Raw genomic sequence first — 144,179 nt, 5'->3', positions numbered from 1 at the left:
CAAAAAAATATATATATCTATAGGCGCTCTCCCGTGCGCGCACCCGAGTGCGCTCCAGGCGCGACACGCGACTTGCGCGCAGGAAGCTGATTGGATCTCAGTTGTCTGTAAACATTCTAAACAGTGCGGAGCGGCCGCCATCTTGTGTCTCGGTAAAATCGAGACACAAGGGGTTTGAAAAAAAAAGGGGCAAATGACCATAAGGGGGAAGAGTAGACCCCCTCTGACCCCCTAGGTTTGATGTAGGGACTAAAATAGGGTCCTGCAGGGCATTAAAATTTTTTTTTCGTTTTGCGCGGGGGAAGCGCATGGTACGCGCACCGGAGAAGCACGGGGAAAATCCAGGACCATATTTATGAAGGCCTTGCGCTGTTAGTTTTGCGCTTCCTGTGCGTCAATTTTTGTGACGCACCAGCGGTGTAAAAAAATGCGCATTGTTATGCAATATTTAAAAAATGACGCATCTATCTAGATGCGTCACTTTTTAAATATAGTGCAACGAGGTACATTTTATTACACTGCTGGTGTTATGCGTCACTTTTCTGTGCGCACTCCTTATGACATTCCAGATGTGTCATATTTAATGTATGACGAATCATGTTGCAGATACAATATGGCGCAGAGTTTTAAAAAGTGACCCATGTACCTAGATGCGTCACTTTTTAAAAAATAGTGTCAGGTATAATGCATGCAGAGGGGGTGTTCCTTGCAAAAAGCTTGGTAATAATGACGCAGTGCGTCACTTTTAGGATGCAGTTGCGCAAAAAATTTTGCGCCTGCTTCACAGCAAACCTTTCACATGGTGCTTTTTCCATGTGAAAGGACACATTACTGGAGTTGCGTCACTTTTGTGACGCACTCCTGCAATGCGTTACTTTTGTGTTTACAGATATGTCAGAAATACTCCAGTTTATTCACTGTGTCATAACTTTCTTTTCTAACACTCACCTTCTTTCATTCCTCCTACTTCACTTCCTTTCACCTCTCATACCTTTCTGTTCTTTCTTACTCATTCTCCTTTCAATTATCAATGCACTATATTTCACTTACTCTTCATTTTTTAAGATTATAGCTCTTTGATGAGAATTGGAGGTAGTTCTGAAAAGAACTTTTGGTTTTCTTCTTTTAACTGAAGAGGAACAAAAACAGGGAATAGAAACTGCTCAACAGGAGCAAAAAGAAAAGAAAAAAATTAGGGGTGGGAAGGGCAGTGATGGTTCTCCAATGCCCGAACCATGAGCAGGACACTTTGCTCCCCATAGGTGAGGAGTTGATTGCAGTATCTGCATCTGACGACCCCATGGTTGAATGCAGGTTGAATGTTTGCTACCTGCCCCTGAGATTGTTCTCTTCCAGAAGAAGTTGCTCCTCCTGTTGATGTAGAGGCCCCATCTCTGGGAACCTCCTGTGCCAGAGCCCTGACACTTTCCCGGGCAAAATTCTGGGGGTGCCTCCTCTCCACATGGCGAATCATGGTGTAGTTGCCAAAAGAGTATTTTTTTTGGGGGTTACCCCGTGACAGGACCTGTTTGCAGATCCTGCACTCTACTTTTGGTGCATTCACCTTCTTCTGACCTTCTGGAAACTTAAAAAATTTCCAGATGAAATGTTCCTTCACCTTTGGGGTAGGAGGCTCTTCATCAATGAAGTCATCTTCACTGCTGGATGGTCTGGCAGCCATGATGAATCCAGGAATATGGAGCAGCAAAAAAGGCAGGTCTTTCAGTCACAAAAGTGAAAGAAGAAGTGAAGGAAATGGGTGGGGATTTCATTCATTGTAAAAAAAAACTGTTAGCAACCAATGAAAAGTGTTATTTTAGGGTCACATGACCCGACGCGTTTACGCTGCGCGCTCCGGAGCACTTCCGGGTGCGTTTACGCAGCGCGATCGTAGGCGCTTCCGGGGCGCAAACGTGGCGCGATCGTAGGCGCTTTTCCGTGCGTTTATGCGCCGCGCACGTATGCGCTTCCGAGGGCACTTACGTTGCGCGCCAAAGTGACGTCATCAATCTTTTATAGAAATGCATAATCATTTTCCATATTAAAAAAAACAAATTTTATTTGTATGGTACGAAATGTTTTGCATTATTATTAACTTTTCATTCATATTTTTTTTTCACGAACGACAGTTGCGCTCTGGGTGCGCTTTCAGATGAGCTCTCGGAGAAGCTTACAGGAGAGCTTAGCTGAAAGCTTCCCGGAGCGCGCACCCAGAGCGCAAAAGAAAAAAATTAAAAAAAAAAATGAATACTTAAAAAAAAACAGCAAATTGTAAAAAAAAAAAAGGTTAGAAACTCGATATACAAAGGAATTAGCAGTTAAAAAACCTATGAAATTCACTGAAAAAACCATAGGTTTCACACCAGTTATAGTTAGGAATTAGCATTTAAAAAACCTATGAAATTCACTGAAAAAACCATAGGTTTCACACCAGTTATAGTTAGGAATTAGCATTTAAAAAACCTATTAAATTCACTGAAAAAACCATAGGTTTCACACCAGTTATAGTTAGCTGGAAATTTTACTGATATAAAACCATTGAAATTCCCACGTTATAGTTAGTCGGACTCACTATAACTTGCGCGTGCAATGCACTGCTGATGACATCACATATTACATCACTCATGACATGGTCAGTGACATCACTCATGACACCATCCTTGTGACATAGTGACAGACCTCCTTTCACTATAATGTAACCCTTGAGACACATATTCAAAAATAGAAACTGAAATTTTTAAAAAAATGGAGATACCTATATCAGTTACAACAAGCAATTCAGTAATTCCACTATCTATATACACATCCACTCATTCACCAACAGTTCTATATAGTCACTCATACATATACTCACTCATCATATGAAGTGATACACCTATACATCCTGTTACACACCGACATTCATCCAAAAGTTACTCACACACATATTCACACGTGCAAATAAACTATTGGACATCCATTTATTTGAATATAGAGTTATACACACACTTCCACCTTACTTCTATTTAAAATTACACATATTTATTCTCTTAAACAATCACTTATAGAAACACATACTTATTTAAACAGGAACTCTTACAATCTCTTACTCTCACATATACTCACTTATATACATCAATATTCACATATACCAGATTAAAACATATGTAGTTACTGATAAAGACACTAGTGAGACAGTCATTCACTCACTAACAAACACATATAGACACTCATCCACCCATACAGTCCTGTACATATGTTGTCTTCAAAACACATACAAACAAAGAGTCAGTCACTCATGCATCTATGTGCTAAGTAATACCCCCACCAAACCATATAGACACTCATACTGATACTAATAATAATATCAAATAACCCATATACATACGCATGTTGCTACTTATCAACACATGTAGCCACTTATACACAAAGTGAAACACTAATATATGTATTTAAATTTTTAAACATAACTCACTAATATTTATTTTTCAGAAAGACACATATTCACTGGATGGTGTCATCAGTGATGTCATGAGTGATGTCACTGACCATGTCATGAGTGATGTAATATGTGATGTCATCAGCAGTGCATTGCACGCGCAAGTTATAGTGAGTCCGACTAACTATAACGTGGGAATTTCAATGGTTTTATATCAGTAAAATTTCCAGCTAACTATAACTGGTGTGAAACCTATGGTTTTTTCAGTGAATTTAATAGGTTTTTTAAATGCTAATTCCTAACTATAACTGGTGTGAAACCTATGGTTTTTTCAGTGAATTTCATAGGTTTTTTAAATGCTAATTCCTAACTATAACTGGTGTGAAACCTATGGTTTTTTCAGTGAATATATATATATATATATATATATATATATATATATATATATATATATATATATATATATATATATATATATATATATATATATATATATATATATATATATATATATATATAAAAGGATTTTTGTCCATGCTCACCGCTCTGTCGGTGATAATTCCGACCTGACAGGGCTCTTGACTTGTAGGTAGAGGTAGAGTCGAATTGTCTGAATCTATAAATCAACCAAAAATGCATTCTGTTGATGATGTGACAGTGGTAACTAGGGCTATGGTCCCGATATGATGAGCGAGTGAAATGTAGGACACTCTCGGATGTGTCAAGACTTTGTAGTAGTTCAAGCTAAGGAAAAAGGACAACAAGTAAACAAAAGGGAAAGGAAACTATGGTGGGGGTTCGTACCCTCATGGAGGTTCGACAGGTTAGAAGAAACAGGGAAGCCATTCTAAGGGTGGACAGCAGCATGTGCTGTAAAATGTGTAGAGTCAAAATTTGTGTCGAGAGGAGCGCTATAAGACCCGGCTAATCCACAAAAAATGATAATTAAACAAATAATAATAGACTATAAAATTATGTGGCTCCAACTCGGCCACAGTTCAAAGTGACAGACTGCATTAGCCGCAAAAATTTTAATAAAAAAAAAAACCTCAAAATCGATGTCTAAAATTGCTCAATATTTTCTCAGGAGACCCTATTCAAGTTGTGAAAATATACACAAGTGTGTGTTAGAACCTAACCCAGGGGTTCTACTTAATGCGCTGGTGTGAGATAGAAGATTCGGAGAACTGCAACTTACTCAAAAGAACGAGTAGAAAGTTCGGGTACACACAGCGATAAAAAGCTCTTTAGAACACGTCAAGGATTGGAGCCTGTATGGGGGGAAATAATGCAGGTGGTGATTCTACGAGGTGACACGTTGTTAGGTGAGACGCCCCAATACGCAAGAGGAAACAATGCACTTACTCAAGATATATATGTGCGGATATGCACGTAGGAAATGTAGCGAGCTACAGTTAGCTGAATACTTCTTGAAATCCCTGTACAAAAATAAATGAAAGTCGAAGGAGTGGTAAGAACTTGTACCGGGGTGCCTGTTCAGAAAAATAGTCACTGTATGTCCCCCGAAGGAAGCTTGTCCAAACTTACTGTTCCCGCCTGACGTGTGCGTCTGTAGGGGTGAATCGCTCTGTTCTCCAGGTAGTGGTCACAGAGTGCTTGGGTAGGAAGTGTTTGGGCGCACAGTCACGTGGGCGCCATTGGGGCAGAATGTGAACAACTAGAGGAAGAGATTAGGGAAGTAAGGTGACTTCCGGCTTCACAATGATCAGTAAGTCTGCTCAACAGAGATCGTCTGGGCGGTCCCCGAAGAAAAATAGGAAACCCATTATTAAGAGCACGGCATCATTCTTGTTGTTGCGTCTATGATGCCGCAAATTCACATTTAAAAGATAGTCAAGATCGTACGAATAATCCCACAGTAGATATCTTACCATAGGTGATATGTGAGCATACTCAAAATGAATTTGTGTAAAATTACTGGCATGCAAAACTGGACGACATGATAAAATGCATTGAACATAACAAGTCCTAATGTTCATGATCCATGTCAATCCGGTTGCACAATGTTCAAGAAACATCGAATCATGGCTCTGACCACGGCATATTAGTACAAATATACATTTCGTACACAAAACATTCATATTCTAAAATTCCTAGCTGGATGAACAGCACATATGTTATTCTCTGTGCTGATTTCTTTAATCACATGTGCCTCTAAGTACATATTTTGTGGGGATCCGTGATAGCTCATAGGTTTGGGCAAGCGTTATTTTCTACTCATAAAAAAGGTTTGGCAAACATTTTGGAGCACTACATTCCATGCTGTTTCAGACATTGTGGTATCTGCTATATAATAGAAATCTTCGAAAGGTGATAGCTGCAAGTGGATTTGTAGACACTCATTATTTAGCGGGAAAAGCCTTTAAAACCCGCTGGAATATAATCAAGTTTCCTACACCCTATATTTATGAACAGTTCTAGTATGCAAAAATTTCTGCAGTCGCCACATACAAATTGTTAAACAGAAAATGGAGCTGTTCAGTATTTGACTCTTCAGTGAGTGACAAAGGCTGGCATACTGTCATCTAATTGCCTAGGAAATATTGAAGCTCGTGGTCAAAATTGAGACCACATTCTACCGTACGAAGGCGCATGATCCACATGGCCTCCGTACATCTTAGCTGTAGCTCTCTATTGCAACCCCGGATGTTCATCTGGGTGCTCTCAATGCCAAAGAATTTCACCCCTAATTCACCCACATTGTGTGCCTGACATGCAGCCGCATTTAAGGCAACCGGGTACTTGGGATCCTGTTTGAGAATTGCGCGTGTGTGTTCTGCGATTCTGTCTTTCAGAGGTCTAATCGTGCTGCCTACGTTTCGTCTATCACAGTTGCATTCAATTATATATGTGACACATCTTGTGGTGCAGTTATTATTACTTCTTATGGTGTATGTTTCCCCATCGGTTCTGAGGAATTGTTTGGTGTCATGTTTGGCCCATCTACACATGGAACAGAAACCAAGTTTTGTAGAAACCGAGGCCGTGTGATGTTAGCCAATCCGGTGCGCTCACGTCTCTGGGTATAGTTGGGCTCGGTCTGTTCCTTAAGGTGCGTCCCTTTCTGTATGTAATTTGCGAATGAACAGAGATATGTTCCTTAAGACTATTTTCAGTTTGCAATATGGGCCAGTGTCTAGTGACACTTTTACGAATATGATGGTGAAGACTGTTAAAATCTGTAATCATACGTACATGTCTCTCTTGGACTCCTGTGAGGGGTTTAGCTAACAAGGTGTCCTCCCTCTTCACTTTCTTCACTCTTTTGGCAGCCGGTTGGAGAGTGGTGGTCGGGTAACATCTTTTGGAAAACCTTGTCTGTGTGTCAGCGAAGTGTTTGTCAAATTCTAGGACCTCGCTACAATTCCTCCTGACTCTTAAGAATTCTCTGTATGGGAAGGCTAGAATTTGGTGTATGGGGTGAGAATTGGTAGCGTGCAAGACTGCATTTCAGGCAGTATCTTGCCTGAAAAGTTTGTTATGCAGTTCGTTGTGTTTAACATACAATTCTATGTCAAGAAACTCTATCTTTTCTGTGCTAGAGTTCACGGTGAAGCTCATTTCCCAGGTGTTGTCTTTGAGGTGTTGGAAAAACCTCTGCAAGTGGTCTTGTGTACCAGACCATAGCAGAATGCAATTGTCTATGTAGCGCCCCCAAAAGATAATAGAGTCAATGAATTCCAAACCTTTGGGTCCCCAGATGAAGTCTGCCTCCAGGGTCCCCATAAAGACATTGGCCAACGAGGGTGAAAATTTCTAACCCATCGCCACCCCTTTGGTCTGTTTGTACCAGGTCTTGTCAAAAATAAAAAAGTTGTTATTAAGAATGATCTCCATTATGGAGATCAGCATGGTTGTATGTTGCCACATCGTGGCAGGCCTGTTGTCTAGCACTTTCTTAACCGCATTCATGCCCAGTTCTGGATCATCACTGTCACCCTCTGGATCATCACAGCCACCCTCTGGTTCATCACAGCACCCCCTGGTTCACCAGTGCCACCCTCTGGTTCATCACTGCCACCCTCTGGTTCACCACTGCCACTCTCTGGATCATCACTGTCACCCTCTGGTTCATCAATGCCACCCTCTTGTTCACCACTGCCACCCTCAGGTTCATCTCTGCCACCCTCTGGATCATCAGAGCACCCTCTGGTTCACCCCTGCCACCCTCTGGTTCATCACTGCCACGCTCTGGTTCATAACTGCCACCCTCTGGTTCACCACTGCCACCCTCTGGTTCACCACTGCCACCCTCTGATTCATCACAGCACCCTCTGGTTCCCCACTGCCACCCTCTGGTTCACCACTGCCACCCTCTGGATCATCACTGTCACCCTCTGGTTCATCACAGCCACCGTCTGGTTCATCACAGCACCCCCTGGTTCACCAGTGCCACCCTCTGGTTCATCACTGCCACCCTCTGGTTCACCACTGCCACTCTCTGGATCATCACTGTCACCCTCTGGTTCATCAATGCCACCCTCTGGTTCACCACTGCCACCCTCAGGTTCATCACTGCCACCCTCTGGATCATCACAGCACCCTCTGGTTCACCCCTGCCACCCTCTGGTTCATCACTGCCAACCTCTGGTTCATCACTGCCACCCTCTATTTCACCACTGCCACCCTCTGGTTCACCACTGCCACCCTCTGGTTCGTCACAGCACCCTCTGGTTCACCGGTGCCACCCTCTGGTTCACCCCTGCCACCATCTGGTTCATCACTGGCACCCTCTGGTTCATCACTGACACCCTCTGGTTCACCACTGCCACCCTCCGGTTCATCCCTGCCACCCTCTGGTTCACCACTGCCACCCTCTGCTTCATCACCACCACCCTCTGGTTCACCACTGCCACCCTCTGGTTCATCACTGCCACCCTCTGGTTCACCACTGCCACCCTCTGGTTCATCACGGTCACCCTCTGGTTCATCACTGCCACCCTCTGGTTCATCACAGCACCCTCTGGTTCACCACTGACACCCTCTGGTTCACCATTGCCACCCTCTGGTTTACCACTGCCACCCTCTGGTTCATCACTGCTACCCTCTGGTTCATCACAGCACCCTCTGGTTCACTAATGCCACCCTCTGGTTCCCCACTGCCACCCTCTGGTTCATCACAGCACCCTCTGGTTCAAAATTGCACCTTCTGGTTCATCACAGCACCCTCTGGTTCACCACTGAATATTATGGGGAGAAAGCACACCTGCCCAGCCTCAACCGGGGGCTGGTTAATGTGTTACTGAATTTGAGCTTCAAGTCCGGCACCTGCTTCCTTATGTGTAAGTGCTTCCTGTTGTGGTTTAATTTTTGTGACAGGCTGGAGCACTGTGCAATACTTGTAACTATTCTCTGACCCTGCTTCGAGGGTCAGAGAATAGTTGCAAGTTGGCAACAACTCTAGCGTCGCCGCTCTGGAAGCACTTACAGGGTTACAGCAGGTGCCCAAGTTGAAGTTAATTTCTTTGTAACCATTTTGTAAATGGTTACAAAGAAATTAGCTTCAACTTGGGCACCTGCTGTAACCCTGTAAGTGCTTCATGTACTTCAGTTTTTGAAAATTCGTCCCGCACGCAGATTTTTCTGCAATTTCGCAAGATTCGTGGATCGCGAAACTGCAGAAAATCGGCAAATTCCGCGAACGGAACAGATTTTGCACCCAGGCTTACTTTACAGTACACAAACACCACTGTACTACCCTGAACCCCAAATCACTACTCCCAGTGCGACCCCCTACACTACAGAAATACCACTGCACTACTCCAAACCGTAAAACTGTTTTTTCAGCACGAACATCCAAAAACTACACAAACACACTGCATTACTCTAAATCCTTAAACAGTACATGGGGTACAACCCCTTACAGTACACAAACACAACTGTACTACCCTAAAGCATAAAACAGTACCAGTCCGTGGGCTCACAGGTCTGTGTCTGCTAGCCGTTGTGTCCCTAGCTGTACATGGATGCAAAAATAAGTTTGGCAAAGGACCCCAGAATCCTTCAGATGTCCAAGATAGCTCTGCTGTGCATGTTGGTACAAAGCCATTCTGATCCTGCTCAGTGGGTGCAGTGGCATGCGGGTGCTCCACGCCTGGTACATGCGCATACCAGTGCCAGGGGGGACACTTGTTTATTGGTGCTGTGTAGCAAGTTATGACTTTACATTTTGACTGCACCAGGCGGTGGTACCAACTACATGGATCAGGAGCATCCAGGCACCAGGCCTCATGGTGCAATAGCATAATGGTGCTGTGCGGAACGGGTATATATGTACTTGGGGCAGGGGGGTACTTATCACAATGTGTGCTCACACCCAGAAGGCTCCCAGGCAATTGAGCACAAATGATTTTCACACTTAGAGGGCTCCAAGGCAGTTCAGCAGCACGGGGGCTCACACCCACTGGGCCCCGGGGCAGTTCAGTAGCACGTGGGCTCACAACTCCTGGGCAGCTCAGCAGCGTGGGGGCTCACACCCACAGGGCTCCCGAGCAGTTTAGCAGCACCACCCTTCATCACTGCCACACTCTGGTTCATCACTGCCACCCTCTGGTTCTCCACTGCCACCCTCTGGTTCACCACTGCCACTCTCTGGTTCACCACTGTCACCCTGTGGTTCATCACTGCCACCCTCTGGTTCATCAGAGCACCCTCTGGTTCACCACTGCCACCTTCTGGTTCATCACTGCCACCCTCTGGTTCATCACTGCTACCCTCTGGTTCATCACAGCACCATTTGGTTCATCACTGCCACCCTCTGGTTCATCACTGCCACCCTCTGGTTCATCACTGTCACCCTCTGGTTCATCACTGCCACCCTCTGGTTCACCACTGCCACCCTCTTGTTCATCACTGCCACCCTCTGGTTCACCACTGCCACCCTCTCGTTCATCACTGCCACCCTCTGGTTCACCACTGCCACCCTCTGGTTCATCACTGCCACCCTCTGGTTCATCACTGCCACCCTCTGGTTTCCCACTGCCACCCTCTGGATCATCACTGCCACCCTCTGGTTCATCACGGCCACCCTCTGGTTCACCACTGCCACCCTCTGGATCATCAATGTCACCCTCTGGTGCTGTGCGGAACGGGAATATATGCACTTGGGGCAGGGGGGCACTTATCACAATGTGTGCTCACACCCAGAAGGCTCCCAGGCAATTGAGCACAAACGATTTTCACACTGAGAGGGCTCCAAGACAGTTCAGCAGCACGTGGGCTCACACCCACTGGGCCCCGGGGCAGTTCAGTAGCATGTGGGCTCACAACCCCTGGGCAGCTCATCAGCGTGGGGGCTCACACCCACAGGGCTCCCGAGCAGTTTAGCAGCACCACCCTTCATCACTGCCACACCCTGGTTCATCACACTGCCACCCTCTGGTTCTCCACTGCCACCCTCTGGTTCACCACTGCCACCCTCTAGTTCACCACTGTCACCTTCTGGTTCATCACTGTCATCCTCTGGTTCATCACTGCTACCCTCAGGTTCATCAGAGAATCCTCTGGTTCACCACTGCCACCTTCTGGTTCATCCCTGCCACCCTCTGGTTCATCACTGCCACTCTCTGGTTCATCACAGCACCATTTGGGTCATCACTGCCACCCTCTGGTTCATCACTGCCACCCTCTGGTTTATCACTGTCACCCTCTGGTTCATCACCACCACCCTCTGGTTCACCACTGCCACCCTCTGGTTCATCACTGCCACCCTCTGGTTCACCACTGCCACCCTCTGGTTCATCACTGTCACCACCTGGTTCATCACTGCCACCCTCTGGTTCACCACTGCCAACCTCTTGTTCATCACTATCACCCTCTGGTTCATCACTGCCACCCTCTGGTTCATCACATCACATTCTGGTTCAACACTGCCACCCTCTGATTCACCACTGCCACCCTCTGGTTTATCGCTGCCACCCTCAGGTTCGTCACTGCCACCCTCTGGTTCACCACTGCCACCCTCTGGATTATCACTGCCACCCTCTGGTTCATCACTGCCACCCTCTGGTTCACCACTGCCACCCTATGGATCATCACGGTCACCCTCTGGTTCATCACTGCCACCCTCTGGTTCATCACAGCACCCTCCGGTTCACAAGTGCCACACTCTGTTTCATCACTGCCACCCTCTGGTTCACCAATGCCACCCTCTGGATCATCACTGCCACCCTCTGGTTCATCACTGCCACCCTCTGGTTCATCACAGCACCCTCTGGTTCACCACTGCCACCCTCTGGTTCACCACTTCCACATTCTGGTTCACACCTGCCTCCATCTGGATCATCGCAACACCCTCTGGTTCACCACTGTCCCCCTCTGGTTCATCACTGCCACCCTCTGGTTCACCACTGCCACCCTCTGGTTCACCCCTGCCACCCTATGGTTCATCACTGCCACCCTCTGGTTCATCACTGCCACCCTCTGGTTCACCACTGCCACCCTCTGGATCATCGCTGCCACCCTCTGGTTCATCACTGCCACTCTCTGGTTCACCACTGCCATCCTCTGGATCATCACTGTCACCCTCTGGTTTATCACAGCCAACCTCTGGTTCATCACAGCACGCCCTGGTTCACCAGTGCCATCCTCTGGTTCATCACTGCCTCCCTCTGGTTCACCAATGCCAGTCTCTGGATCATCACTGTCACCCTCTGGTTCATCACTGCCACCCTCTGGTTCACCACTGCCACCCTCAGGCTCATCACTGCCACCCTGTGGATCATCACAGCACCCTCTGGTTCACCCCTGCCACCCTCTGGTTCATCACTGCCACCCTCTGGTTCATCACTGCCACCCTCTGGTACACCACTGCCACCCTCTGGTTCACTACTGCCACCCTCTGATTCATCACAGCACCCTCTGGTTCCCCACTGCCACCCTCTGGTTCACAACTGCCACCCTCTGGTTAACACCTGCCACTATCTGGTTCATCACAGCACCCTCTGGTTCACCAATGTCACCCGCTGGTTCACCACTGTCACCCTCTGGTTCATCACTGCCACCCTCTGGTTCACCACTGCCACCCTCTGGTTCACCACTGCCACCCTCCGGTTCACCACTGCCACCCTCTGGTTCATTACATCACCCTCTGGTTTACCAGTGCCACCCTCTGCTTCACCCCTGCCACCATCTGGTTCATCACTGCCACCCTCTGGTTCACCAATGTCACCCGCTGGTTCACCACTGTCACCCTCTGGTTCATCACTGTCACCCTCTGGTTCATCACTGCCACCCTCTGGTAAACCACTGCCACCCTCTGGTTCACCACTGCCACCCTCTGGTTCATTACATCACCCTCTGGTTCACCAGTGCCACCCTCTGGTTAACCCCTGCCACCATCTGGTTCATCACTGCCACCCTCTAGTTCATCACTGACACCCTCTGGTTCACTACTGCCACCCTCCGGTTCATCACTGCCACCCTCTGGTTCACCACTGCCACCCTCTGGTTCATCACCATCACCCTCTGGTTCACCACTGCCACCCTCTGTTTCATCACTGCCACCCTCAGGTTCACCACTGCCACCCTCTGGTTCATCACTGTCACCCTCTGGTTCATCACTGCCACCCTCTGCTTCATCACAGCACCCTCTGGTTCACCACTGCCCACCACTGCCACCCTCTGGTTCACCATTGCCACCCTCTGGTTTACCACTGCCACCCTCTGGTTCATCACTGCCAACCTCTGGTTTACCACTGCCACCCTCCGGTTCATCACTGTCACCCTCTGGTTCATCACTGCCACCCTCTGGTTCATCACTGCTAACCTCTGGTTCATCACAGCACCCTCTGGTTCACCACTGCCAACCTCTGGTTCCCCACTGCCACCCTCTGGTTCATCACAGCACCCTCTGGTTTAAAACTGCACCTTCTGGTTCATCACAGCACCCTCTGGTTCACCACTGTATATTATGGGGAGAAAGCACACCTGCCCAGCCTCAACCGCGGGCTGGTTCATGTGTTACTGAATTTGAGCTTCAAGTCCAGCACCTGCTTCCTTATGTGTAAGTGCTTCCTGTTGTGGTTTAATTTTTGTGACAGGCTGGAGCATTGTGCCATACTTGTAACTATTCTCTGACCCTTCTTCGAGGGTCAGAGAATAGTTGCAAGTAGGCAACAACTCTAGATTCGCCGCTCTGGAAGCACTTACAGGGTTACAGCAGGTGCCCAATTTGAAGTTAATTTCTTTGTAACCATTTTGTAAATGGTTCCAAAAAATTAGCTTCCACTTGGGCACCTGCTGTAGCCCTGTAAGTGCTTCATGTACATGTACATGTACATGTACAGTTTTTGAAAATTCGTCCCGCACGCAGATTTTTCTGCAATTTCGTGAGATTCGCGAATCGCGAAACTGCAGAAAATCGGCAAATTCCGCGAACGGAACGAATTTTGCACCCATGCTTACTTTACAGTACCCAAACACCACTTTACTACCCTGAACCCCAAATCACTAGTCCCAGCGCGACCACCTACACTACATAAACATCACTGCACTACTCCAAACCGTAAAACTGTTTTTTCAGCACGAACCTCCAAAAACTACACAAACACACTGCATTACTCTAAATCCTTAAACAGTACACGGGGTGCAACCCCTTACAGTACACAAACACCACTGTACTACCCTAAAGCATAAAACAGTACCAGTCCGTGGGCTCACAGGTCTGTGTCTGCTAGCCGTCGTGTCCCTAGCTGTACATGTGCGAGCCAGTCCGTTAGGTCAAAGGTGTGTCTCTGCTAGCAGGGCTATTGGCCTGTTGGTGTCCGTTTGCAATCTCTCCCTCTGCAAGCCAGCATACTGCTGTGTATTTGCAAACTGACAACCCATAGCTCACTCTGTGCGAGCCGACGTGCAGCAGCTCTCCCTCTGAGAGCTTGCCCAATGGCCTGCAGGTCGCCCTGTGCTAGCAGGATCGCAGCTGTCACTCTGCAAACCAATATTGGGAATATAAGGCGACTCTAAAAGAGCCCTTGTGTTTATTAGTTGAAGCTACATATAAGGGCAGATGCAAAGCTTCAAGTTATTCAGAAAATTTAAATTTCCCTGATCTGTGAAGTGTACTCCATCACTTCTGTAAATATCAGCCATATCAAAATGTATGTTGTTGTTATAGATTAACCTCATTCTTTGGTCTTTGAGGTATGCAGGCACAGCTTTATTGACATTCTTCCTAGATTTTTCAATCTGAGGACAAAATCGCTTTAACCATTTCCACTTCTGTATTTGGCATATATTGGAATATACAAAGACAGCTGGAGGCAAAAGCAACATCAATTGTCGAAAGGTGTTCTTCATTAGCATTTCTAAACCTACCCCAGTCAATGTGCCTAGGTTGCTTCCACCACAGTGTACAATCATGCGGTCAGGGTGTTGGAGATTTAAACAGGTTTTAACCAAAGGGAGCAATTGGTGCCACTTTGATCCTATTTGTCCCAACCATTTAATGTCCACATTTTGTAAAATTAGGTCTAAGTCAATACGTCTCTGTTCGGCATACCTCTTCAACCAGAAAACATAGCTATGTCCTACAATCCACACTAGCATTTTGAAGGTATAGCTGGAAGATATGGATAGATGTCTGTAGCTCATGGAGTCCGTTCGTAGAATAAGAGATATGTTTAAAAATAGGGAACAACTTTTTTTCCCATACAAAACGATAACTGATTGGGTGATGAAAAGGATTGTTTACTAAAAAGTACGGTGCATATTTGTTTGGTCAAAAAGCATCTTTGTCATTGGTTAATAAAAAGCAGTTTGAACATGAACTTCATATGATAGGATAAAATTTGCTCAGTTCAACCAAACCTGCTATTTGTATTTGGAAGGCACTGTTTGAACTTAAAACAATGGTGATCTTTTAACCTGCAGGTGAGTTAAGTGTTGCAGAAAATGTTGCAGAAAAATATCGGCAGGATTGCAAAAATGATGAACTTTTACCTGCAGGTGTTGTAGGATGTTCTAGAAAGTGTGTTGATAGAATACATTAAACGTCTCATCTGTATGTGTCCTTAAATTGTTTTTTAAACTATTTATATGGAAAATGTGGAAAATGTATTTTTAGCTATGTATGTCCCATTATACACCATCTGTTTCACGTTCGGAGCACACCATGGTAAAAACTAGAAAACACGGGCACATGAACGTAAAGTCGCACTCAACGTGCTACTTCCTCTAATTACAACCACGTATTCTTATGTCCGAGCCGATTCCGAGAAACGAGCCCCGTTGCAACCACACATTCTTATGGTCAGGCTGATTCCGAGAAATAAGCCCCTGTTTGCCAAGATACAACAACCAATTCCGAGAAACCAGGGCCCGTTTGCTAATTACACGACACCAGACATCCTGTCATTGACCAGTTCTCTTTTCTCTCTCTCGCTCTTATCTAAGGAACTAGACTAGGGTTATTTCTCAATGCTCTGCTTCTGCCGTGACTTCCTCATGATTAAAGACACAGTCATGCTTCTTCCTGTCATGACTTCTGTATGATTTTGACACAGTTACGCTGCCATGACTTCTGTAAGTTACGACACGGCTATCCGAGTTTTACTGACTTCTGTATTATTACAACACAGCTATCCGAGTTTTTCTCAAGGGAAGCTCCTTCCTCTTTTCTGTGTGTAAAGTGTATAAATACCATGTCTTTTTCTGATTAAAGTAGAGACTATTCCCGAGCCTCCTTAGGTGACCGAGCTCTCCCTTAACTCGAGTTACTGAATAAAGACCCTTGAATTCTAACGACCACGGACTCTGCTCTTCATGCTTGACCTTATTGATAATATAGAAATTCCGATCAAGGTAAATTACTAAAAAATTTACCACAGCAAATTGGCGCCCGAACAGGTACTTCCCCTTCTCCCCACACGCCTGTGATGCGGACCCCAATCTGTCTCCCCAGATACCGACGGACTTCAAAGTGCACACTGCAGGGTGTTCCTGCACAAACTCCCTCGTGTCGAAGAGGGACCGAGCCGCGGCCTAGCCATCCATACGAGGCGGTGAGGACGACAGCGGAAGTCTCGACCCAGAGCCCGAATCTGGTGAAGCTGCCGAGTCCGAGGTCTTCAGAACCCCGACAAGTCCCCCAATCAAGAGCGCAGCACAACTAATCCAGTGTCCAGGTCCACAAGATCTTCAAGTTCTCTGCACCTCGGTGAGTACTGCTGGGGGTGTATCAAGACAGGTTCTGATTTATTCAGAGCATGGTCAAGACGGGTTCTGATTTTTCAGAGCACGGTCAAGACAGGTTCTAGGTTTCTAGAAAATTGTATGTTTGTATTCTGATACTCAGGATATATCAAGTTATCAAGTGTAAGTTTTTGTTGTTTGTTGTCACAATGCCTTTGTTTTCAAAGTTGTGTAAGCTGGGTACCCGGAGGGGGTTACTGGAACAAGATATACCAGTCCCCCCAAAGGATACTCCTGGTTTCCTTATGTATACGAAATACGGAATTGGTGCTGTTTTGTACTTATATCTTTGGAAAGAGTACACTCAAGATTTAGAAATTGCGATTAGATGGCCAAAGAGTGGCACATGGGATTTGAATTGTATCATGGCAGTTGAAAAGAAATGTTGGGAAAAGAAAGCAAGACCTTCGATGTTAGAGAGTATCGAATTATGGCGAAGGGAAGCACATCAAAGGGAACAGAAATAACAAAGGAAAGTAGAGAAAGCAAATAGAATGTCAGAAGAAAGTAAGATGAGAAAGTTACGTGAACAGAATGCGGATATTAACTTTGAACAAATAAAGAGGGAGGCCTCGGCCTCCGTGACGGGGATGTATCCCTTCCTTTCACAGAAGACAGAGTCAGATGATAACCCTAGTATTCCCACAGCACCTCCATGTCCTAGAGTTTCTTCTGCTCCCAAAGATTTCATTACAACCTATTTAATGGAACCACCTCCTGCTTATACTAATCAGACAGTCAGGCGGATAATTACTCAGACGGAAACCATCCCTGATACTTCAGATGGTGTTCCGCCTATATTAGAATGTGAATTCGACCCGACTCCAGGAGAGGGTCCACAAGCAGATGTCTCCTATCGCTTACGCGAAGCTTTAGAAGGTATACGGAAGGTACCTAATGTCACAAACTGCCTAAATAAAATTTACGAAGCTCTCCGAACAGGAGAAAACTTAGAAGTCCTACAAGAGGCTATTAAAAATAGACCTATCACTCATAAAAAGTGCCTCTCACGATTTATGATTACTTGCTTTATCCGTATGATATCAAGTGCAGGGAAAAAGGTTCCTGACAACTTACTTCAGCTAGATCAAGCAGTAGTAGCGGGGAATTATAATAAAATTAAAGAAATAGACTTCTTCATCCCTCTCTTTATCAGTAAGGTTTCCGACTCTCACCAGAAAAATGCACCTACCCAAGAGACAGAGAATGGGGGTACAGACGAAGATAGGGAAAAAGGAGCTGCTTTTCAGGGATCTGTACGTTCTCGTATCCCTCGTTCCCAAAGTAGCAGACAACTTAGAAATAAGTCTAAAAAATGATTAGCTTCTTCAGACCAATCATTTCAATTAACACAAGAAGCTTTAGATGACTGGATTTATGACGAACCTCCACTCACCACACAAGAAAAAGAACTTGCCCGATCAAGCACCCATTGGGTGTCCCAATACTCTATATATGGCCCTGACATAGTCGCACAAATGTTTTTATCGCTCTCCATGACATCCCAAAGGCTAGCCAGTATCTATATGGTTCAACACCTCATTACATTGTATGAAGCCACTAGCCACCCACCCAAAATGTTACATCCTCTTTTACGAGACTGTCTAGAAGGGCGGTGGGTGACAAGGGGACAAGAATTCCTAAACATTTTCCTAGACCAACGACAACGCTATGTCCAATACCATTCTAATGTTTATGACTCAAATCCTCCTCAGTATGACCAAGGTCAATTTCCTCTCCGAGAAGTACATCCCGTTGCATATTCTGGAGGAAAGCTACAACAAACATTTGTCTACACACCCCTGACAAAAATAGAAATATTAGAAATGAAGAAAATGGTCCCTTCTCATGAAAAAGATCCTTCAGGTTTCCATAGGGAACTCAAAGACATCCTCCAAATGGGTTCCTTTACTTATAAAGATCTCAATATTCTCCTCAAAGTCTTACTGCCTCAAGGAACATATGACAAACTAAAAGGGAAAGATTGGGAGGTAGAAGGGAAAAAGATAGCATGGACAGCTTTAGAGATAGAAGAAAATACTCGTGCTGCTGGACAAGGCTTGGGACCTCTAGTCCTAGAACTCCCTCGCCTTCTCCCGAAAATACTCTCCTAGTTGTTGACCACTATAAAGGAATATTGGGATGCTATCTCTGCATGCAAACAAAAAGCAGATGAGGATGTAGGGGACTATTATACCAGACTAGAAAAATGCTTTCTTATTAATAGCGGTCTCTCCTCAGGTGGAGACGCCTATAGTCGATTGTTTGTTTTGAAGCTTATAGAGAATGTCTTACAACAAATAAAAGACAGAGTACTAAAGGTTGAAAGTACTTGGCAAGCAAGTTCCCCTTCACAAGCACTTCAGGTGCTCCAGTATCATCAGAATACAATTAGAGACAAACATGAACAGGACAAAAAGAGGACAAAAGATACTAAAATGAAAGTACTGGTAGCACAGACCAATACAATTCCTCAGACTCATAAGCAACGTCCAAAAACACAAGAAAAAGTTACTTGTAACTATTGCAAAAAGCCTAGACATTTTGTACGTAACTATCCAGTCTTACAACATAATATTGCAACTGGAAAGACACAGACTCGACCCGATATCACTCGTCCCTCTGCCCCAACATCAACTCCCCCAGCTGATACTAAACTAGCCACACAACTCTATCAGTATCCCGTGGCATCCTATCCTGAATTCCCTACAATTTCATGAGACAGGTGGGAGGAACATTACAATCGTCCACTAATCCCGGTCCCGGTTGACCAAAAGGGTCCCTATGTAAATGCTAAACTCTTGGGTAAAGAAACAAAATTTCTGATTGACACCGGCGCCAGTAGGACGACAGTACAACACAACGAAGTTCCCAAGGTACCCCTTACTGGCTCAAATAGTATTTCCTTGGGTTTCTCAGGTACACCAGTCATTAACAAAGTTTCTGAACCAGTATCACTTCAGGTTGGTCCTATTACAACTTCCACCGCTCTGGTACTTACTAAATCATGTTCTGACAATTTACTAGGCATCCAGACACTAAAGGAACTGGGTGCTGTGATATGCTGTTCCCCGGAAGGAATAAGACTATTCCTCCGAGATTTCAAAGGTCACTTCACAACACGAGAGTTAGATGTCAGATTAAGGGACATTCCTATCACATTATGGGCTACAGATCCAACTGACGTAGGGTTCATGGGTATCACACCACACATAGTCACGTTGAAGGAAGGTGTTGTCTTACCTCGTGTTCGCCATTACAAGTTACCTCCAGATGCAGAACAAGCCCTTATTCAGATTATCGATGACTTGATACAAAAAGGAGTAGTCAGAGAAGCACCATCCAACATATGTAATTCACCAGTTTTACCAGTGCGAAAGAAGACAGATAACGGTGCACCACCAGTCTACAGACCAGTCTACAGACTTGTGGTAGATTTACGAGAACTCAACAAGTGTGTGGTACCACAGTACCCTGTGGTCTCATACATCAGCACTCTGCTAACAGCTATAGATCCTGATTCAACACATTTTACAGTTATTTTTTTTTTTTTGGAAAACCTTTATTTACAGATAAAAGTACACGGCTATTCAGCCTTACATCCCAGAGGCTAGGCAGCAATATAAAAAGAGGATGATCAGTGCGCACAGTGCATATTATAAAATCGTACAAGGTTTAATTTTATGTTATGAGTAATAAAACAAAAATTAAAACACCATAAAAAAGCACCAGAAACAGTGCGGAAAAGGCAAGGCAAAGGTACTTAAGTGCAACAGTACCCAACGCAGGAAAAGGCTGGACCTTAAGCCCAAAAAGCACACGTATGAACAGTGCAAAATGGACGATATCAGGAGGGGAATAGCGCAGGATTTGCAAGGCAATGACAGTTTGGTTGGAAGTAAAGGTTAAGGGGAAAGTCGTATCTCCAATGGGGCAGTGTCGGGAGGGAGACAGATATCACCCCTGTATTCGTTCCAGGCCCCCCAGATCCGAAGACATTTCTTGGGTTTATCCCGGGCCACATATACTGTTTTTTCACGGAGCATGCACCAGTCCATATTGGTCCTCCACAATTCTACAGATGGAGGCGATGTGGCTCCCCATTTCTGAGCGATGTCACGCTTTGCCACCAGGTTTCCCAAAGGGACCCATTGGGTTTGCGCATTATTGTAATCCGTGGGGCCCCACACATTCAGTAAGCAGCTCCGGGCTTCCCCCGGCAATTTGACACCAGTCACCTCACACATCACCGCGTGGACACGCCTCCAGTAGGAAGCGACCGCATGGCACTCCCAGATAATGTGCATGAAGGTGGCCAGTTTACCACATCCACGCCTACAAAGACCGTCCACCGAATGGCCCATGTGGATCAACCGGGGGCCGGTCACAAATTTTCAGTTCGACCAAACGTAGTCTGGCTGGGATTGCCACTTCCTTGGGGGATGACACCGCACACTGCCAATCCTCATCATCCATTTCAACTCCATCACGCACCCATTGGTCTCTCACACTCAAAAGGAGGTCCGTACGGACATTAATCAGTTTTTTATATACCAACGAGATGGCACTGTCCGGCATATGACCATCTAGCACCCTATCTTCCAGCGGGGACGACTCAGGGACCTTCTCACCCATCGGCAGCACCGCCAGAAGGGCGTGCCGCAATTGGGCGTATCTAAAAAATTCCGTTGCCCCCAGTTGAAATTCTGTCTGTAGTGCGGCGAAATACTTTATCTCACCCCAGGCCATCATATCGTCTACCTTGGAGATACCAATGAGGTCCCATCGGTCAAACCCCTTAGTATGCCACAGTTTACCCAGTAGGTAAGGGAAAGGGAAAGAGTAAACTTCAAATCACTTTGCATTGCACACCAGACCTTCTGGTCTTTAGGTACCGCAATTAATCTCCCCCTCATCACACCCTATCTTCCCACCAGACAGCTGCGCTCTACCTCTGCAAATCTAGCCATTGTGCCGCAAATAAAGAAATCAAGATCTGGAGGCCGCTCCTTTTCTCATAATATAGCCAAGCTGTGGAATACCCTTCCCCAGCATCTAAGATCTAACCCCGACATCCTCTCCTTCCGTAAACAGCTGAAAACGCTCTTGTTCACCACATAAATAGTGGAGCTTGACACTTCCTTTTCCTGATTTTAGCTTTCATTTGGTATTCTTAGCGCTTGGACGCCTCAGGGCAGCTATGTGCGCTCTAGAAATCTAAATTCATTCAGGTCTGAGTCGTAAAGTGGGGGGGCCAACGTGAGTCTCCCCTTCCATCCCTGTGCCTTTGTGACAGTCCTCCATATGTCCACCGCTGTCCTGGTAGGGCCCGTTATTCTTCCATCCAGAGATCTCGAGTATAACGCCCTGTAATACTTCCCACCATCAAGGAGCCACCGGTCCATGGCGTACCCCGGGCTATCGGCTGGACCGTAAAAACCGTGATTGAGGGCGGCTAGTTGGGAGGCCCAATAATACCTCCGGATATCCGGCAAAGCAATACCTCCGTCATACCACGGGAGAGTGAGTTTGGTTATAGCAATACGCGGTCTGCCGTCCAGAGAAGGGCCCGCTGCAAGCCCTCAACCTCACTGGGATCGGTAACAGACACGCCGTCCTCCCCCAGCACCTCAGGGACAACCCGGGAAGCCATCTTCCCGGGTTGGCCGCAGACCTTGGGGCCCCTCCCTACCCCCAGTGATCAGGTCAAAAATCTTGGAGTATGGGTGGACTCTAAGCTTGACTACGACTACCACACCAGACGGGTAGCTGGTACTTGTTTTTCGATTCTACGGAAACTCCGCAAAACCATCGACCTGCTCCCAGAATCCTCAAGGAAGACCCTGGTCCATGCTCTTGTCACGTCAAGACTGGACTACGGCAATGCCCTGTATCTAGGCGCCAACGCCTCTAGTCGGCGGCGACTGCAGACCATCCAGAATGCTGCCGCTCGCCTGGTCCTCCGGCTGCCCAGAAGAGCCGCCTCAAAAAAATCCCTACAAACATTACATTGGCTCCCGATCAATGAAAGGATCGACTTCAAGGCCCTTTGTATTGGCCACAGGATCGTACATGGCAAGGGCCCGGCCTTCCTTCGGAACCTGCTATGCCCCTATACGCCCACCCGTCAACTCCGCTCATTAGGAGCAGGCCTGCTCGCTGTCCCCAGACACAAGAAAGCCAGAATGGGAGGCAGATCCTTTCGTACTTTGGCGGCACACAAATGGAACTCTCTCCCCCTGAGCTTAAGACTGGAAACATCGGAGCTCATCTTCCGCAGGAAACTTAAAACATTCCTCTTTCCTAAAGATTAGCCCGTCTTGTTCTGACTGACGGAGCAACTGACTCTTCTGACAGCGCGGGGACACACTGACAGTGTAACCAGGCGCTATACAAATTCAGAAATAATAATAATAATAATCTCCTTTTTGTCAAGCCACGCAATAAGCTTGCCTGCCTTGTCCCCAACATCGTATATCCTCCCCTGCTGTTCCCTGCCCATAGCCTTGGCATCATCAGTAACAATGGCCCGGTACTCAGACTGCTTAAGGGAGAGAGCGTGGAGCAGGGCAGGCGTCGGGCAGTCTCCAATTGGGAGTCAATTTCCTCCATCTCTGATTCCACCCGCACCGCTTCCTCGTCTCTACGCCTGCGCGCCTCCGCTATTAAGGAGAAGGCTTCGCCTCTCAAGACAGTCTTGAAGGCCTCCCATAGGGACACAGCTGACGCAACCGAGCCCGCGTTTTCAGAAAAGTAGAGCTTAATGGCTTTAGCCTGGAGTCCACGGGTCTTGGGGTTACGGAAGTACCACGGTTAACCGGCGCCACCCTCTTAGCCACCACAATGTCAAAATCAAAGGACACCCAGACCGGAGAATGGTCCGAGATACCCCTGGCCATCAGACGGGCCTCAGAAACAGCCGACGCATGGGCCGCCAATGCCAGAACGTAACCAATCCTGGAGAGGCTACCATGCGCTCCGGAGTGAAAGGAGTACTGACGCTGGGTAGGATGAAGAAGCCTCCCGTAATCTATAAGGCCCATAGTATCCAAGAAGTCTGGAAGCCAGGACTGCGCACTCCGAAGATCTCTGGATGGATGTCTGTCTAAGGTCCCAGAACCCACCGCGTTAAAGTCACCACCAACTATAAGCAGACCCTCAGGCAGACCCAAGATGGCGCCCCCAAGATCCTGAAACGTAGTCGTTTGCAAACCAGGGGGGACGTAAACAGTAACCAAGACTAGGGTACGCCCCTCCCACCTACCCGTGACGGCGACGTAGCATCCCCCCTCATCATTTACGCTGCATTCCATTTCAAACGGGAGTTACATGCGCACCATAATCCCCGCCCCACGGGACCCCGAAGAGAACCCCGAGTGTGCCACCATCTTGAAACCGTTCCTATTAAGCGCGTGACACGTATTTCCTATCAAATTAGTTTCTTGCAGCAGAATGACATCAGGCTTGCATCTCTTAAACATTTGTAGCACCACACCTCTCTTAATACGGTCCCCCAGCCCGTTAACATTCCAACTCAGAACATTTAACTTCTTACCCCCCATCGTCAATGTAGAGGCCCATGCCCGCCCTGCAGGGTGGCGGCGCTACATCACAATTAGCAGCAGAACAGTTACCTTGCCATGAAATAGAAAAAGAAAAGAAAGAAACACATAGAAAACAAACGACCCATCCACCCCCCACCCTGCACCCCTGCATTAGACTGAAGAGCCCCCCCCAACTAGCAGTGTGCCTGTCGCCCCCAGAAACTACTCTACAAAGAGCCCCTAGAGGAGAAAGGAAACTACCCTATCCCCCCCCGGTTCCCCCGTTCGTGCGAGAAGATAGTAACAAAAAAACACGGTACTGTATAAGCTACTGCCTGGGCAGTCTCATTGTCCGAACAAAGTCCAAATGATCATTCTATTCCTGAGAATCAGGTCCTCCAGCCGCCCCTTCCGACTGTTCCTCGGGAGCCTCCCGGCGCTGAGGCAAAGTGTCCAGCCAGTCCCCAACGACTTCAGGCATGTCGAAGAACAATGCACGGCCATCATGTTTGATACGTAGTTTTGCGGGGAACAACATGGAGTACTTCATCCCCAACTCGCGTAGTCTACGTTTCACACCCGTGAAACTTTGCCTCCACTTCTGCACCGCTTGGGTGAAGTCTGGGAAAAAGTTAATGTCAGCATTTTGAAATTTCAGTGGTCCACCTCTCCTCGATGGTATAGTAAGCAGAATTTACTTAGGGCTGTCAAGAATAAATCTTGCCCTGAAATACTAACCTGCGTAGCCAAGTATAAACTAGCTATAACTTCTGCCAAAAAGGCATGGGAGGGCTCCCCTAAGCAGGACTCTCTACAACAAAGATTCTAAAACCTTCTGGAGTAAAGCTGCATATTGACTTAAGGGAATCAAGTGTGAACTGGTGTTTACAGTACAACCGGCAGAATGGGTAAACCACTTCGCCAACCTGTGTGCTTCAAAAGGCCAGGGACCACTGGTACCACATGTATGTAAGATCAAAACAGGGGCCGGGGCTGGCCATATACACCTTTCACTCAAGGAGACAATGGGAGCAATTGTAGCCCGTACTGCAGCCCTTGCCCAAGGACCAGACCGTATCCCAAACAATCTATATAAGGAGGACACTCTTCTATGGGGGCAATATATTAACATACTATCTAATTCGATCCTGAGGGATGCCCTAGTACCCCCATCATGGAAAAATGCGGAAATAATTCCCATATTTAAAAAAGGTGACAGGGCCAGTCCTTCCAGTTACAGGACGATTAGTCTTATGGATGCTGTACAAAAAATGTTTTGAAGACAGTTATTAGCCCGTGTACAACAGTGGCTCATATAAAAGAGAGTGCTGAGTGATTTTCAGGCAGGCTTTCGAGATAATATAAGTACTATGGATCACATTTTTCTTCTGCTTTGCATATATTGGAAGGAAGTTCAGCTGAAGGTAGGTGAGCTTCAAGTGGCCTTTGTCGATCTTCGCTCGGCATTCGACATGGTGCCTCGTGAAAAGCTGTGGAAGGTTCTCAAAGATCTAGGAATGCCATTGAACCTGATAGACATCATTAGTAGGTTATACTCGCATAACACAGCACAGATGAGATGGGGAGGAAATGGCCAATTGACGGATGCTTTTCCCATCTAGTGTGGTGTCAGGCAGGGGTGAGTACTTGCACTTACCCTTTTTATCCTTCTTTTTATTAATTATGTCATATCTCATTTGGATAGGGGAGGGTTTGATGCCCCAAAAATTGGCAGTATGAGAATTCCTGCCCTACTCTTTGCTGATGATACGGTAGTAATGGCAAAGACTCCACAAGGACTACAGCAGATCCTAAATGATTTTACTAATTTTTGCAGTGACCGTGGTTTGGATCTGAATGAGAGTAAAACCAAATACATGATCTTTAGAAAGGGAAAGTCAAAATCATACTTAAGACAGGTGTATTTGAGGCTTTTGATTATTTGGGTATACACCTCTCAACTACCCTAAAATGGGAACCTCATATAGAAAAAGCTAAGATGCAGCTTATTCATCAAACTGCAAATCTGAGTAAGATACATAGTAAAACGGAGACCAGGCAGCTAGCACTCGCCCTTGAGATATGTAATGTAAAAATGTTGGGGGTGTTCTCTCTGGGGCAGAATTGTGGGGCTCTGGCTCAATTACCTCTCTATCCCCAATAGAAGATTGTTTTATAAGGTCTTTGTTGGGCCTACCTGTAAATACTCCCTTAGTACCACTATTTCTTGATCTAGCTCATAGACAGCATTTAAAATCAGCTTTAAATTACTGATGTTTTGGTATAGATTGTGGACTGTGGAAGATCTATATTCTTATAGGGAGCTCATTGTAGATCTCCTAAAATTTCCAAGAACCACTTCTATACACTGGTTCAAGTCCCTAAGAACTATATTGGAAATGCTTGATTTGATGGGCTTTTGGACAGAGCCTGGGAGCATGGTATCTATATCAAAGACCAGATGGAAAGCATTATTCTGGGACAATATGGGAAAGTACTCGTACCAAATGAGAGAGAATAGTCTCACTGATAATTTTTTATGTTTTAAAAACGCTCCTTGTTTTGAGGCTACTCTGGATGAGGTAACTCCCTCCCTGGCTCGGAAACTTCTTATGCAATTTCGCTATAAAACGTTACCCATAAGAAGTTTCTGTAGCAAATGGGGCAAGGATGGACCCACAGATGACTTATGTCCTGCCTGTAAATTAAATGCAGAAACAATTGTACACCTGTTGTTTTTTTGCCCAATCTACAAAGGCCTGAGGAGAAAATGGGTAATCCCTCTATGTAGGGTTATTGGCCCTGCCCACTATTTAGAGGTCTTTAGAACCCTGAGTACTGACACCAGTAGGGTTGTGGTGTTTGGTTTATCGCGATACTGGTTTTCTCTTTGGTTGATAAGAACCACATTTTTATAATGATCAAATTAGTGAGCCTTTGAACAATTGTGTGTTTTATTGACGATAGATAAGAATCTTTTGAGCGAACATGCTCATGTCAAGTTTGTAATGTTTCTTCCATTGGCTATTGTGGTATTTTATATGGAATGAGGAACTACCCCTCTTGTTGTATGTACTATGTTTACTGTACTTTGTTTATTGTACTTTTGTGATCTTACAATCAAAATAAAGTTTCAAGAGAGAATTATAATCCCATTCTCAACCTGGTGAAAACTGCAAATCTCACCACTTTTCCATTAATACCAAAAAAATCACCACAAATGAGAGCCACAACTAATGCTAATGATATGCAGAGTAGGCGTTTCCGTTGAAAACAAAAACACAAACATACCACTTTCCCATATCTTCAACGACCAGCAAAATCACAATATTCTGTGCACTATCTATGCACACCTCTAACCAGATACATACTATTGGTACACTGGTGTTAATACCCAGTTAGTATGCATGTAGTGTAGGAATCCTCCTGTCTGTCCCATGCTGTTTTTTAATCACTCATCCAGCACTATCTACTTATCCTATCACTCCACCAAAATCTAAGTGCTTATAAATGCACTCAGGCACTCTACTTGTCTACTTGTAGTGTCGTAATGTTTTGACACTAGCCATGTATTTATGGAATGATACAGGTTCTAAGCATGCTTTTACAGAATCAGATATGTACTACTAATGCTGTGTTGTAGTATCTTTCACACTACTCATAGACTACCACAAATATGCAGGTAGTACTGTTCCATTGCGGAAATCATTGATGTAGTTTCTTTGTATGTATTTTTATAATTACATATGTGAATATTTTTATATTTACACATTTGAATATTTATATATAATTACATTAACCTGTTTTCAAAACTTTTATTTCTTTACAGATATTTTGCATCATTATTAAGAAGGAGAAAAAATGATGAGAAAACAGCAAAGAAAAACAAAAGAAAGAAAGAAGGTTTATTTGAAAATAAAAGAAAAGAGAAATTCGATCCAGTACAACATGGATGTTTAAAGAACAAGTCTTCATGGTAAGAAAAGTTTTTTTTAAAAAGCTTACAAAGACTGTTTTCAACATTAAAAATAAAGAAGAGACAGACAGAACAAGAACAGTGAAACAAAAGCCAAAGAACATCTTTCAAAAAAAGTGGAAAATTGGATTATCGAAAAAAGAATTATGTTGGAATACGGAACAAACAATTTTCAGAAATCCGAAAACGAATATATAAAAGAAGAGTACTCCAGAACTTACTAAAGAAATGTATTATATATATATATATATATAAGGAGATCAGCATTTTACAGACAAAAAAGGAGATTTAAAGTGTTATTGAAGAAGCTTTTGCATTAAAAAGAAGATTGTTTTATTAATTTTAAAAAGATTGAAGACTTTAAATACAATAATGCATCGTATGAAGGAGAAATGTAAGAGAAAAAGAATTGTAAATAGAACACATTTTTGTAAAATATTTTCCGGGAAATGGAAGCATACTTCTAGTACGGAACCTTTTTTTAATGAAGAAAGTTATTTTCAACAAAATAGTTTATTGCATGCAGTTGATACCTGTGGTCATTCTTATTAGTGCGAGATGGTTGTCAAATTCAGAAAGAAAAGATAGTTCCTAGAAATGTTGAGGAATTAATAGCTGAAGAAGTTCAAGGGAGACGTATCTAGGCTCCAGTGTTTACATGGGATTGTAGTAGTATTTGTAGCATACGCCAACAATATATCAATACATTGTTGATATATTAATATTTTATTATTTTAGTATTATTTTTGAATTACGAGAATATCGAAGAAAAACTGTAAAACAGAAGATTAAGATATTACAAGGAGTGGGTCCTTGCAAAGTAAGAAAAAATACAGGGTTGCAAGGTTATTCTCTGGCTTGTCTTTCTAGGAAAGTGTGTCCAAGTCGTTTTCATCATTTGAGAATGTTAGCAGAACATCATTCAGAAATGCGGAAGTTAGTTAGAAGATTATACTACGTGAAAAGTCCTGCATTATGTCTAAATGAAATTCATTCCACTCTTTTGCATGGTTCAGTGTTGGATGTAAAAAAAGTCTATGATGATATAGAGTTACGTTTCTTTGCTGCTCAAGAGGAGTGTAGAGAAAGTGACAGTTTGATAACTGTAGGTGTTGAAGAAGAGGTGTAAGATAGTACTGATGTGAAGCTTGAAAAAGAAATAATAAAGCATTATTCAATCTCTCAAAGTAGTTTCTGGTGAAAATCCCAACTATGGGGTCGATTAGGATGGCGGATGGACAAAGTCTATCCACAATTCTGTCTGGGGCAGGGACCGTCCGCCACAAGGGCGGAGGTACCGCGCCCCGAATTAGGATGCACCCGCCGCAGTGGCGGGTGCATCCCGCATTTTTAACATTGCGGTGGACGGTGTTGAAAGCACCGTCCGCCGCAATGTCAAAAATGCATGTTGTGCGTTTCACAGCACAACATGACAGGCACCGTGCCGTGCCTGCCATGTTGCACTGTGAAACGCAGGGGGGTACCATAGGTACTCCTAATGCGCACCCTCCACCCCCCCCTTCACCCTGGGGGCCCACAACGGGTCCCCAAAGCAAGGACCATATGCCTTTTCATGACGGCATTCCTGCCACAGAAAGGCATTTCCCTCAGCCCATCCTACTATGGCTGGCGGTGTCTGATAGACACCACCACCATATTAGACCTTTTCCGCCGCGGTAGCAAGGCGACCACAGCGGAAAAGCGGCGGACGGTCTTCCCGTAATATGGCAGGGGTAAATAGGTGGCAGACGGGCAAGGATGGCGGACGGATCGCCACGGCCTGCATGGCGGTGGCGATCCATCCGCTATCCTAATCAGCCCCTAAGTTTGCATTTCCTGCTGACTTACTCATTATAAAATTCAAACTAGGAATGTAGAAGTATTTTTAAAAAGTGAAGAGGAAAACAATGATAAATGGAGAAAATTGCTGATTATCTGGTTGTGGAAGGTCTTTTTGTGTTAGGTACTGTACAATGTATTTGTAAATATTGTTACCATAAATTAGCAGAAAACAAAATGCCAGCTATAGCTGTCCACAATGACTTAGAAATTGGTGTACCACTGCTGCCATTTGCCCACATCGCTTTGGGGAGAACTCACCTGAACCACCGCAGCTCCTTGCTTCCCGCTCCCGGGCCTGGTCCCCCTCCGCCGCCGCAAGCCTCCTGACATTCGGCATGGGCGCAGAGAGGGAGGGGGGCTACAGGTCCCAGCTGTCCAAGTGGCAGGAAGCCGCCTACGCCTAGTCCGTGCCCGGAGGTGCTTAAGATCAGAAGGGAGCCTCGCATCGCGGGACGTGCGCGGGCGATGCTAGGCTAAGCCCGGGCATAGGGCGGGCCATCTTTGGCCATCCGGGGCCAGAGGAGGCCGGGCCGGGCCACCCCCCAACTTTTCCAATGTGGACTGGGACTCAAGCTTAGCTAAGTGAGCTGGAAAGTTATTAAAATATTATTATTTTTGCTAGTATCAGTGTGGGAGTAACATCCTATCCTGGCACCCATAAAGTACCTGTATCTGGTCCGGTTGAAATACTGTACTGTTGTGTTGTTATCGTTATTCTATTGGCACTTTAAATAATTACTATTCCCAGAGGTGAACAATAATGGCGCTTAACGCAGGAAAGGGTAGGAAAGTTGTGCCAGGTAGCATTGGAGGAACAGTTACTGGAACTTTGGACCAGTTTATGACAAGAGCTGCAGTCATTCTAGAACGCGAAATAGCGTTAACAGAAAAAAGATTATCATTAGAGCCAATATTTTCTAAAAGATCCTCGTTGGGCATGATTAGAGAAGCTGTAACACCTGAGCGGCTATCCGTCTATCAACCTAAGGGTGATAATTGGTTGGACAACAGCATAGAGTCAGCTGGATCTGATGGGTCCGTTGCTTGCACTTCAGTTAATTTTACTAGGGATATCATAGCAACTTTAGCAAACAGGGAGGGAGAGATGAGTACTTCTACTATCCCTAGCACTCTGATTGAGCAAAGATCTAAAAAGGATACAGATGTACATACGAAGACTGGGAAATGAAAGCGTGGGGGAGGCGTATAAAAGGGTAGATGCCCAAAAGTTATTAAAACTATTAATTCAGGGGGGGATATGACTAAACCCACCCAATTGTCAGTTAACAACGTGCTCCCTCGGCTACCTAATAAAGTTCAAGGTAAACGTATATTTGAGCAACCACAGCGCCCGCCGTTGGTAACTCAAATTCCTGATGGCCTCCTGGGACACATAAAACATCTAATGAAGTCACTAATGTTACCCCTATTTGAAAGGATAAAATTAATTCATGAAAACATGGGGAAACTAGAAGGAATTGTAATGGCTAACTTAAACACATTGGAAAAAACTGTGGGTACAATACTGGACTCTGATCGTACAGTAAAAGAAAGAATAGCTCCAGAACTTAATGGTACTCTAATAGTTACCCCACAAGAAAAACAATCTAGACAGAATGGGCAACATACTGATAATGGAGGTATTACAGAGGCAAAAAGATAAAACAATTTAGTAGAGAGGGAGTAGAAGTATCTGGGAGGAATGGTAGAAAGGAGTTGGCAACCTCAAAACTAGTCGGAGAGGTAACTAACAAAGGAAAAGAGGTATTAGGCCCAGAGTTTGGAAAAAAGAAGCATCCTTGTATCGATCTACCCCCAGACTCTGCCCCTTATACTGTGATATTGACAGGGGTACCAGAGATTCAACAGGATAACCTTCTGTCTCAATAGCAATAGATCACTTCTGGGCTACACAAACGTCGAAATTTTACATGTTAGAAGGGTGAGCTGGTTGGGACGCAGACGTAAGGATCTGGGGGGTGACTGTATAATTGTGAACTTTAGGGATCCCACAGTTGTAAGGTTCATATGTGATGAGAAAGAACATAGAGGGGAGGCTGGGATCCAAACCTTTGATTTAAGATATTTTTATCCTCGTTCAGCGTTTGGTACCCTACTTTTCTTGCTAAATAGGATAGATATGCCACATAGACGACCAAATATCGCACATAGGCCAGAGTTCTATCTCCTCTTGTTTAATCGTTGTGAGACACTTCATGGATTGGAGGGAGTGGACTGACTGGGATGCAGCAATAAGGGTGTGAATTTAGGTCTTCCCATGGTCAATGGAAGCATAAAACATGATAAGGTAACAAACAGAGATATTAACAGTAGGGCGGATCCAGGAATAGGCACAGAGCTCTCTGACAAAGACGGTTTTGGAACTATGGTTTACAATCATAATAATTTGACCATCTTAACAGTAGACAATCCAGGTACTCCTGAACGCACTGTCATGGAGGAAGTTACAACTACAGGGAGATCTTGGTCAATTGTGTTTTGGAATATTGCGGTTCTCAAAACAAAATTTTCAAATCCCACATGGTTGAATGCGAACAAAGACTACAATATTGTAAGTCTACAAGAGACTTGGGTGATAGAAGCTTCGCATTTGTGCGGCTTTAAGACTTTTCACTCACCAGCAATTCCCTCCCCTTACGGCAGGGCAAAAGGAGGTCAGTGTACCTATGTGTCTAACCTGCTAAAGTGCTGCAAGATTGAGATGGTTGTTAATAATCGGTACTACAATATAATTAGAATTGTGATCGAACGAGACCTACACTTGGTTGTTGTAAATTTTTACAACAACGTGCTTGTGGCCACCATGGAATAAACATTCATAAGTCTGGGTAAAGATTTTGAGAACACTGCCTGTGGGAAACACTTAAAAGAGATCATTTTTACCTGTGATTTGGACTTCGCAAATAGAACTGGCAAGAGCGAGGTCCCTTTCCGTCCCACGTTTAATGGCAGAGGTGCAAATTCCACCATAGATTTTGTATTGATATCAGCCCGATACGGTGGGGAGGTGCTAGCATTTAAAACTCTTGCTAATCCCTTGAGCGATCATTTGCCTCTAAGCCTGGAGATTGCACAACTAGGCAAAGACCTCCCCAATATAAGCGCCCAAATAAAGTTTGGGATATAGTTCCTAATTGGCAGAACGGTTATACCCTTAAATGGAGTAAAATAGTACCTGAAGACCTTTTCAATAAGGTGATTACAAAATTTAATTTTAACATTAAAGCATGTCTTGAGGACAACGCGGATGATTCGGTTATCATGTCCAATTTTGAAATTATAGCTGAAAATATTAAAAATGCCCTATGGGTAGAGACAAAAAATCCCAAGGTTAACCAATCGAGCTGGTTTGACACAGTCTGCACCGAGACCTGTACCAAGCTGAAGCTCACTTTGAATTCTCCCATTAGAGACATGAATCTTGTAAGAAAGTTAAGAAGGGAGTATAAGAAAAGGAAAGACACTATTAACAAGGATTTACAATGCAACAGTCTCGCCTTTGCAAAAGTTAGAGCTATTGGCATTTTTTATTAATGTGTTAGATTTGAAAACAGATAAATAAATGGCATTGTCATTTACAATGCCAATAGCTTAATCTCTCGCAAATGCAAGACCTATTGCATTTGCACCCAAACACAGAGAGCCACATGCACAGAGCCACACACACACACACACGGATGTGGTGGATCTGGTGATGGATGTGGTGGTGGTGGATGTGGTGGTGGTAGATGTGGTGTGTGTGTGTGGTGATTTACATCACTCCTCATCTCTCAGTGTGAGAGTTCACATCACCCCCTATCTCTCACTTCGAGGGATCACATCACTCCTCATTTCTCACTTTGAGGGGTCACATAGCTCCCCCATCCCTCACTGCGAGGTTTCACACAGCTCCCCATATTTCACTCAACAGGGTCTAAAGCTGTCCCCCTGGCAGAGGGGTCTGGCATTTCACAATCAGCAGCACACCTGCACCTCAATTTGCAATTTAATTTGAAATTCAAAGCCTGCCTCCGCTGGGGCAGACGTGGTTGTAAGTTCTGCTGTGAAGGATGAAAGGCATGCAGGCGCTCTCCCAATCAGGACATCTCCACTACTCCTTTCACCTCATGGGAGCCGCACAAACCCTGAACCCTATGTCTCCACTGTTCCTGTCACGTTAACACACCGCTTTTTATAATGAGACACAAGACTGCTGCTGCAGGGCCACTCTTTGACTATTGTATTGGGTGGAAGGTTTTAGGAAATGGGGCCCGCTGAATGTAGAACAATCGGTATCATACTCTGCCGAGCAATGCTGGGCACAATCACTGGTCGTGCGCTATCCGCAATTAAATGAAAATCTTTCACACAGGTGCTAACGTCCACTGGGAGCCGAACACATAACGACAATACCCATTTACAAATGCGAATATATGGTCCGTGTACTAGACACCTTATATTCCCAAAGAAACATTCCTCACATGTATAATAACAGGACTTAGGCCCGGCCGTAGAATAGTTTGGGACAGAGCAGGAGTCACGTATTCTCGACCAATTTGTGTGGCTGTAATTACAATCAAAAACCAAATCAGCAACATATCTCTCGTGCCTCCATTAACGTATACCGCCCTCTTATCCCAGACACTTACTCAGTCTTTAGGCAATCAGTTCCGTCATTATTCTTGTTCTATTTAATCGATAAATCCACTGTAATTGCCTGTAATGTCCGAATGATAAAATCAGTAATCTGCACTACCCATGAAACTGCGAATGAACGCTACTATGCTGGCTTAGACCTGCATGCATGTACCTCCTGTGTGCCCCAGCAGCAAATCCGACGTCGTCCTTCACTCCTGAATGGTATTGCGGAAGTGTGTATACCGCGCATGCGTTATATGCACATGGACACAGATTTAAACTAGACCGTAAATTCAACTTCCGCATTGAGCGCTCTAACTCGGCGGAAACGAATAAGGTGAACAATGTTAGCAAACATCTATACTTCACTCTTAATAATTCTGAATAGATATAACGTGAAATCACATCAAGCGACCGCGTGGTCATATGCATGCCTATCTACGGGTAGTCTCAAAAAGTAAGTGTCACACATCGTAATGCACCAAGAACAGTAGAAACAAAAGTGGAGAGACCCGACCAAGTTCTGAGCCTCTGTTTAGTTCACTCAGTCTAGGAACTAGAATCCCCTAATACAGCCTTTTGTGGGGTTGCACATGATTACTGTTTTATACATGGGGTGGAGCCTTTGTGTGAAATGACGCTAAAAAATGTGGCGCCATTTAAAATATCACTTCCACAGTGTATGCAGCATACGGGGCAAAAGCAGATTCTGAGAAAACGTTTAAAAACGTGGTGTCGAATTGCGATCCGGTGACTGCAACCCACCCCTGCAAAACACACGTTGAAAATGACCAAAACATGCAGAGACAGAAAAAAAACATACGCCCACTGCCGGAATGACGTCACAAAGGGGCGGAGAGCGAAAAAATCGCCGGAACGCCTACGAATCTGCTCCAGCAATGACGGACAGATCTCTCTTCCAATGGCTATCCTCCATTTATGGAGCTAGCCAATGGAAGAGCAGGCGGGACGAAGCCCCCGTACTGTTCTAACATAAGATTTCACCTGCGCGAACGCTGCTGCGCAGCAAACGCCAGGCGAAACCTAAAAAGGAAGCATGGAATGCACTGTGTAAGGCATCGCAGAATAAAGATTTGTCAAAAGTGGTAAATGCTCCCCTTTTTATTGATAAAGCAAATGCTAGGGTCGAGATAGCTATTTCCGAAACGGAATGGGTCAAACACTATGAAGAACTTTATAGTGCTAAAATTAAACATGATCAAGCCCTTAATGATGACACCGAGAGGTCTGAGATAGCACCGAGCAGGGTCAAGCTGGAACTGGGTATCGCACTGAGCGAAGTAAATATGAGTATAAGAGACAGTGCTGGAGGTAAAGCTCCAGGCCCCGATGGCGTTCCAGTTGACTTTTAAAAAAGCAACATGGATCTTTGGGGCCCGCTGCTTACCTAACTCTTTAATGCATCCTGTTCTTATGGATTATTATCCTCATGGTGGGAGTCAATAATAGTCCCTATTTTTAATAAGGGCGACAGATCGAGCTGCCACTGCTATCGCCCTATTTTGCTTTTGGACTCTACCATTAAAATTCTGGTCAGGGTCATTTGGAATAGACTGCAATTATGGGCTGATGAACGGTCGGTAATAAGCGACCTTCAATATGGTTTTAGGAAGGGACTAGGAACCATTGACCAATGTCTCAATTTGCATTTATTATTAGAAAAGTATACTAAAGCAAAGGGTGATAGAATGTTTTAACATTCGTTGACTTAACGTCAGCTTTTGACTGTGTCACCCATTCCAAGCTATGGTTGGTCCTCCGGAACCTAGAAGTAGAGGTAGGCATAACTAATTTTCTCAGGGAACTTTACATGGGGGCTACAGTGTGGGTTAGGTATGGAAAGAGCCGAGAATGTACTGATCCATTCACCAAATCAAGAGGAGTGCGGCAAGGCTGCGTCCTCGCTCCGTTTTTGTTTACAATTTATATTATTGGTCTTGAAAAAACTTTGTTAGAGGAGTCAAGGGACATGCCACTTGTTGGGAGAAGGTCTGTCCCTGCGCTCCTATATGCTGACGATGCAGTTTTAATGGCCAGAACACCGCTGGCCATGCAAATGGTGGTTAATTCGTTTACAGCTTTTGTGACTAATCTAGATCTAAAAATTAACTGCACGAAGACCTTTAGTATGACATACGGCCCTGGACAGCACAAATAGGGTAAAACAATATTTGTCGGCTCTAAACGACTTGAACAGACCCCCACGTTTCCATATCTTGGAGTATTGTTTGATGAAACAGGCCGTTGGAATGACACAATACAATCCAGGAGATTACTGTTCTGTAAATCTATCACAGCTTTGAAAACAATCAGTAGAATGATGGGAAAAAACCTATCAGGGAGCTTTTACCTGTGTACAGAGCTACCTGCGTGGCAGTTGCTACATATGGTGCAGGGGTATGGGGTTATGTAAATACAAAAACACAGCAAATAGTAGAGAATAACTTCCTAAAATCCCTATTAGCAGTACCGTATAGCATTTCAACCTATGTCAGTCACGCTGAGCTAGGGGTACCGTACATAGAAGATATTATTAAGGTTGCCCCGGTACTCTTGTGGCACAGGATTTGGTCAACTTAGAAATGCCCGTTTAATCACTCCTTTTTAATGGATGTTATGAGCCGAGCCTAGAAAATGTTCAGATGGTAGAATGGCTAACCTATGTAAGAATGTTCCTTATCAAAATAGGGCATAGGGAATATTATGACGACCCTACAAGTGTGTGTGACATATCCAGGAAATTCCTCTAAGATGTTTGCATGAGGCATCTGTGCGACATTAGAATTAACACAGAAATGGTAAAGAAAACTGTGGTCCACATCAATTGATTATGACTTCTGATCACATGCAACCATACAGTAAGTTAAAAATGAGCGATTTTGAAAGGTTTTTACTGACTCGTTTTAGACTAAGGGGTCGATTAGGATCGCGGACGGAAACGTGTTCCGTCCGCCGAGGAAGGTGGCAAGATACTCCGGACCTGCCCGCGGAAAAAACTGCAATAGCGATTAGGATCAAATGTGACAGAAACGCCGATCGCGGCGGACGGAGCACAACAATCTCCGTCCGCGGCGGTCGAAGTACACCTGAGGCCGAGGCAGGCGGACGGAACCTAAAAAACAACGACCGCCGCGTACGCACATGACCAGGAGAACAACAACCTCCCCCGCGATACCTGCGTAGTGTCCGTGTCCGCAATTAGGATAACTCCGCAAGTACCCCGGTAGCCACCGCGATCCACGTCCGCGGCGGTACCAATGCTAGGAGAAACCGTGCACCACAGCGGAAGTCCAACATCCCTACAGTCAAACCAATGGCATACATAGCGACAGAATTCATCACCAAACACAGGAAAATGAACGACCACACACCTGACACATCTAAACCAAACACAAGACACAATGACCCACCCCAAGAACTGCATAAACCACACCTGCCAACACACCCACCTATCACCTGACTGCCAATCAACATTCACACAGGGCCAACACACCGACTATAAATTAACTCCCACCCACTCCAGAAATCCTCTGCATCACAGCATAGCTGCTAGCAGGAGACACTACTTAGCCAACAGCATAAAATATATATCATACACATAACCCACACCCAAACACACCCTGTACACAAAGACCAACCCACCTTACCCAAACACCACACACCAGCACCTCCTCATTCACAAAAACACACACCCCGAGCACCATGGCCCCCAAGACAAATCCGAAATTCACCGACACCGAGCTCAGGGTAATGGTCGATGAGATAATTCGTGTTGAACCCCACATCTTTGGATCCCTAGTGCAGCAGACCAGCATAGCTAGGAAGAACAGCCTGTGGGACCGGATCGTCACCAGGGTCAATGCCTCCGGGACCATCCCGAGGACGAAGCAGGAAATCCAGAGGCGGTGGCACGACCTCAAGACCCGGGTGAAGTCCATCAGAGCCAAGAACTTCCTCCGGGCCAACCACACAGGCGATGGAACCCCCCCGGAGCCCCTACCATACACCGAGTGGGAGGAGAAGGTGCTGACCATCCTGCACCCTGAGACCCTTGATGGCCTTGATGACGGAGAAGAGGCTGGTAAGTACCAACCAAGCACCAAAAAACACAACAACACGGTGTGCCTCACACAACTCTGAAGACACATCTCCCAGACCCCAGCCATGCATGCAGTCCACATACTCACCAACGTCTAAACCACTCCCAACAGGCCCCCATGTCCATAGAGAGGGTGCTGGTGGTGGGTGGGGTGTGTGAGGGGTCACTAGTCCAACTCCCAACAGGCCCCCATGACCATAGAGAGGGTGGTGGTGGTGGGTGGGGTGTGTGAGGGGTCACTAGTCCAACTCCCCACAGGCCCCCATGACCATAGAGAGGGTGGTGGGTGGGGTGTGTGAGGGGACGGAACTACAATTCCCCACAGGCCCCCATGTCCATAAAGAGGGTGGTGGTGGTGGGTGGGGTGTGTGAGGGGTCACTAGTCCAACTCCCCACAGGCCCCCATGTCCATAGAGAGGGTGGTGGTGGTGGATGGGGTGTGTGAGGGGTCACTAGTCCAACTCCCAACAGGCCCCCATGTCCATAGAGAGGGTGGTGGTGGTGGGTGGGGTGTGTGAGGGGACGGAACTACAACTCCCAACAGGCCCCCATGTCCATAGAGAGGGTGCTGGTGGTGGGTGGGGTGTGTGAGGGGTCACTAGTCCAACTCCCCACAGGCCCACATGTCCATAGAGAGGGTGCTGGTGGTGGGTGGGGTGTGTGAGGGGTCACTAGTCCAACTCCCCACAGGCCCCCATGTCCATAGAGAGGGTGGTGGTGGTGGGTGGGGTGTGAGAGGGGACGGAACTACAACTCCCAACAGGCCCCCATGTCCATAGAGAGGGTGGTGGTGGTGGGTGGGGTGTGTGAGGGGACGGAACTACAACTCCCAACAGGCCCCCATGTCCATAGAGAGGGTGCTGGTGGTGGGTGGGGTGTGTGAGGGGTCACTAGTCCAACTCCCAACAGGCCCCCATGACCATAGAGAGGGTGGTGGTGGTGGGTGGGGTGTGTGAGGGGTCACTAGTCCAACTCCCCACAGGCCCCCATGACCATAGAGAGGGTGGTGGTGGTGGGTGGGGTGTGTGAGGGGACGGAACTACAACTCCCAACAGGCCCCCATGTCCATAGAGAGGGTGCTGGTGGTGGATGGGGTGTGTGAGGGGTCACTAGTCCAACTCCCAACAGGCCCCCATGACCATAGAGAGGGTGGTGGTGGTGGGTGGGGTGTGTGAGGGTTCACTAGTCCAACTCCCCACAGGCCCCAATGACCATAGAGAGGGTGGTGGTGGTGGGTGGGGTGTGTGAGGGGACGGAACTACAACTCCCCACAGACCCCCATGTCCATAGAGAGGGTGGTGGTGGTGGGTGGGGTGTGTGAGGGGTCACTAGTCCAACTCCCCACAGGCCCCCATGCCCATAGAGAGGGTGCTGGTGGTGGGTGGGGTGTGTGAGGGGTCACTAGTCCAACTCCCCACAGGCCCCCATGACCATAGAGAGGGTGGTGGTGGTGGGTGGGGTATGTGAGGGGACAGAACTACAACTCCCAACAGGCCCCCATGTCCATAGAGAGGGTGGTGGTGGTGGGTGGGGTGTGTGAGGGGACGGAACTACAACTCCCAACAGGCCCCCATGTCCATAGAGAGGGTGGTGGTGGTGGGTGGGGTGTGTGAGGGGACGGAACTACAACTCCCAACAGGCCCCCATGTCCATAGAGAGGGTGCTGGTGGTGGGTGGGGTGTGTGAGGGGTCACTAGTCCAACTCCCCACAGGCCCCCATGTCCATAGAGAGGGTGCTGGTGGTGGGTGGGGTGTGTGAGGGGTCACTAGTCCAACTCCCCACAGGCCCCCATGTCCATAGAGAGGGTGGTGGTGGTGGGTGGGGTGTGTGAGGGGATGGAACTACAACTCCCAACAGGCCCCCATGTCCATAGAGAGGGTGGTGGTGGTGGGTGGGGTGTGTGAGGGGACGGAACTACAACTCCCAACAGGCCCCCATGTCCATAGAGAGGGTGGTGGTGGTGGGTGGGGTGTGTGAGGGGACGGAACTACAACTCCCAACAGGCCCCCATGTCCATAGAGAGGGTGCTGGTGGTGGTTGGGGTGTGTGACGGGTCACTAGTCCAACTCCCAACAGGCCCCCATGACCATAGAGAGGGTGGTGGTGGTGGGTGGGGTGTGTGAGGGGTCACTAGTCCAACTCCCCACAGGCCCCCATGACCATAGAGAGGGTGGTGGTGGTGGGTGGGGTGTGTGAGGGGACGGAACTACAACTCACAACAGGCCCCCATGTCCATAGAGAGGGTGCTGGTGGTGGGTGGGGTGTGTGAGGGGTCACTAGTCCAACTCTCAACAGGCCCCCATGACCATAGAGAGGGTGGTGGTGGTGGGTGGGGTGTGTGAGGGGTCACTAGTCCAACTCCCCACAGGCCCCCATGACCATAGAGAGGGTGGTGGTGGTCGGTGGGGTGTGTGAGGGGACGGAACTACAACTCCCCACAGGCCCCCATGTCCATAGAGAGGGTGGTGGTGGTGGGTGGGGTGTGTGAGGGGTCACTAGTCCAACTCCCCACAGGCCCCCATGTCCATAGAGAGGGTGGTGGTGGTGGGTGGATGTGTGAGGGGTCACTAGTCCAACTCCTCACAGGCCCCCATGTCCATAGAGAGGGTGGTGGTGGTGGGTGGGGTGTGTGAGGGGACGGAACTACAACTCCCAACAGGCCCCCATGTCCATAGAGAGGGTGGTGGTGGTGGGTGGGGTGTGTGAGGGGACGGAACTACAACTCCCAACAGGCCCCCATGTCCATAGAGAGGGTGGTGGAGGTGGGGGGGGTGTGTGAGGGGACGGAACTACAACTCCCAACAGGCCCCCATGTCCATAGAGAGGGTGGTGGTGGTGGGTGGGGTGTGTTAGGGGACGGAACTACAACTCCCAACAGGCCCCCATGTCCATTGAGAGGGTGCTGGTGGTGGGTGGGGTGTGTGAGGGGTCACCAGTCCAACTCCCAACAGGCCCCCATGACCATAGAGAGGGTGGTGGTGGTGGGTGGGGTGTGTGAGGGGTCACTAGTCCAACTCCCCACAGGCCCCCATGACCATAGAGAGGGTGGTGGTGGTGGGTGGGGTGTGTGAGGGGACGGAACTACAACTCCCAACAGGCCCCCATGTCCATAGAGAAGGTGCTGGTGGTGGGTGGGGTGTGTGAGGGGTCACTAGTCCAACTCCCAACAGGCCCCCATGACCATAGAGAGGGTGGTGGTGGTGGGTGGGGTGTGTGAGGGGTCACTAGTCCAACTCCCCACAGGCCCCCATTACCATAGAGAGGGTGGTGGTGGTGGGTGGGGTGTGTGAGGGGACGGAACTACAACTCCCCACAGGCCCCCATGTCCATAGAGAGGGTGGTGGTGGTGGGTGGGGTGTGTGAGGGGTCACTAGTCCAACTCCCAACAGACCCCCATGTCCATAGAGAGGGTGGTGCTGGTGGGTGGGGTGTGTGAGGGGACGGAACTACAACTCCCAACAGGACCCCATGTCCATAGAGAGGGTGCTGGTGGTGGGTGGGGTGTGTGAGGGGACGGAACTACAACTCCCAACAGGCCCCCATGTCCATAGAGAGGGTGGTGGTGGTGGGTGGGGTGTGTGAGGGGTCACTAGTCCAACTCCCAACAGGCCCCCATGACCATAGAGAGGGTGGTGGTGGTGGGTGGGGTGTGTGAGGGGTCACTAGTCCAACTCCCCACAGGCCCCCATTACCATAGAGAGGGTGGTGCTGGTGGGTGGGGTGTGTGAGGGGACGGAACTACAACTCCCAACAGGACCCCATGTCCATAGAGAGGGTGCTGGTGGTGGGTGAGGTGTGTGAGGGGACGGAACTACAACTCCCAACAGGCCCCCATGTCCATAGAGAGGGTGGTGGTGGTGGGTGGGGTGTGTGAGGGGTCACTAGTCCAACTCCCCACAGGGCCCCATGTCCATAGAGAGGGTGGTGGTGGTGGGTGGGGTGTGTGAGGGGACGGAACTACAACTCCCCACAGGCCCCTATGTCCATAGAGAGGGTGGTGGTGGTGGGTGGGGTGCGTGAGGGGTCACTAGTCCAACTCCCCACAGGCCCCCATGTCCATAGAGAGGGTGGTGGTGGTGGGTGGGGTGTGTGAGGGGTCACTAGTCCAACTCCCAACAGGCCCCCATGACCATAGAGAGGGTGGTGGTGGTGGGTGGGGTGTGTGCCATTGCCGACTGAATGTCAAATATAAATAAATGTACACGTTTAGGCAACATGACTCATCCTCACATTTTTGTTTTGCAGGGGATCCAAATCTGACAGCTGCAATTAACACCAGGCCTCCAGCATCCCCACACTCTGAACTTTCCGGGGACGATTGGGCAGCCACCTCCGGGGCTGAGGATGGTGCCGGCTCAAGCAGCCAGCCTGGGACCTCTGGCTCTCAGGTCACACCTGCACCAACAACAACTACGGCCTCTGGCATCACCACAACACCGGCTACTGTGACCTGCACAGCTACCTCCAGCACCACCTCCACCACCACTACTACCACCACTTCTGCCCCTGCCACCCTGCCCAACCCACCGGCCAACGCTGGGGCAGCGCCATCCCAGCCACGCAGGGAGAGAGTGAGGCAAACCATAAATGCAAGGCCAGATCCTGCAGGCAGGAGCACAGCAGAAAGAAGGCATGATGACACTCCACCCAATGCCGTGCAACAGTGTCTTGAAGCACTAGTCAGGGTGGAGGCGAACTATCTACGTGGCCAGGCACATGCAGACCGGGCCCACCAGGACTTTGTGGACAACACAGCGATGTTGGGGGCCATCGAGAGGCGGCTTGGCCAACTCGTGGACATTTTTAGCACGAGGATATCCGCCAACACCACCCACCACACCCCCCCTCAAACAACGCCACCGCCAACAACACCGCCACCGCCACCTGCGCCCCTGGCGGCGGATGTGCCACCTGATCAGCCAGCGCCCCCAGCTGACTCCGTCCCGACACAAAGACGGAGGGGCCGTCCGAGGCTGGAAGTGGGCGAGAGCAGTGTCGAAGCTCCTGCCACACGCTCCAAGAGGAGCCGACAATGACTCTTTTGAGTACCTGAGCCTGTCATCCACCCTGCCAACTATCCGGTCCCACCTGGCACAGGCCTGCTGCACTAGGCACACACCACCCTATGTGGTGTCTGCACGGACATCTCATCTGCCATTACCTTGGACTCTCACTCCCCCACCCCTTCACTCATTTGTAAATATGCACCTACACCTATGCACAATCTGTAAATAAATAACACTTACTCACTCAATGATGTGTTGCCTCCATGTTTATTCATAATTATTGCATCAGAAACAGACGTAACCAGGTTCAGGGATCCAAGTGGTACATAATCATGCCGCAAGGGAGTTACCTAGGGAAACATAGAAAACGCAAACACACGTTAGGAAACACCATCACACTCATCTCAACTCACTGCAGTGCAACTTTCAACAAAACACACACATCACTACACGAATGGATGACACTACACACATCATGGAGAAGTGCATGTACTCAGAAATGAAGAGACACACACACATGCATACATCACATAACAAAACACATAGATGATGCCCAACACAATGACACAAGAGCAGCAAACCTACACAGGGCATACACAAGCAGCACGAGAGGGGCACACTCACAATCAAGGGAAGTAGCGTTCAATGAGCTGGCGCCTCTGGTCCACACCTTCCTCCTCACCACTATCCTCATCAGTCGACATGGGTGGGTCGGGAGGGCGAGGAACTTGCTGTTCATCTGGGTCCAAGATCAGTTCAATGTTATTGCGCACAGCCAGGTTGTGGAGCATGCAGCAGGCAATCACAATTGTGCATACTTTGCCTGGTGCCTAAGGCAGGGCCCCTCCAGTCTTATCCAGGCACCGAAACCTAGATTTAAGCAGGCCAAATGTTCGTTCCACCACTCGACGTGTCCTACCATGGGCATCATTGTATCGCATTTCTCCTGCTGTAGTGGGATTGCGTATTGGACTTAGAAGCCAAGGCCTGTTTGGGTAAGCCGAGTCGCCTGTGTTTGTGGAAATTAGAGAGAGAGAGAAACATAACTACCTGAACATGTGGCCACACAAAGCCACACAGATATCACTCCTGTCACCACAGCATACTCACCAACAAGCCAGGCTTGTGCCGGACGCAGATTTGCCATCAGTTGGGGGACAATGCTGCTCCGCATGATGTGGGCGTCATGTGCAGAGCCAGGAAATCTTGCACACACATGTGAGATTATGTTGTCGGCCTGGCACGCCACCTGCACGTTTAGGGAGTGGAAGTGCTTCCGATTCCTAAACACCTGCTCATGTGCCCGTGGTGGAATGATCGCAATATGCGTGCCATCAATGGAACCCACAACGTGTGGTATGCGACCCAGTGCATAGAAGTCTGCTTTGACCGCTGCCAACTCTGCCGCCTGTGGAAAATGTATGTAGTCATTCTTGTACAGCATCATGGCTGTCAGTACATCCCGAAGTACCGTGCTGAACATGGCCTGTGACATTCCCCCGGCATGTCCAACAGTGTACTGAAATGTGCCTGTTGCAAAAAAATGGAGTGCCGCCATCACCTTTTGGGTGGGTGAAATGGAGCCTGGATAGGTTCTTCGCGGCTGCAGGTGAGAAGACAATTGGTTCACAAGCTCCAGCAATCGACGTCGATCAAGCCTGAATTTCCTGATCACCTCCTCGTCCACCATATCCTCCAGCACAGTGTATGGGCGATGGACATTTGGAGCCCTCCTGTGTGGGAGTAAATGGAATGGAAGTCAATTGACATACAACGCATGTCTGTGCAACTCACTCACATGTCACCGCACTCTATCCAACATGTAATAGGCAGTGTTCAATGAGCATATGTGTGACATCTCTGATTGTCACAACAACATGGATTTACGTAGCAATGTGCACCCACTAGCTACATGATGTGTTGCAACATGTGCAATGCACTTTTTCTCACCTCAACATCACTGCCAACAAGACTTGTGACATGACCCAAAAGTGACGGACATTAGTGGCACACCGATGGGCATGGTATGGACACACATGGGATAGAGCATGAAGTGTGGAGTCACGCAATCACGCACACAACCGTCATCATGCAGCTGCAGACAATTAAACAAGGTGCATCGTCAGCTGACATGCAATCATTGACGCCGCCATGGCGGTGCACTGCTTCCGCTGTTTACGTCTGGCCATACGCGGCCCGCGTTCAACATTCCCATTGTCTGCATGTGCACAGACCGTCACGCTCACACACCGGCAGTGCATGTGCTAGACACCGGGACGGATGCATCATTTGCAACAAAGTTCCAACAGTGGCGCCTCCATGGCGGGGCCCGTATTCGGCGGGGGAGGTGGAGGCCAAAACATCCATAAGCTGATGTCCATGCACATGGCAGTTCATGACCCCCCTTACAGTGACATTGCATCAGCCAGCCTACACCGGCCGGCCCAGCCCTGCCCATGACCGCCGTGCCGGCCATGCTAACTACCGCCGCTTCAGGCCCCCTCCACTACCGCCGTGCCAGGCCCAGCCCATGACCGCCGTTCCGGCCATGCCAACTACCGCCGCTTCAGGCCCCCTCCACTATTGCCGTGCCAGGCCCAGCCCATGACCGCCGTTCCGGCCATGCCAACTACCGCCGCTTCAGGCCCCCTCCACTACCGCCGTGCCAGGCCCAGCCCATGACCGCCGTGCCAGGGCCGCCAGGGCACCGCGGTAGTGGAGGGGGCCTGAAGCGGCGGTAGTTGGCATGGCCGGAACGGCGGTCATGGGCTGGGCCTGGCACGGCGGTAGTGGAGGGGGCCTGAAGCGGCGGTAGTTGGCATGGCCGGAACGGCTGTCATGGGCTGGGCCTGGCACGGCGGTAGTGGAGGGGGCCTGAAGCTGCGGTAGTTGGCATGGCCGGAACGGCGGTCATGGGCTGGGCCTGGCACGGCGGTAGTGGAGGGGGCCTGAAGCGGCGGTAGTTGGCATGGCCGGAACGGCGGTCATGGGCTGGGCCTGGCACGGCAGTAGTGGAGGGGGCCTGAAGCGGCGGTAGTTGGCATGGCCGGAACGGCGGTCATGGGCTGGGCCTGGCACGGCGGTAGTGGAGGGGGCCTGAAGCGGCGGTAGTTGGCATGGCCGGAACGGCGGTCATGGGCTGGGCCTGGCACGGCGGTAGTGGAGGGGGCCTGAAGCGGCGGTAGTTGGCATGGCCGGAACGGCGGTCATGGGCAGGGCTGGGCCGGCCGGTGTAGGCTGGCTGATGCAATTTCACTGTAAGGGGGGTCATGAACTGCCATGTGCATGGACATCAGCTTATGGATGTTTTGGCCTCCACCTCCCCCGCCGAATACGTGTCCCGCCTTGGTGGCGCCACTGTTACAACTTTGTTGCAAATGATGCATCCGTCCCGGTGTCTAGCACATGCACTTGCCGGTGTGTGAGCGTGACGGTCTGTGCACGTGCAGCCAATGGGAGGTGTGGACATGGGCCACGGTTGGCCAATGGCAAGTACTGTATGCTGTTCACCGCAACACCAGGGCCAATCATTGGCCCAATTCCGAACACGCTTTCACGGCTGACCAATGGCTGGCGCCGTATGCCACTGACATGGCCACAGGGCCCTATATATGTGTGATGTGGAAAAGTATACCTTCTACGATGACCACCGACTGCTGCCTGTGACCATCACCTCCACCTGCTGCTGCGGAGCTGACCACCGACTGCTGCCTGTGACCATCACCTCCACCTGCTGCTGCGGAGCTGACCACCGACTGCTGCCTGTGACCATCACCTCCACCTGCTGCTGCGGAGCTGACCACCCACTGCCGCTCTAGTGCCATACTCCGTGACCTTGGCATGTCGAGAGTCAAAGAGATCCGGTCTCGTCCCTTCACCGCCGCGGAGCTTGATGTCCTCGTGGACGCTGTGCTCCGCAACTACGGATGCCTGTATGGCGCACCCGGACAGCTGGTAAGTGCAGTGGGGGATAAGTTGTTGTGCATGAGGTGTCATATGACACCTGGGCTCTGGAAACTTGGCGGTGTGATGTGTGACCAACAAAAGATTCGATATGTGCATGGCTGCATAGAGAAATGTGTTGCTCCTATCTGTGTGACTGGCCAACTGTCCACTGACTTCCACCCTTTTGTCTCCCATCATGGTAGGTGAAGCTGCACCTTCGCAAGGACGTGTGGAGGAGCATTGCACGTGAAGTACGAGCAGCGGGGGTGTCCAATAGACGACATACACACTGCCACAAACGCTGGGACGACATTTCCAGACTGAGCAAGAATGTAGCGGAAGTGACACTAGGGATGATTCCAAGGACGGCACGTCTGGCCCGACGCTCAATGACCCCTCTCATGCACCGTATCATAGCTGTGACGCATCCTGACTTGTCCGAGCGGTTGCGTGTGGATGAACAGCAACGTGGCGGTAAGCATACTGTCAGTGTATGTTGCTTGTGAGTGCTATGCATGTATAGTTGCCTACACACATTATGGACTTCCGTCGATCGTGAGGCTCGTTACAATGGCATGTTGGTGACATTGCCACAGTAAAATGTCACTTCCGGATGCGGCATGTTGAGACGCCACCCGCAAAGCGGTTCAGTTTTCATGCACATGCTGTAGTGCTCAGTCACCCCTTGGCAACACTTGTGTGCAGATGTAGTTCCTCATGCCCAGTGTGCATGCTGTACATGTATTACGGCCAACGCAACTTAATTCCTGTGAGGTTGACTGGTTGGGGTGGGCCGTGTGCAGGTTGGGGGATCGATGGACATTGTCATCATTGGCTTTAGGGATTCCGTAGCAGTACTGTACGTGAGTGTGCCCATGACTTACACCAATTTCCTGTGCATTTCAGCTTTGGCAGAGGGCACTCAGCCACAGATGGCGGAGATGACAGAAGGCAATGCTTCCGGATCAGACGTCGCGCACACGCAGACTGACACCGAAGGGGCCAGCGCCGGAGAGGGGGACAGGACCGTCCCGGAGGACTCGCATGTGGAGACAACATCGTCATCATCTTCCGACAGTGTTGGTGAGTCAGCACTGTTGTCACAGACTGGGAGTGGGCAATCAACACCTTTGGTCGGGACACAGCACACAGGGCCCACCCTGCCGCCAACTGCACCATGTACTGTTCGTGCACGCAGGAGTAGGGGGAGCAGAGTGGCGTTCGGTGTCGGCACCGCTGCCCCAGCCTCGGTGAGCCAAAATGCACTTTGTGCAGAGGCTGTTGATCTGCTGCGACAGCTGTGTGTGGGGCAGACCAATATGATTAATGCTTTCCAAGACCACGATAGGAAGTTGGGGCAGGTGGTGGCATTCATGGAAGGTATGCATGGTGATCTGGCTGGTGTACACAGGACACTGCAGTCATTGTCTAACAGTGTGTCGTCTGCCATTGTACAGTCGCATGGACTGGGTGGTACTTCTGTTCCACAATCTACAACTCTGGATGTGTCAGGGGGGAGTGAATTTTCAGACCAGGACTCTAATACAGGTTATTGCACTAGAAGCAGCGTCAGCCAGCACGTCAAGGCACGGAGGCCTCAGACCCCATCCCCTAGGTCAGGTAAATCTGTTCACAAGGACAACGTCAGATATAGTGGAGTACACACACGTGAAGCCAAAGAGGGGTTGGGTGTAATGGCTACACATGCTGCACAGCCATCCCACACACAAGGTACTACCAAGCCAAGACTCACTCCCACTTCCATTGACACTACCTTGTACGAGGACATTGAGAAGACGAATGAATCTCTTGAGGGCTCGCATACTCCCAGTGCCAGGGAGACTAGCATGGAAGGAGCCACTCCCAAGGGCAGGGAAACTAGGAAGGAAGGAGCCACTCCCAAGGGCAGGGAAACCAGGAAGGAAGGAGCCACTCCCAAGGGCAGGGAAACTAGGAAGGAAGGAGCCACTCCCAAGGGCAGGGAAACCAGGAAGGAAGGAGCCACTCCCAAGGGCAGGGAAACTAGGAAGGAAGGAGCCACTCCCAAGGGCAGGGAAACTAGGAAGGAAGGAGCCACTCCCAAGGGCAGGGAAACTAGGAAGCGGGAAACTAGGAAGGAAGGAGCCACTCCCAAGGGCAGGGAAACTAGGAAGGAAGGAGCCACTCCCAAGGGCAGGGAAACTAGGAAGGAAGGAGCCACTCCCAAGGGCAGGGACACTAGGCAGGAAGGAGCCACTCCCAAGGGCAGGGACACTAGGCAGGAAGGAGCCACTCCCAAGGGCAGGGACAAGGACAGTCACAAGACAAACGCACCTAAGAAGAGCACGGACACTCCCAGGGGCAGGGACACACACGGGGAGAAGGTGTGTCCTGGGGATATGTACACCACACACGACAAGTCTGCTGCCTGGAACAGGGCACCATCCAGGGAACAGGGAAAGTCCGCAGACAACAGTACTCCTACGGAAATTGAACATCCAAGGCCCAAGGCATCTCCCATGGACAGTGGCGCTGTCAGGGACAGGCATACATCACCCATTGTTGCACTGAGGCAGCTGTTTTCTGGGAAACTGAATACAGATGTCTCCGCAGTGGAGTCACCCCTTACCTCCACTCCCATCAGGGCCCGTCAGGGACGGATGCAGGTGGACCCTGTAGTAGCATCCCCCATGACACATGTAGCAGAGGCCACAAGGCAGCCACACAGCAAACGACAAGCAGGCTCCAGCACATCCCCAGAGAGCATTCCCCCCCAGCAGATGCACCTCCCATGGTGGGTGAAATTTCTTCTCAGTCCGGTCCACTTGTAAGTCCTGTCCTGTCCAGGGTGCAGGCACATGTCCAAAAGAAACGTAGACACACAGCATTGACACATGCGCAATCTGATGTGGGACAATTGCAACTATCCCCCGCTCCCAGAGCCACCCTGCCTCCTGGACCATACAGCCCTGTGGCTCATCATTTCAGTGGTCCCAGTGGCGCTGGTGCAGTAGACTCGCATGTGTCTGTTAGTGGCAGGGTATCAGTCGAGACATATCCTGTATCAGGTGCTGGCAGTGTATCTGGGTCTATGGGCCATGTGTCAGTCACTCGGTCTGTGGCTGTGTCTCACACTCCTGTATCAGGTGCTGGCAGTGTATCTGGGTCTATGGGCCATGTGTCAGTCACCCGGTCTGTGGCTGTGTCTCACACTCCTGTATCAGGTGCTGGCAGTGTATCTGGGTCTATGGGCCATGTGTCAGTCACTCGGTCTGTGGCTGTGTCTCACACTCCTGTATCAGGTGCTGGCAGTGTATCTGGGTCTATGGGCCATGTGTCAGCCACTCGGGCTGTGGCTGTGTCTCACACTCATGTATCAGGTGCTGGCAGTGTATCTGGGTCTGTGGCTCACGTGTCAGTCACTACATCTGTGGCTGTGTGTCACACTCCGGTTCCTGGTGCTGGCAGTCTGTCCGATGCGGGTGCTTCACGCAATCCACCTGATAGTGTGCTGTAAGTTGCTGTAGTGTGCCCTCAGATGTACTGCCTCTGATGGACCTGTGCCTTGCCATGCACTGTTTGTGCACCTAGACCCTCTCATGTGCTGCCTCTGATGTACCTGCTCTGGTGTCCACAATGCCCTGTTGCTGTTCTCACACTGATGTACTGCCTCTGATGTACATGCTCTGGTGTCCACACTGCCCTGTTGCTGCCCTGTTGCTGTTCTCATACTGATGTACTGCCTCTGATGTACCTGCTCTGGTGTCCACAATGCCCTGTTGCTATTCTGATACAGCATTGTGCCCTCTCATGTGCTGCCTCTGATGTACCTGCTCTGGTGTCCACACTGCCCTGTTGCTGCCCTGTTGCTGTTCTCATACTGATGTACTGCCTCTGATGTACCTGCTCTGGTGTCCACAATGCCCTGTTGCTGTTCTGATACTGCATTGTGCCCTCTCATTTGCTGCCTCTGATGTACCTGCTCTGGTGTCCACACTGCCCTGTTGCTGCCCTGTTGCTGCCCTGTTGCTGTTCTCATACTGATGTACTGACTCTGATGTACATGCTCTGGTGTCCACAATGCCCTGTTGCTGTTCTCATACTGATGTACTGACTCTGATGTACATGCTCTGGTGTCCACAATGCCCTGTTGCTGTTCTCACACTGATGTACTGACTCTGATGTACCTGCTCTGGTGTCCACACTGCCCTGTCGCTGCCCTGTTGCTGTTCTCATACTGATGTACATGCTCTGGTGTCCACAATGCCCTGTTGCTGTTCTCACACTGATGTACTGACTCTGATGTACATGCTCTGGTGTCCACACTGCCCTGTTGCTGTTCTGATACTGCTGTATGCCCTCTCATGTGCTGCCTCTGATGTACCTGCTCTGGTGTCCACACTGCCCTGTTGCTGCCCTGTTGCTGGTCTCATACTGATGTACTGACTCTGATGTACATGCTCTGGTGTCCACAATGCCCTGTTGCTGTTCTCATACTGGTGTACTGACTCTGATGTACCTGCTCTGGTGTCCACACTGCCCTGTTGCTGCCCTGTTGCTGTTCTCATACTGGTGTACTGACTCCGATGTACATGCTCTGGTGTCCACACTGCCCTGTTGCTGCCCTGTTGCTGTTCTCATACTGATGTACTGCCTCTGATGTACCTGCTCTGGTGTCCACAATGCCCTGTTGCTGTTCTGATACTGCATTGTGCCCTCTCATGTGCTGCCTCTGATGTACCTGCTCTGGTGTCCACACTGCCCTGTTGCTGCCCTGTTGCTGTTCTCATACTGATGTACTGACTCTGAGGGACAAGCTCTGGTGTCCACAATGCCCTGTTGCTGTTCTCACACTGATGTACTGACTCTGATGTACCTGCTCTGGTGTCCACACTGCCCTGTTGCTGCCCTGTTGCTGTTCTCATACTGATGTACTGCCTCTGATGTACCTGCTCTGGTGTCCACAATGCCCTGTTGCTGTTCTGATACTGCATTGTGCCCTCTCATGTGCTGCCTCTGATGGACCTTTTCAGTGCAATGGACTGTTGGTGCACTTAGCCCCTCTCATGTACTGCCTCTGATGGACCTGTGCCTTGCCATGGACAGTTGGTGCACTTAGCCCCTCTCATGTGCTGCCTATGATGTACCTGCTGTGGTGTCCACACTGCCCTGTTGCTGTTCTGATACTGCATTGTGCCCTCTCATGTGCTGCCTCTGATGGACCTTTTAAGTGCAATGGACTGTTGGTGCACTTAGCCCCTCTCATGTACTGCCTCTGATGGACCTGTGCCTTGCCATGGACTGTTGGTGCACTTAGCCCCTCTCCTGTACTGCCTCTGATGGACCTGTGCCTTGCCATGGACTGTTGGTGCACTTAGCCCCTCTCCTGTACTGCCTCTGATGGACCTGTGCCTTGCCATGGACTGTTGGTGCACTTAGCCCCTCTCATGGACTGCCTCTGATGGACCTGTGCCTTGCCATGGACTGTTGGTGCACTTAGCCCCTCTCCTGTACTGCCTCTGATGGACCTGTGCCTTGCCATGGACTGTTGGTGCACTTAACCCCTCTCATGTACTGCCTCTGATGGACCTGTGCCTTGCCATGGACTGTTGGTGCACTTAGCCCCTCTCATGTACTGCCTCTGATGGACCTGTGCCTTGCCATGGACTGTTGGTGCACTTAGCCCCTCTCATGTGCCGACTATGATGTACCTGCTCTGGTGTCCACACTGCCCTATTGCTGTTCTCATACTGATGTACTGACTCTGATGTACATGCTCTGGTGTCCACACTGCCCTGTTGCTGCCCTGTTGCTGTTCTCATACTGATGTACTGACTCTGATGTACATGCTCTGGTGTCCACACTGCCCTGTTGCTGCCCTGTTGCTGTTCTCATACTGATGTACTGCCTCTGATGTACCTGCTCTGGTGTCCACACTGCCCTGTTGCTGCCCTGTTGCTGTTCTCATACTGATGTACTGCCTCTGATGTTACTGGTCTGGTGTCCACACTGCCCATGCTCCATCCTAGACTGTGATGTTACTCCGATTCTGCGTAAATAAAATTGTGATTCATGTGTCGTGGTTTGTCGGAGTCATTCTTGCGTGTGTGATGCTGGTGTGGATTTGTATTTTCTTGAGGGCAGTGGGTTCAGATACATGTCACTCTCCCCTACCTGGGTCACGACCCTTGGAGGCGTTGCCGTACACAAGAATATGTCGATTTCGGGACATGTCACTCCCCCCTCCCTACGTCACCGCCCTTTCAGGTACTCCTCTCCAGACAGCGAATGGTTTGTAGCCTACCTGCGTCGTCCTCGATGGTGGGCCAAGACTAGGACGTAGTGGATCGCGGAGAGTATCGGGTAAGCGTGAAGTGCAGGGTCCATGTCGGTGAGCGGCTCGTGGTGGGTATGGTCGCTGTGGAGCATCCACAGTGTTCAGGCAGGTTGTTTTTCCGCTGCGCTTTTATGTGTATTTTCCGCCATCTTGATTTGGAGGACGGTCCTAGACGTCAGTCCGTACGGCGGAGTCTCTGGATAGGTTACGTCTGTCGCGTGGTTGGGTGTGGTGGTGCGGCGGACCGTGTTCTACCGCCTCGGACGGATTTTGGCACGTATTTCGTATCCTGATTTGGCGGCCGGAGTGTCCGCGACGGGCGCACGGAAAATAGGCATGTTCCGCATGCTCTGGGTCGGCGGAGGCACTTCCGTCCGCCATCCTAATGAGCCCCTAAATCTGTTACACCGATCTCTCAGCTTCCCTATTGTGAATATCATGATTAAACAACTAATTAAATGCCCTTGTGACGATTCTTCAGAGCAGGCAGACATTCATTTCCTTTTTTTCTGTAGATTTTACACCATCCCAAGGAAAAAATTGATTGTGCCCCTGTTGAAAATCATGGAATATACTCAGTGTCACCCTGCATTTTTTAGAACTGCAAAAATTGGATAATATTTTAACTATTGCACACTTGTCTGCATTTTTTAAATCAGTTTTTAGATTCTGAAAGACAATTATTTGAATGAATTAAACAAGATGGGCATATTTTATTTTATGCCACAATTTATGTATGAATATTTTGTATTATGATGAATTTTATATATGCACTTTTATGGTTGTTTTTATCTGATAACCGAATAAAGTTAAACTTGACTTGACTTGACTTAGAATTAGTAGCTATACCTCCAGAACTTAAAGATTTAAATACATATGAGGCTATCCTTATACAATCTGTGCACCCTTTTCAGGCTATAATTCATATGGAGCCTAAAACAGGTAAGTTGCCTCTAACAGATTTTCAAAGAGGTTTAAAAGGAAGAGGTGTGTATTTAACTTTAGATTTTAAGAAATATGTTGAAGCTGTTGGTGTAGAAAGAGAGGACACTGTACATGTAGTCATTCTTGTTAGTGCTGTACCCACAAAGAGTCAGAAAATATGGCAAGAGTTAGTAGATGTCACAAAAGTCCAAAAGGCAACATTATATCTGGTGCAAAACAATATTTACTATAAAAATGTAAATGTAGAAGAAGAAAAAAAGACTTTAGAAGATGCATCACAGATTTCAAGTGGACAAACAGAAACAATGGAGAAGTCAAGAAAAAAAAGAAATGTATGAACATTATACTACACACCCTCTACATTCAAAATAACTGATAGGAGATACTATTAATTTGTTCCAGATGAATAGAGCAAAAGTAACTCCCATGAGTTTGTGGGAAAAAAGTTTGGGAGCTCGTTGTTTTCCACAGCTGTTCCCTACTGGAAAAGAGCAACGATATGATGTACGACCAGTTCAGATTCCAGCTGCAGAATACTGTACTCAGAAGATACAAGATTTTGTCAGTGTATTCCATATCTGTTTCATCTTTTATTTGAGAGTGATCTGTCTGCATTTTCCTACGCAGTCAATCATGTATTAAAAACAGGAAAACATCTTTTACATGTTTCTGCAAAGGAATTTATGGACAAAGTTGAAGACAGAGAAGAACATTTAGAATCACAGTTAATTAGTTTGATGGCATGTCAACGTGGCACTAATGAATATTGGTATCGATGTCAAGGGGAATTAAAATCTATTTTAAGAAACTTAGGGACCCCTACATGGTTTGTTACACTTAGTTGTGCTAAGTACGTATGGGATGATTTACTGGATTTTCTAGGACAAGCAAATTCAAATATAGAAAATATTGAATTGAAGACAGCTGGAGAACTGTGTTCCACAGGTCCTGTAAATGTTTGCAGATAATTTAATCATAGGTTTGAAACTATGATGTATTTTATCGGTAATAAAAAAATAATTGACCTATTGGCGAAGTTATTGTTTTTTTGGGGGAAAAAAAATACCAAGCTAGAGGTACTCCTCATATACATATGCTTTTATGGATCAAGGATGCACCCAAATTTGGAACTGATTAGGATGAGACTGTTTTATCTTTTATTGAAGAATATGTTACCTGGGAAAAACAAGAGGAGAAAATATCTTAAAACAGCAAGTTTTATGGTTTCAGAGTCATTGATGTGGATAGTATTGTCGACGCAAATATAAGTCAAAGGATAAATTTTACACAAAATGTCGATTTGGCTTTCCACGTCCATAATTTCCAAAGGAAGAGTGAACAGTTTTATGTCAGCAATGATGCATACCGTCACTCGAAAATCACCCAAAAATACTTACAATTTAAAAAGAACAGAAGAATCGAAGTACATTAATGATTACAATCTGGTGATTTTGATGATTTGGAATGCAAATATGGACATACAATATGTTGCAGATAACTCAATTGCTATTGCTCGCTATGTCACGTCATATATTACCAAGTCTGAGAAGATAGAATTGAAAGAAATGTGGGAGGAAATTTCACAGGAGAAGACACTTAGCAAAAAATTGTACAGCTTCAGCTTGAAGATGCTTTACATTGAGAAATTGGATCCTATGAATGATCGGATCGATTGACATCTGCAAGTTTATATTCAAAGTCAAGAGGAATCATCTGTATAAGTCTTGGTCTTGCTGCAGCACGAAATTGAGTTTTTAAATCTGTACAAGAAATTGAATACTTGGCACTGAATGAACCAGAGAGTACAGATATTTTGAAAACAAATATGTTGGATACATACTAAATTAAGTTGTGATAAGCCAGATAAAGAGAGTTTTTCTATTTAGCTCTTCGGCGACTCTTCAAACCTTGGCGGACTGAAATGGAATTACTTGGAGATTTTGAATGTTATGAGGATTCTTTCAATGCATGTAAAGAAATCATTGAATGTACAATTTTTCCAAATCATCTCCAAATGTTGAACGAAGAGATTAATCAAGAAAAAACTATTGCAGCTGAAATAGGTAGAAATAGTTTTCCAGATAGTCCTGGTTCTGCTCCACGAAGTCAAGATCCACTAGGAGAAGCCATACTTGAAAATTAAGCTGCAATAGCAATGAGTGAAGTGGAAATGATGATGCAGCAAGCACAACAGGACAATATTGATTTGGAAAATTTAGAGGAACATCTGAATACTGAACAGAAAGAAATATATCACCAAGTTACACAACAGATAGAACATGGATTACTGCATGAAAAGAATGATTGTCAACGTACATCATTTAGACCTATTCTTATGTACATCAGTTGACAAGCTGGAATGGGGAAATGTTTATTGATAACATGTTTGTCAAGTTATCTGCAGAAAAGAACAGATACATTTTGTCTTGTGTTGTAACTGCTCCAACTGGGTTAGCAGCACACAAAATTAAAGAGATTACATTACATCTTCTACTTATGTTACCTGCAGAACATGAAAATAAATTGGAAATCCTCAACCTATCTGGAGAAGCTTGTTTCAAAGTTTCAAGAATACTAAAGAAAATTAAACTTCTGGTAATTGATGAAGTAAGCAAAGTCTCAAACTTAATGCTTGCGTTTGTACATTTGAGGATGCAGCAGATTGCAATGTTTTATTTGGAGGAAAACATGTAATTGTATTTCCTGATCTACTAAACCTTACACCTGTGAAAGGCCAACCTGTTTTTAAAACCCTTCTTGATGTAGACACCAAAAATCTTTGGGAAGTATTTGGAGTTATTTAGAATATAAGGCGCTTATCAAGAACATGCAACAAGCAAATGATGAAGATTATGTAAATTTTCTTCAAAATATAGAATTGGTGTCTTAACAAAGGATGGAAAAAAGGCTTTAGAAAGTTGGCTACTTAAAAACTTCTTTCCAACAGAAAAATTTGCGGCTGAAATAATCTACCGAAGAATTGCAGAAAAGGAATCTATATTTTGCCTTATGCCAACACTGAAAGAATGCTATACATTCAATGAAGAACTGTTGAGGCTGGAGAATGAACAAATAATGAAAATGGTAGCTATTGATTAAAGAGAACATGAAGGAGTAACTATTCTTTTGTCAGGGAAATTGCAGTTAAAATTAGACTCTTTGGAAAAATCAATATGTAAGACAGCTGGTTTGGAAAATACTGTCTAAGTCTCTGTAAACTGCCAGGTAATATTACGGCATAATTTAAATGTTGAAAAAGGTTTAGTAAATGGAGCAATGGGTAAAGTTGTTGACTTTGTTAGTTATGCAAATAGAGATGTGATTGAATTTTTGAAGATTACATTTGATCATATTAAAGAGGTGAAACAAATTTGAGCTGTGTTATTTGTTTCTTGCTTGTAAAAGATGTGTATGTTCATAGAAAACAGTTTCCTGATTGTTTAGCAAATGCAGTGACTATTCATAAATCTCAAGGTTTAAATGTAGACAATGCTTTGGTAAATATTGGAAGTTCTGTGTTTAAAGAGGGTATGGCGTATGTTGCATTGTCTCGAGTAAGAACGTTATCAGGATTTTATTTGATTGATTTTGATGAGCAAAAGGTTAGTGCAGATGCAAATAGAGATGTGATTGAATTTTTGAAGATTAAATTTGATCATATTAAAGAGGTGAAACAAATTTTAGCTGTTGTATTTGTTTCTTGCTTGTAAAAGATGTGTATGTTCGTAGAAAACAGTTTCCTGATTGTTTAGCAAATGCAGTGACTATTCATAAATCTCAAGGTTTAAATGTAGACAATGCTTTGGTAAATATTGGAAGTTCTGTGTTTAAAGAGGGTATGGCGTATGTTGCATTGTCTCGAGTAAGAACGTTATCAGGATTTTATTTGATTGATTTTGATGAGCAAAAGGTTAGTGCAGATGTAAATTGTATAAAAGAGTACTATAGGTTAAGAAGACTCTATGCTCCTAACTTAGATGAATATCCTGTTTATGAAAAACATTTAATACGTCCAAAATGAAAATATGATAAAGATTATACTGAGGTTGCAAAGAAAAAAAGAATTGAAAAGAATGACGAGTCAGGAAAGAAAATGGAAGGGAACACAGTTTCTAAGACTGTAGGATATCAGTTAGAAAATTGTTCAGATATCAACTGCTATGCTAATGTAATTGGGAACGTTTTTTTTTTAAATCTAGAGCATGCAATTATTGAAAATCAAGAAAAAAGATTTTGTTCTTTGTTACATTATATTTTTGAGAAGTTGAAAACTTATAAAAACAAAAATCCATACTGCTGCCGATGGGCAGAATCTTATGTATATATGTTCTGGTTCTTCACAATTTACACAGAATGTACAGCAAGATGCTCAGGAATTTCTTATGATAATGCTTACAGTATTAGAAGATTAAGGTATACAAATTGAAAATCTGTTTGGACTACGTTACAGATGGGTTCATAGATATGGCAGCTGTTTATTTTCATCTACCACTAAAATAGACAAAGAAAGATTCATATATTTGAAAATGCCAGATTTAAAAACAGTGTCTTTCAATTAATTAGTAAAATCAACTGATCAACATATGGAATGTACTCCGTGCAAATCAGAAATGTTGCCAACATTATTTATAGAAAGATGTGTACAATATATTATTCTAATGCTGCAACGCTGTAGAGCAGATGGAACCAAATAGGAAACCAAAATTAAAAATGTTGTGGCAGGCCAAGTGTCAATTTCAGGAAGAACTTTTAAAACAGTAGCTATGGACTAACTTCAATATCTGGATACTATACTGTCTATTTAAAATGCAGTTAAGTATGGACACTATGTAATGATAACCATTTAGAGTATACATTGTGGTTGCCTAATGAATTACCAAATTCATACTTAATATTTTTGATGCCAAAGTTCTAAGAAGATATCAACATGAATTACAGAGTATATTTTGGATATTTCCACTACAAATGACTTTAGAAACATCATTCACCCTTTTGGAAACATGTGAATATGATTTTAGAAGTGTATGTTGGATATCCTCATAGCAAATGTTTTCAGAAACATAATTCAGCATATTGGGAAGGTGTGTATATGAATTCCAAAGTTTATTTTGGATAGACTCAATAGAAATATTTTCAGAAACATCATTTGGCCAATAGAGAAGATGTTCATAATTACGGTTTCAATTATTAATTCTTTTTGAAAGAAGGTGGTGATATATTTGATCTTTGTATTATATACTTTGTTACTAAGGTTGTTTATTTGTGAAAATGTAAATACCACGTTGCGTTGGATGTAGTTATTTTGAAGAGAAGTATGTTTTTTTAACAATCTTATTGATTGTTTGTTTTTTGTCCGTTGTCATCTGATGATTGACATTGAAATCACTGTTTATGGTGAAATCCAATACAATCTGCATACAGCAAAAAATGGCAAATTGAATATGTGATCTGATTGTATACTATATTGTGTTGCGAAAACTATAAAATTATGTGTAATAACATACATTTCTTCTTCTTTTTTACAGACCATATTACTGAAGTTTAAAATACTTTAAATTTGCATTTAAAAAAAAGAAGTGTAAATATATTACTATTAACTTCATATCTACTTGAAAACAGGTCACAATAATCCACCCAGGTACTACCCTTGCAGTCTATCAATGACACAGTGACTCCCCATGCCCATCTCCAGTCACCCAGCCAGTACTATACACTAATGAAATCTCTCTACTAATACCCAAGTACTTACAAATTCAGCATACACTCTCCTTGCAGTACTGTAATCATCCAGTCACTGCTGATGTACTCATACGCTTGCCCAAGCACTAACACAAGCAGTGCTACAATTGTCTGTGCACTATCCATACGGACCTCTAAGGAGGCACATACTACTCATTCACTCCTTTAAATACCCTGGCAGTAGCCATGCACTCTAGCAATCACCCTATCAGTCCCAATGCACTTTTCCAATCACTCAACTAGCACGGTGTACTTATCTAATCACTTCGCTAATACCAAAGGTATTATAAATACACCATGCACTCTCTTTACAGCACTAAAATCATCCCGTTACTAGTCATGTACTTATGGAATGGCCTAACTACTAATACAAGTACCCACTACTATTATTAATAATAGGTTTTAAGGAAGATATAGTTAGAAAGTAGCATTTAAAAAACTTTGAAATTCACTGAAAAAAACATATGTTTCAGGGACGTTATATTTAGAAATCAACACTTAAAAAAACATAAAAATTCACTGAAAAAACCATAGGTTACATTGACGTTATAGTTAATTTAACATTTCACTCATACAACACCAGAGAAATTCCGCCGTTATAGTTAGTTCAGCTAACTATAATTCACACCCCCATAATGCACTGCTGACTACATCACTTACGTCATTCAAGGCATGGTCAGTGATATCACTGATGACATAACTGATGACATCTCAAATGACATCACTGATGACATCATCCATGTGACAATCTGATGCACCTTCTTACACCCTAATATAACCCTTGATACACCGTCTCCAAAATACAGAATACCATTTTCGAATCCATAGACACACCAATGCCGCTTACTACATATCTAGTCACTGGTTGTTAAGTCTACACATAAATCCACTCATTCACCCATACAATCACTCATACATGCAGTCACTTATCAATACAACACTAACATATGCACTCATACACAGACACTCACACACCAGCACTCAACCAGAGTTACTCACACACCTAGTGAGTCAGGCAAAGAATCAATCATATTTCCATTTACTAACCTATAGCTGAAAATACACAGAACACATCACTTATGCAAACAGAAAGAAATGCATAAATACTCTCTTAAACAATCACTGATACAAGTGCACACTCATCTATACAGCCACTGTCACAATCATTGACTTTCATGTATAGTCATTTATATACTCCAACTCTCACATGCACTGCTTTTTACATATGTACTTACTTGGACATGTACCAATAAGACATTGATTCGCTCACTAACACACTCATACAAACATTCAATCACCCATACAGCTCTTTCCACATGCACTCTTGAACCCATAACCCAGTGAATCAACCACTCACACATGTATCCACAGTTACACACCTCCCATGCAGCCACACACACAGACAGACATCCATATAAATACTCTGGCAATCAATCAATAACCCATATAGACACTCATGTATCTACTGAGCAACCCATGCAACAGCTTATACAACAGCAGACAGACTGATACCGACATTCACACACTTTAGTCACCAACCCATGCATTCAGTAAAAAGTTTGATTGCTCACTTAAACAGTCAGTTGCACACTTACTAAATCCTCCATCCAGACACTTATACACCCACTCATTCTTCAATACAGCTTGGTATATATACAATACATATTTAAAATTTAAAGAAAAACACATTCACTGGATGATATCATCAGTAATGTCATTTGAAATGTCATCAGTGATGTCATCAGTGATGTCACTTACCATGTCATGAATTATGTAATGTCTGACGTCATCAGCAGTGCATTGTGGGGGCGTGAGTTATAGTTAGCTGAACTAACTATAACAATGGAATTTCTCTGGTTTTTGTGTGAGTGAAATGTCCAACTAACTATAATGTCAATTAAACCTTTGTTTTTTTCAGTGAAATTCAAGTTTTTTTTTAAGTGTTAACTTCTAACTATAATGTGCCTGAAACCTATGTTTTTTTCAGTATATATATATATATATATATATATATATATATATATATATATATTTATATATATATTCACTGAAAAAACTATAGGTTAGAGCCCATATATAGTTAGGGATTAGCATTTACAAAACCTTGAAAATTCACTGAAAAAACCATAGGTTAAAGACCATATATAGTTAGGGATTAGCATTTACAAAACCTTATTTTACTCGCACAAAACCATTGAAATTCGCATATATAGTTAGTTGCACTAACTATATATCGCGCACCCGCAATCCACTGCTGATGATGTCACATATAACATCATTCATGACATGGTCAGTGACATCACTGATGACATCACTGATGACATCATCCAGTGACTGTATGTGTCTGTAAAGTTAAAATATGTCTTAATATTGAAGAATGAGTGGATGTATAAGTGTCTGGATGAAGGATTTAGTAGGTGCATGACTGACTGTATGAGAGAGTGATTAAATGTGTCTCACTGAGTGCATGGGTTAGTGACTAAACTGTCTTCATTTGTGCATCATTATATCTGTTGTTCTGTAAACTGCTGCATGTGTTGATCAGTAGCTATATGAGTAACTATATGGGTTATTGATTGGTTGCCCAACTATTTGTATGGGAGAGTGGGTGTGTGTGTGTGTGGGTGTCTGAGAGGTGTGTGACTCTGTGCATAGATGTGTGAACAGTTGATTCACTAGATGTATGGGTTCATAACTGCATGTGGAAACAGCTGTATGGGTGGTTGACTGTGTGCATGAGTGTATTGGTGAGTGAATGGATATCTCAGTGCTACATGTCAAAGTAAGTACATGTGTACAACACAGTACATGTGAGAATTGACATATATAAATTACTGTGTATAAGAGCCAGTGAATGTGTGAGTGGCTGTATGGATCATTGTGAACTTGTATCAGGGATTGTATAAGAGAGTAAATATGTGCTAGTATATGTTTGAATAAGTAAGGTGTTTATAACTGTATAGTTGAGGAAATGGAGGTGTGATTTATTCTTTGCATGACTGACTAGGTGTGTGAGTAACTCCATGGATAAGTGACAGTCTGTGAGTGTCTGTTTACACTGAGTGTATCTAAGGTTATATTAGAGACTGAAGAAGTTCATCGTATTATCACATGAATGATGTCATCAGTGATGTGATCAGTAATGTCAAATGAGATGTTATCAGTGATCTCATCAGTGATGTCATTTGAGATGTCATCAGTGATGTCATCAGTGATGTCATTTGAGATGTCATCAGTGATGTCATCAGTGATGTCATTTGAGATGTCATCAGTGATGTCATTTGAGATGTCATTAGTGATGTCATTTGAGGTGTCATCAGTGATGTCATCAGTGATGTCATTTGAGATGTCATCAGTGATGCCATCAGTGATGTCACTGACCATGTCATGAATGATGTAATATGTGACATCATCAGCAGTGGATTGCGGGTGCGCGATATATAGTTAGTGCAACTAACTATATATGCGAATTTCAATGGTTTTGTGCGAGTAAAATAAGGTTTTGTAAATGCTAATCCCTAACTATATATGGTCTATAACCTATGGTTTTTTCAGTGAATTTTCAAGGTTTTGTAAATGCTAATCCCTAACTATATATGGTCTATAACCTATGGTTTTTTCAGTGAATTTCAATTGTTTTTTAATAGCAAATATCAAAAGCTGTAAAATGTATTCTTATTCTAATTCAAAAATATATTTTATATATTTTTGTATTATATTTTTTTAATTTAATTTATATTATAATTTAAATTATTTTTTTTTGTTTCGCTGCCGGTACGCGAACCGGTAAATGTTCCGTTAGTGCAAGTACCGCGTTAGAATGCCACATCGTGACGTGTCCGCGTAATCGCAACGTATCGCGTTACTGCGTAATGCGCCTTATGACACGCCGCGTTAGCGCACCCGGAAGCGCTCTGGAACGCGAACCAAGGCGCGAAACGCAGAGCCCCGGAAACGATCCGAGGTGAGGCGCGGAGCGAGTAACGTAAGCATAACAGGTCATGTGACTAGTTCATAAAACTTTTAATTGGTTCATTTTACTTTTAGTTTCCTAATGATGGAACGCTTGATCATATGACGTAAAATAAACACTTTTCATTGGTTTAGAACATTTTTTTTTCCCAAATGATGAAAGTCCCACCTTTTTTCCTCACTCCGACTTTCATTTTTATGAGAGAAAGACCTGTTTCTGCTTGTTCAGTCATGGCATCTGTAGTAGCTGCAGCTGGTGGATCCCCGCCACCACTACCACCTCCAAGGAAGAGAGGACCAACTCCACAGGTCATCTTCCAACAAGAGGAGGAAGACGAGGAACAGGAGCAAGGGACAAGGGTGTTTTTAGAAGAAATTGGCAATTTTTTTCATTTCCTCCACATGAAAAAAAAGTAAATGCCAGGTACGTTACCTGCCTCATCTGCCACAATGTACTCTCCAGAGGAACCGAAAAAAAATATAGTTATGGCAATTATACCATGCATCGTCATATGGAGAGGTGGCACCCGATTAATTAAAGTGCTGCCCAAATTCGAGATTTGGTGGATAACCCCCGACCTGCCAGTACATCCACCAATGAAGTGGCAGTGACAGAATCAGAGGCAAGGGAAACGGTCCCAAATCTTCAGAAGAACTTTGGACAGATGAAAATGACATGTTTAAATGGGGGCAAATTGATTTCATGTGGAGAGAGGAGTGTTACTCTAATAAATAGAGCATATGAACACCATCAATGTTCAAAACGTCCCAGAAACTAAATTTTCTTTTTTTTTTGTTGCTCCTGTTGAGCCCTTTGTAATGAATCATTTTTGTTTCCCCTCCCTCCAAAAAAACACAAAAAAAATATAAAACAACAAAAATAATTAATAAAAGTTCTTTTCAGAACTACCTTCCCTTTAAGAAAAATTGCTAGAATGTTTAGCACTCTAGCATCCTCTATTTCTTTTGATTCGCTTCCCGGTTCGCGCGCCGGTACGCGAACTGGAAGCGAACTAAAATTTTTTTTTTTTTTAAAAAGACAAGTAAGTAAACAGAGAGTAATGTGAAAAGAAAGACAGATAGAGGGAGTAACACACAGTTACTGTTGAAAGAGGGACTGATAAAAGGAGTGAAAAGAGTAGTATAAATAAGTAATAGAAAAAGAAATGAAGGAAGTAGCAAAGGCAGGAAACTAAGGGTTAAAGAAATGAAGCAGTGAAACTAATAAAAGTTAAATGTGATAGACATGTAACGTAAAGAGTACTAAACACTTACCTTATAATTGTCATTAACGTAGTCAATTGTCATTTTTATACTTTTAATCTGTGTAAGAAAGAACAAAAAAAATTAAATTAATAGAAGGTAGTAAAAAAAGAGTGAGCATGAGACAAAATGAATACATATTATAAATCACAATTCAAAGTACAAAATTAATTATACATATTTAATGGTTTATTTTTGCTGTAATCAGAAAATATCAAATTTCACTGAAAACAGTGAGTTGAAGGTATTCATCATATAACAGCGGGGAAAAAAAAACACAATCAAAATGATTGTGTTTAAAAAACCCAAATAATATAACTAATCAGAAATCAGAACTCCTCAAAAGTAACTTACTTTCTATGACGTCAAAGGATGTCCTATGAACAGCTTATACTCTGTTGTGCTGTTACTATTTTCTGCCCGCCACTTTCTGAAAGATAAACTCCATCGTTTTAAGAAAAATGAGACATACAAAGCAATTTAAAACAGCACACTAAATTACAGCAACACCTAGAATCATTATAGTCCAGTTACCTACCCTAAATTCTCACTTCAGTAAACAAGTCAAAAGGCAACATTGCTTCATACTCAATTGGTAATGTTTGCTGAAAGACTAGCCTTTTTTATATTTCAAATAAGCTGTGTAATATCCTGATGTTGTCAAAGGACCATCATAATATATAATAGCTGCAGTTGCAAATGTTCTTCCTGAAATCGATGACTGTGTAGCCAAAACATTTTTAATTAGATTTAACAATTTTTTTTCATCCAGTTTATGTAGTTGAAATTGTAAAATGACATTTCACCCATAAGTTTCCATAAATATTATGGACAGCATTGCAGACTTACATTTCCTCTACTCCTTATTTTGATCTGCTGCTTGACTTAGCTTATAAACACAAACAGTTTTCGCTCTGTACTACAATTATCCACAATGCCATATAGAGTAGGAGCCATTAGAACCTCTGGAAAGTCCTCTAAACAAATCCCAAGATTCCTTTCCTAAAATTTTGGTTGTAAGAAATTTAATAAAGGACTGCTAGATATAGGAGAATGGATGGCTAGTAATTGTTTAAGACTGAACTCAGATAAAACTGAGGTGGTCATCTTTGGACCCCTTCTCCCAAGTTGGCCATTAAATTGGTGGCCAGAAACTTTTGGCATCCCCCCAACCCCAACAGCCAAGGTGAGGAACTTGGGCATCATCTTTGATGATGGACTAAATTTTATGGACCATGCTAACAAAACAGCATCCACAGCCCATTTTAAATTGAAGATGATTAGGAAGATTCGTCCTTTTCTCCCAGAAACAGCCATCAAAACTTTGGTTAGCTCATTAGTCCTGTCTACTTTGGACTACTGCAACGGATTATTCCTTAACGCACAATCCAGAGTCATAGGGAAACTTCAATCCATTCAAAATGCGGCAGCTCGCCTACTCGCGAGGAAAACAAAGTTTGAGCCCACATCAAAAGTTATAAAGGAATATCACTGGCTCACAATCAGGAACAGAATACACTTTAAATCCTTATGTATAGTATATAAGGCTTTGAATGATCAAGGTCCATACTTCCTAAAAGAGCAACTCCAACTCTATAAACCAGGCAGACCGCTCCGATTAGCCACCCTCCAGCAGTTAATCGTTCCACGGGCCAGAACAGTTTCCTGGGGCGATCGCCGCTTTTTGGTGGCTGCCCCGAAACTGTGGAATACTCTCCCCCGACATATCAGGCAAAGCCCTTCCCTTTTTCAGTTTCGTAAACAACTAAAAACTTGGCTCTTTGAGCAGTAGCCTTCCCACCACGATATTCAGCTTTCCCAATGACAAATAATTGCAGTTTAGCGCCAAGACGCCCACGGGTATATGTTGCGCTTTAGAAATGTCAACAAATAAATAAATAAATAAATAAATAAATAAGAACACCAGGTAAGAATTTTGAAGGTGGAAAGGCAATCTTTTTTTGAAAGTTAAAACAGAATCATTGCAGAATGACCAGCCGTTTCCAGATTTTAAATAAGCTGTATAATGTCCTGAAGTAGTTGAAGGACCGTCATGATATATAATTGCTGTAGTTATAAAAGTCCTTCCTGATATTGACAACTGCGAAGCCACAAAATTATTAATTAAAGTTGTCAATTTAGTTCTATCAGGCCTACATCGTTGGAACATTAAAATGACATACTGGCCATAACTTCGTAAAATTAACGTGAGCAGCATTGCAGACTTACATTGGCTACACTCCATGTTTTGATCGGCTGCCTTTACTAGCTTATTGAAGGATACTGATTTACTGTCAGGCAAAGTTAAATATATAAATCTTTCTGAGTCTACACTAGTAGTACTTGATAGCCTACAGTTCTCGCAATCATGCTGCCATAGATAAGAAAGGCCAACAGATAATCTACATCTACACCTTCATCTTGCAATACATCACGCATATACATTAAAAACTCCTGACAATCCTGCTGAATATTTTCAGAGAATTGTGTTTGACCTGAACATTCGTCTAACAGAAAACGAATTTCAGACACACTTTCTACTCTTGTTTTATCAGCGCTACATTTCTCTAACACAGAATTCAACAAACAGCATAAACTTTGTTCCGAATTGATCACAATCTGTTCTTTTAAAGTCTCTAGTGAAAAGAGAACATTAACAACTACATTAGCATAGCAGTTGACACCAGAACTATTTTCAAATTCAAAACCAACAACATTTTCAACAGAACTCATTTTATTCCTGCTTACAATTTTTGGTTCATCGACTTTTGGTCTTTTTGCTTCAACCTCCCTACTATTACTGATATTTCTTCGTTTCCGGCCTACCACACGTTTCTCAAACAAAGGATATTGAGGCAAATGTGGCGCATACTCTCTTCTTAACCTATTGTATTCATTAACACAATCTAGATCCGCACAAATGTTTGTGACATCACAGTCAATCAAGTACAATCCCGATAAAGTTCTGACTCGTGACAATGCTACATAAGCCATACCCTCTTTGAACACAGAACTGCCAATATTCACTAAAGCAGTGTCTACACTTAAACCTTGCGATTTATGAATTGTCACCGCATATGCCAAGCAAACAGGAAACTGCTTACGGCGAACATATAAGTCTTTTACAAGCAAAAACCTTGCTGTGCAACGACCAATTAGCTGTACTTCCTCAATGCCATCAAATTTAAATTTTTAAAAATTCAATTCCATCTCTACTTCTGTATTTCTCAAAATCAACAACATTACCCATTGATCCATTTACCAGACCTCTTTTAACATGTAAATTCCTTCTCAAAATGATACGGCAATTTAAGCACACATTCAGAGTCTTTTCAAAACCCGCAGTTTTAGATATAGTCTTCTCTAATGAATCCAATTTAGATTTCAAATTCTCAGACAAAATAATTGTTGCTCCCATATGCTCTATTTTGTCAATAGCTTCCAGTTTCACAATCTCTTGTTTTTCTAAATTCAACATTTTGTTGTTGAAGATGGAACATTCTGCAAGAGTTGGCATCAAACATATTCCAGATTTCTTCACAGTAATTTTCTGAAAAATATCCTCTGGCAAAACGTCTTCTTCTGGATATAAATTTGACAGTAATCGTGCATGTAAAGCTTCTTTCCCACGCTCAGTCACTTTACCGATTCTAACATCTTGTAGAATATTCTTGTAATCTTCGTCCTTCGCCTGACGCATATTTTCACGCAGCTCAGCATAACTGAAGTTTAACCATATGTTAACGTTGCCAATGCTCCCTAGGCACTTCTTGGTATCTTCATTTGTAAGCAGTTTAAACACTGGTTGTCCTTTCACTGGTGTCAGCTGCAGAAGATCACCAAAAACAATGATGTGTTTGCCACCGAATAACACATCATACTCTGTTTTAAGAACTTCCTGCATTCTCAAATGCACAAAGGCAAGCATGCTTACTTCGTCAATGATAAGAAGTTTCATCTTCTTCAACACATCTAGATACTTCACAACAAGCATCCCCAGATAACTTGTGGTATTGTAATTTGTTATCATGCTCCACTGGCAGCATCAGTAACCGATGCAAAGTAATCCCTTTAATGTTATGAGCTGCCAGTCCAGTTGGAGCGGTCACAACACAAGACAGCGATGACTCAGTCCTTTTCTGCAGATAACATGAAATTGCTTTAATGAGGAAACTTTTTCCAGTTCCTGCTTCTCCACTCACGTATAGTCGGACAGGCTTCAACGACGTACATGAGCACTCTTTCTTCTCATGACGTAATCCATGCTCAATTTGGTTGGTAACTTCGTCATATATTTTCCTCTGCTCAACGTTGAGTTGTCTTTCCAAATCTTCTAAGTTAACCGCATCCTCCTGACCATGTGCCATGGCTCTTTCCACTTCAATCATGGCAGTGGCAGCTTCATTTTCGATAACTGGTTCTCCTAGTGGATCCTGACTCAATGAAACATAACTCTGACTGTCCTGAGAACTGTCTCTAGCAATCGCAGCTGCAATTGTTGCTTCCTGCTGGATTTCTGCATTCAACATTTCTAGATATTTTGGAAAAACAGGACATTCTATGGACTCCTTGGCTGCATTGAAAGAGTCTTCGTAACAGAGGAAATCCCCAAGCAGTTCCTCTTTTGCTCGCCAAGGCTTGAAAAGTTGCAAAAGAGCTAAATAGAAAAACTCTTTTCTTTCTGGAGATTCGCAATCCAATTTTCGATGATTTATCAATTGACATTTTTTTTGCTTGACCAGACATCCCTCACTTCCAATTACAGCATACACTCCTTTATCAATATCTTCTTTGATGTTCCTCTTGAAAATGTAATTTTGTAGAACATCATACAGACAAACATTCTCCAGGTGACTGCTTCTATTTGGATAATATGTATCCAACATGTTGGTCTTCAAAATATCTGTACTGTTTGGCTCCTTCTCCGCCAAATACTCAATTTCCCGTACAGGTTTCAGAACTCGATTACGCGTTGCAGCAAGACCAAGACTCGCCCAAATGATACTCCTAGATTTGGCATAAAGACTTGCTGAAGATAACCGGTCAGAACATTCGTAAGCTCCGATTTCTCGATGCGACAACATCTTCAGACTGAAACTGTACAACTTCTTACTGAGGCTCTTTTCATGGGAAATATCCTCCCACATATCCTTCAATTCTGTCTTTTCTTTTTTGGTGATGTAAGACGTCACATACCGAGCCACAGCCATACAGTTGTCAGCCACAAACTGTATATCCATGTTAGCATTCCACATGGACAGAATCACTGGGTTGTAGTCGTTAATGTACTTGGACTCTTCGTTTCTTTTCAAATTGTATGTGTTTTTGGGTGATTTCCTCGTCACATTATGTCGCAGCGAAGACATCAAATTGTTAACTCTTCCTTTTGATATCACCGACCGTGGAAATGCAAAACGACATTTGGTGTAGTACTTGTCCTTGTTTCTGAATTTACGACAACAGTACTTTCCACAACGATGGCTTTGAAACCGTAAAACTTGTTCTCTTAGACTTCTGTCTTCGTTTTTCTTTGGAACAGCACATGTAGCATACTGTTTTATGAAACTCATCACTAAGTCATCCGGATCTGTACCAAATTTGGGTGCATCTTTGATCCATAGCAGCATATGTATATGAGGAGCTCCTCTTGCTTCATACTCCTTTCTCCAGAAGAAATCCAACACCTCTCCAAGAGGTGGATTTTTCTTGTTCATGATGAAAGACATCATAGCTTCAAATCTATGATTGAAGTACCTGCATACATTCACTGGATCCAAAGAGCACAGTTCTCCGGGTGTCTTGAATTCGATATTTTCAATGTTTCCATTTGCCTCTCGTAGAAATTCAAGTAAGTCTTCCCAGCCATACTCAGCACAGCTGAGAGTGAGGAACCATGTGGGAGTTCCTAAGTTCCTCAGCATACATTTTAAGTCACCATGACGACGGTACCAATACTCATTAGTACCACGCTGACATGCCATCAGATTAATCAGGTGAGAATCCAAAATACTGTCTTGCACATTGACTTTATCCATAAAGTCCCTTGCCGAGATATTTTGCAGTTGTACACCACTTTTCAAGATGTGGTTCACTGCATAAGACAATCCAGAGGGATCACTTTCAAACAGTAGATGAAATAAATAGGGAATGCATTGATGAAACCTAGGATCTTCTGCATACAATCGTAAAGTCCGGTATTCTGAAGCAGGAATTTGAACAGGTCGCTCATCATATCGTCCTCCTCGACCTGTGGGAAATAACTGTGGGAAACATCGAGCTTCCAAACTTTCCTCCCAAACACTAATGGGACTCCCTTTGGCTTGTTTCATTTGAAACAACTCAATAGCATTCCCCATGACTTCCTTGGAATGCAAAGGATGAACACTATAATGTTCATATATTTCTTCCTTTTTAGAGACTTCTACTTTCTCAATTTGTCCAGGACACAAATCGCTGTCCTCTTCTTCACTTACTTCCTCTTCTGCAACACATACATTCTTGTAGTACTCATTATTTTTTATCAAATACAATGTTGCCTTTTTGACTTTCCTAACATCCACTAAATCTTGCCAGATTTTCTTACTCTTTGTCGGAACACCATTAACTATGATAACCCGAGGTTCCTCTTCCACTTTCTCTACTCCAATTGTATTAATGTTTTTCTTCAAATCCAAAGGCAAATAAACAACCCTTCCCTTTAATCCTCTCTGTAAATCTGATGGAAGCAACTTCCCTGTCTTTGGCTCCATTCGTACAATAGCCTGAAAGGGATAGACACTTTGAATCAAAATAGATTCATAAGTATTTAAATCCTTCAACTCAGAAGGAATGTCAACTAATTCCAGATTATTATAAACCGCTCTAGCAGGCATCTGGTTTTGGTTTAATTTGTTATAGCAATAAGTACACATACGTTGGTCCGCTCCCAAATCAAAACAATTTTCTACCATCAAGTATGTGACAAAATCCTTCCATTCACTATTGTTTTCCATATCACTTTTTGCATATAAATCCACTAACTTAGACTGATTCTTATAATAAGTCCGTCGACAACACACACAAGTGAAATTAGGCCTCTCACATGTTTTCACCATAAACGTGGAAATTTCCTTGTGAAACTTATGTGTACTGAAAATCTGTACACTGTCTTCCACATTACCTTCTTCTAGTGGTTCAATATCAACATTGTTCTCTTTACCAGCAAAGTAACAGAACTCAATTTCTTGACAAATATTCTTCACATCTACTTCAGAACCATGCAAAAGAGCTCTGCTTAATTTTTTAAGCATAATTGCTGGACTCTTAGCATAATACAACATTCTAACTAATTTCCTCACTTTATTATGATGCACTGCTAGCATCCTGAAATGATGAAAAACACTCTGGCATACTCTCCTAGAAAGACAAGCCAGTGAATGCCCATGCAAACCTGCTACTTCTCTCACTCTGCAAGGGTCTAATTATTGCAGCAACTTTATTTTTTGTTTTAAACTTTTTGTATTAAATGTCCGTATAAAATCAAAAAGCAAATTGATGAAATCCTGTCGCACACTGCAAATAGAACTACACTTCCAGGTGTACACTGGTCCCCTAGGACGTCTCCCTAAAACCTCATCACTTAACACCTCTTCTGCATCTGCAGACACAAGTATTTCTTTTTCAACCGGACGACCATCTTTTACCTCATATGCTCGACCACTGCTGTCAACTGCATGCACCAAATCATTGTCCTGAAAATAACTCTCCTCATTAAAAAATGCCTCACTATTTGAACTATGCATCCATTCTCCTAAGAAAACTTCACAAAAATTATTTCGATTAACTTCTCTCTTCCATCTACTATTTGATTTGAAAACAAAGATTTCCTTGTTTAGTTTCCTAATTCTATTAATTACCAAAATAAATAACTTTCGCTTAATTTCGAAAGCCTGATCAATAATTTTCTCTACATTTTTCTTTTTCTTATAAAATGGCATTTTCTGTTGACCTTTCTTAAATTGTTTTAGCAAATTGACAATTACCCTGTTGCGGAACATTCGCCTACGAATGTCCCTGAATGTATTTTCCCTTCTACTGCCATGCACAGAGTTATCTCCTGCTCTAGCAGAAACTTTTTTGACGGGTCTTTCCTTTCCATTTAAATTGGCTCTCTTTTTCTGGACTAAAACTTGTTCTGTAGTTATACTTTTGTTTCTACAAATGTTTCTAAGGAATGATTTTGTTCTCTTACCCGGAGCTTTCTTCGTGCGTTGAGGTGATTTTAATGTAGAGGACTGCTGCAAGCATTTAGTAATCTGCTGTCTTTGACGTTTCGTAGCCTTTCGGATTCTATCCTTAGACGGCATTGTCTAATTTCTAAATAATCTGCAGTTGAATCTGTGGTAAAATATAATAAAAAATGTTATTAACCACTATTACCAAACAGTAAATCAATAACAGTAAGAATTTGATTCAGCAATGCTATAAAGATGATTCAGTAAAATGTTCTTAATTTTACTGTGATAGTGATAGTATTACAGGGCTTTCATGCAAATGACTGCCCACCCTGCAACAAAAAGCCCACATGAAACTTTATGCACATTAAATTGTGTACTTACCTGCAATAATACATATGCCAGTGTTTAGGTCCCTCCACCCTGCCCCTCCCCCTCCCCGCCTCCCTGCCCCACCGTAACTCCCTCCACTACCCGCGGCTGCTATCTTGCAACATGGTGCATCTTGTAAATCACCACTGCATTATAAAAGTGACGCAACAGCAGCACAAAATAGGCGCACAACCATCATAAATCTGCCCCTAAGACTTTAAATTATTGATTCAGGATGACGATAAGGTGTGGACTATCTAGAAGTTTGTTTGAGGTGAGGCCTACTCAGGGTTGCAGATGAAATTTAGACTTGTTGAAGAGTACAGAGGTGATAAGACATGTACAGGCCTAACAAAGAAGTGAATCATGTCCACTGCACTCTTGAACAAAGGCCAGACCTCCTCTATCTCCCTGAACATGACTAAATATCATCTGCACAATGTGATTCGTAATGTTAGGAAACACAAGTGATATCATTGAAAAACGTGAAAATATTTTTGCACATTTAACAATCACATCACCTGTATTTCTTCAGCTTACTTATCTCATTATGCAGATGTAGTCTATGTCCTATGTAGAAGCACACCCTATCAATACTTAAATTACCCAAGCACACATGGGAGCATATTTACAAGGACCTTGCTCCAGGGGAAATGTCTTAAATTAAAATTGGAAAAATTACATCAAAGGGACTCAAAGGCCTTGTAAATATGCCCCAAACAACCTATGAAACACTAGCAGTACATATCAAGAAACCTAATTGATTTTAAAAAACGTTTTTAAACCTTTTATGTAAAACAATTATATACCTACATTCATGGGGAACTGACTTAAAATGCCCTAATACACATGAAAACGTTTGTTTAAGGTACTTGCACCTTTTTTTCAATAACTTTTAACATGGCTATGTAACTCAAACAATCCAAATCCAAATTTTTCAAGCACACATGGGGGCGTATTTACAAGGGCCTTGCACCACGGGGAAAGTGACTACAAATGACCAGACACACATGGGGACGTATTTACAAGGCCCTTGAACCAGGGGGAAGTGACTTGAAATGGCTAAGCACACATAGGAGAGTATTTACAATGCCCGTGCAACACTTATGCATCATTTTTCACATGTACACTGTAGAGCAGCATGGGGCAATAACAACACAGATGCATCATGTATCTGTTCCGCAAAAACAACGCATTGCAGGAGTCACATCACAAGTAAATAAATTCTCATAATTTTTTAAAGCATTCCTTTTCCTTAAAAACGATTTTCTGATCATAATTTGAAAACACAGCACAGCTCCTATGTACAACCACACCTTGTCAGTACTAATACTTTACATTATCTGCAATTACAATTGGTAAAATAATGCAAAATCGTCTTTGAAAGCATAATGCAAACACTTGACTCAAAACATCATTTTAAATACATAGCTGGCTTTCTTATTTATGCAAAAATGCATACTAGTCTTTATCTAAAATATAGAAACGATAACTCACCTTTACAAATTCTTTTTGAATTTCAAAACAGTCTAAGAAACACACCAATTTTTCTTTAGCAGAATTAAAGGTATGCACTCCGGAGGCTGCAACCAACAAAGACACTGAAATGCTGATATTCATCACACATATCTCTCATGTCAGCCAATCAAAACTCTTCCCTCACTATTTTCAAATCAACACCCTTCCCCCCTCTGCCCTTTCTGCCCTTTTTCCATAGCAACTACCGCCTGCCAGACCTCTCATGTTTACAAGTTCACACAACAATGTTTCAAATGAACTCTGAACTCTCAGTACACCTGCTAATCCACTGCAATCTTTCATAACATCATTTTTAAATAACCATTCAAATTACATCTTTCAAAGAACACATCCATGCACCCTAACTTTCTGTTTTCAGCAATGGAAATACACCAATCACTACTTATGAATCATTTGCACTCAAACTCCACAGTTTTTTTTCATTACAAACTTCACTATTTCAACTGCCTTTTCATTCCCACACTTCATCTGACTGCAGCAAAAACTCCTCTAGCCATGTTTTCAGTCTGGATTCTTGGACATAGCTACATCCACTGGGCTCACAGGTATGCTGATAACAGAAATTTACACAACCTCAATTTACAAAATGTGGAAATCAAATGGATTGGCCGAAGAGGATTGAATTGTCACCAATTGATACCATTGGTGAAAACCTTTTTACATTTGCCAAACCCTGACCGCATAATAGTGCACTGTGGAGGAAATGATTTGGGCACTTTGACTGGGGTAGGTCTGGAAATGCTCTTAAAAGACACCTTTGAGCAATTGATGACACTTTTTCCTCAAACTGCCTTGGTATATTCCAATATATGCCAAAGACAAAAATGGAGGTGGTCCAATCAATTTTGTCCACAAATTGAGAAATCGAGGAAGCATGTAAATAAGTCTGTTTCAGCTTACATGAGAGACCATGGAATGGGTGCTATCTACAACAATAACTTGCGTTACTATATGCAAGATATCTACAGAGGAGATGGCGTGCACTTCTCAGATGAGGGGAACAGAGTTTTCATACTAAATTTGAGAATGTGTATTGGTTCCTACTTATAAGTACCTAGAACTTACACAGAACACAAAAGCTCTTTTCAGAGCTACCTTAACTTTATTTACTCTTTTGAAATTTCGAATGTACCTTTTTTCACTAATTTTCACTTATGTTCGCTTCCCGGTTCGCTACCCGGTTCCCGTACCGGCATCTAACCGCGCGAAAAATTCAATTTTTTTTTCCAACATATATGAGCCTCCTCAGCCACCCTCAGAAAACCTAGGGGGTCAGGATACGTCTAAAGTACCCCCTTCTTCCCATTCTGAACATTATTTACCCTCCATCTTGTATCTCAATTCTACCGAAACACAAAATGGAGGACTCCTGTATCGCTGCAGGTTCGCGTACCGGGACACGCACTGACAAGCACTCGCTCAAAAAAGGTGGGAAAGTAATTTACAGAAAAACCACTGGAGACACTTTCACCAATTAAACATTAGCTCATACTACATACCAATCCCTACCATTTTCACAAATTTGGTTGGAATTCCATTTAGCCATTTAGCATGTAGAACTCTCTAAATTCCCTCAGGTAAATTACTTCACAAAACACATCAGAAGTGTTGGAATTGACAACCAATTAAAATGTTACTTTCAATTTCTACTATTATATCATGACATTTGATTGGTTATGTACCTGAATATATATGAAGAAAGAGAGAGAAACATAGCCATTTTGACTACTACTTCTTGAAGTACATATCAACTACATTTCAACTGACAACTTCAAGTTCTATTTGAAAGGTAAGATATTATTTTAAAAACTGAAGTATGTTCTGTACTGTAAGCTAATTAGGAAAACATTTTCTGATAGTTATATTCTATCACTCTGTAATACATTTAGAATAAAATAGACTTCTCTGTTTTAGTTATGGATGGAGTTAGACTTGTCTTGTATAATTAAGAATTGACTTAGAGTTTATTTCATAATTTTTTTCATATTTCTACTTCCAGTTTGATACCATACACTGCCCAACGAAAAAATCACTGTTTAAAAAACCAAACTACCTGTCTGTACTTAAACCCAACAGTGCCCTATCTGTACTGATATATTTTTTTTAAATTCATTTTACAGCATACAAAATGGAAGGACAACAGAAAAATAACTTGGAAATTGTTGCAGGAAGCAAAACAGATACAGAAATTGACCATGAATTCAATGATGATTCAAGGGACTTTGAACTTCTGCAATGTGTGGAAGCAGTAGATTTCCTACTTGAAAATGAAAAAAAAATGATAATGAATCATTAGAATTTCTTTTAAATTTTGAAAAAGAATCAGAAAAATAAATTTTTATTTAATAATGCAAAAATTGTTTGAGACATTATTCATTTTTATATGTATTTTGTAAACTAGTAGCAAATTGATTATAATGTAAAGTCAGACTTTAAATATACTGTGCAACTTTTTTGTGTTACATACTAAGTTTGCTCATAGTTACTTCCTTTCTTCCACTATATTATCTCCAATGTGTATTTAACATCTCTTTATCATCTCCTACCTCCATATTGTTTCGGCTTTCCAGACAGACTATGGTATGAATTCCATATACCACAAAAACTTCAGAAACAACTTGCAAGATATCTACAAAGGAGACGGTGTTTATTGATTTTTAGACTCTGCATTGGTACCTACATGTTGCTACGTAAATAAAAATAAACAAAAAAAAACAACAAAATGAACAATCAATAAACATACAATTTTTTAAAAGTCAATCATTCTTGTTTCCTTATAGTACGCTCCCCGGACCGCTTTCTGGTGCGCGTACCGGGCGCACCCCACGAAAAAAAACGATTTTTTTTTCTTTTGGCCCCGCGGGGCCCTTTTAAAGCCTCCACATCAAACATAGGGGGTCAGGGAGGATCTACTATGCCCCCTTATGGTCATTTGCCCCTTTGTTTTGGCCTCCTCTTGTCTCTCGATCCTACCGAGAGACAAGATGGCGGCCGCTCCGGACTGTTTAGAATGTTGACGGACACCGGAGAGCCAATCAGCTTCGCTTCGCAAAGCTCCGTTACGCGAAAAGTACGCGAACCGGAGCACTACCTGGGACGCTGTCACAGATATATCTGTTTTTTTAAACATTAATTTTTCAAATTCCACTGGAGCACATATATTGAGACCCAGCAAAGGCACATCGGGCTAACAGTCCCTTTAATTTTGCCAAGTTTCGTGCAAATCCATTTAGCCGTTCGAGCTAAAAGTGAGGCCAAACGCCCTATGGAAAACTCAATGTTAAAAACGCGTTTTGGGACCCCCTTTTTTCTCGGCCCCCCCTTGACGAAACCCCCCCAAATTTTCAGGGGCTGCTCAGGAACAAAATGTGCCATTTTCCTGAAAATTTCAGCCGATTCCGTCCACAAACGCCAAAGTTATTAGACATAGAATTTTCAAAAGTCCCATAGAGAAAAAATCCTAACTATATATAACTACTGGCGACCGCTAGTAGGTAATATACATACGGTGTTCTCTGCACCACGACGGATGGAAGTGCATGGGAGGGGGAGAGGACCGTGATTGACTTTTGAAAATGCCGAGAATACTTGCTACATTCCCTGCCTACCTACACAAGCTATCGGTCACTCACCAGATAACTGCACCGATGGATGGGGTCGCCGCCAGCATGAGAAGGACGCTGCATGCTGGGAAATGTGGTTCACCTGCGAGCACAGAGACGATTCCAGACCGTGTTTTGGAGGTAACCCACGCTACTTCAGGTGGTGGGAAGGACACACTCTTTTTAAGAAGGGATTGCTAGCAGCAGTGGCGACTTACCAACCAGGGGGGCATTTTGATAAAGGAAAGTAAACCCCCGAAACGCGTCAATGCCCATGGTTGAACATTGAAATAAAGGATTGAACGAACCTCGAGTGCCGCCTCAAGTCTTCTTCTTGTGGGGCGGACTTTCGTGGCAATATATATATATATATATATATATATATTCACTGAAAAAACCATAGGTTATAGACCATATATAGTTAGGAATTAGCATTTACAAAACCTTAAAAATTCACTGAAAAAACCATAGGTTATAGACCATATATAGTTAGGGATTAGCATTTACAAAACCTTATTTTACTCGCACAAAACCATTGAAATTCGCATATATATTTAGTTGCACTAACTATATATCGCGCACCCGCAATCCACTGCTGATGATGTCACATATTACATCATTCATGACATGGTCAGTGACATCACTGATGACATCACTGATGACATCATCCAGTGACTGTATGTTTCTGTAAAGTTAAAATATGTCTTACATATTGAAGAATGAGTGGATGTATAAGTGTCTGGATGAAGGATTTAGTAGGTGCATGACTGACTGTATGAGAGAGTGATTAAATGTGTCTCACTGAGTGCATGAGTTAGTGACTAAACTGTCTTAATTTGTGCATCATTATGCCTGTTATTCTGTAAACTGCTGCATGTGTTAATCAGTAGCTATATGAGTACCTATATGGGTTATTGATTGGTTGCCCAAGTATTTGTATGGGAGACTGAATATGTGTGTGGGTGGCTGGGAGGTGTATGACTCTGTGCATAGATGTGTGAGCAGTTGATTCACTAGATGTATGGGTTCAAAACTGCATGTGGAAACAGCTGTATGGGCAGTTGACTGTGTGCATGAGTGTATTAGTGAGTGAATGGATATCTCAGTGCTACATGTCAAAGTAAGTACATATGTAAAACACAGTGCATGTGAGAGTTGACATATATAAATAACAGTGAATGTGTGAGTGGCTGTATTGATCATTGTGAACTTCAATCAAGGATTGTATAAAAGAGTAAATATGTGTTAGTATATGTTTGAATAAGTAAGGTGTGTATAACTGTATAGTTGAGGAAATGGAGGTGTGATTGATTCTTTGCATGACTGACTAGGTGTGTGAGTAACTCCATGGATGAGTGACAGTCTGTGAGTGTCTGTTTACACTGAGTGTATGTAAGGTTATATTAGAGTCTGAAGAGGTTCAACGTATTATCACATGAATGATATCATCAGTGATGTGATCAGTAATGTCAAATGAGATGTCATCAGTGATGTCATCAGTGATGTCACTGACCATGTCATGAATGATGTAATATGTGACATCATCAGCAGTGGATTGCGGGTGCGCGATATATAGTTAGTGCAACTAACTATATATGTGAATTTCAATGGTTTTGTGTGAGTAAAATAAGGTTTTGTAAATGCTAATCCCTAACTATAAATGGTCTATAACCTATGGTTTTTTCAGTGAATTTTTAAGGTTTTGTAAATGCTAATTCCTAACTATATATGGTCTATAACCTATGGTTTTTTCAGTGAATTACAATGGTTTTTTAATAGCAAATATCAAAAGCTGTAAAATGTATTCTTATTTCAATGCAAAAATATATTTTATATGATTGTAATATAATTTTTTTATTTATATATTTTTTTTATTATTTTTTTTGTTTCGCTACCGGTCCGCGCACCGGGTAGCTTCCCGTTAGCTCAATTTGGTGCCGCGACCCGGTCCGCGAACCGGGAAACGTTCCATTAGCGCAACTGCCGCGCAAGAAAACAATATCGTGACGCGTCGCGTAAATGCGACGTATCGCATTGCCGCGTAATGCGTCTTATGATGCGCCGCGTTAGCGCACCCGGAAGTGTTCCGGAGCGCGAACCGAGGCGCGAAGCGCAGCGCCCCGGAAGCGCTCCGGGTGCGTAGCGGGACGCGTAACGTAAGCATAACAGGTCATGTGACTTGTTTATAAAACTTTTCATTGGTTCATTTTACTTTTGGTTTCCTAATGATGTAAGGCTTGGTCATATGACCTAAAAATAACACTTTTCATTGGTTTAGAACATTTTTTTTTCCCAAATGGTGAAAGGCCCCACCTTTTTTCTCACTCTGACTTTCAACTTTGTGAGAGGAAGACCTATTTTGATTCTTAAGAAATGGCTTCATTAGTAGCTGCAGCTGGTGGACCCCCACCACCACCACCACCTCCTAGGAAGAGAGGACCACCTCCTCAGGTTATCCTTCAGCAAGAGGAGGAAGAAGAGGAAGAAGAGGAAGAGGAGCAAGGGACGAGGGAGTTTTTACCTGAACAGCCGAGGAGGTCCCATGTGAAAGAAAATTACATATGGCAATTTTTCACATTTCCCCGGGGCCAAAAAAAGGTAAATGCCCGCTACGTTACCTGTCTGATCTGCAAAAAAGATCTGTGCAGAGGGACTGATAAGAAATACAGCTATGGCAATTATACCATGCATTGGCACATGGACAGGTGGCACCCTATAAATTATAGTGCTGCGCAAGTACGTGACCTGCAGGATAACCCCCCACCTGTGGCCAGTACATCCAATGAAGAGGCAGTGACGGGACCAGAGGCGAGGGAGATGGTCCCAAATATCCAGCTGAAGTTTGGGAAAGTGAAGCAAGTGTGCATTTCTTGCGGCCAATTGATTTGCTACAGGGAGAGTAGCATACATTTAATCAACACAGCTATTGACAATCACAAATGTCCAAAACGCCCCAGAAAATAAATTATCTTTTTTTTTTGCTCCTGTTGAGCCCTTTATAATGAAATATTTTCGTTCCGCCCCCAAAAAAACAAAAAAATATAAAACCGTTCAAAAAATACAAAAAAAGTAAAAAAATGTTCAGAAAAATAATAAAAAAAATATAAAACAACAAAAATATTAATAAAAAAAGTTCTTTTCAGAACTACCTCCCCTTTATAAGAAATTGCTAGAATGTTTAGCACTCTGGCAACTCTATTTCTTTTGATTCGCTTCCCGGTTTGCGCGCCGGTACGCGAACCGGAAGCGAACCAGAAACATTTTTTTTTTTTAAAAGAAGAGTAAGTATAAGGGAAGTAAACAGAGAGTAATGTTAAAAGAAAGACAGCTAGAGGGAGTAACACAGAGATACTGTTTAATAGATCTATTTACCGAAGAATAGATGTAAGAGGGTATAATTGTGAAAAACAACATAGATAAGGAAGTGAAAGAAAAAAAGGAGAGTAGAAGAATAATAAACAAGAGTTTCTTAGAGAATGTGAGTGAATGTTCAAATTAGGAAGAAATACAGTAAAGGATGTGGAATGAGAGGTAGGGATAGAACCGGAGTAAAAGAACAATCCTGAGGGAAAGTGTTCAGAAAACAGTGAGCGAAAGTAAATAGGAATAAAACAAGATGTATGACAGTGACTAAGGTTAAAACATGTGGAATAACAGAGAGAAAAAACAGAAAGCAGAAAAGAAGAAGTGACAGAAAAGGAATGATTGAAACAGCAAAGAAATGTAAATAACATAGTGTGCTTGAACTACAGGGAGAAAGCATAATAAACAAGTAGTGAAAGAGTGATGAGTCAGAGACAGTGAGAGTAATAGAGACGGAGTGAGTGAACAAGAGTGAGGAACTATGAGAACAGAGGGACTGAGAAAAGGAGTGGAAGGAGTAGAGTAGGTAAATAATAGAAAAAGGAATGAGGGAAGTAGCAAAGGCAGGAAACTGAGGATTAAAGAAATGAAGCAGTGGAACTAATAAAAGTTAAATGTGAAAGAGATGTAACGGAATGAGTACTAAACACTTACCTTATAATTATCGTTAACTTAGTCACTTGGTATTTTTATACTTTCAATATGTGAATGAAAGAACAAAAAATTTAAAATTGATAGAAGGTAGTAAAAGATGAGTGAGCATGAGACAAGATGAGTACATATTAAAAATCACAATTCAAAGTACAGAATTAATTAAACATATTAAATGGTTTATTTTTGCTGTTCTCAGAATATATCAAATTTCACTTAAAACAGTGAGTTGAAGGTATTCATCATATAACAGCGGGGAAAAAAAACACAATCAAAATGATTGTGTTTAAAAAACCCATATAATATAACCAATCAGAAATCAGAACTCCTCAAAAGTAACTTACTTTCCATGACGTCAAAGGATGTCCTATGAACAGCTTATATTCTGTTGTGCTGTTATTATTTTCTGCCCTCCACTTTCTGAAAGATAAGCTCCATCGTTTTAAGAAAAATGAGACATACAAAGCAATTTAAAACAGCACACTAAATTACAGCAACACCTAGAATCATTATAATCCAGTTACCTACCCTAAATTCTCACTTCTGAAAACAAGTCAAAAGGCAACATTGCTTCATAGTCAAATAGTAATCATTGCCGAAAGACCAGCCTTTTTTACATTTCAAATAAGCTGTGTAATATCCTGATGTTGTCAAAGGACCATCATGTCATATAATAGCTGCAGTTACAAATGTTCTTCCTGAAATCGACGACTGTGTAGCCAAAACATTTTTAATTAGACTTGACAACTTATTTACATCCGGTTTATATAGTTGGAATTGTAAAATGACATTTCACCCATAAGTTTCTATAAATAATGTGGACACCATTGCAGACTTACATTACCTCTACTCCTTCCTTTGATCTGCTGCTTGAATTAGCTTATTAAAACAAACAATTTTCGCTCTGTGCTACACTTATCCACAAGGCTATATAGTGTAAGAGCCATTAGAACCTCTTGAAGTTCCTCAGAACAAATCCCGAGAATCCTTCCCTAAAATTTTGGTTGTAAGAACACCGGGTAAGAATTTTTAAGGTGAAAAGGCAATCTTTTTTTGAAAGTTAAAACAGAATCATTGCAGAATGACCAGCCGTTTCCAGACTTCAAATAAGTTGTGTAATGTCCTGATGTTGTTGAAGGACCCTCATGATATATAATTGCTGCAGTTAGAAAAGTCCTTCCTGATATTGACAACTGAGAAGCCACAAAATTTTTAATTAAAGTTGTCAATTTTGTTCCATCAGGCCTACATCGTTGGAACATTAAAATGACATACTGGCCATATCTTCGTATAAATAATGTGGACAGCCTTGCAGATTTATATTGGCTACACTCCATGTTTTGATCGGCAGCTTTTACTAGCTTATTAAAGGATACTGATTTACTGTTTGGCAAAGTTAAATATATAAATCTTTCTCAGTCTACACTAGTAGTACTTGTTAACGTACACTTCTCGCAGTCATGCTGCCATTGATAAGAAAGGCCAAACAGATGATCTACATCTACACCTTCATTTTGCAATACATTAAGCATATACATTAAAAACTCCTGACAATCTTGCTGAATATTTTGAGAGAATTGTGTTTGACCTGAACATTTGTCTAACAGATTTTGAATTTCAGACACACTTTCTACTCTTGTTCTATCAGTGCTACATTTCTCTAACACAGAATTCAACAAACAGCAAAAACTTTGATCCGAATTGATCACAATCTGTTCTTTTAAAGTTTCTAGAGAAAAGACAACTTTAACCACTACATTAGCATAGCAGTTCACACCAGAACTATTTTCAAATTGAAAACCAACAACATCTTCAACAGAATTCCTTTTCTTTCTGCTTATAATTTTGGGTTCATCGACTTTTGGTCTTTTTGCTACAACCTCCTACTATTAGTGATATTTCTTCGTTTCCGGCCTACCACACGTTTCTCAAACAAAGGATATTGAGGCAAATGTGGCGCATACTCTCTTCTTAACCTATTGTATTCCATAACACAATCTAGATCCGCACAAATGTTTGTGATATCACACTCAATCAAGTACAAACCCGATAAAGTTCTGACTCATGACAATGCTACATAAGCCATACCCTCCTTGAACACAGAACTGCCAATATTCACCAAAGCACTGTCTACACTTAAACCTTGTGATTTATGGATTGTCACCGCATAGGCCAAGCAAACAGGAAATTTCTTACGGCGAACATATAAGTCTTTTACAAGCAAAAACCTAGCTGTGCAACAACCAATTAGCTGTACTTTCCTCAATGCCATCAAATTTAATTTTTAAAAATTCAATTCCATCTCTATTTCTGTATTTCTCAAAATCAACAACATTACCCATTGATCCATTTACCAGACCTCTTTCAATATGTAAATTCCTTCTCAAAATGATATGGCAATTTAAGCACACATTCAGAGTCTTTTCAAAACCAGCAGTTTTAGATATAGTCTTCTCTAATGAATCCAATTTAGACTTCAAATTCTCAGACAAAACAATTGTTGCACCCATATGCTCTATTCTGTCAATAGCTTCCAGTTTCACAATCTCTTGGTTTTCTAAATTCAACATTTTGTTGTTGAAGAGGGAACATTCTGCAAGAGTTGGCATCAAACATATTCCCGATTTCTTCTCAGTAATTTTATGAAAAATATTCTCTGGCAGAACGTCTTCTTCTGGATACAAATTTGACAGTAATCGTGCATGTAAAGCTTCTTTCCCACGCTCAGTCACTTTCCCGATTCTAACATCTTGTAGAATATTCTTGTAATCTTCATTCTTCGCCTGACGTATATTTTCACGCAGCTCAGCATAACTGAAGTTTAACGATATGTTAACGTTGCCAATGCTCCCTAGGCACTTCCTGGTATCTTCATGCGTAAGCAGTTTAAACACTGGTTGTCCTTTCACTGGTGTCAGCTGCAGAAGATCACCGAAAACAATGATGTGTTTGCCACCAAATAACACATCATACTCTGTTTTAAGAACTTCCTGCATTCTCAAATGCACAAAGGCAAGCATGACATTGGAAACCATGCTTACTTCTTCAATGATAAGAAGTTTCATCTTCTTCAGGACTCTTGATACTTCACAACAAGCATCTCCCGATAACTTGTGGTATTGCAATTTGTTATCATGCTCCACTGGCAGCATCATTAGCCGATGCAAAGTAATACCTTTAATATTATGTGCTGCCAGTCCAGTTGGAGCGGTGACAACACAAGAGAGTGATGACTCAGTTCTTTTCTGCAGATAACATGAAATTGCTTTAATGAGGAAACTTTTTCCAGTTCCTGCTTCTCCACTCACGTACAGTCGGACAGGCTTCAACGACGTACATGAGCACTCTTTCTTCTCATGACTTAATCCATGATCAATTTGGCTGGTAACTTCGTCATATATTTTCCTCTGCTCAACGTTGAGTTGTCTTTCCAAATCTTCTAAGTTAACCACATCCTCCTGAGCATGTGCCATGGCTCTTTCCACTTCAATCATGGCAGTGGCAGCTTTATTTTCGATAACTGGTCCTCCTAGTGGATCTTGACTCAACGAAACAGAACTCTGACTGTCCTGAGAACTGTCTCTAGCAATCTCGGCTGCTATTGTTGCTTCCTGCTCGATTTCTGCATTCAACATTTCTAGATATTTTGGAAAAACAGGACATTCTATGGACTCCTTGGCTGCATTGAAAGAGTCTTCGTAACAGAGGAAATCTCCAAGCAGTTCCTCTTCTGCACGCCAAGGCTTAGGATTTTCGATGATTTACCAATAGACATTTTTTTTGCTTGACCAGACATCCCTCACTTCCAATTACAGCATACACTCCTTTATCAATATCTTCTGTGATGTTCCTCTTGAAAATGGTATTTTGTAGAACCTCATACAGACAAACATTCTTCAGGTGGCTGCTTCTATTTGAATAATATGTATCCAACATGTTGGTCATCAAAATATCTGTACTGCTTGGCTCCTTCTCAGCCAAATACTCAATTTCCCGTACAGGTTTGAGAACTCGATTACGCGTTGCAGCAAGACCAAGACTTGCCCAAATGATACTCCTAGATTTGGCATAGAGACTTGCTGAAGATAACTGGTCAGAACATTCATAAGCTCCGATTTCTCGATGCGACAACATCTTCAGACTGAAACTGTACAACTTCTTACTGAGGCTCTTTTCATGGGAAATGTCCTCCCACATATCCTTGAGTTCTGTCTTTTCTTTTTTTGTGATGTAAGACGTCACATACCGGCCCACAGCCATACAGTTGTCAGCCACAAACTGTATATCCATGTTAGCATTCCACATGGACAAAATCACTGGGTTGTAGTCATTGATGTTCTTGGACTCTTCGTTTCGCTTCAAATTGTATGTATTTTTGGGTGATTTCCTCGTCACATTATATCACAGCGAAGACATCAATTTGTTCACTCTTCCTTTAGATATCACTGATCGTGGAAATCCAAAACGACATTTTGTATAGTACTTGTTCTTGTTTCTGAATTTACGACGACAGTACTTTCCACAACGATGGCTTTGAAACCGTAAAACTTGTTCTCTTAGACTTTTGTCTTCCTTTGTCTTTGGAACAGCACATGTAGAATACTGTTCTATGAAATTCATCACTAAGTCATCCGGATCTGTTCTAAATTTGGGTGCATCTTTGATCCATAGCAGCATATGTATATGAGGAGCACCTCGTGCTTGATACTCCTTTCTCCAGAAGAAATCCAACACCTCTCCAAGAGGTGGATTTTTCTTGTTCGTGATGAAAGACATCACAGCTTCAAATCTATGATTGAAGTACCTGCATACATTCACTGGATCCAAAGAGCACAGTTCTCTGGGCGTCTTGAATTCAATATTTTCAATGTTTCCATTTGCCTCTCATAGAAATTCAAGTAAGTCTTCCCAGCCATACTCAGTACAGCTGAGAGTGAGGAACCATGTGGGAGTTCCTAAGTTCCTCAGCATACATTTTAAATCACCATGACGACGGTGCCAATACTCATTAGTACCACGCTGACATGCCATCAGATTAATCAGGTGAGAATCCAAAATACTGTCTTGCACATTGACTTTATCCATAAAGTCCCTTGCTGAGATATTTCGCAGTTGTAGACCACTTTTCAGGATGCGGTTCACTGCATAAGACAGCCCAGATAGATCACTTTCAAACAATAGATGAAACAAATAGGGAATGCATTGACGAAACCTAGGATCTTCTGCATACAATCGTAAAGTCCGGTATTCAGAAGCAGGAATTTGATCAGGTCGCTCATCATACCGTCCTCCTCGACCTGTGGGAAATAACTGTGGAAAACACCGAGCTTCCAAACTTTCCTCCCAAACACTAATGGGACTCCCTTTGGCTTGTTTCATTTGAAACAACTCAATAGCATTACCCATGACTTCCTTGGAATGCAAAGGATAAACACTATAATGTTCATATATTTCTTCATTTTTAGAGGCTTCTACTTTCTCAATTTGTCCAGAACACAATTCGCTGTCTTCTTCTTCACTTACTTCCTCTTCTGCAACACATACATTCTTGTAGTACTCATTGTTTTTTATCAAATACAATGTTGCCTTTTTGACTTTCCTAACATCCACAAAATCTTGCCAGATTTTCTTACTCTTTGTCAGAACACCATTAACTAGGATAACTAGAGGTTCCTCTTCCACTTTCTCTACTCCAATTGTATTAATATTTTTCTTCAAATCTAAAGGCAAATAAACAACTCTTCCCTTTAATCCACTCTGTAAATCTGATGGAGGCAATTTCCCTGTCTTTGGCTCCATTCGTACAATAGCCCGAAACGGATGCACACTTTGAATCAAATAGATTCATAAGTATTTAAATCCTTCAATTCAGAAGGATTGTCAACCAATTCCAGATTATTATGAACCGCTCTTAATTTGTTAAAACAATAAGTACACATACGTTGGTCCGATCCCAAATCAAAACAATTTTCTACCATCAAGTATATAGCAAAATCCTTCCATTCACTATTGTTTTCCATTTCACTTTTTGCATATAAATCCACTGATTCTTATAATAAGTCCGTCGACAACACACACAAGTGAAATTAGGCCTCTCACTTGATTTCACCTGAAAGATGGAAATTTCCTTGTGAAACTTATCTATATTTGAAATCTGTACACTCTCTTCCACATTACCTTCTTCTACTGGGTCAATTTCAACATTGTTCTCTTTACTAGCAAAGTAACAGAACTCAATTTCTTCACAAAAATTCTTCACATGTAGTTCTGAACCATGCAAAAGAGCACTGCTCAACTGTTTAAGCATAATTGCTGGACTCTTAGCATAATACAACATTCTCACTAATTTCCTCACTTTATTATGATGCACTTTATTTATGATGCTAGCATCCTGAAATGATGAAAAACACTCTGGCATACTCTTCAGGAAAGACAAGCCAGTGAATGCCCATGCAAACCTGCTACTTCTCTCACTCTGCAAGGATCTAATTCTTGCAACAACTTCATTTTCTGTTTTAAACTTTTCTTATTAAATGTACGAACAAAATCACAAAGCAAATTGATGGAATCCTGTCGCACACTACAAATACTACTACATTTCCAGGTGTAGACTGGTCCCTTAGGACGTCTTCCTAAAACCTCATCACCTAACACCTCTTCTGCATCTGCGGACACAAGTATTTCTTTTTCAACCGGACAACCATCTTTTACCTCATATGCTCGACCACTGGTGTCAACTGCCTGCATCAAATCATTGTCCTGAAAGTAACTCTCCTCATTGAAAAATGCCTCACAACTTGAACTATGCATCCATTCTCCTGAGAAAACTTCACAAAAATTACTACGATTAACTACTCTCTTCCATCTACTATTTGATTTGAAATCAGAAATTACCTTGTTTAGTTTCCTAATTCTTTTGATTGCCAAAATAAATAACTATGGCTTAATTTCGAAAGCCTTATCAATAATTTTCTCTACATTTCTTTTTTCTTATAAAATGCCACTTTCTGTTGGCCTTTCTTAAAAATGTTTAACAAATTGACAATTATCCTGTTGCGGAACATTCGCCTACGAATGTCCCTGAATTGATTTTCCCTTCTACTGCCATGCACAGACTTATCTCCTGCTCTAGCAGAAACTTTTTTGACGCGCCTTTCCTTTTCCTTTAAATTGTCTCTCTTCTTATGCACTAAAACATGTTCAATACTGGTATTTTTTGGTCTGCAAATTCTTTTTAAAAATGATTTTAATTTCTTACCCGGAGCTTTTTTGGCGACTTGATACGATTTAATAGTAGAGGACTTCTGCAAATCTTTACCAAGGTGGAGTGTAAGTCGCTTTGCTTCTTTTTGTTTTCTCTGCCTTGAGGGCATTTTTAAAGTTTTCTAAAGATCTTCAGTTAAATCTGTGGAAATTTTTTAAAAAAATTGATATTAAACCACGATTACCAAACAGTAAACCAATAACAGTAGGCAAACAATTAACACACTAGTTGTCAATTCAACCTACAGTAATGTAACAACATAGACAAAGGGGGCGTATTTACAAGGCACTTGCACCATGGGGGAAGTGAGTTAAAATTCCAAGAACACATAGGGTCGTATTTACAAGGCCCTTGCACCAGGGGAAAGTGACTTAAAATTGCCAAGCAGACATGAGGGCGTATTTACCACACCCATGCACCAGAGGGAAGTGAGTTAAAATTGCCAAGCACACATGAGGGCGTATTTACAAGGCCATTGCACCTGGAGGAAGTGACTTGAAATGGCCAAGCACACATGAGGGTGTATTTAAGAGACCCTTGCACCAGGGGGAAGTGACTTAAAATTACCAAGCACACATGAGGGCGTATTTACAAGGCCCTTGCACCACCATAAGATGTGGCCTATCCAAACAAACAAATTATTCTCCCATATTCATGTTGGGAAATGAAATACTTATTTAAAAAAGCAGACCCCATGTTGTCCTTCTCATAAATGTGAAAAGTATTTCTTTTTAAAAAAAAACGATTTTCTGGTCATAATTTCAAAACACAGCACAGCTCCTATGTACAAGCACACCCTAGCTGGCTTCCTTATTTTCTCCAAAAAACATACTAATCTCTTTCTAAATTAGAGGAATCTTTTCTCTCCTTAGCACAATTTTTAAACACATCATGTAAGCAAATTAGTCTCCCAGATTTATGGGAGAAGTACCTTAAAATTGTCTAGCACACATAGGGGCATATTTACAAGGCACATGCACCAGGGGAAAATGACTTAAATTTGCAAAGCACTCATGAGAGTGTATTTACAAGGACCTTGCACCACCTTTAAAGTCACTTTTAAAATGGGGAAAATGATGTGAATGTGTCTCATAAGCCTTGTAAATATGTCCCCATGTTGACTATGTAACTCTTGCAAAACATATTGTGAAACCTAAATGACTTCAAGAAACGAGTTTTTAAACCAACAAACAAGCAAATTATTCTCCCATATTCATGTTGGGAAGTGAAATATTTATTTAAAAAAGCACACCCCATGTTATCCTTCTCATAAATGTAAAAAGCATGTCTTTTTGTTAAAAAACGATTTTCTGGTCATAATTTGAAAACACAGCACACCTCCTATGTACAATCACACCTTGTCAGTACTAATACTTCACATTATCTATAATTATCATTTGTCAAAGAAGCAAAATCTTTTTGGAAAAAATAATGAAAACACTTGACACAAAACAACATTTTAAATGCACAGCTGGCTTCCTTATATTCTCCATAAACTATACTAGTCTCTATCTAAATTAAATTATTTTTTTCTCACCTTAGCAAATGCTTTTTGAATTTCAAAACAGTCTCAGAAACACACCAATTTTTCTTTAGCAGAGCAAAAGGTATGCACTCCAGAGGCTGCAACCAACAAAGGCACAGAAATGCTGAAATTCATCACACATATCTCTCATGTGACCCAATCAAAACTCTTCCCTTACTTTTTTCAAATCAACTCCCTTCCCCCCTCTGCCCTTTCTGTCCTTTTTCCATAGCAACTACCTCCTGCCAGACCTCTCATGTTTACAAGTTAACACAACAATGTTTCAAATGAACTCTGAACTCTCAGTACACCTGCTAATCCACTGCAATGTTTCTTAAAATCATGTTTTCTTATCCATTCAAATTACATGTTTCAAAGAACACATCCATGCACCCTAACTTTCTGTTTTCAGCAATGGAAATCCACCAATCACTGCTACTGAATCATTAGCACTGAAACTCCACAGTTTTTTTCTTTATAAACTCCTACTGTTTCAACTGCCATTTCATTCCCACACTTCATCTGACTGCAGCAGAACCTCCTCTCACCATGTTTTCTGTCTGGATTGTTGGACATGGTTACATCCACTGGGCTCACAGGTATGCTGATAACAGAAATTTACACAACCTCAATTTACAAAATGTGGAAATCAAATGGATTAGCCAAAGAGGATTGAGATGTCACCAATTGATACCATTGGTGAAAACCTTTTTACATTTTCCAAACCCTGACCTCATAATAGTGCACTGTGGAGGAAATGATTTGGGCACTTTGACTGGGGTAGGTCTGGAAATGCTCTTAAAGGACACCTTTGAGCAATTAATGGCACTTTTTCCTCAAACTGCCTTGGTATATTCCAATATATGCCAAAGACAGAAATGGAGGTGGTCCAATCAAATTTGTCCACAGATTGAGAAAGCGAGGAAGCATGTAAATAAGTCTGTTTCAGCTTATATGAGAGACCATGGAATGGGCGCCATCTACATCAATAACTTGCATTACTACATGCAAGATATCTACAGAGGAGATGGTGTGCACTTCTCAGATGAGGGAAACAGAGTTTTCATACAAAATTTAAGACTGTGTATTAGTACCTACTTATAAGTACCTAGAACTTACACAGAACCCAAAAGCTCTTTTCAGAGCTACCTTAACTATAATTACTCTTTTAAAATTTCTAATCTACCTTTTTTCACAAATTTTCACTTATGTTCTCTTCCCGGTTCGCTACCCGGTTCGCGTACCGGCAGCTAACCGCGCGAAAAATTCAATATATTTTTTTTTCGACATATATGAGCCTCCTCAGCCACCCTCAGAAAACCTAGGGGGTCAGGATACGTCTCCCGTGCCCCCTTATACCCATTTCCCACATTATTATTCCTCCATCTTGTGATTACATTTGTCCGAAACACAAAATGGCGAACTCATGTTACGCTACCGGTGAGCTACCCGGTTCGCGTACCGGGTAGCGCTTCTACCGCGAAAAATCAAAATTTTTATTTTTTTATTTTTTGCCCCACGGGACCCTTTAATAGCCCCCACATCATTCCTAGGGGGTCAGGAGGGATCTACCTTGCCCCCTTTCATTAATTTCCCCCTTTGTTTTTCTCCACCTCTTGTCTCTCGATCCTACCGAGAGACAAGATGGCGGCCGATCCGGACTGTTTAGAATGTTGACAGACACCGGAGAGCCAATCAGCTTCGCTTCGCGAAGTTCCGTTACGCGTCAAGTACACGAACCGGATCGCTAACCGGAGCGCTGTTACAGATATATCTGTTTTTAAAAACATTAATTTCTCAAAATCCACTGGAGCACATATATCGAGACATAGCAAAGGCACGTCGGGCAAACCATATTTACAATTTTGCCAAGTTTCGTGTAAATCCATTCAGCCGTTCGAGCTAAAAGTGAGTCCAACCGCCCTATGGAAAAATGAATGGGAAAAATGCGTTTTGGGACCCCCCTTTTTTCTCGGCCCCCCTTGATGAAACCCCCCCAAAATTTCAGGGGCTGTTTAGAAACAAAATGATGCCATTTTCCTGAAAATTTCAGCCAATTCCGTCCACAAACGCTAAAGTTATTCAACATAGAATTTTCAGAAATCCCATAGGAAAAAAATCCTAACTATATATACCTACTGGCGACCGCCAGTAGGTAATATATATATATATATTCACTGAAAAAAACATAGGTTTCAGGCACGTTATAGTTAGGAATTATCATTTAAAAAACCTTGGAAATTCACTGAAAAAACCATAGGTTTCATGGGCGTTATAATTAGCTCGACATTTGTCTCGTACAAAACAGTTCAGCTAACTATAACTCGCGCGCCCGCAATGCACTGCTGATGACATCACATATTACATCACTCATGACATGGTCAGTGACATCACTCATGACATCACTGATGACATCTCAAATGACATCACTGGTGACATCACTGATGACATCATCCAGTGAATGTGTGTTTTTCTGAAAATTAAATATGTTTTATATATGTATATCTCAAGGTCGATGGAAGAATACATGGGAATATAAGTGTCTAAAAGGATGATTTTTTTAAAGAAAAATTGATTGTATAACTGACTGATTAAGTGTATCTTAGTGAATACATGGGTTAGTGAGCAATGTTTAAATATATAAATATCTTTATCAGTCTCTCACTTTGTGTATAAGTGGCTGCATGGGTTGGTGGGTAGCTACATGAGTGTTTATATGGGTTATTATTGGTTTTTCGAGTATCAGTATGAGTGTCTGTATGGTTCAGTGGGGGGTATTACTTAGTGCATACATGCACAAAAGAGTGAGTCACTATTTGCATGTGTTGAAGACAGTATGTGTGCGGGACTGTATGGGTGGAGGAGTGTGTTTAAGGGTGTGTTAGTGAGTGAATGACTGTCTCAATAGTGTCTTTATAAGTAACTACATATATTTTAAACTAGTATATGTGAGTATTTGTGTATATAAGTGAGTATATGTGAGAGTGAGAGATTGGAAGAGTTCCTGTATGAATACGTATGTGTTTCTATAAGTGATTGTTCAAAAAAGTAAGTATATGTAAGTTTTTGTAGAAGTAAGTGTGGTGGTGTTTGTATAAATATATATGCATGTAAATTGATGCTTGATTCTTTATTAGCATGAGTGACTATGTGTGTGAGTAACTGTATGGATGAGTGGGGGGGTGTAACAGGATGTATAGGTGTATGAGTACATATGATGAGTGAGTACATGTATGAATGGCTAAATGGGACTGTTGGTTAATGAGTGGATGTGTATGTAGATATTAGAATTACTGAATATGTTGTTGTAACTGGTATTGGTAAGTCCATTGTTTTTAATATTTTAGTTTCTATTTTTGTATGTGTGTATCAAGGGGTATATTAGAGTGAGAGGAGGTCTGCCACTCTATCAAAAGTTTATATACATCTGGAATCACATCCCTCCCTCTCCATTTGTCCGTTATATCTCCCCCCAGCATCTCTCTTATGTACTGCAAAACTGCGGCCCAATAATAGGCTTTAAAATCCGGAAGCATTAACCCACCTCGTTCCCGAGGTAGCAATAGAAATTTTTGGCTGCGGCGTGTTCTTCCTCCTGCCCATATAAATCTGTTTGTTACTCCTTCTAGCTCCCTAAACCATTTATTGTCAAATAACAGGGGAATGGTCCTAAAGAGATATAGTACTTTAGGTAAAAATGACATTTTTATCATATTACACCTGCCAATTGTGGTCAAATGTAGATTGTTTAGTCTGTTAAACTCGAGCTTAGCTTTGCTGATCATAGGTTCTATATTTTTTGCCACAACTGTTGATATATCAGAGGTAACTAAAACCCCTAGATACATCGCTGTTCCAGTAATTCTTTGGTCCACCAACGTTATTTTTTGGTTTACTACAACCTGTGTTTTAATAGGTCTATATGACCCGGGATTAGTCGGTGGTTTATTTTTTTTAATGAACACAATCATAACTGCTTCACTCCAAGACTCCGGGGGGGGATACCATTTTGGATATCAGTTATTAAATTAAAAAAGTCCCCTTCTATTTCAGGCAAGAAGGTTTTATAGAATTCTAGCGGGATGGAGTCCGGGCCAACAGCTTTTCCAGCTGGGAGATCAGAAATTGCTTTCTGCATTTCCCCTCGATTAAATATTGTTTCCAGACCCCCTTTATCGGCCTCATCCAGCCTTTCTAGGTTTGCGCTTTCTAGAAACTCCTCTATATCCCTTATCTCGGCCCCTTGATCCGGACTGTAGAGTAGCTGATAAAATTCTTGAAATCTTGTGCATATATCCCTAGGTGTAGTTGCTTTGCTTCCATCTTGAAGCGTAATCTCCGCAATATCACCCTTTGTGGTTGCCTGCCTTGTTCGTATAGCTAGTATGCGGCCGATCTGTTCGCTATATTCGTATTGTTCCTTCCTCCATGCCAGGTATTTCCCTGCTGCTTTAGATGCGAATATTTCCAACACTGCAGCTTTAGCAATTGTTAATTTCTGCAATATTATTGTAATATCTTGCTTAGACCTGATGGCAGCAACAAGTTCTTCCTCAATATTAGCCACCGTTCTTATTTTCTCTGCCATCTCCTCCCTTTCTGTCCTATTTCGTCTTATTGAATAGCTAAGTGTCTCTCCCCTTATGCCTGCTTTCATTGTGTCCCAAACTGTAGCAAGTGATGCTGTTCCTCTGTTTACCTCTAAAAACTCTTTCAACCATTCTCTCATCTACTCTATATACTTAGCATCTTGTAGTAAGGCCCTCTCAAAGGACCATGAACCAAGGAAAAGAAAGATTGTCTAGGCAACAGAGAAGCACGCAATCACAAGAGAAAGCTGATAGCAGCCGTAGACGAGTCAGCGTGGCGAGCACTGAGACAGAACCTTGTCTAAACTGGGATTACTCAGCCACTCAGCATATCTACAACGAGATAGAGAACGAGAAGGAGGAGGATCCTAGTGCTGGGGGGGCACATGGACAAACACCTTCAGCAGAACCCACGCTTCAATTAATTCTAAAGTCAATCAAACAACTGCAGGATGCAACAAAGGCAGAGGGGAAGAAAAAACGCTTAGCGACCAAGCAACTACAAGGAGCTATTAAGAAGGTAACCAAGATATGCACAGCCACCAATACAAGGATGACACACTTAGAGGACAGAACGGTCATGGTGGAAGACCAGCAAGCCAAAGACTCAGCAAGATTGATGGGGTACGAAAAGCGAATGGTGGATGCCCAGTGGAAGTTAGAAGATTTAGAGAATCGTCACAGACGGAATAATCTCCGAATCCTGGGCATAGAGGAAGGGGCAGAAGGCGGAGATATCAGTGCATATACCCTGAGAATGTTTAAAGGAGCTTTCCCAGAATTAAACCACTGAAACTGGGATAGGGAGGTACAAAGAGTACATCGATTCCCAATGACCTTAAAAAAGAAAGGGCCCACCGCTGCAGCAGCTGAGGGGGTACCAAGATCAAGAGCTATATTAGTGTATTTTGGCAACTTCTTACTGAGGGAGGAAGTATATGCAAAAGCTCGCCCCAATGCCAAACGACTGTTTGAAAGCCAGTCCTTTTTTTCAACCCCAGATTATTGTCATAGCACAGTCGAAAGAAGATGGAGACTCAGGGAACTACTGGACCCATGTCACAAGATGGGCCTGCAAGCATATCTAATGAACCCGGCAAAACTTAAAATAGTATATAGGAACTCTACCAGGGTTTTCTTTTCCGAAATCCAAGCAAAAGAATATATGGACACAATACGTGTTAGTGGAGAGAACAGCAATGAGGCGAGGGATAAACCTTGAAGACTTCTCTGATGATGTTTTTTTCTAATGAACTCGCGTATTCAGAAAAAGATCATGTTGGTCTAAGATTGATTTAACTTGTCCAAAATATATAAAGAGATAATATATGGATGAAAGAGGACAAGGGGCAATGGGGTTGGGAAAATTGGCTGTGGACAAAACAAGGACAATGGTATATAACGATGAAGATAAAGGCAAAGCTATGGTGATTTGGGTTAAAGGGGATGTGAAGATATCAAACTGAAGTAGTATATTCAGGAGATCTAATGCAATTTTAAAGGTCGGCAAAGGGGAGTCGATAGCCAGACTCCATCACAGAGGCCAGCGGCCTGCTTGCTCTAACAGGTGGGGGGGGGGGGGGGAAGGGAGGGGGGAAAAAAACAAAACATTCATCACATCAAGATAAGATAAAACAAGAGGAGGATCAGAGAAATCAAATTATAAAAGATGAGAGAATAGAAGGAAGGCTGAATGTTGATATGAGGATAAAACAAGAATATCAATGCGGATAGGCACATTGAATGTTTGTGGATTAAATGATGGAAGGAAGCGAAGGGAGGTGAAGGAGTACTTAAAAACTATGCATGTTGATTTGCTCTGTCTACAAGAGACGCATATAGAGGTGGGGCAGCTAGGGTTCCAACTGCTTTCTTACACGACACATGGGACAAAGACTCGAGGGGTGGCTGTATTAGCACGACATGGCGGTGTGGTTGTTAAAAGACAAAAAGCAGATCCTTATGGGCGTTGGGTGCTGATGGAATGCCACATGAAGGGGTTTAATTTTACTTTATGCTCCCTGTACACTCCGACAGTTGATAATCCTGAAATGATCAATGGGATGAATTCACAAATGTCTAACTGGCCTCAGCCGTTGGTGATATGTGGGGATCTAAACATGAACGGCCTGAATGGGCTATGGAAGAATGATCCCCAAAAATTTGGGGGGAGGAAAAAGAGAAGTCATGCGGCTTTGATAAGGCTTATGGAAGACAATGGCTTATTAGATTTGTGGGAATAGCAACATAATGTTGGTGGGGGAAGCACGTATTTTTCGGCACCCCACAAAACATTAGCAAGGCTAGACTACTTTTTGGTCTCCCCTACAATAGCAGCAATAGGTAAAGTGTATAGGCTCCCAAGGGTCATTTCAGACCACAATCCTCTGATTTTAGATATTTCAATCCCAACGCAACATTCACAAATACTTCTAACGCGTGCTTTGTTTTGCACTGATTCACAAAAAATCTGTCACCTATGTTAATAGTTTTCACATTATTAACCCTCTGGACTAAAATCTGAGTATTGTACAGGAAGGTCTGTCTGTTTTTCAGCAACTATGAACATGGGGTAGATCTCGCCATCAATAGCTGGTGCTACTCCTTTGTTCTGTTTCCTGTGTTGATGTGATGAAACAACCACCAACACTACAAAGAGGCAGTTCTTTTTCCTTTTAAACATGTTTTTATTGAATAGTAGCAGATACGCAGGTCTAGCATCCGCTACATTTTCAGCAACATTTAGCATTACCATACATGTGTAAATTCTGGCTTTCAACAAGACTTTTACAGCAAGAAAACAAGATATTAAACTTTCAGTCAACTTCTTCAACTGATCCAAGTGAGTATGTAAGTAGTGCATATGTACTTAGTGCCACGCTCTAACATATTCTATGCAGAGTCAAATACATCTCAATAGGGGTGGGGGGGGGCAGTGCTGGGAAAAGGTCAGCATTGTTCAGCACTCAGGTGCGTTTACCCTGAGTGCCCTGATGTAGGTGGTGTCCTCACCATGTGCAGTGCCAAGTATATACTACTTTTTCTCATTCTACGTCTACACTATTAGGACGCTGTCTACTACTTATTGCCATTGTCTTCTAGAAGCCTCCATTATATACCATTATATTCCCTTAGGCATATGGCAGCACCCTCCACCATTGCCCAGCTTTCCACATCTAATTTCCACCTACTGTGTGTAGGTGCTCTCAAATGACATCTTGTGTCTGACTATGTCCCTATGAGCTACGCCCAGATCTAGATTGAGTAATCTGTTGCCAGCCTTCTTGGTACCCTGCCTACAGTGTAGCCCCAGCAGGCAGAGTTCCATGCTATACAATACCTGTCTGCATAGAGTTTGCTTCAGTTAGAAGTTGACCCGCTTCCAAAATTGGGCGATGACTGGACATGTCCAGACCATGTGGGCAAAGTCGGCATTCACATGTGACATCTGGGGTATCTAATGTCAGCAGCATATTGTGAAAGCGATGTGGTGTGAGAAATGTAGAGTGTAGGTAACTGAATTGGGCATATTTAAAATAGGTGTTCCTGGACACGGTATGAGCTTTTTTTTCCCATGCCCTGCCCACCTCTTTCCCTGTGAATTGCCAGTCTATTATGCTTTCCCACCATGCTTCTTTGGCATTCTATCTACTGTCATGGCTAATATTGTCATATATTCCTAGGAGATGAATTGTCTGCTGGCCCCGAATGTCAGGGTCATCTGGAGTAGAACATTTGTGGGAGGCTTTGGGTCCAATATCCTGTTTGTGCCAAAGCCCTATACATCAGGAATTGTCCAGATGACGGGAGTCAGCAATCAGATTCTCCAGCATCAGAAAGGTCCCATCTGCATAGCACTCCCCTAACATCAACATGTCTGCTGCCTTCCAATCCTCCATCCACCTTGCCATGAGGCAACCACCACTGGCAGTTGGAAGTCCCCCTAGTGGTAGTGCTGGTCCATATAAGGTTTGTCCGCCCAAATGTGTGAGTGCATTTCTCCATCTTTGGAGGGTTATGGCTAGCAACTTTGGTTTCTTGGGAGGCAGTATTATTACTCCAAGGAGCATGGCCAGAAAAGCCCCAGCCTACAGTTCTCACCAAACTCTCCTGATTCCCCCAGAGCAGTTTCAGCCACCTATCTGGCCAGCTGCAGGAGTTGTGTCACATAGGAATAGAATGTGCAGTTTGGTACACGAAGGCCCTCTCCGCGAGGAGGTCTTTGCAGCGTACTCAGGAACACCCTGCTGCGCCCCCTATACCATATTAGCTCACTGAGCAGTTCATTCAGTGAGCAGAGCCAGTGCTATAGGAATCAGATTGGTAGATTGGGAAAGTAATGGAGGACCCAAGGCAACATGAGTATCTTTGTCAGTGCAATCCTGGACATAATAGGCAACCACAGCATATACCAGTATGCTACACATCCCTTCTATGCACCCAGGTTAAAATCTAGGTTCCTCTAACTTGGTTTAGCATCTCCATAGTATACTCTGACACCCAGATAAGACAGAACCGTGTGCTCCCATTTAATTCCCAGGTGCTGGGGTATCCTGTAGGGAGATCATTACAGGGAATACACAGGTTTTATTCCAATTCAGTTGAAGTCCAGACACCTCACTCAACTCCATTAAGGTTGTCTGTGTATTATTGGAGCATATGAGCTGGATACAGCAATACAAAATGCTCTCTGTACCACAGATGAATACCCTAGCCCAATCCCTCAGTCCTCAATTTACTAGTGAAGGTTCAACAGCTAGTGCGAACAGCATTGGTTTGAGTGGGCAAACCAGTTGCATACCCCCATAAATCACGTCTGATATACAACATCCCATGTGCACTTTCACCTGTGTGTTTGTGTAAAGCAGGCAAACCTATTTATCTCACCTGTCACCAAGTGCAATCAGGTGCATGATCGCTTTCACGTAATCCCAGTATAGTGGGTCAAATACCATCCTTATGTCTATGGAGAGCACTACCGCTTAAGGGAGGTCAAATTGCAGTACTTCGCTTAGGACATGGTATAGCCATCTAATGTTGTAGGAGGTATTAGCTGGGGTATAGATCGTTTTTGTCATCAAGCACTAGCGTATGCAGGTAGGGATGGAGACGATTGGTGAATACCTTGCTAAGGATATTATAGTGCAGATTTAACATGGAGAGCAGGTGATATGATGCTACCTCAGATTGTTCACAGCAGGGTTTGAGGACTGATACTATCAGTGCCTCTTTGGTAGTATCAGTGAGCACACCAAGAGGATACATTTCCAACAGTCTTGAAACCAAAAGCTGAGCGAATGTCTGGTTAAACTCCACCGAGTCTGTCACATGAGTCCTAAACCAAGCCAAGTCCTTTATTGCATCTCTGATCTCATGTTTTTAATACTTCCCTGTCCTCCAATGTCAGGCTTAGAAGCAATGCTTTAGCAATAAATGCCACCACCATGTCCATCAAGGGTGGGTTGCTTGCCTTGTAGAGTGTCCGGTAGTGCTGAGTGAATACTGCATGCATATCAAATTGGGTATGGACCAAAGCTACCTCTAGGTCCCTTATACACATGACTGGTCTCATTATATTTCTGAATCTTATGAGCCATACCAGGAGCCTCCCCGCACTTCTGCTGTCTAAGTGTGTGTAAGATAAGTTTTCATATTTTGTACTGCAAGGTGTGAGTGGCTTTTCCATTCTTCTCGCAGTCTATGCCCCCCTCCTGGGTTTCCCTGTTTCTCTACCTCCGGCTGTCGAATAACATTTTCAGCTGTCGTAATGTCATTTATAAGTGTTCTCTTCACTCTAACCGATTCTGAAAAGCAATGGCGCCATATCCCCACTTCAAAATCATCCCATCCAATGTTACTTTGCAATGCTGTCTGGTGATTGTCTTGAAGATAGTCCCCTATCTTTTCTGTCAGTGGATGTAGGTTCATACAGGTGCACTGTTTGGAGCCTTTATGTAAGGATAGGTGAAATATGTCTGCCCCAGTTCACTCTAAGCTTCAATAGATTGTAGTCTAAATATGTGGGACCCAAATATTCTGTGTGCTCCACTATCCCAGCTGACCCTGCAGAATACAGCACTCTAGCAATGCACAAATGGCAATCATGCATTGGGGAATACAAGAAGTTCTCTTTCCTCTGCTCATTATGCTGCCTCCAAGTGTCACACAAGCCACGGCTGTTCATCCACTCTCAGAAATTGTGTGCCACCTGTACTGATGGCAAGACTGTGAGGGGGTACATATCTATACAAATGTATGTTTGCTATACAATTATAGTGTTCCCCAATATCCTTGGGTCAGTTATCTCCAGTGTGAGAATGGGGTCCACCATTGTCAGGAATTGTGTCTGTCCTTTGTTTGGATCATATATAATGCCCATGACTATCACAGACCATCTAAGTTCCTGATCAGTATAGCCTATCATCACTCCTTGTCTATGCATGGCCTGTTGACCTCTAGAGGTATTCATGGCTCCTCAGGAAAATGCTAAGTATGTTGTTGCATGGATTTGAACCCTCCACCTCTTTGGTACTGCATTAACATGGTCACCTACAAATTGGATCTCTAGGGGGAAGGCTATGCCTATGCTCCAGTGCTTCATATATGCTGATATGCTGAAATCTTATGATGCTTGCTGAGTGACCCCATGTCCCTAACATTCCAGGTGAGGAGGGAGTACATAGTATTGCGCGATTGACAATGTACAATTTGCATTTAATTTCTGTTACCTCGCAATGAATGTGGCTCACAACCCCCCCCCCCCCCCCCCCGGACTTAGGAAGCTGCACGCTGCCCGCAGTCCCACCTCGATCTTCATATACATATTATTCAATAAAGTTGTTCGAACCTGGATATGAAGCAAACTTTAATCCCTAACTCCCTGTCCCCAGGGCGAAATGGCAACGGCCTTCCGTCTGAACCATTTTGCAGTGAACATCATCAACAAAAAAACCCTCAGTACCCCTCCAACCAAGGGGGTTTCTGAGGGGTGTAAGCCATGGGGTCCATCCATGGGTCACCTCCATCCTTAATCCCCTCAAATCAGCAAGTGGTCAGTGATCTCTGGCAGTGGATCCTCCATGGCCTGCCGGTTTTGCAAAGAAGCAGTTCAGCGAAGAATGGTGCTTCTTTTATATCTGCAATATCCCTGAGTTTTAAAGTGACCAGCCAGACTTTGTGGAGGGGGTTTCACATAGTTGGGATCACTAGCAAATCCCAGAGTTGCTCAGTTACTCTTCCATAGACCAACCATCACTACAAAAAGTAACTTAGCAATTTGGAGCATGGACACCAATGAAAGACTGGGTGCTTTTACATGTGCAATTTTTCAGGGTTCTTGATAGTGTGAATTGACTGCATTTTGACTTTCTGGAGGGGGTTTACATAGTTGGGTTCATTAGGCAATCACAAATATGCTCACTTAACCCTCTAATAACTCAACCTCCATCACTAAGCAATGTGGAGTGTGGAAACTGCCGTAGAAGACATTCTATTGCTTTTACATGTGTGATATCTCTGAACATTTCAAATTTAATGTAACTGCACCCACTTTGTTCAGAGGGGTTTTACATTGTTGGGCTTGACAGCCAATCCCAGAGATGTTCAGTTATCCATTCCCATTCACCATCACTACAAAATAGGGGCAATGGAAGCTGGCCATTGCTGGTAAAGTCTCCGCTGCATTCATATGTGCATATTCATTTGTTAATTTTTTTTAAATGTCTGCTTTAGCATTTTGTAAAGATGGGTTACCTATTGTTGGTCTCATCAGCCTGTCCCAGGTGGGCTGCCCCCCCCCCCCCCCTGGTTACCTCCCATCATCAGAAAAAGCAGATGTGCGATGCAAAACGGTATTGATGTATCAGAACACACAGATGGGCAGACTAGACGTTGACTGGGCCAGGAATTGTGACCATTTGAAGTTTGGTCTATTCTCAATGTTTTATGGACAATTTATTTATCCTGCCTATTTTTGTGTGCTGCCTGTAACAACATGATAGTGAGGAAGCTCCGCTCAAGGCGTATAGAGCCAGTAAACATTAACCTGTTTCACTCAATAAAAAACAATCAATTATGCACAGCAGTTTTAGATGTTAACTCTATTTACTTCAAACAAAGTAGGATTCTTGCATTTTTTGCAAATTCAACGAATATAATAACTGGTGCGGCAAATACACATATCTTGTGTGGTAATAATAACAGCGGTAGCAAAATATGAATGTGGCATTTGCAAATGCCTCAATAAAAGAATCAGTAAAACCTGATTTAATTCCCAATTCATGTAATTTAGTGGGTAGTTCTGCTTTGGTACATCACTTGTGTTCAATCAAAAAGGGATACAATTACCTCTTTCAAAGTACACATTGACCAAATAATCTCTTCAGCCAATTTATTTGCATGACTTGAAATTGGAGCCATGCCCACTATGTATTGCTTATTATTCAGTGCCCTATAACAGTGATGTCCAAGCTGTGTTGGAACTGTGGGGGAATACAGGCAAGGGGGTACCAGTTTCCCCCTGAATGTATCCCCATGGTCGGGGAGGCCCCCTTTGTTCCTCCACCACTAGCCTTTTCATGGTGGGGCGCCCATCATGAAATGGCTGGCGGTGGTGGAACTCATAATAGATGAAGCCCATAGTTCAAAGTGTCACGGTCGCTCCCGCCTTTTCGTGAAAATATGAACTATGGGCTTCATCTTTCACACAAACAAGGCTTTGAGTGAATTCGCACTGAAGCACGGAATCTGTTTCCTTCATAACCTTTAAAGTGGCAGACCGTGAGAAGATTGCATACACAGTGAAGTGCATCGTTCCTCAAATAAAACGCAGTGTCCTCTGAAGTTTTCAATGGGAGTGTCGCCTGGGGCCTTGAAGCCTTACCAATACAATAGCAGGACCACCATATCAGTAACAGTCGACCTTTGACAAATCCAACATCTACAATCAGTCTTTACTATCCAGTCCTAGCCCTGAGTAGAACCCTCTAGCAACCTGGGGTTCGAAACGCATTGGCTCTAGAGTGTGGGTGAACCAACACACGGCATGCCTTAAGTAAATTGGTTTGAACTGTTTTTTCCCCCTTCAGACAACACCTAATGTTATTGTGTACCCCATTACTCATGTCACAGGCAGGACAGTAGGTCTATACCTGAGTACCAAACTTGTTGTTGTCCGCCTAGTGCAAATGTGTAAATAAGGACTGACTATTTGTATTTTCATGTGTATTTTGATGTAAATGCTTTTTTTATAATGTGTATCCAACTGATGTGTTGCCCATCTAATGACATGAAATGACTGGGTTAATTTTGCTAAAAAGAAAAATCTGAAAGCTAAAGTGGAGTAAAGCAACTAGACTTTAGAACAGATTGTCTAATGTTCCATTTAATGTAATCAGAACAACCTACCTGGTCACTGTGTTTGTTTGATGAGATTGTGTGTGGACAGGACACTACCTATTGAAGTGGAAGTGTCAGCCCCTCCAATTCGTCCCTGCCCAGGAAAACGCATCAAAATGCAGATGAATGCAATGAGTGGTCAAAATGCAGATGATTCTTCTCTTCCTTTCTTTCTGGCTGTCTAGAGGGAATGCAAGAAGTGAAGCTGTCACCCAACTCAGACGTGTATTGGATACAGGATGTACAGTACAGAAGATCTGAGAGCAGAAAAATGTCCACTTGTTAAAAGTGGCATTTCTAATACAGTAAAGGTAAATCCAACCTCACCGGTAAAGAGGATTTATCAAGAACATTTCAAACATTTGAAAGATGGAAAAGCTACTACTCTCTGATCAGGAATTACATCTTAAAAGTGTATTGAGGAATTCCCAATGCTAGCATATGAGAGGAGTAGGCCTCACAGTAGTAAAAAAACGTATTAGGTGGGTTGTCACTGGCAGGACATGTAAATCATAAAAGTACATGTCCTACCTTTTACACACGGAGTACCTTTTACACACGGAGCACCCTTCACTTTGGCTTGCCCAGGGCCTTCCTATAGGGGAGGCTTATATGTAAGAAAAGGGGAGTTTTGGTATTAGCAACGTAGTTTTAAATGCCAAGTCGAAGTGGCAGTAATCTGCACAAACAGGCCGTGAAATGGCTGGCCTAAGACATGGTTAAGGGGCTACATATGTGTGGCAAAATCTGTGCTGCAGTCCCACTTGTAATATTTGACTTCAGGCCCTGAGCACATGCAGTGCATTTTTCAAGGGATTTACACTTTAAGTAAATATACCAATTTGATATGAGCCAAGGTTACCATGTTTTAGGAAGAGCATATGCAGTTTAGCATTGGTTAACAGTGTAAAGTGTGCAAATTCCTAAAGCCAACAAAAACGAGGACAGAAAAAAAGAGGATGAGGAAGGCAAAAGGTTTGAGGTGACCCTCCAGTAAGGGCCATTTTCCCACAAGAAGCTATTATGCTATCAGCCCAACCCTGACAGTGTCTTCCCCCACTCAACTACACCACAAAACCATGGCCAAGTGTCTGTCCTTTTATTAAATTAATGCACTTTGCAACCCATTCGAACAGTTACTAGAGCATTTTTAGCAGGCTAGGTGGAATGTAAAACTCAATTTGAAATGTTTGTGACAACAGACAAAATCACATTGTTGTTGGTGTTTATTATATCTTGAATGACCGCTTCCCTGTAACCCCTTGGAAACACCCACGTTCTCACCCTTTACCCTTTACTTAAAATGATACTATGTCCTCCCTAATGGCATAACGTCCACCACAAAGGATAAAGATGGTGAATTTACTTAGATAGACAAAAATATTTGAAAATTGGCTCCTATACTTTGTGAGTAAAATACACTCTGTGGGCTGAGCAAGAAAATGCACAGTCCAGTAGCACAACCAAAAGCTTATGATTTATAAAGAGTTTAATATATTCTACTACTAATGAATACATTTTCTGTGTAAGATATACTTACTGTTCTTTATTCCCAATGGATGTATATTGTCGCCATACATGAATGCCCCCTTTTACTGAATACTTAGGATGAATATGCCTATTGAGGCTAAATTAACTTTTATTTCCATGGGCAGAGTTACTGTTTAACAGACAATATCATAGAGGTTTGTGTGCATAAAGCAATCTCTATTATGACACTCTTGATAATGAAGCTTTACAATGCAAAGGCAGATACCATTTCTTACGTGCAATATGAATTATACCCATAACACTCGTATAGGCTCCTGTGGAAAATGCTTCTATCATTATTTTTGCTTTCTAAATAGTGCAAAATGAGCAAGAAAAATAACATCACAAGTTCGGTTGTAACACAAGAGCTGCTATGGGTTTTGCCTCCTTCTCAACCACTGGTGGGCCTTATTTATGAAAAGTGACGCATTGCTGCGTGAAAACAGCGATGCGTCACTTTTCATTGCGCCCTCCTTGCGACACCAATGATGCGTCATATTTATAGTATGACGCATCATTGCGCAAGGAGTTCCAGATACGTCAGTATTTCTGAAGTATCTGTATGGCACGAAAGTGATGCTTTGCTGGAGTGTGTTACACCTGCTGTGAGGCAGGCGTCAGAAATTGACGCATTTGCGTCCTAGAAGTGGCGCAGTGAAATCTTATAGATTTCACTGCGTCACTTCTAAGACCCTTTCTTGCATCAGAACGCCCCCCCCTGCATACATTATACCTGGTGCAGGTATAATGTAGCGCAGGGCTTTTCAAAGTGACGCATCTACTTAGATGCATCACTTTTTAAATATGGTGCAACAAGGTACATTTTTTTACGCTGCTGGTGTGTCACCAAAAGTGGCGCACCGGCGGCGTAAAAGTGACGCACGGCCTCATAAATGAGGCCCGTGGCTTTTATGCACTGCGCAGTGTCCTGTGTTTACCCTCTCTCAAATGCTTCAGATTTTATATGAGTACATGGAAACAGTGCATGTTATTGTGAGACCATGATATCTTGTAAGCTTTAATCATTTCAGACATTTTGCAGTGATCACTGCACTGCTTTCGATACGTTACATGATACACATTAGTCATATTTTGCTATAAGTTGCGGCTGTGAGCAGTAACAAATTTCACTAAGCATAGATACACTTTTTGGGGGAAAATTCAGGTTCTCATTTTTTGCAGGGGGAACTTTAGTGATTTTATAGTGTATTGACAGAGGATTAGGCAAACAAAACATACATATCATATATATAGAACAGTTTGATCACACAATCTCATTTAAACAGTACCAGACCTTACAACACACTGTCCCTTAAATCTGATACCAGATAAATGTTTGGGCTGAAGATTAGCATAAATTAAATAATGAAACATCACAAAGGAAACTGTACTAGTAACATTCACATAAAAAAACTAGTAACATTCATAAAGGTCATGAAAGACATAACCAATAACCTTTGTGGATTCAACTTAGCAACACCACACAGTCTGTTTCATCCCACCGGGCTGTCCCAAATTTTTTCACAACACTCCACTACAGCAATATCAAGTGTCTGCGTTGTCTGCATTGAAGGTTCAACAAATTTCCTACTGTGTTGGGTCAAGGGCTGGAATTCAATGTCTATAATCCTTCTGTTTCTGGCTGTCCCTAAAGGAGGGGTTAGGGCACTTAAAGCAGGGTGACTTTTGTCAATGTGTTGGATGAGCCCGGACTATCCTCACCAATATACCAGGCTAAGAGGGGGCCCATCTGTGCCCAGATGAGGCTGGGCTGGGAAACCTCTTGGCTCATGCTACTAAAACAAACCGTGATATTCAAACATTTTGAGCAAAGCAGATTCCTCTATGGGCAATGGAAAAGTCTGCCCCATCCATGGAAAGAGGTATTAGACGAGCTCCTGAACAGGCATCCATTTCTAGCCACTTAACAAGTGCCATGTGGGCAATAAATAACAAAATTGGTGCAGTTGAGGAAATAATGGGTCTAGCACAACAATGAACCCCTTCCCCAGATGCATCGATTATTATTAATAATGCAAAAAAACAAACAGTGTCAGAGAAAAATGTAAGTCACAGAACAACCTGCAATATGGGGATCTCACTAACTCCAATACATTTCTTTGGATATATTGACTTTACAGGGGCGTAACACAGGTCCCCCCAGCCCCTGCGGTGTGGAGGGGAAAACTCCAGGGGTCCCACTCAGCACAGCACTTTGGCTGGAGAGCTCCATATAGAGTCCAGAGGGGGCACCTCCATGTACCTTGCAGAGTGACCCCCTCAGCTTTCGCTACGCCACTGTGACTCTGTCCATGATAGGGAGGTAGGTTCAAATCTGCCAAATCTGGCTAAAACAAAGAAAATAAATGAGAGCATACACCTCTCCCAATGAAAGGAATTGCCAGGGTCCAAAGATAAAACAGTTTTTACTAACACACTGACCATGATTGTCATCCGGCTCTCTTGAAAAATAATGAAAGAGCAATAGACACTTCAGCAAAACCTGAGTTTAAATCTATTTAACTGTTTCACAGCAATGAAGAAGACTGTAACAGGCTTCTGCAATACTATAAATGACATCCTAATGTATATATATATATATAAATATATCTATATATGTATATATATATATATTTATTTTTTTTCACAGAAAAAAACCTAAGGTTTCAGGGGCGTTATAGTTAGTTGGACATTTCACTCATACAAAACCATTAAAAACCCCCTGTTATAGTTAGTTCAGCTAACTATAACTCACGTGCTCGCAATGCATTGCTGATGACGTCACATATTACATCACTCATGACATGGTCAGTGACATCACTCATGACATCACTGATGACATCTCAAATGACATCACTCATGACTCACTGATGGCATCATCCACTGAATGTGTGTTTTTCTGAAAATTAAATATGTATTACATATGTATATCTCAAGGTTGATGGAAGAATAAATGGGTATATAAGTGTCTAAATGGATGTTTTTTTTGTTGAAAAATTGATTGTCTAATTGACTGATTAAGTGTATCATGGGTTAGTGAGTAATGTTTAAATATGTAAATATCTGTATCAATCTCTCACTTTATGTATAAGTGGCTGCATGGGTTGGTGAGTAGCTAATGAGTGTCTATACAGGTTATTAGTTGTTTTTTTAGTATCAGTATGAGTGTCTGTATGGTTCTGTGGGGGTTTTACATAGTGCATTTATGCATGAATGAGTGACTTACTGTTTGTATGTGTTAAAGACAGCATGTGTGCAGGACTGTATGGGTGGATACATGTGTGTATGTATGGGTGTATTAGAGAGTGAATGACTGTCTCAATAGTGTCATAATGAGTAACTACTTATGTTTTAAACTAGTATATGTGAGTATTAGTGTATATAAGTGAGTATATGTGAGAGTGAGAGATTGGAAGAGTTCCTGTATAAATTAGTATGTGTTTCTATAAGTGATTGCTTAAGAGAGTAAGTATGTGTAAGTTTCCGTAGCACTAAGTGTGGTGGTGTGTGTATAATGGTATATGCAATTTAATGGATGTTTGATACTTTGCTTGCATGTGTGACTATGTGTGTGAGTAACTCTATGGATGAGTGGCACTGTGTTACAGGATGTATAGGTGTATGAGTACATATGATTAGTGAGTACATGTATGAGTGACTGTATAGTACTGTTGATAAATTAGGGCTACAAGATCACCCGGAGGGACCGCATCAACCAAGCTGGAGGAGGCATGGCCATCGTCCACAGAAATACCATCCACATCACCACCAACTCAGACGACACCCTCACCACCGCCGAACACCTGCACTTCCAGATTCACACCGACCCCAAGACTACCCTCAGAGGCACCCTAATCTACAGACCCCCAGGCCCACGTACTCAATTCAGCAAAGCCATTGCAGACTTCGCAAGCCAGCACGCCCTCGCCTCCCCAGACTACATCCTCCTAGGAGACCTCAACCTCCACCTGGAGAACAACAATGACAGCAAGACCACCACCCTGCTGGACAACCTCACAAACCTCGGACTCAAGCAACTGGTGAACACCCCCACCCACTCGGCCGGCCACACGCTTGACCCTGTCTTCTCCTCCAGCAAGCACATCGCCTTCAGCCACTTCACCAGACTCCACTGGACAGACCACAGCTGCGTCCACTTCACCTTCGAGAAAACCACTACCCACCACCCCCCGCAGAAGCTGGAGCAAGATCACCGCTGACCAGCTCACCACCGCCCTCAGCCAGAACGCTCCCACCAACACGACGGACCCCACCGAAGCAGCTCGCAACCTCGCACAATTGATCACCGACTGCGCCGACGAACTCGCACCACTGAAGAAACCACCCAGTGGGCCCCACAGCAATAAAGCCTCATGGTTCACAGACGACCTCATAAACTCCAAGAAAACAGGCCGCTCCCTGGAGAATTCCTGGCGCCAGAACCAGACAACAGCCCTCAAGAACGCCACCCGCAAGCACCACCAACTGATCTGGACCGCCAAGAGAACCACCTACAAACAGCGCCTGGACAACAACACCCACAACAGCAAGGAACTCTTCAGCATCATCAAAGAGCTCTCCAACCCCAGCGCCAGCTACAACGACATCACACCCTCACAAGACCTCTGCGACTCACTCGCCTTGTTCTTTCACCGCAAGATCACCAACATACACGACAGCTTCGGCACACAGACCAACGACCCAACCACTGAACCAGCGCACCCAACCGCCACCCTCTGCACCTGGAACCTGGTCAGCACCGAAGACACCGCACGCACTATGAACACCATCCACTCCGGCTCCCCTACCGACCCATGCCAACACCACATCTTCAACAAAGCCGACTCCATCATCGCTCCCCAACTCCGCGAAGTCATCAACAGCTCTTTCGCATCAGCCACCTTCCCAGAGAGCTGGAAGCATGCCAAACTCAGCACCCTCCTGAAAAAACCCACAGCGGACCCCACGGACCTCAAGAACTTCTGACCCATCTCGCTCCTCCCGTTTCCTGCCAAAGTCATCGAGAAGACGGTCAACAAACAACTCTCTGCCTTCCTCAAGACAAACGGATCCCTCGACCGGTCACAGTCCGGCTTTGGAGCCAACCACAGCACCGAGACCGCCCTCATTGCAGCCACCGACGACATCAGGTCTATGCTCGACAACGGGGAAACCGCCGCACTCATCCTCCTGGACCTCTCAGCAGCCTTCGACGCGGTATGTCACCGCACCCTGATACAACGCCTCAGCGACAACGGAATCCAAGGCACGGCCTTAGAATGGATCATCTCATTCCTCGCCGGCAGAACCCAGAGAGTCCGCCTCCCCCCGTTCCGGTCAGCTGCTACCGAAGTCATCTCTGGTGTCCCACAAGGATCCTAACTCAGCCCCACCCTCTTCAACATCTACATGAGCCCCCCTGCAGCCATCACACGCAAACACAACCTCAACATCATCTCCTACGCCGATGACACACAGTTGATACTCTCCCTCACCAATGACCCCGCCACCGCCAGAGCCAGCCTCCAGGAAGGAATGAAGGACATCGCAGAATGGATGTAGCTCAGCCGTATGAAGCTGAACTCTGACAGAATGGAAGTCCTCATCCTCGGACCCTCGCCCTCCGCTTGGGACGACTCCTGGTGGCCACCTGCCCTGGGCACCGCACCCAAGCCAACGGACCACGCACGCAACCTGGGCTTCATCCTGGACTCTTACCTCATGATGACCAAGCAAGTCAACGCTGTCTCATCGTCCTGTTTCAACACCCTGCACATGCTCCGAAAAATCTTACGATGGATCCCCACCACAACCAGGAAGGCAGTCACCCAGGCCCTCGTCACCAGCCGCCTGGACTACGGAAACACCCTCTATGCCGGGACCACAACCAAGCTCCAGAAAAGACTACAGTGCATCCAGAACGCCTCGGCAAGACTCTTCTTGGACATCCCCCGCCACAGCCACATCTCTGCCCATCTGAAGAACCTGCACTGGCTCCCCGTCAGCAAGAGAATCACATTCCGACTCCTCACCCACACACACAAGGCTCTCCACGACGCAGGCCCCAGGTACCTCAAAAACCGCCTCGCATTCTACACGCCTACCCGCCAGCTCCGCTCCGCCAGCCTCGCCCTCGCCACCGTCCCACGTATTCGCAAAGCCAACGCCGGAGGAAGATCCTTCTCCTACCTGGCAGCCAAGACATGGAAATCCCTCCCCACCCACCACCGGCTGACACAGGGCCATCTCGCCTTACGGAAGCAACTCAAGACCTGGTTGTTCGAGCAGTAGCGACCCCCCTCAGCGCCTTGAGACACTAATGGGTGAGTAGCACACTCTACAAATTCCTTGATTGATTGATTTATTGATGTGTGTGTCGATCTTGGAATTACTGAATAGATGTGTTGTACGTGGTATTGGTATGTCAATTGTTTTGAAAATGTTATTTTCTATTTTTGAGTGTGTGTATCAAAGGTTATATTAGGGTTGGAGTAGTTCTGCCACTCTATCACAAGGATGATGTCATCAGTGATGTCATCAGTGATGTAATTTAAGATGTCATCAGTGATGTCATGAGTGATGTCACTGACCATGTCATGAGTGATGTAATATGTGACGTTATCAGCAGTGCATTGTGGGCTCGTGAGTTATAGTTAGCTGAACTAACTACAACGGGGAATTTCAATGGTTTTGTACGAGTGAAATGTCCAAATAACTATAACGCCCCTGAAACCTATGGTTTTTTCAGTGAATTTCTAAGGTTTTTTAAATGCTAATTCCTAACTATAATGTGCCTGAAACCTTCGGTGTTTTGGGTGAATTTCAAAGGTTTTTTAAATGCTAATTTGTAACTATAACATGCCTGAAACCTATGCTTTTTTCAGTGAATTTCAAAGGTGTTTTAAATGCTAGTTTCTAACTATGCCTACAGAGGTAGGACATGTGAACAAAGAAGAAGAAACACACAGAAAGAAGAAAATGAAATGCAGAAAGAAGCACCAGAAGTCCTCAAAGACAAAGAAAAGTGCAGGAAGAAGGAAGACGTGCAGAAAGAACAAACAGAGGAGCAGAAAGAGGCCTTGTTGCAAAATCATCCTGTACCCTCAACTTTGTCAGATGGGTACTTGTGGTAACTGTCTCTCACTAACCAGTCCTAGAGCCAGTGCTATGCTAAAAGACACTTAGAATACAGTTAAAACACCTACATACACTAGGGCACACTATGCGTTGGTTTACCCCTGTGATTAGCTTGACCTCCTCTGTAAGCCCCTAGTATATATTAGGGCAGGGGGATTAAAACTACCTCCTAAAATGTGCCACGGGGCACGTTTGCACACTGGTGAAGGGAGGGGTGGCCTAAGGTGACATGTGTGCAAACACTCCCTGTGGCGCGTTTTAAGTTGGGGAAATATTTCCCCTTCAATCCAGAGGGACCCTGGGGGCCAACTAGCCCACCAGGTGCTTCCAGTAAGCGTCACTGCGCTGCGTTGCAGAGAGGTGGCCCAGGCAGTACACCTCTCTGCAACGGCGCATACTGGAGGTACCTAGTGGGCTAGTTTGACCCTAGGGAATCCCAGGATTCAAGGGGATTTAATCTCCCAACTTAAAGGGCTACAGGGCGTGTTTACACAGTGGGGAAGGGAGGGGACGGGGCCTGAGGTGATGTGTGCGAACACGCCCTGTGGCGCATTTTAAGTTGGAAAAATATTTCCCCTTCAATCCTGACGGCCCTTGGGGGCTATGTAGCACACCAGGTGCTTCCAGTAAGTTTCACTGCGCAGCGTTGCAGAGAGGTGGTCCAGATGGTGCCCCTTTTTACAACTCTCTGCAACGCAGCTCTGTGGCGCTTACTGGAGGTACCTTTTTTGTTAGTTGGACCCTAAGGACCCTCAGGATTCAAGGGGACTTAATATCCCGACTTAAAATGGCCACAGGTCGTGTTTACACAGTGGTAAAGGGAGGGGATGGGGCCTGAGGTGACGTGTGCAAACACCCCCTGTGGCATGTTTAACGTTGGGGAAATAATTCCCCTTTAATCCTGATGGCCCCTGGGAGCCAACTAAACCACTGGGTACTTGCAGTAAGGGCAACAGAGCTGCATTGCAGAGAGGTGGTCCGAAGCCATGCCACATTTTACACCTCTCTGCAGTGCAACTATGTGGCACTTAGTGGACATACCTGGTGGGTTAGTTTGCCCCCAGGAACCCTCAGGATTCAAGGGGACTTTATGCCCAACTTAAAACACCCACAGGGCATGTTTGCACACATATCACCTCAGGCCCCCCTCCCTTCAGCAGTTTGCAAACGCTCCACGTAGCACATTTTAAGAGGTATTTTTAATCCCCCTGCCTCATTATATTCTAGGGTCTTACAGAAGAGGTCATGCTCCTCTGTTTGTTCTTTCTGCACATTTTCCTTCGTCCTGCACTTTTCTTCGTCTTTGAGGACTTCTGTTGCTTCTTTCTGCATTTCTTTTTTTTCTTTTGGGGCGTTTTATTTTCACATGTCCTAACTCTGTAGGCATAGTTAGAATCTAGCATTTAAAAAACCTTTGAAATTCACTGAACAACCATAGATTTAAGGCACGTTATAGTTAGGAATTAACATTTAAAAAACCTTAGAAATTCACTGAAAAAACCATAGGTTTCAGGGGCGTTATAGATGGCTGGACTTTTCACTCGTACAAAACCATTGAAATTACCCCCATTATAGTTAGTTCAGCTAACTATAACTTACGCGCCACCAATGCACTGCTGATGAAGTCACATATTACATCACTCATGACATGATCAGTGACGTCACTCATGACATCACTCATGGCATCTAAAATGACATCTTAATGGAATAATGTTTTTTTTTATAAAATGCTTTTTATTGTACACATTGAATATAGTATTCAATATTTTACTGTATTGTCAACTACTGTACATTGACAATCAAACTGTTGGGTCAAGGAAATTTTTCAGTTTGAGTTATAAGGCTCCCCTGAGTTTGACCTGTCAATTTTGTTTGCAGTGCTGTCAAAACTGAGTTCGAAACCTTGTATTCAAAATCACAGGGGATTCTTGTTAGCAGATCTATATTAGGGCTCTGAACAATGATACACAACTGAAGACTACCATCCTTCAAAATGTCACAGTAGCTGCATCAAGCACTTTACTACGGCCAGTTCAAACCGAGCCACCACAGCTAATTGCAAGACACCATTCATTTTACACAAAAATGGTGCAAATGCAATCAATCAAGAATGAACTGGCATTTTGAAATTACTCAATGGTTTTGAGCTAGGAAAGATCCACTTTGATGAATATAATTTGAAACCCTCGGAAACTTTTTTTATTCTAGGCATGACCAAGCCATAACTGCCTAGGCCCGTTAATTACTTGGATAGAAAATGATGCTTAAAGTTTGGGGTTTTAAACCATAAGTGCAATTATTTGAAGTCAGGGAGTCTAAACCACAGTAAAAACAGCTATTTAGATGTTCATCTTGGACCCTGAATTAGCGAAAAATGAGTGGTGCTATCTCTCCTGATAAAATTCTTATTGCACGGGGGCGTGGCTTGGATGCCGCGCAAGATGGCCGGCTAGGTACGGAGCTCCGCCGCATCGATCACCTCACGGCGTGATTTCCCGATGTAACCGGGACCGCTCCTGAACCCAGTCGCTGGATTTCTCTTGCGGAACGTTAGCGGAGTCGGCGGAGCGGCTTTACAACGCTTGTGGTGCCGTTTTCGCTCTTCTCTGCGATGTTTTCCCAGCCCCTCACGGAGCCGCCATTTTGAGACTCTCCCGAATCTCGGAGCCTCAGCTGTCAGGCTTTACCGCCACACGAAGTGTCACCAGACACCAACGACCTTCACGACGCTGTTTCCATCTCAGGGGTGAGCAGTATCTATTATTTAAAAGACTCTTTTGCTGCGTTTTTCTCTCCTCTTATTCTACCTTGGAGCACACGGCAAATACGCACTTTTCACGATGCTTCACCCCTGACAACTGCTTTTTTCATGAGCTGACATGGTCAAAGTTCTACAATACTTTTTCTCCTACATGTCCTCCCTCATGGCGCTATGCTGACAATTTTCTCTGAGAACTTTCTGTTCATATTTCCTGCGCCTCAGCTCTTTCAGGATGCCCTTCCGCATGCTACCATTTTAGTCACCCTCTCTTTTGTGCTCACTGAATATTTCGCTCTATTTCCCGGAAGCTCTCTCACATAAATCACCTTGGTGCTTCACCCTCTCTTCGGAGATATTTCCGGAACATTCCAAGCGCACCTTTGGTTGCCTCTCAGGGAATTGAGCCTACTTAACGGTACGACCACTCATTTCTATGGTCAGAATACGTAAACCGCAATTTGTCTTTATACCATCGGTGAGCACATCGGGGGCTTCTTCTTCATCTGGTACACATAAAGCCAATTCTACTACAAAAATGACCTCTCAAAAATCATCTTTGGCTCATACAAATACCAGTAAATCTTCCCCACCTGCTCCAGCGGGCAAACGCCTCAAGCAAAATTCTCCTACACCAGAAGACAATCCTTCAACTTCTCCTACTGATCAAATTCTGGAGGAGCTGCGAGCACTGCGTCCATTTATTGAAAAAACAAGTACAGACATGCAGCTTTTAAAGGATAAGTGGGAAAACATGGATGCCCGACTTTCTACTGTTGAACAGCAATTCCCTGACATTCAGTCCAACACCCAACGTATAGACACCTTAGAAAAAACTGTCCTCTCACTTCAAAAACACACAGAAGATTTGGAAAATCGCAATAGGAGGAACAACCTCCGTATTTACAATTTGCCGGAAAATCTTGAGGGGGACAATCCGGTGTCTTTCTTTACCACTTTCCTGCCGAAACTTCTGGACCTCCCACCTTCTACCTCCATTAGTATTCAAAGAGCTCATAGACTAGGTGCCAGAACGGATTCTTCCTCAAAACCTCGTGGAGTTATCATCCTCTTTCTGAAATACACGGATCTCCTCTTGATTCTCTCAGCTGCGAGGAATAAGAAACAAGTCAATTGGCAAGGTCAACGAGTGTATTTATCTCATATGGCTGAGATACCCGCCACCCCCTCTCAACACAATCCCCAAAGGAGGGAAACCGGAAACAGTTCTTGAAGTTTTTGGAAGTGGGAGGGAGTGACCCTCCCGGCCGTATTTATTAAAAACAAAAAATTATAAACATTTAAACATTAATGTACAATTTCATACCACATTGCGATGTTTGGCTAACCTTAACAGATTCTCTAATACAGAGGTTCTCCTAGCCGAACTATCATCCTACAAAACATTTACTTGAAATATTGAAATTGTACATCCTAACGTTTAAGGGCCAACGGCAAGGTCGTAACCGGTGTCAAGATCCCTAACCAGACATACCCCCCCACTTGGAGGGGCGACAGCACTGAGGCGTACTCAAGTGCAACTACTACCAATTTCCCTTGACTTGACGGGGGCACTTATCAACTCGACGCCAGTTAAAGGTCGTTCGATGACTCGTGTGAGGTATCTAGAAGGTATCGTAGACCTCCCCCCAACCCCACACAACTTACCGCATCTGCCGTCGCAGATGTCACTGGCCCCGGGAAATTCCCCAGGAGGGGGCTGTAACCCCTCCTACACAGGAAGGGGCCTTGACCGCCTTTCCTCTTCTTTCGGCGACCCATCCTTAGAAGGGACCGCCTCCCCGTTGAGGGGCCAAAGGCCACCTCCCCCGAGCGCTCCCATCCGTGTTGGGTGACGCCCACTCATAGGGATCTTCCAATTAGTGCTCACCGATCATGACCTTACCGCCCGACCAAAATAAATACGACAAATGCTAACTAAACGAAACTACATTGGCCACTATGACCGAAAAAACCTGTTTATAAATGGACCTTACGTCCGAAGTTCTTTAATCGCAAACTTGTAAAATTAGACCAATCTTTATTACGCATTTCAACATCAACACAACACTACAATAACCTGTAAATGAAATAGAATAATTGATCAAATTTATTAAAACCACTGGCTGTCCTCAGGGGCTGGTGGGTGGGTCAAAATTGGCTCTTCGTTCCGTCTCGAGCTCACGTGCAGCGAGGAGGTGCAGCTTCAGAGCACAGGAACAAGAGGATGTCTTCTGGTCTTGCGTCCCTTTTTATCCATCTTCAGGGCGGGCGTAAACCCGCCCCTGCCTGCCCCGAGGGCGTGGCCAGCCGCGTCAGTGTCTAGGCCAGCCCACTCTAGGGCGGGAAAAAGCGCGCCCCGGCTACGCCGCTTCGGGCATACCAGCCGAGACGCGCCTCCCGCCCAAAATGGCTTCCTGGGGGGATCGAGGCACTCTGCCATACGTTCGGGGGGACCGAGTGGTCGCCCCTTTCCATATGGCTGAGATACCCGCCACCCCCTCTCAACACAATCCCCAAAGGAGGGAAACCGGAAACAGTTCTTGAAGTTTTTGGAAGTGGGAGGGAGTGACCCTCCCGGCCGTATTTATTAAAAACAAAAAATTATAAACATTTAAACATTAATGTACAATTTCATACCACATTGCGATGTTTGGCTAACCTTAACAGATTCTCTAATACAGAGGTTCTCCTAGCCGAACTATCATCCTACAAAACATTTACTTGAAATATTGAAATTGTACATCCTAACGTTTAAGGGCCAACGGCAAGGTCGTAACCGGTGTCAAGATCCCTAACCAGACATACCCCCCCACTTGGAGGGGCGACAGCACTGAGGCGTACTCAAGTGCAACTACTACCAATTTCCCTTGACTTGACGGGGGCACTTATCAACTCGACGCCAGTTAAAGGTCGTTCGAAGACTCGTGTGAGGTATCTAGAAGGTATCGTAGACCTCCCCCCAACCCCACACAACTTACCGCATCTGCCGTCGCAGATGTCACTGGCCCCGGGAAATTCCCCAGGAGGGGGCTGTAACCCCTCCTACACAGGAAGGGGCCTTGACCGCCTTTCCTCTTCTTTCGGCGACCCATCCTTAGAAGGGACCGCCTCCCCGTTGAGGGGCCAAAGGCCACCTCCCCCGAGCGCTCCCATCCGTGTTGGGTGACGCCCACTCATAGGGATCTTCCAATTAGTGCTCACCGATCATGACCTTACCGCCACAGGCCGGATAGTTGACCGGCTATCCGGACCCCCCACACAACTCCTACCTAAAGGTCATGTTTCAACGATTTTAACCATGCTAAGAAGTCTCCTAAGAGTAACTCATTCCCCACCCAAGACAAATGCACACCATCCCCCGAATACATACTGTCATCATTAATACAGCTATGAGAAATAGAATGCAATGCCCTGGAACGGAACAACCTACTCACTTTATTGTTAAGCTTTCTAACAGAATGGTTCAAAGCAGGAATAGAGATAGCCCCCCGCCACACCTTTCGTGGAATCAAATGGGACCATGCAATCGTGCACCCCGGAACTCTCCTCGCCAACCAACTTACGGTGGAAAGCATTGCCTCCAGGAGTAGTCGTCTACCGATGGTGACCAAATCATTACCCCCAACATGCACTATAACTATAGACGGCGGTGACCTTGTCCGCCCTAACAAACCCTCGAAAAATGTTTTAAACTGGTCAATACAGAGACCGCCCCTTCCGTAGAAGGACATCCTGTACCCGTATTCCCCAGCTACGTGAATCATGTCACCTGCTTTGAATACGTCTGCGGCACGCCTCACGTATGAGTGGCCCACGACCCACACCTCCTTTTTCACAGCCGGTGATGTCTGACCGCTGGCCCGGTGTAGGGTCGACTGCATAGTCCGCCCCGCCTCGTAGGCTTGCGTAACTGAAAACCAAACAAAAACAAGAAGCGTGAGTACATTATTACAGCTTCACAACATGTGCAACCGCACGTATCTTTTGTAACAATTGGAGGACCAACACCCCACTCGTTTCACTTGCTCAACATTAAGACCCCTGGCTGTAGCTTCCGTAGCAGCCCCTATCCGAAAGGAATGGGTCCCAAATTCGCCCGGGTTCAAGCCCGCAGCGGCAATTGACATCGCAAGCACCCGCTGAAACTGAAATTTCGTCAGTGGGGTGGCGTCAGCGTGTCTTAACAAAGTCCCCCCCCATGATGCCACCCTTCGTGCTAGGTAATCCTCTAAACACTGTACCGGACACATGGAGGACCCAGGAATCCTGCGTATGATGACGCAGTCACCCATCCCATCTTGATCAGTCTTGGATTTTACAAAGGAGACAGTCATTGTTTCTCCCCTGATCTGAACGTGTTCCTGGCACAAACCCCCTGCCACATCCAGTTTGTTCCTTGCAACTAGTTCGCTTACCCGCATTGCTCCGTGAAATGCTAGCGTAAAAGCGGCTCGGAACAGCAACGCCTCAAACTGAGATGAACATGTGGCCGGGAGTGTGGCCAACAACTGGGACAATCTATCCAAACCTATCGGGCGCCTTTCATCTACTCTGCGACCCTCAAGGCGTTGCCACCCACGTAGCGCTTTCTGTACAACGAAAGACGCTGTTGGGTCCTGGATAGCGTGTGCTCTGGCAACAAAGGAAATGGCAGCACGATGCCTCTGGGCCGTAGCCACCGATTTCCCAGCCCTACGTAAGGACATCAGGAAATTCACTACCCATTCCTCGTGACCCCAAAGTCGCTCTCTATCACTCCCCAAAAAGGCTAAATAGGCCCGAAACGCCCCTTCGTATGCCTTCCTCGTCCTTGGTGCTAGACTCTCTCCCACGAGGTGACGAAGTTCGGGGCACCGAGAGACCAGAGAGCTTCGGGAAAGGGTGCCGGCTCTGGGTCCGCTGAGGGGAGGAAACCCGAAAAAGCCTGCATTTGAAAACGAGACAGTGCGTCAGCCGCCTGATTCATCACCCCCGGAACATGTTTTGCTCTGAATAGCACGTTCAATTGCATACATAGTAAAACAATTTCCTTAAGCAGTCTCAAAATCAGTTTACAACGTGCTGCCTGACTATTGATGCACTCGACCACGGTCATATTGTCAGACCAAAATATGACAGAGTGATCTTTGAACCCATCGGGCCATGTTCTCAAGGCCACCAAGATGGGAAACAGTTCCAGGAAAGCAATATTACTCGTCAGACCATTCTCATGCACCATGTCGGCCATCTTTGTGCCGACCATTTCGTGCCGAAATCGGCGCCAAAACCTATGCTTCCTGCTGAATCTGTCCACAGCCCCAGCTCTTCAGAAGACACGGCTGGTTCGTTCCAGACGATTCTACCATTGAAGTCCGCCAGAAATGCTAACCAAATACGCATGTCCTGGCGGATCTCGGCCGATAGTCTCGTGCGATGGTGGCACTCTTTAAGGCCGACCATCGCTTGGGCAATTGAACGGGAAAAGGGGCGGGCCATTGGTATTACCCTCAGGGCAAAATTCAACTGTCCCACCAACTGCTGTAATTGTTGCAGCGTAACTTTTGATGCATTTATACACACTTGCAGCGCAGCCCTGAACTTCAACACCTTCTCAGCTGGCAAACGGAAACACCCTTCAATGGAGTCCAACTCGATCCCCAGAAACTCGAGGCAAGTCGTAGGACCCACTGTTTTACCCGGCGCCAATGGCACACCAAACTGTTTCATCAACACACAAAATTCGGCCAAGGCCCGGGCACATCCAAGATCCCCGGCTGCCCCAAGAAACAGAAAATCATCAAGGAAGTGCATTACATCTTGGAAACCTGTTTTCTTTGTGAAGACCCATTGTAGAAAACTACTGAATTTCTCGAAATAAGCACAGGATATAGAGCACCCCATTGGCATACACCTATCCATGTAATAACAACCCTGAAACATGAATCCTAGGAGACGCTGGTCGTCTGGGTGTACCGGGAGCAATCGGAACGCTGACTCGATATCTGACTTCGCCATCAGCGCCCCGGGCCCCAGGCGATTTAAAATGGCTACGGCCTCATCGAAGGATGCGTACCGCACCGAACACACTTCTGGATCGATTGCATCATTTACGGAAAGACCTTGTGGAGCTGATAAATTATGAATCAGTCGAAACTCACCGGGGTCTTTCTTGGGGACTACCCCTAAGGGAGAACAAACAAAATTCTGGACCGGGGGTAAACTAAACGGGCCGGCGACCCGACCTCGAGTCACCTCTTTCCGGATCTTATCCTGTACTACGGTCGTATGCTGCAGGACGGAAAGTTGATTTTTACACTTTTCCACACCCTGAAAGTCCCCTACCGGGATGCGGAAACCATACGAAAAACCGTTCCGCAGCACCCCAGCAGAAGTACGATCCGGGTATTCACTGAGCCAGGGAATCATCGCCAGGGTATCAATTGGGGTAGGTAAAGGCGCCCCTCGGACTATATTAGACCTGTTTGGCACCTCCTCTCCCCCCGTTATCACCCGTTTTGGCTCTGCACGAGGACTCAGGATGGGACGACCCACAACCACTACATTCATGTTTGAATTTACACGATCCCTGGGGTCTAGTACATTTACCCCTGTTGTAATTAAAGCAGAAACCCCTTTTTCCGGTATTGCCGGCAGGTTTCGAGTAATCGTCGGCACCCGTACCTGATCGAAAGGGCGTCCCCGCATATTGCCGGGAGGATTCGCCAACATTACTTCCCACCAACGGCATTTTCAACATTCCTGACTCCTTCATTTTATCCCAAGTCAAGGAATCATAACAATCCCAGGTTAAACTTTTATTATGCTCCTTTTCCTTTCTGAACAGATTATCGTAACAGAACCAATGATTACCCTGGTGCGATGTCGAGTACCCCATGATTCGTGATTGATAGATTGGGAACTCGGAAAGCAACTCAGGTCTATGTTCCCCCAAGATTGATGTAAAGATTCCCCAAGCATTGCCCCAATTGCCGATATTCTCATTCACTTTAAAGGCGGCCATTTTTGCGCGCCAAACACTCGGATGCATGAGATCCTTCTGACTCTTCACATGCTCTACCTCATAATGATCAACAAGCAGTGAGAAAATGTTCACATACTCCCCCGCCCAAATCTTTTCCTTAATTGCCAAAGGAACATGTTGCCCCAACTTTTCTCTCCGAGAGGGTGTTGACTCATCCCTCGCGATCGGCAATGGCCGCTTACCTGCACCTGACGCTGCCTCTGTGGTCGCAATCGTCCCTGGTGTCTTGTCCCCTTCTGCAGCCGGCACGGGCACCTTGGCTGCTTCCCGTTTCTCACGCAATTGCTTTATCAGTGCCTGCGCATCGACAGCCGTGGCGCCCTCGTTACCTTTACCCAACCACGCTGCCAATTGTGCCGCCAGCTCGGGCGGCATATCATCCTCGGACACGGGGGTGACCACAACGGGAATTGGATTCCCCTCCTTCGGCACGGGAGTTGGAGCCTCGAGCGGGGCACTGGGACCCGGGATGTCTTCACCCGCTGCCCCCCTCCTGGGCCTCTTGTTTTTCCCTCCCGGGGCTGCTCCCGCCAAAGGACGTTTTGGACCCCCTTCCTCATTCTTGTCCACCCGCTTCTTTAGCTCGGACATCTCCTTCATGAGAACGTGCAGCATCTGGTCAGTAGTCATGCGCTTTCCCACCTTCTTCGGCATTCTCCAACAAAGTAACTGTAAAACAAACAAGAACGATTAAAACGCTCAAAATTGGCTCTTCGTTCCGTCTCGAGCTCACGTGCAGCGAGGAGGTGCAGCTTCAGAGCACAGGAACAAGAGGATGTCTTCTGGTCTTGCGTCCCTTTTTATCCATCTTCAGGGCGGGCGTAAACCCGCCCCTGCCTGCCCCGAGGGCGTGGCCAGCCGCGTCAGTGTCTAGGCCAGCCCACTCTAGGGCGGGAAAAAGCGCGCCCCGGCTACGCCGCTTCGGGCATACCAGCCGAGACGCGCCTCCCGCCCAAAATGGCTTCCCGGGGGGATCGAGGCACTCTGCCATACGTTCGGGGGGACCGAGTGGTCGCCCCTTTCCAGGATCTTTCTAACGCCACTGCATCCAGACGTAAAGAATTTCTAGCTATGCGTCCTTCTCTGCGCTCCTTGGGAGCAAGATATGGCTTGTTTCACCCTTGTACTTTCAGAGTTACCTATCGGAACAAGACTTGGTCATTTCAGGAACCTGGAGAATTAAGAAACTTTCTTCTTCTTCAGAGTGAAGAGGGGATGGATGCTTCCTCTTCTGCTTCAAACAGTGGCTGAAATAGAACTTTTACTGTCTATATGATTGTTCTTCTACTAGTTTGTCTTTGACTTCATGTACTTCTCCATTTTTCTTCTCTCCATTTCCCTCATTCTCACTTTGCATATCTTTTCTCTGATATCTTTCTCTTGCGTCTTCTATATATCTCTCCTTTCTTTTTCTCACCTTTGAACCTATACCTTTACGTCACATGTTCTCTATGTTAACAATTTTTCCTTTTTTCCCCAGACGGATATGTTTCGGATACTCCTTTCACCATTTTGTCCCATCCCATGTTCCTTTTGTGCGGTCTCGATGTGGTCCTGCTCCTGATCCTGGTCCGTCCGTCTTGTAACGCATCACCACCTCCCCACCTTCCCTTTGTGTATATTTCCCCTTCCAGGTATGTTCAATACAGTCATCCTCTTGGATTTGTACTGTCTCCTATGCTTTCTCTCTTTTCTTCCTTCTTCCTTCCCTGCTGATCATCTTTCCCTGTTCCTTCCCCTTTCCCTCTCCCTTTTTTCTTTTCTCCTTCATTCTCTACCTGCTCTTCCTTCTACCTTTTTGACGAACTTTATGGTTATTATCTCTTTACAGTTTGAATTACTATATATACAGTATGTTTTTGCATATTTCGCTTTTGATCAGTTTACTAAGTTTTCACTTTCAAAGTTGTTTCATGGAATGTGAAAGGATTTAATCACCCTATCAAAAGGCAAAGAGTACTCTCCCACCTCTCCTCATACAACCCTGATATTGTTCTTATTCAAGAAACTCATCTCTCAGATATTGAATCTTTGAAACTGAAGCGATTATGGGTTGGAACTGTTTTATTTTCTCCCGCTTCTCAAAAAAAGAATGGGGTAGCCATTTTGATTCATAAACGCCTTCAATGTAAAGTAATTCTAGAAGAAAAGGATGATGAGGGGCGATGGGTTTTAGCTAAACTACGAATTAACAATATCCCAATTACCGTATTCAATGTTTATGGTCCTACATGTTTTGACTCCTCTTTTTGGCCCTCCATTACAGCAAAATGTATCCAATATAAACATGACTCTTTCCTATTAGGTGGAGACTGTAATCAGATCATTGACCCATTTTTAGACCGTAGATCCTCAGTTCGTTTTTCCCCTCACAAACCACATAAACAATTCCTTGACACTATCACTCAAACTCATCTTGTGGACTCATGGAGACTCACACACCCAGATGTTATGGATTTCTCCTTTTTCTCTCCTCCTCATGCTTCTTTCTCTCGTTTGGACTACATTTTTCTCTCTTCATCTCTCTCTCAACACCTTATTTCCTCCTCAATTGAACCTATAGTTATTTCTGATCATGCCCCTATTGTTACTGTTTTTGACCTCCTTCCTCCTACTCCTAAATCTTCTCGCTGGCGTTTTAACCCTTCTCTTCTTACTGATCCTCTTTTTTCTTCCTCTTTTCGTTCTTTTGCCTCTGAATTTTTTCATCTCAACTATACTCCTGATACCCCCCCTCATGTTCTTTGGGACTCTTTCAAGGCCACGGCCCGAGGTTTCATTATTGATTTTGTCTCTAGAAAAAAGGAAAAATTCCTTCAAAAACGTAAAATTACCCTTGCACATATTAAATCTCTGGAACATCAATTCTATACTTCCTCTACTAAGATTATGTCTCCTGAATTACTTAAAGCTAAGATTGCTTTTAATAAGCTCACTACGGACTCTGCTTCCTCTTTTCTCCTTCGGAGCAGTGCCCGTTACTACGGAGGTCGCAATAAATCAGGCAAATTATTAGCTAACTATTTAAAGTCCCGTAAAGAACGAACTAACATTGACTCAATTTATTCTCCCTCTAATACTCTTCTTCATACCGAAGCGGAAATTTTAGACCAATTTCATTCCTTTTATAAGACTTTATACACTCCGGAAAATCCTCCCACTCCAGAACTAATTCAATCTTATTTTGACAATTTACCTCAACCAGATACCTCCCACCTTAATTTTTCAAAGGTCGATTCTGATCTCACTCTTTCGGAGCTTTCTTCTGCCCTATCCTCCCTTACTAAAGGCAAGACTCCAGGACCCGACGGCTTTCCAGTTGAATTTTATTTACACTTTTCAGACCTCCTCTTACCTAAACTTCTATCTCTCTTTCAATCTTTTTGTTCTACTGGATCAGCCCAAGGTTCCTTTCAGGACGCTACCATATGCCTTATCCCTAAAGATGGTAGAGACCCTAAGTTCTGTAAAAATTATCGACCTATATCCCTAGTCAATGTGGACTATAAAATTTTTGCAAAATTACTAGCTCTTCGCCTTGACCCACTCCTCCCACATCTCATAGGGAAAGAACAATGTGGCTTTGTTAAGGGCCGCTTAACATCGGATAACTCTAGGCTCTTCCTTAATGTCTTAAGTAAAGCCCCTTCCCTATCAATCCCCCTTGCAGCCATTTCAGTAGACGCTGAGAAAGCCTTTGATCGGGTTGACTGGTCCTTTCTCATGGCTTCCCTAAAATGGCATGGCTTTAATCCTAAATTTATACCTTTTATTTCCTTGATTTATTCTATGCCCAAAGCCTCTGTTCTTGTTAATGGTCAACTCACTTCCCCATTCATACTCCAACGTGGAGTCCGTCAGGGCTGTCCTTTATCACCTCTTTTATTTATTTTGGCACTTGAACCCTTCCTTACTTCCATACGTAATAATCCATCCATCTCGGGTTTCCCATATGGTACACAACATCTTAAACTGTCTGCATATGCAGATGATATTCTTTTATTTATTTCAGATCCGACCACCTCTGTCCCTTCTTTATTAAATGAATTCGAGAACTTTTCTTTGGTCTCGGGTTACAAAATAAATTCTGACAAAACAGAGATCCTTCCCTTAACTAAATTTTGCCATCCCCACTTCTTCACAGCCACTGGCTTTGCTTGGAATTCTACAAAAATTAAATATCTGGGTGTTCTTTTCTCTACCTCTATTTCTTCCTCTATTCAACTCAATATGAATGCAGTTATATCCAGAATTGACTCCTTACTCACTTCATGGAACCCACTATTTCTCTCCTGGTGGGGCCGTCTTGACTCCATCAGGATGATGATTGCCCCCATTTTAATCTACTTATTATCCATGCTTCCAATTCGCATCCCATTCTCCTATTTCCGTCGCATTGACTCTGTGTTGTCCAAATTTCTTTGGAAACAGAAAAAAGCCCGCATATCTCTTTTACACCTACGTAAATCTAAACTTAATGGTGGAACCAACTTTCCAGACTTTCGCCTTTACCATAAATCCTTCTCACTTCAACAGGCCTCCCGCTGGTTATCTCAGGAACCCTCCCCTTTTTCTCCCCTCTGGCTTTCTGTAGAACAGGAATTATTGCTTCCATATTCTTTACAAGAAGTAATTCACTTTACTTCCAAAGCCCCATGCCTTAACCCTCTTCTATTCAAACATACTTCCTCTCTTCTCCGACCTTTAGTCTCCCCTACCTCGATGACACAGGAATCCTTCCTTCTATCGCCTATATGGTACAACTCACTTATATTAATAAATAACAGACCTATTGCTTGGCCCTCATGGAGAGCAAAAGGTATCATTTGGGTATATCATCTTTTGATGGTTCATCCCCTTGCTCCTTTCCTAAACTTCGCTCTCAATTCCACTGCCCTCCTTCTTTTGCAAAGAAATTCCTTATCCTCATGGAAACTATTCTAGATCGATATTATTCTCTTCCTTCTGACGGACTCGCAGCTTCGTCTTCATCTTTACTCGCCGTCCTTTCTACTATTCCTAAAGCTTCCATCATTTACCGGTACTTCTCAGCCCCCAATCCGGATCGTCCCAAATCGAAATTGGAATTGTCCTGGGAAACAGACTTACATTCTTCATGGTCGACTTCTCTCTGGGACAAAGTATGGGCCAGATCCTTGAAGGTTTCCCGTACTGCCTCTCTTACTCAATCCCTATTTTTCTTTTACCACAGACTATACCTTTCTCCTCTTTCTATTTCTCGCTTTCAATCTACTGCTGTATCTAATTGTTGGACCTGTAATGCCCCTTCTGCAGATCTTTTACACCTCTTCTTTTTCTGTCCTTCAACTCGTATTTTTTGGTCTCAGATATTCTCTCGCCTTTCTCGTATTTTCAACATTTCTATTCACTTTTCTGCCTCCTTTGTATTTCTTGGTAGCCTTTCAGAAGATTTAGATCTCCCAACACATTCCCACGGTCTTTTTGATCTTATGCTAGCTCTTGCATTACAACATATTGTCTCTAATTGGAAATCCTTGAACAAATTGTCCCTAAATTGCTGGTGGAATTTTGTATGTCAATCACACAGACTTGATGTTGCCTTTGCTTCCTCTTGCAAACCCTCCCGAAATGTTGAACTTTACTGGTTACCTCTTACTCTATACTTAGATCATTCTGCCAAAAAGACTTACTCTCCACTTCCTTCGGATAATTTCAAACCCCCCTGAACGCATATACTCTTGCCTGTAGTTTTTATGATGTTTTTTATGATATTTTCACTTTTGCTATTGTGATTTAGCTTTATATTGGTCTCCAATATTACTTGTTCTTCATTCCAGTAATTGCTAAATATGATGTTTTCTACTGTACTTTTTTATTGATATCCATTGTATTTTTATCGTTTTTCTTTATCCATCCTCAATGATAATAACATGTTTCCTCTCCCTCCCCCCCTCCCCTCCCCCCTCCCCCCCAAATAATTCAAAATGCTTTGTTTTTATTGTGATATTGGCTGCTTCTGTTTAAATTTATCCCATCATATACTCCTTTTCTCCTATTTTGCTGATGTCACCTTCTTGTAATACTTGTTTTTCTTTAATAAAGCTTTCAAACTTAAAAAAAAAATTCTTATTGCACTCCTACAAATATGATAGAGTGCTCCCACATAGGTGTGTTGAACAGCTTACGATGTTTACATTTGATGTACTCCCGTTTGGAGTATGGATTGTCCTTACTACAGGATTGCTATTAAGGGCAATCTGTAGGCCAATTCAGGCTGCACCACAGAGAATTCAGCCCTTCACGAAACCCCTTCCCTGTCCATTGTATAGATCTAAGATTCCTAAAGGCAATAAGGTTTTAATTATGCGTGGTGGAATATCACTCTGGGTGGAATTTCACCACCACAGTTACGAGATCAATTTGAGGTGCCATCATTCTGGGCCCTGAAACAGGGGACCTGACTGCGCACTGCAAGAATTGCAAAAAGGCTCAGAGCCCAGCCCCATACCCACTCCTGTAGCCACATGAGTAAGCAGAAAATTCTCTTCTGGGACAGGCTCAAGCCTGCCCTATCAACCCTCAATAGTATCCAGCAATTATGCTTACCCTTTCTGCTTTCTCAGAGCAGTTGAAAATATAAGTGAGTTTCTCACCAGAATTGTGGAAAACCACATAGAAAGGTACCCAGTATTACTGGATCTGTGCAGGTATTTCCCATTCTGGGGTGAAAACTCATAATCACCATTTTCTGGTGCAGAGATACTGACAAGAATCGGTGATTCTGGACCTCCTCTATCCTGCACCACAAACCCGAAAGCTTGAAATCAGGGCCACAGTATACTATATTGTCCTGAATTTTCATACAGATTGATGCAGCTGCTATAAGGCAATAATTTTCCAAATAGTTCCTTGCTACGAGTTCATTGTTGTGTTGTTTAAACAGACTCATTGCCTAATTTTCCAACACCTTGCCAAGAAACAATGAGGGCAATCCTTATGCTTTACAGTGACGCCATAAATGACAAGCAGTTTATAATACAATACTGCTATCTTCATTTTCTCCATTGAAGTGAGAAAAAACTGTGAATCTGTACTTCAGCTTTGAGGAAAGGAAAATGTAATTCTAAGATACTGAGGGGCATATTATCAAGAATGGGCGTTACATTATCGCCGCTTTTATCGGCAGGAAACTGCCGATAAAGCGGCGATAATGGGCTTGATAATCTGCTCTATGAATTCCATTCGAAGCCGATGTTAGATGTAAAGACGTCTGACATGGGCTTCGATTGGAATTCATAGAGCATATTATCAAGCCCATTATCGCCGCTTTATCAGCAGTTTACTGCCGATAAAAGCGGCGATAATGTAATGCCCATTCTTGATAATATGCCCCAAAATGCCTTGTCTAATCTGGGTATATTAGCAATACTACTGCTATTCCTTCAACTTTGCAGAAGACCTATGTTACAATCCCTGTGACTAAGAATTTGAATTAAACGAACAAAGTATGCTTTACCTGGTTAAGCCAAAAGGACAGAAGCAAGAGCAAAAAACTATTTACAAAATGTAAAGCTAGAAACTGTGGTTATTGAATCCTTACTATATTTCCTTTTCTTCTGCAGCATGCACTGCTGCATTGCTTGGATGGGATAGAAGGGGGGATTGAAATGATGTTTAAATATCAGTACCAATGCAAAATGCAAAATCCTTCAATTCAGACTGTGATTCCATTCTGTTCTCGTTGTGCCTATCCAACAATTTCACACTGTCAGGCACTTTGATGTATTGTCCTCTTGGTCCTCCAGGTAGCTGGTGCGCCTAGGTACCAGAGGCCCTCTCCTCTTTTATCTAGAAATGTGCCAATTTCATTATTTTAGGTGCTTTTAGTATGCAATTCGATAATCCTACCTACAAAATAATCTCCTCCTTGATGGAGGATTTCAGAGCCTTATATGTTTATTTAGCCTCTGCTTTCCAATCTAAAGGGCCTACAGACAGACTGCCAAATTCCTTTATTCTGGTCAGACCATTTGGCTGTACTTTTTCTATTTCAATTTCATCTACTTTTGTAGCCCAGGCACGCCACCCAGATTCAAACTGAAGGAACTGACCAAAACTCAATTGTTCTGCTCTTAGTTCCACTCTGCTGTGAAATATACATGCTTTGATTTGTTCAGTGGAGCCTGTCTCCACCACGATTGATAGCTAGATTTGGATTCTCTAGACTCCAAACTTCCCATTAAACAATACTCATCACAGATCCCTTCCACCGGCTACTTGGTTTAATGATGCATTCTGTGAACGTAAAAAGGACTGCAATCACCTTGAAAGAGTCTGGCACAAAACATTACTGTGAAGTTGATAAGCAGAAATATAAACTGGCCTTAAAACAATTATACAAATTGTAGCTCTACTAGAGCCTCTTTTTACTCAGAGAAAAGTACTTTGGCACAAACCTGTCGACAAAAACTATTTCAAGGGGTTAAATTGTGTATCTGATCCCACTATCACTTCCCCCTCCACTTCTCTCTCAGTTGAGGTGTGATGAAATATCCTGCACCTTTTGCAAGAAAGTGGTCTATATTCATGCTTCTTTATATTCTACTTCTTTCACTGGCTGCTACCAGTCACAAACAGAGAAAGGGACTACTTATACTGTGCCAGCTAGCCCTCAAATTCAATCAGGACAAGGGATCCCCTCCTGTCCTGCTTCACCCTGCTCTTTAAGCATTATTTTGCCCATGGACCCTCAGACATTTGCTAATCTACTTAAATCTATGGTAAATCAAAACATACTTCTCCAAAGACTAGAGGCTAAGGGCATTCAAGGCAGGGACTTGACTTGACTAAGTTCATTTATTGAAGATCATTCTTTTTCGGTCTACACCAAAACTCACAGTTCTAATACTCTCCCATTATCATCTGGCGTGCCACAGGGCTCGGCTCTCAGTCTGACTCTTTTCAATAGCTATGTATGGTGCTTCGGCAGATATAGTGGAAAGCTGCATACTTACGCTTTTCTCCTATGCAGATCACACTCAGATCATTGTCTCTCTATCATCTAAGGAAAATTTCCATTCTGACACTTTGAATATCGGCCTTCTGAAAGTGGGCACTTATATGAATAACAACTCCATTATAGTGAATGAGGAGAAGACTGAGGTTCTGTTGGTGGGCAATCAACCTCATCCCCGGGGACCTCATCTAGGGATGGAGGTTCTCGGTACCTCTCTAGCCCCAGTTTCTGCAGTTAAGAATCTAGATTTTTGGCTTCATGAAAGGTTTTCTGTGAACCATTACATCACTAAAGTTGCTTCTACCTGCTTTGATGTTCTGAGATGGTTAAAGAAAATCCTCTGATGTATTCCCGTTTCCACCTAAAGAATAGTAATGCAGACACTGTATATTTCCAGGTTGGAATGCAGCAACATTCTTTATTAGGCCCCTAAGACCTCTCGTAGGCAACTTTAGGTAGTCCAGAATGTGGCCACAAGACTATTATTTCATCTTCCTAAGCATGCTTCCACTTTCACTCTCTTTCAAGATCTTCAATTGTTGCCAGTCGAAAAGTGAAGACACTTTAAAGCTCTATGCTATATGCATACAATCTTGACAAATTCAGCCCCACAGTATTTGCGATCACTGGAGATGCCTTACCAGCCTAATTAATCACCTTCTTTAATCATGCAAATCCAATCTCTTCACAGTTCCCAGAGTAAGGAGAACATGTCAAGGAGGTCAGTCTTTCTCCTACCTGGGACCTAAACTTTTGAATGCTGCCTGTCTCCATAGGATCCTGTCTATCTTTCTCGGTTTTCTTTAAAACACTTAAATACCTGGCTCTTCTGATCTGTGTTTGTTGTCAGACCTTGATAGATTACCACTAAGTGCTCAGTGCTGGAAAATCTTAGTAGGGTAGCTAAGTGCTTTACCAAGTTCCATAATATTAATATAAGTGGTAAATCATGAGATGTGCAAAATAAAATTTCACAATTCAGAATTTTCAAAATGTTTACATAGACCTTTCTGAAGTTTGAAAAAATGTATCAATTTAGAATTTTGCACACCCATTTGTTAGAAATGGGAATCTCTAACTCCAAGTAAGGACCCTCGCTTCTAGTCAGGGTAAGGGAGTTACGCACTTTAGATGTCCTCTGTTCACCCCCTTGGTAGCTTGGCATGAGCAGACAGGCTTAGCCCAAAAGCAATGTGTAAAGTATTTGTACTCAGAACACCCAGTAACACAGTGAAAACACCATAAATAGACACCCCTCCAGTTTAGAAAATAAAGTATCTTTATCTAAACTAAACAAGACCAAAAATGACAAAAATCTAACATACATGTATCAAGATATCACTTTTAAAATGGTTACTTGCAAAACTCGAACTGTAGAAACAAAATCGCTCCACCTGGAGCAATTACAACTTCGTGACATGCATAAATACAAAGAACAGCACCGACTTTGAGGCACACAGTTCTTCCCTCTCTGGCCCATCTTTGCTACAGGAAGAGGAGACAACATTGTGCAGAGGAGACGCTGCCTATTCAGGTGCTAGTGAAAACTCCTCCCACCACTCTAAATGCAGCCAAGGTCTATTCAGTCTGGCTATGAGCCACCCCCCCTTGTGGATGTCTACAGTGAATGCATATCCCCAGCCCATTTCACTCCAAAACCAGACGTCAACATACAAACAGCAGAGGTAAACAGAATTGTTAAACAAAAATATGGCATTTTCAAACCCAATTTAAAAACTATCTTGCCTAAAATATGTTATTAAGTTCTGAGGTCTGAGAGACCTACAGGCACATGCATCAACAGAAATTGCATTCGCAAATGGTGCGAATCGCAAAATTCGGCCGTTTGCGAATGCAATTTCTTATTTTGGGATGCATCATGTTGAAACGTTTTTTCGCAAATCTAAGAATCGCAAATGGATTTGCGATTCCTTAAAAATTCGCAAACGTAAAGAATCACAATATTTTCTTAAAAATCTGCATGCATGAAAAATCGCTAATTCGAATTTCTTAGAAATCGCTATTAAGAATTCTTAAATTTAGAAGAAGTGAGATCAGGTGGTATTTTTTTTATCTAAACATGTGAAACTAATTGGGAGAGTATTTAAGGGGTTCCACAATTGTTCAAAAACTCTTTTAGGATGGCAGCAGTCATTGTCCTGGCACGTAGGTGGAGGTTGAGAGCAGCATCAAGGAGGAGAAGGATGCTCAATGAAAGAATATTCAGATTGCGCATCACTTTGCTTGGGCAGACACAGGCTGAAATTTATGATAAGTATAGGCTAAATGCTGACTCCATTTTAGACCTGATAGCTGAATTAGACCCCATTTTGCATAGACAAACACGTAGGACCCAAGCCATACCCACCCATGTACAGGTATAATGTTTTCTTCACCTTCTAGCCTCAGGGTGCTTCCAGGGTGTCAAAGTCGTTGCTGGGGGGGGGTCCACAGAGGGCACTATCCAGATTTTTCAATGATTTTCTCAATGCAATGCTGCAAAGGATAAGGCATCATATTATTTTTCCAAGCACACAGCAGGAATTGTTTCAAATAAAGTTAGACTTCTACAACATGGCTCATTTCCCATATGTAATAGGCTGTGTTGATGGCACACATGTTCCCATTTGTCCCAGTCTGCAAATGAGTACATTTTCCGCAACACGAAAAGTTACCATTCTTTGAACATTCAAGGAATTTGCAATTCAAAAACTATCATCACTGATTTAGTTGCAAGTTTCCCTGGGAGTGCCCATGACTCCTATATTTTTAGACATAGTGACATCCATGCTCGACTGCTTTTTGGAGAATTTGGAGATGGTTATTTGCTTGGTAAATACAGTCAAATTATATGGTATTTCACTTTGTACCATGCTGTGGCATTACAATGATACTTTCTGTCTCCCATTTCCCCACACCATAGGTGATAGTGCATATGCTGTGAGGTCATATATACTCATACCATATATAACTCCAGCAACCTGCAAAGAACAGCAGTACAACCATGCCCACATAGCAACCCGCAATGTCATAGAGAGGACTTTTGGTGTCATGAAGTCTAGGTTTTGCATACTGCATAAGACTGGTGGAGCATTGCAATATCGTCCTGATGTTTGCTGTAAAATAGTAGCAATATGTGCCATACTGCACAACCTAGCCACTAGGAGAGGCCTAGAACTGGATTTGGAGGATGTATTACCAAACATTGACAACCAGCCTCAACAACCCCATGCAAGACTACCTGGACCTGACGCAGCAGAAGGGAGGAGAAGAAGGGCAGAAATTACTCAACATTACTTTAAAAAAAGGTAATAAGCATGTCAGTTTTGTTCAAAATTCACTCATTTTTATTTTTTGTAAATTAAAAAAGGATCATGCTACTCCAAACACATTCATGCATGTCAAGTTCAAACATAGAAATAATTTGTTTTGACTTTCTTCAGTCACAGCACAGTATTTTGAATTTTCAAATCCTTCAAAAGGCAGACAAGTATTTTGCAAAATCATTTTTTTCATCCCCTAAAGCTTTGCTTTTTAAATTAGCCACACCCATGGATGTGCTGGTTTTATGTTCTTGATGTCTGGAGATACGGTGTTCACCTACTTGATTAGGTTTAGCTTGGCTACTGCTTTTTGCACAATCATCAGTAATCCCCCCTTGTACTGACTTTTCAATGGTTACATCAGGTTGCATGTCATCCACAGCACTTTTGAGTGACATCATTCCTTCAGAAAGCTCCCCACAACATTGACTTAAATCCTTCTGCATGCAAACTGTATGTTTAATTAGTTGAGCATTGCTGCTGGTCACACGATTTAATGCCCTGGTGTGAGCGTGCATGCTTGTCACTGATCTCATGTGCCTATTGAAATTGGCAATGTTCTGTGTCTGTATGGCTTCACACATTGTTTCCATGGCTGGTGCCATGCGGTCCAGTTTATCACATGACGCCGTATGTGCTCTTTCAATGACCTTTGTCAATTGACACAGACTGTTATTTATAGCACTGATGTCTTGACTGATATGATTCAGTTTGCCCTTCATTACCCTTATATCTTTCCCTTGCAGACGTTGTACTTTGAGCAGCTTCAATTCAACAACACTGGCATGGATGTCATCTTGTGAGGATGATCTTTAGTTTGAAGAACGTGCCCTCCGTCTATAAAATTGTTGAATTCTATTACAACAACTTATCTGTGTATTTTGTGTGGCAGGTATTTCAGCACTCTGCTGCTCATGTACATGTACATTGGGCTCTTCTTCAGTATCTGAGTGCTCTAGTTGGCGCACTCTGTTCCTTGGTTTTCTTGTCTGCACAGTGGGAGAGAATGTCACTGAATTTTGTTCTGCTGCGTTCTGCATTTCAATATTAAAATTGTCTTCAAAATCAATTGTTTCAGTTTCCTTTTCTGCATCTATGAATAAAAGAGTGCATTCAGTGTTTAAATGTCTAATTTTGAAGCTTTTTGTGTTCTGAAACAATGTACATTTGAATTATAATAAACATGCATCATGCATGGAATCATACACTGACATTGCTGATGTGTTACTTTGATTTTAAAAATTATTTTTCTCAGAAAGAAAATGTTCCTAATACATTAAACTACAGCTCCCATGATGCATTGCTTCATTCACATACACTGACTTTCTGACCACCCTCTTACTATGTAGTAAATGTAACATGTGGGATATTGATCATGAGCATCTGTGATATGAATAATGTGCTCCTACACTCTCAATTATTTGTAAATAAAAATCATTAAAATGAAAACACTTACCTTGTGATGTGCCAGCATGCTCAGAGGTGTCTATTTGAATCACTCCAAGGACTGCTTCTGTGACAAGGGTCCCCTCAACCATGTCCTCAAGGGGGGTATTTGGTCTATCCCTGGGGGGGCAACCACCAGTCCTTTTGGCAGTTTTAATGCTGTTAGCAATTCTTTCTTTGGTACGACTGTGTAGGTCATACCAGCGTTTCTGCAGATTGGTGATATCATGGTGGGCAACCCCCACAGCATTCACTTTTGGCTTGTATTGCCAGCCAAAGTTTTCTTTTCACTCCTTCATGGACCTTAAGGGATTGCTTCCCAAAAAGCTGGTCCTGCCTCAAAGTGACCTCTTCAATCAAAATCTCCAGCTCCTCGTCACTGAACTTTATTTTCCTTTTCCTGGCATGCAGGTCTTCAACAGCACTTTCAGAATCCATTTCTCCTTCAACAGCACACAAAAAATACTCCTCCAGTTGCTGCAAGCAGAGCTCCAACTGCCAACTGCCACTCCTGCTGTTTAAACTAGGCTACAGGTGTGTGTAATCAGTCTCCTGGCTTCCTGGGTGTGTCTTCATTGAAATGCATGAATATGCGCATTTGCATTTTGCGAATTTGCAAAATGCGAATTCGCAAATAAGAATTTGCATAATTCTTGCGATTCAAAAAAATTTGCGATTTTTACCTCATCGCAAAAAAAATTTGAAAAAATGATGCATATCATTTTGCGATTCTTTATTTGCGATTCCTTATTTTTCGCAAATAAAGAATCGCAAAATGAAACAATGATGCATGTGCCCGTAAACTCCATTTCTCTATTGTGTCCCAATGGAAAGTTATACTTGTAAGATGTTACAAACCAACTCCCCTGTTAGTCTATGGGAATGATAGCCTTTCAATAGTGAAAAACGAAATATACTGTATTACACTATCAGGACATTTCACACACACCAGTACATGTCCTACCTTTCACATACACTGCACCCTTCCCTTGGGGGTACCTTGGGTCTACCTGAAGGGTGCCCTACATGTAAGAAAAGGTAAGGTTAGGACCTGGCAAGTGGGTGCACTTGAGAACTGCGCGCAAAGACACTACAGTGGCAGGTCTGAGACACATTTACATGGCTACTCATGTGGGTGGCACAACCAGTGCTGCAAGCCCACTTGTAGCACTTGATTTAAAACCCCTGGCACATTCAGTGCACTTTTCTATGGCCTTACCAGTCAATCAAATATGCAGCGAGCATATGCACTTTAGCACTGATTAGCAGTGGTGTTAATGTGCCCAGAGTCCTAAAGCCAAAAAAAAAACAGGTCAGGAAAAATAGGAGGAAGCAGCAAAACGTTTGGGGATAACCCTGCAAAAAGAGAAATTTCCAGCACCCTTAAAAAGCATTCTGTCTGTAAAACATTGAAGATAGAATTTCATTTTAGGACAAATATTAAATGAAGATTTTGGAAGAGGATTCTTGGATAAGAATGGATACTTTGGCATTGCTTCTTGAATGAATAACTGGAATGAATATAAAATGTATTTTACCTGCATTAAGTGGCGAGTATACTGAAAAACTTAGAGCATTAGAGGAAATTGGTTGCAGCGGCATGTTGCACTGAGCGATATATCTGATAGAACTGAAAATTAGGTATGAGTTGTGGTGATGTTTCTGATAAGGCCTATAAAGCAAAAATATACTTAGAGGACATTGCCGTTGTAATCACAGAACGTAAAGAACATTTTTTAGAGTGACAATTCATTGGCATCTAATCCCTTGATATAAAAAAAATCCCTAAAAATCACATTTCAGCGTGTTGCATCAAATTCTAATTAAAGCCTGGCTAGCGCGAGAATGTAATAGCGCAGAGGAAGTAAATCATGAAAATGATAATTTAATGAGAGAAGAGGGCATGCTTGGCATGGAGGCTGTAATTTCCCCCATGCAGGCATGCCATGTCTGTTAAAACATAATTGAAACTGCGAATGTTATGCCGCATCAATACTGTTGCACCGAGTGTTGACAGCACCGCTACATTAATGTTATGACGGTTCCCTCAAGAGGAACCCAACATTTTATAATTCTCTTTGGCTCAAATTTAATCCATCGCCTCGTAAGCACTTTTTAGGCGAAAAGAATATTATTACAGCCTTGACAGGAAAGGATAGTATTAAAATGTCCCTTTATTAATGTGTCACGGACTTGCGTAAAAAACAAGAAACAGTTTCTATTCCCATGAGGAGCGCGCTGATTGCAATGTGAAGCCAATCCAGGCTGGGAGGGAAGCCAGGAAACGCGCGCGCTTTTTGCCAAGTGACAACTCTGCAATTGATTATTATATAGGTAGCCCAGAAAATAAAGAAAGCAGACTTACTCCAGCTGAATTATGGATCGCCATTCCCCAAGGCTCGAGGATGACATGATGATCCAATCAACACTGCCAGCCCCTCAGCGAGGCAGGAGTTTAATAGGAGGGGGCGGTGGAGAGAAATATTGGCCTTCATGGGTGATTTTATGCTGCAATCTGTGATTAGGTAGAGAGAGGCTGCGCTGGCAATTCATTTATGACCCGTTTGTTGCATAATGTGCAGGTAAGTTACAGCTCCCAAACAGGTACCGGCGATTAAATTTAAAGCCCTAATTCCAAGAAACTGTTGTTCGTAATACAGATTTTTATCACCATCCAGCTCATAAAAACATAATAAAAATAGCACAAAAAGGTTTTATTGAGTCAATATTTTACAGAAACATGGATTATTTAATTTTGTGCCTACCTAGCGTGAAACTTTAGAGCTCCTAACTAAATTGCTGTCAGTTCAACAAACATACAACTGTTTGAAAGGGGGGGAGACATTCAAGGGCCACACTCGATCCCCAATTCTAACAACTACATTAAAAGAGGGGAAGTGTTTTTGTTTTTAAAGTAATTTATTTATTGCAATTTATATAGTACGAACTCGGCCCCAGGGACTTTGAAGTTCTTTACAAGCGCCCCAGATGACATTACAAAAGGTCAGACTTATGTTTTGTGGGCACTGAGAGAATTATGCGATTTGCCTAGAATCACAGGCTTTTTTGAGCCGTCGCTGGGACTCGAACCTGCCAGCAGATCTGACTCATGGGCCACATATCCACGATATGAAGCATTGAAAATATCCAGTGCATCTAAGAGTCTGCTTGTTGAAAAATAGCATTTCATTTAGAAGGGTGCAGGTTTAAAAGTCACATCCCCGAAACTTTGTGCTTGTATTTACAGACCTAATGCAGCTATTGGTATCTTAATCGCTCTGAAACACAGAATTTTGCTGCAGTTAATATTACAGGCAGATCTCTGCATTACGAAGAAAACATCAACAAATGGATTGTTAAAACCTATTGTTTAGCCATTATTTTAAACAAGGAATTGTGGTTTTAACTAGGAAATTCAAATCGATAAAACTTTATGAAAAAGTCAAGAGATCTAAATTTGCACTATTTTTTGCTCTTCTTTCAATAGAAAATAATATGTAGTATGCCAAACATCCCATCATATTTCGAATTGCATGTTAATTGATATAATGATCTGTGTAATGCTGCTTTGCAAAATAAATATTTACTCAGCAATTCCATACATAATTAGTTTATTGTTTTCAATTTTCTCAAAGTTTTACCTGCTGATCCAAGAGTACAGGTTGAGCTTGCATATATAATGGATCCTTTGGCAGGATTGCATTGTTTGACTTCTGTAAATAGGAATTGAACTAAAGATGAGGGGAACCACCTGAAGCCCCCACACCATTCATCCTGGGTTGCACATATTTCATTCATTTATGTTAGAAATTGAGGTATCTGGTTGGCAGAGTATACACCCTGCCCAAGCAGGAGCCACAATTCTAGTGAGGATAAGTCAGATGCACAACCTAAATTAACTTGTGCTCACCCTCTAAAAGCTTGGCACAGAGTAGGCAGGCTTAACTTAAGAGGCAATTTGTAAAGTATGTGTGCACACTTAAATTACAGTAACACAGTGAAGACACCACAAAAAGACTCCATAACAGTTTAGAAAAATAGAGATTATGTTTCTGAGTAAAACAAGGCTGGAATGATAAAAATCCAATAACTGGAACTTGAGTATCTTTATGAAGCAAGCAGCTGGGTTCTAGCGGACAGCACTACCAGAACTACTCACAGTATTAATAAACGATATTGCCCACCTCAAATGATCTGCTGCCAGTAGATCATAAAATAAAATAAATGTAACACTTAGTGGATGAGATGCAACATAAAAAGGACAAGTCAAATGTACATATTTAGACTGACAAAGTTGGTCTTGTGTAGTTATCCTTCTTTTATTTCGTCAGATGCATATTACTGTGTGCACAGGAATGGAATCAGCCAACGCGTTTCGCCCAGAGAAAGGGCTTCTTCAGGGCAAATACTTTAGATAGGAAAGTTAATTCCTCCAAGATATACGTAGATAGTAGAATCTGAAAGATATATCTGGTCCAAAAGTAAGAAAATGAAGTGTAGGGGAAAAGTCTTGAGGAAAGCAAAAAGAGCTGCGAATCGTAGTGTGAGGTCTTCTAATGGGAGCCGTTTCCGGTGGACGTCGGGTGCACGTCGGGCTACTGGGGTAACTGGTGCATTGTCCAACCGAAGGTTTGAAAGTGTGCTAGATATGCCGGCTTGGAACTTGAGATATGAATGTGTAAACATTCAATGTGAAAACAGTGCTTAGAAGACACTAGCGGTCAAAAGGTTACCTGAGGTCGCGAGGGACAGGTGCAAATCCAAAGTTCAGGCCAACCACGATGGAGAGCAGCCAAGCTACAGATCACATGCAGGGCCTATAGGGTTCATGTTGAGTACACAATGCATCAGAACTTTACCTGCAGTATGGTCACTGCGTCTGAGATGAGCCTCAAACCCACGTTAAATATTCTGTGCTGCATAAGCGTCGAGCCTCACAGACGTTGTCGAAGAGTCGGCGCTGCACCATCTTTGAGCCTCGCAGTCAGGACCCATGTCGTCATTGAATCAGCCCTGCATCAGCATTCAGGAGCAATGCATCAGTTTTTTTCATGCAGTCGGTCGATGCACTGGCTTATGCAAGAAAACAGCTGCAGAATACAATTATGAGTCCCAGGACTGGTGGGGGCATCTCAGGCAAGGGTAGGACACATGGATGGCAGAGTTGCAAGAAGTCTTTTGTGTCCCTGAGACTTCAGGAAACAGGAGGCAAGCCCTCCGATATTCTTGGATTCTAGAATGTAGAGAGCAGGTTCAGCATCTTGGAGACCTCCTCCTTAATGCTAGCCCTCACCTTATCAGACAGCATGTACATTTTGTTCTTTACAGGTGTGCTGTCCCCATTATCATATTTTGGGTAAACCATGTAGTGAGGCCTGGGATAATAAAGAACAAAGAGGCAAACTGCCCCAGAAACTGGTGCAGTCGATATGTTGATTTAGGGTCAGATAATGTGTGAGACTGACACCCTCCGCTGCCCCATCCTGCTCCTTGAAAGATAGGAGGTTGGAGAGAG

This window comes from Lissotriton vulgaris, chromosome 3_1 (assembly GCF_964263255.1).
Source record: "Lissotriton vulgaris chromosome 3_1, aLisVul1.2, whole genome shotgun sequence".
Classification (NCBI taxonomy): Eukaryota; Metazoa; Chordata; class Amphibia; order Caudata; family Salamandridae; genus Lissotriton; species Lissotriton vulgaris.
This window is presented reverse-complemented; position numbering follows the sequence as displayed.